The sequence below is a fragment of the Lithobates pipiens genome, unplaced genomic scaffold, assembly GCF_037356315.1.
Source record: "Lithobates pipiens isolate NorthernLeopardFrog02 unplaced genomic scaffold, aLitPip1_a1.2 Scaffold_13, whole genome shotgun sequence".
Lineage (NCBI taxonomy): Eukaryota > Metazoa > Chordata > Amphibia > Anura > Ranidae > Lithobates > Lithobates pipiens.
This window is the reverse complement of record NW_027507718.1, coordinates 27492612-27630196: the sequence shown is the minus strand read 5'-3', so window position 1 is coordinate 27630196 and position 137585 is coordinate 27492612. Positions and strand designations below refer to the sequence as shown.

The window sequence follows — 137585 nt, the reverse complement described above, 5'->3', positions numbered from 1 at the left end:
TGACGCCGTCTGGATAATGCCCACGCTGGTCTATCTGTAACTTCGGCCGTTCGTAGCTGGCGAAGATTACCATGCCTTCACTCTAGCATTGTCCCGAAGGTCCTCGGCCGGGCTCGCCATGCTTCTAGGTATCTTCGGCCGTATTCGGACAAACTCGGCTTATGCCGGCACTTCCGACCTCGGGCTACGCTGCTCCCTGGACTATACGACAAGCCATCCAGCGTGTGTCTCTCAGAGATAGAGCGGGGAGGAGACAGAGCAGCGGCGTCTCACTCACCTCGGCCCTGCCGCATCTTCCCACCCGCACCACGCCCCCTCACACATCCGGTCACCGCCCCGAAAGTGCTAACTTTAACGGCTAATATGCAAGATACTGTCCTAAAAAGGGTTTGGGGACCTGGCTCCTGCCCCAGGGGACATGGGTCAATGCCTAAAATGTTTTTAAAAATGGCCGTTTTGGCGGGAGCACTGATTTTACTGACGATTAAAGTGAAAAAAAAAGTGAAATATTCCTTTAAATATGGTGCTTGGGGGGTGTCTGTAGTATGCCTGTGAAGTGCCACGTGTTTCCCGTGTTTAGAACAGTCCCTGCACAAAATGACATTAAACGGAAATAACACCATTTAAAACTGCTTGCGGTTTTAATGTTATATCTGGTTCCTGCAATATGGTTGAAAATCATTCAGAAAAATGGCATGGGTAGCCCTCCCTGCCCATTACCAGCCTATTTGGGTCTTGTACGCATATTAAGGGGAACCCTGTACCCATATTAAAAAAAGGAAATGCGTGTGGCCCCCAGGCCCTATATACTCAGAACAGCAGTATACAAACAAGACAGGGACTGTGTAGGTTTGTTGTGTTAAGTTGAATCTGTTTGTAATTTTCAACTGGTACATTTTTAAAGTGTAGCTCCAGTCAAAAAAAAAAAAAAAAAAAAAAAAACAATTTTTAAGCTTTTTGGAAAACATAGGGAAGGGTTATCACCCCTGTATAATTTGTTTTGTCGTTGTAAGTTGGATGTTTGAAAGTAGGGGTCTGCCATATATGCTCTGCAGAAATGGCGGAACAAGGTGTTGGTTTTGCCACAACATTGTAAGCCCTCAAAGTGACTCTTGATGGGCGCTGGAGCGCCCTGCTGTGAACGATTATATCAAGAATTGTAATTACATGCCATTGTTGAACAGTGGTAGAAAAATTGACCTTTGGTGGTTGTGGTGTTGGTGCCACAACACTATAAGTCCTCACCGTTACTCTGGGTGGGCACAGGAAGAGGCCCTCCTGTTAAATATTATATCAAGAATTGTAATTACATGTCCCTGTTAAACAGGGGCAGAAAAATTTGGCCTTAGGCACTGCTGCTGGTGCCACCACACTGCAACCTCTTCCATATACTCTAGTTTTTTTGCTGGAATTAGCCCTGCTGCAAAGCATTGCATCAAAAATTGTACTTAAACGCCCCTGTTAAACAGGGGCAGAAAAATTGGTCCTTAGGCACTGGTGATGGTGCCACCACACTGCAACCTCTGCCATATACTCTAGTTTTATTGCAGGAATTAGCCCTGCTGCAAAGCATTGCATCAAAAATTGTACTTAAACGCCCCTGTTAAACAGGGGCAGAAAAATTGGGCCTTAGGCACTGGTGCTGGTGCCACCACACTGCAACCTCTGCCATATACTCTAATTTTATTGCAGGAATTAGCCCTGCTGCAAAGCATTGCATCAAAAATTGTAATTAAACGCCCCTGTTAAACAGGGGCAGAAAAATTGGGCTGCTGGCATCACCCAGAACCAAAAATGTTCTTCCAACATATCAGCGGAGGAGGAAGAGGATAGACAATCAACATAACAGGACAGTCACTCAGCATCAGCATAGGCAGTCTTGAAGGGATGTGGTATTTCAAAAAAAATTATTCGGTTACATCAGCTTCAGGTGCTTGGTAGCTGTGGGTGATCCAAGACTGATTCATCTTGATGAAGGTCAGTCGATCAACTGATTCGGTAGACAGGCGCACCCTGTGATCGGTAACAAAGCCACCAACAGCACTGAAGGTGCGTTCCGAAAGAACGCTGGATGCAGGACAGGCCAGTAGCTCAATTGCATACTGTGCAAGCTCTGGCCAGTGATCCATCCTCAAGATCCAGTAAGCCAGAGGATTTTCGGTGGGAAAGGTGTCCAAGTCTGACCTTGCCCCTAGGTATTCCTGCACCATGTAAATCAGACGCTGGCGATGGGTGCTGGAACCAATCATACCTTGGGGCTGCGGACTAAAAAATTGTCTGAAAGCATCAGTCAGACGGCCACCTTCTCCACCGCTCCTTCTGACCGATGCCTCAGCAACACGTTGTCCAGGACCAGGAGTTTGTAACCTCCCAGTCTCTGGGAACGCGTTGCACAGACCTTTCTGCAAGGCCTCCCGGAGATGTCTCATCCTCTGCTCCCTCTGCGATGGCAAGATAAGGTCGGCAACCTTACCCTTGTACCGTGGATCAAGGAGAGTGGCCAGCCAGTAATGGTCCCTCTCCTTGATCCGAAGAATACGAGGATCCTTCCGCAGGCTTTGCAGGATCAGGGAGGCCATGCAGCGTAGGTTAGCTGAGGCATTCGGTCCGGAGTCCTCTGGGTCACTAAGGACAACATGATCCGCAGCTACCTCCTCCCAGCCACGTACAAGTCCATGTGTTTCTTGGGACTGTAAATTATCCCTATAAGACTGCTGCTGCTGCTGCTGCTGCTGATGCTGATGCTGAGTGCCAGCCTCCACCTCCATGCTGACACAATCATCCTCCTCCTCCTCTTCCTCCTCCTCTTCCTGTGTGATGGGTGGCACAGCAGGAACACTGTCTGGATAAAGGGGGCCTTGAGAGGCAAGGAAGTCCTCCTCTTCCTGCCTCTGTTCTGCCTCAAGTGCCCTGTCCATTATTCCACACAGCGTATGCTCCAAGAGGTGGACAAGAGGTACAGTGTCACTGATGCATGCACTGTCACTGCTCACCATCCTTGTGGCCTCCTCAAATGGTGACAGGACAGTGCATGCATCCCTGATCATGCCCCACTGGCGTGGTGAGAAAAAACCAAGCTCCCCTGACCCTGTCCTGGTGCCGTAGTCGCACAGGTACTCATTGATGGCCGTCTGCTGCGTGTGCAGCCGCTGCAGCATGGCCAATGTTGAGTTCCATCTGGTGGGCATGTCACATATAAGGCGGTTCTTGGGCAGGTTCAACTCCTTTTGGAGCTCAGCCAGCCGAGCACAGGCATTTAATGATCGGCGGAAATGCACACAGACTTTCCTGGCCTGCTTCAGGACATCCTGTAAGCCGGGGTACCTGCCCAAGAACCGCTGCACCACCAGGTTAAGGACGTGAGCTACACAGGGCACATGGGTCAGTTGTCCCTGTCGGAGGGCGGAGAGGAGGTTGGTGCCATTGTCGCAAACCACCATTCCTGGCTTAAGCTGGCGTGGCGTCAACCACCTCTTGGCCTGCCCCTGCAGAGCTGACAAAACATCCGCCCCAGTGTGGCTCCTGTCCCCCAAACAAACCAGTGCAAGCACGGCATGGCATCGTTTTGCCTGCATACTTGCGTAGCCCCTGGAACGCCTACGGAGCACCGCTGGTTCTGAGGACAGAGCACTGGAAGAGGCCATGGAGGAAGAAGAAGAGGAGGGGGTGGAGGAGAGAGGTGTGTCACAACCAATAGTAGCATTTTGGAGGCGTGGTGGCGGAACAACCTCCAACACTACTGCACCTTGTCCTGCATCCTTCCCAGCAGCCAGAAGAGTGACCCAATGGGCCGTGAAAGACAGGTAACGTCCCTGTCCATGCCTGCTGGACCATGAGTCAGCGGTAATATGCACCTTACCGCTGACCGCCCTGTCCAGCGAGGCAAGGACATTGCCTTCCACATGCTGGTAGAGAGCCGTAATCGCCTTCCGTGAGAAAAAGTGGTGTTTGGGGACCTGCCACTGAGGAACCGCACATTGTACAAACTCACGGAAGGGGGCCGAGTCTACCAACTGAAAAGGCAGCAGTTGAAGTGCTAGCAATTTAGCCAAGCTAGCATTCAACCGCTGGGCATGTGGATGGCTGGGAGTAAACTTCTTCCGCCGGTCCAGCAGCTGGGGCAGGGACATTTGCCTGCTATAATCGGACGTGGGTGTACCACTAGCAGAGTTCCCGGAAGCACTTGGCTGTGACACACCTAATTCTACACCTTCATTCCTCTCAGAGCAGGTTTCAGAGAGGACTGAAGGTCTAGTGGGGTTGGAGATCCCAGCTGATGAGGAGCAAGGAGAGGTCCGCTTTGTTCTTTGGTGTGGGTCTTTGAGGTACGCTTGCCAACGAGCTGCATGGCAGGTCAACATATGTCTGGTCAAGCATGTGGTGCCCAAGCGGCTGATGTTTTGGCCACGTGAGATACGCTTGAGACATATGTTGCAAATAGCAGCGGTGCGATCTGATGCACTCGTCTCAAAAAAGGCCCACACCAAAGAACTTTTAGAATAACGCGCAGAGGCAGCGCTCTGCACAGGCGGAGCTCTGCAGTGTGATTCAGTCGGTGTGCTGCCCCTAAGCTGGCCCCCGGAGGGCATCCTGCCTCGTTGGACATGTGCCTCCTCCTCCTCCTCCTCCCTCCTTCCAGGCACCCACGTGGAGTCAGTGCCCTCATCATCCCCTCCCTCTTCATCGCTGTAGCAAACCTGGCAGTATGCTGCAGCTTGTGGAACATGACTGCCAGATTGCTGTCCTTCTTGAGCATCCCCTCTCTCTGCGCTCACGCTACTGCCTTCCTCTAGCTGAGTGTCATCATCAGAGCCCACCAAACACTGGGCATCCTCCTGGAGCATGTACCCAACACTGTGCTCAAAGAGTTCAGGAGACTCCTCAGGAGGACGTGGTGGGTCTAGGGAAGGAGTCACTGATGATGACATTGAGAGGAGGGAAGACGATGCGTTGGCAGCTGCTTTGCTAGTACCCTGAGACTGGGTGAGAGAGGATGAGGAGGATGAAGAGGGCTTGGTCATCCACTCTACCAAGTCGTTGGCATGTTGCGGTTCAACATGTCCAGCTGCCGAAAAGAAGGACAAGCATGTCCCATGGCCACGTGCTGATGACAATGCACCGCGTCCACGACCAACACTGTTGTCTCTAGACACAGAGCCTGCTTGCCCTCTTTTATCGGCTCGCGCCTGTCTGCCTCTCCTTGCTGGCCTTCCAGACATGGTAATGGCCTGAAGGGAGTTGGGTAAAACAGCAGTTGGGTAGTTTATATTGTGCTGGAGGCACACAACACCCACTAACTCCTGCAGATGCCTTTTTTATAGAACACCAGAGATAAAGGGGTATATACAGATGTATACTGTGCTGTGCTGGAGGCACACACAACTTCCAATAACTCCTGCAGATGGCAATTGGGCTCAAATAGAGAACAGCTATGTAGGTGGATTATAGCGGTATGTACTGGGTACAGAGCACGCAGACAGCACGCACTATCTCCTAACACTACTGACTGCAAGCTCTATTATTAAAGATAGATCACTAGCTATATAGGTGAGGTGAATATCGCGGTGTATACTGCGGTCAGGGCACGCAGACAATAACCAGAAAACAGCAGAGATAAAGGGGTATATACAGATGTATACTGTGCTGTGCTGGAGGCACACACAACTTCCAATAACTCCTGCAGATGGCAATTGGGCTCAAATAGAGAACAGCTATGTAGGTGGATTATAGCGGTATGTACTGGGTACAGAGCACGCAGACAGCACGCACTATCTCCTAACACTACTGACTGCAAGCTCTATTATTAAAGATAGATCACTAGCTATATAGGTGAGGTGAATATAGTGGTGTATACTGCGGTCAGGGCACAGACAATAACCACTACACAACAGCAAGATAGGAAATCAGCCAAAAACGATCGGTGTGTACTGTGTTGAAGGTACACAGAACACCCACTGCTTCAGATGCCAACACACTACACGAGGCCGCCTCAATGGCGGCCTTATATAGTGTGGGGCGTGCACTACACAGCCTGAGCTATGATTGGCCACAGGCATCCTGCCTGTGGCCAATCATGGCTCTCCTCGCTGCTGGCGCTGCGATTGGCCAAGCATGCGGGGTCACAGTGCATGCTTGGCCAATCATGAGCCAGCAATGCACTGCGCCATCGCAGTGCATTGTGGGCCGTGAGCGCCACGCGAATTTTGACGCGAACGGACCAAGTGTTCGGATTTCGCCGAACGGACGAACACGAAGCTCATCCCTACCAGTGATGTCCACGAGTGTCTTAGCCGTCTGTGACTCTCCAAATCATTTGGTGGAGGGGGGATTATGGTGTGGGGTTGTTTTTCAGGAGCTGGGCTTGGCTTCTTAGTTCCAGCGAAGGGGACTCTTAAGGCGTCAGCATACCAAGGCATTTTGGACAATTTCATGCTCCCAACTGCGTCAAAACAGTTTAAGGATGGCTCATTTCTGTTCCAACATGACTGCTCACCAGTGCACAAAGCAAGGACCATAAAGACACGGATGAGTGAGTTTGGGGTGCAGGAACTTGACTGGCCTGCACAAAGCCCTGACCTCAACCCCATGGAACACTCTGGGATGAAATAGAGCGGAGACTGTGAGCCAGGCCTTCTTGTCCAACATCATTTCCTGACCTCACAAATGCACTTCTGGAAAAATGGTCAAACATTCCAATAGATCAGTGTTTCTCAACTCCAGTCCTCAAGGCGTCCCAACAGGTTTTCAGAATTTACCACAGCCGTTTCATCTGAGGGAATTGCTAAGTCAGTGAAACTGATCAAATCACCTGTGCAAAATAATGGAAAGCCTGAAAACATGACCTGTTGGGGCGCCTTGAGGACTAGAGTTGAGAAACATTGCCATAAACACACTCCTAAACCTTATGGACAGCCTTCCCAGCAGTGTTGAAGCTGTTATAGCTGCAAAGGGTGGGTCAAACGCAATATTGAACCCTATTGTTTAAGACTGGGATTCCATTAAAGTTCATGTGCGTGTAAAGGCAGGCTTCCCAATGCTTTTGACAATATAGTGTATGTTGTAGCAGAGCATCCCAGATGTCGGGGAAAGTCCTGTTTGGGGTTTATACATCTCCCAGTCTCCTCTCAAATACTTTTAGGGATCTCTGATCCACGATCCAGTTTGGGTCTTGGTCCTTTCCCCTAGGTCAATTTATTCTCTGACATCTCGGGACCAAACAATTCCTGTTTGGAAGAGCTGCTAAGGAAGGTCAGTGGAAGGAAAAGGAAAAAAAAAAAAAGGAGCAAATGAGTTGTGTATGGTCAGCCTTATAATTAGGATTGCAGTTTGTAGAGTTAGCGAGGGGGACATGTCTCCGTGTGCTCGCCCCTGGGAGCTTTTGTACCTGCTACCCTTTCCCCAGCTCACAATGTGTACACGTGTTTTGTGCCATAAGAATGACACACAGCGCTCTCCCAGCACAGGGGCCAGCTCTTACTGAGAGCTCTTGTACTGTCGGCAGGCCAAGTTCCAGATCACCCGATTGCTGTGATAAATTGTATCACTCACTCTGCCCTAGTAGTGTTGTCTGCGCAAAAGAATACGTGTAAAATAATATAAAGATGCAAGAATTGTGCTTGGCAAATAAATAATATGAACCAGCAGCTGTATTAAAAATCCAGAGAAATCAATAGCATTACTTGGGACCCCTTTCACACTGCCACGACTTGAAAGTTGCACGATGTTACCACAATTTTACGGATGCAATTTCAGGGAATGCCTGTTTAAACTTGATCTATGGACCTCCACTCGCATCAAAGTCGGACCAATGTAGTACAAGGAATACTTTTAAGTTGGTGCGACTTGAAGTCGCATAGATATGAATGGTTAACATTGGGAATCTTGGGGTATGACTTGTAATGCGACTCTGATGTTCACAAATCACACAAGAGACCGTAGGCTCCATTCACACTTGTGCAACTTATCATGAAACTTTGGACATCAAGATTAAATGACAATTTGTTCCCCATGTTTTCCAATGATAATCATTCGTAAATGCGTGACTTAAAGAGGAAGTAAACCCTGATGAGTTTACTTCCTCTTTCATTCCCTGCAAAGGCAAAGCATAATGGACTACTGTGCATCGCATAGTAGTCCATTATATGCCACTTACCTGACACAGGAGCCAGCAAAGTCGCCGCTGTCCCCTGTAGTTCACCGCATCCATCTTCTTGGTGGGGTCTCGCAGCTCCGCCGCTGTCATTCGGCGAAGCCGCGATGACGTCACTCCCGCGCATGCGCACGGGAGCCGACACGCGCGGCAGCTCCGTCGTTGAGAATGCCGCGCTCAGTGCGCCTGCGTGCCGCTGTCTACGGCGCATGCGCCGTAGACAGCGGTGCCTGTTTTCGGGCAAATATCTCCTAAACCGTATAGGTTTAGGAGATATTTCTTGGACCTACAGGTAAGCCTTAATCTAGGCTTACCTGTAGGTAAAAGTGGTTTGTAAGGGTTTACAACCACTTTAAAGTTACAGAAACTTCAAAGTAGTTCATGTACTACTTTGGTCAGACTTTCATGCAACTTAAGGGCCATAGCCTGCAATGTTAACCCTCAGAGGTTGCATGAAAGTTATACAATGCAACAGTAGTCCATTATCACTGGTAAGGATGAGCTTCGGCGTGTTCGCACAGCCCACGTGCAGAGCCCGCCAGGAAGTTGGCACTGTGTTGCGCTAATCACAGGCAGTGAGACATTGTCCCGTTGCATGGCTGCAGAGATCAGGGGAAATGTCTCACTGCCTTTTAGCGCCATTAGCGCAGCGCCAACTTCCTGGCGGGCTCTGCACGTGGGCTTTGCGAACACGCCGGAGCTCATCCTTAATCACTGGTCAATGCCAAATTCGTATCCAAGTTGCACTCCAAAGTCTGCGAAACTTGAGTTGTACAAGTGTGAATGGAGCCTAATCCTAATATACAGCGGGGGTAAAAAGTGTACCAAGTAACTCATTCTAACATTTATCCACATTGTATCAATTCAAAACACAGTCCAAAAAGAAACCTGACAAATCTTTGTTCACTTGTTCTGAGTTCCTCCAAAACAAAGTGCTCTTGAACAGACTTGTAAATCATTCAGTGCTGCCCATGAGCTGCAGTCTGTGAGATAACATACAGGTATGCCTGATTGCCTCTCTCTTTGTCAGTTCCTTTTTGGACTGTGTTTTGATTCAATTAATACAGTTTAGAGTTGAGTATTGATATACACTATATTGCCAAAAATATTGGGACACCTTTACGTGCACATGAACTTTAATGGCACCTTCGTCTGTAGGGTTCAATATTGAGTTGGCCCACCTTTTGCAGCTATAACCGCTTCAGCTCTTCTGGGAAGGCTGTCCACAAGGTTTATGAATGTGTCTATGGGAATGTTTGACCATTCTTTCAGCATTACATTTGTGAGGTCAGGCACCAGGGGCGTAACTAGAAATCACAGGGCCCCATAGCAAAATGATGTTGTATGGGCCCCCCCCCCCCACAAAAAAAAATTAACTAATGCCATTGAACAACAGATTACCACACCTATGTGGCACAGTACCCAGGCAACAGCTTATATTCATTTCGAACAACAAAGTATACTGTATGCAGCCCCTGAAGGACACACATTGCTGACCTCTATTAGTACAGTGCAGACCCCCCAGCAGTACAGAGACCCCTCAGTACAGACACCCCCTACCTCAGTGCAGACCCCCCAGCAGTAAAGACACCCCTCTTAGTACAGACACCCCTACCTCAGTGCAGACCCCCCTCAGTGCAGGACCCCCCCTCAGTAGTACAGACCCCCCAGCAGTGCAGACACCCCCCTTAGTACATATACCCCCCTCAGTACAGACAACCCACTTAGTACAGACACCCCCCATTACAGACCCCCCCCCTCAGTGCAGGACCACCCCAGCAGTACAAATACCTCCCAGTGCAGACACCATCCCCCTCAGTGCAGACTCCCCCCTCAGTAGTGCAGACACCCCCCCATTACAGACCCCCACTCAGTGCAGGACCCCCCAGCAGTACAGACACCCCCTTAATACAGACACCCCCAGCATTGCAGACACCTCCGCCTTGAGTAGTGCAGACACCCCCCCATTACAGACCCCCCTCTGTGCAGGATCCCCCAGAAGTGCAGACACACACCCCCCCTCAGTGCAGACACACACCCCCCCTCAGTGCAGACACACACCCCCCCTGAGTAGCGCAGACCCCCCCTGAGCACAGGCCCCCCCTCAGTAGTGCAGGCCCCCCCCCCCTCAGTAGTGCAGGCTCCCCCTCAGTAGTGCAGGCTCCCCCCCTCAGTAGTGTAGACCCCCCCTCAGTGCAGCAGACCCCCACTCAGTGCAGACCCCCTCAGTAGTGAAGACCCCCCCTACATACCTCAGAACAGTGCTGATACACAGTGCCGTGTGTGTCCCTCCAGTGTAGGCTCCTCCTCCTCTGTGGATGTAAACAGAGAGGAGGGTGAGGTGGCTGCGGTCCGTGCTGCTGTGTCCCTGTCCTGGCACGAGGTACTACAGAGAGCAGTGTTAGCGGTGCGGGCGGCTGCCGCTACCCCAGCGTGTCACCCCTCTGGCGGCTGTCAGCCTCGGATGTTGGACAAGAAGGCCTAGCTTACAGTCTCCGCTCTTTCACCCCCAAGGTGCTCTATCGCGTTGAGGTCAGGACTGTGCAGGCCAGTCAAGTTCTTCCACCCCAAACTCGCTCATCTATGTCTTTATGGACCTTTCTTTTCGCACTGGTCCAAATCATTTGGTAGAGGGGGAATAATAGTGTTTGGTTGTTTTTCAGGGGTTGGGCTTGGCCCCTTGGTTCCAGTAAAGGGAACTCCTTAAGGCAGTGTTTCGCAACCTTTTTACCATCGAGGAACCCCTGGCAAAATGTTTGCGATCTCAGGGAACCCCTAAAATAGCATTCAGGTTTACAGCTCACGGAAGAACATTGCTGTGAAATGACAACAATCATTTTAAGAAATGGAATTAAATAATTAACATAAATATTAGAACTTACCCATTTTATGTGAAACTTGTGCTGTTTTTCTTCTGCACAGATGCTCCATTCTGGGGTTAACTTGACTTAAGCAGTGTACAGAGGGCAGCAGGACACAACACAGGGGGGACAGAAGCACACATTAGGGGGCACCACAAGGGCATATTCCGGGGGGGGACAGCAGAGCACAATATGGGGCACACAGCAGGAATTGGGGCACATCATAGGGCACTCAGCAGGGCATAGGGCACACAGCAGAACATGGGGCTTATGACAGGGCATGATGCACACCATGAGGTAAACAGCAGAACATGGGGCACACAGCAGGACATATCACAAGGTGCAGGGCACACAACATGGTGCAGGGAACCCAATATTATACAGAGCACATAACATGGTACAAGGCCCACTAGGGCACATAGCAGGGTGCAGGACACACATCATGGTACAAGGCACATCAGAGCATATAGCAGGGTACAGGGCACACAGCCAGGGGCGGACTGACAACTCATGGGGCCCCCGGGCAATAGGAGATTATGGGGCCACACAGTAGACACAAACACACACACAGTATACAATCGCACAGTATACACAGACATGTTTCTATTGGCTGAGAAGGTACTAGAGAGGTGGGGCAGCGATAATCTCAGGATTAGACCAAAAGGATGTCGGTAAGGGACATTTCAGAGACAGATGTAAACAAAAACACAAACTTTTACATACTGTCCCTGGTTTTACTGAGGCTGGCAACCCTGATGGGGCCCCCTAGTGGCATGGGGCCCTCGGGCAATGCCCGAGTGGCCCAATGGTCAGTCCACCCCTGCACACAGCCCCCCCCCCCTTCTGAAAAAAACTAAATTTGCTTGGTCTCCATGGCTGTGATCTCATCGCACCTTCAGTGTCGCTTACAACTCTACTTACTCCTCTCCAACTCCTCTTACCTTTTGGGGTCCCCCAAGTTTCTGTCCTTGAGAATAGTAGAGGTCCAATCTACAGGTCCTCCCTGGGTCAGCTGATGGCCTCCAATACCATTTATATGTTGATGACACCCAACTTATGCCCCTCAGCTCAACCCATCAGTCTCCTCACACATCACTGATTTACTAACATACTAACCGATATATCAGCCTGGATGTCACACCACTTCCTCAAACTGAATCTATCTAAAACCGAGCTCTTAATATTTCCTCCCCCACGTACCCCTTCGCCTGACTTCTCTGTCAAGATCAATGGCACATATATCAGTCCGTTCCCACATGCCAGGGTGCTAGGGGTAACCTTAGACTCTGAACTGTCCTTTCAGGCCCGCATCCAATCCCTGTCCAAATCATGCTGCCTCCGCAACATTTCCAGAATATTCCCCTTTTTAACTAATGACTCCACCAAGAATCTACTGCAACTCGCTCCTCAATGGATTACCTTTACATAGACTATCCCCTCTTCAGTCCATAATGAATGCTACTGCAAGACTGCTCCACCTTACCAGCCATTCAGTGTCCTCAACCCCTCTTTGCTAATCCCTCCACTGGCTTCCACTCACCCAACAAATAAAATTCAAAGTACTAACAAAAATTTACAAAGTCATCCATAAATCTGCCCCCCAGCTACATCGCTAACCTAGTCCAAAAATACCAACCAAGCCTTTATCTTTGGTCCTCCCAAGACCCCCTGCTCCTTTGTCACCTCCTCCCATGCTCGCCTCCAGGATTTCTCCAGAGCTTCTCCCATCCTTTGGGACTCCATACCCCAATATGTCTGACTGTCCCCTAATCTATCCATCTTTAGACGATCCCTGAAAATCCTTCTCTTTAAAGAAGCCTATCCTGCTTCTAACTAACACTGTTTTACTTCCTCCATCTGCTCATCCCCCACAGCTATTCCCTTTTGTATCAATTAACCCTTCCTTTTTAGATTGTAAGCTCTAATGAGCAGGGCCCTCTGATTCCTCGTGTACCAAATTGTAATGTAACCATAATGCCTGCCTTTATTTTGTTAAGCGCTACACAAACTTTTGGCGCTATATAAATCCAGTATAATAGCATGGAGCAGGGTATGGGTATACAGCAGGGTACAGGGCACGGATGGCAGAAGCAGTTTCAAATGCAGAGTAGTGTGGGAAGTGGGAAGTTTAATAAGACCTCTCATAACACTATCCTTCCCACTGTCTCTACCTTTACTCCCATCCACCCCAGGTGATGTCACACACAAGCACCTGGGGTGGATGGGAGGAAAGGAGGGGCCGGCAGGAAGGATCGCGTTATGAGAGTTTTTATTACAGACACCTCCTGCACTAGCCTGCATGTAGACTCGATCTACCCGTCAGCCGCCTGTGATTGATGTGTAGATCGGCGCCGAACCCTAGGGTTCTGCAGAACCCCGGGTTGAGAAACGATGCCTTAAGGTATCAGCTTGTTAAGACATTTTGGAAAATTTCATGCTCCCAACATTGTGGAAAAGTTTGGGGATGGCCCCTTCTTGTTTCAACATGACTGCGCACCAGTGCACAAAGCAGGGTCCATAAAGACATGGATGAGCGAGTTTGGACTGGGGGAACTGGACTGACATGGGGTCCTGACCTCAACCCAATAGAACACCTTTGGGATTAATTAGAGCAGAGACTGCAAGCTAGGCCTTCTTGTCTAAAATCAATGCCTGAGCTCACACATGCGCTACTGGAGGAATGATCAAACATTCCCATAGACACACTTCTAAACGTTGTGGACAGCTTTCCCAGAAGAATTAAAGATGCTGTAGCTTCAAAGGGTGGGCCAACTCGGTATTGAACCTGAGACGACATTAGTTAAGGCAGGTGTCCCAATACTTTTGACAATATAGTGTATATTTGAATTGGTTACTTTGAGCACTTTTTATGAACTCTGTATAATTAGCCTATGCAATACTATCACTGTGATCAGTCACTGTACAGCCTGACACTGTGTGTTTTTCTCCTTTTGAATGGAGAGTAAGATGCATTATATCGCGGGTGCCCAACCACTGGCCCTCAGATGTGGCCCACGACCTCCTGCTCTGTGATGGCGGGTCAGCAAGCCCAGATCACGGGTTACTGACCTGCCATCCCAAAGCATCAGTGTTGAGAACAGAGTGGGCAGTAGAGGAAGCATGCGACTGCAGTAGAGAGCAGAGTCGATGCTTCCAGTACAGCCCCGCCTTCTGTCACAGGGGGAGTATTGCCAAATGCACTCTGCCTGGGACAGCAACAGCAGCCAATACCTGCATGGCGATTCCTAAAGGCTGCATTCATACCTAGGCATTTTCAGCTCATAAAACACTTGTCTCAAAAGTTTCAAAATGCCCAACAAGCAAAATCCCATTCATTTAAATGGCCCCTGTTCGCATCTGCACGTTCTGTCATCTGAAGCTCAAAGTACATGAGCTTCTTTTTAGGCAGATTACAGGCGTTTTACTGCTTTTTACATTGGTGACCTTTTGGACCTTAAAACTGTGCAAAAACGCCCTAAAAAAACGCCTGAAACCGACGTGCTCAGGTGTGAATGCAGCCAAAGTGAAGATTGTGGTCAGTTTTTAATTAAAATCAAATAGCAAAGGGCATATCAATTGTTTGGACTGGTTACTCTGGGCTACTTTCAAACTGTTCCGCAGGTGCAGGCTGAATGCAGGAGTTTTGGTGCACTTACAGAAAGTGCACCACACCTGAGGATATACTGTAATAGAAGCCTATGGCAAAGTGCAGCTAACCTGTAGGAAAGCCACAGGTGCACTGCGCTGCACCCACAGTGTGGGTAAACCGCAGCGCATCAGTGTGAAAGTAGCCTCGGGCCCCTTTCTCATGATCAGTTGGGGCTGTTTTTTCAGGACCTAATTAGACCCACTATTCACCTCTATGGAGTGGCAGATGTAAACAGACTTGTGTCCATTTACATCCACCTACCTCCAATCCATAGTTGCCAACATTGTGTAAAAAAAAAAAAGTATAGGGACACTTTTTTGGCTGTAGGCGGGGTCTTCTTATAATTAGGGGGCTGGGCGTGCGTTTGACATAGCAAAAAAAGAAAAATGCAGTGCAGACAAATAGGCATGGCTTACGTGAAACAGTGGGCGTAGCTTATATGGGCGTGTTTCAAATGGGGGTGTGGTTAGAGTCTGAGATGAATAAGAGATGGAGAAAGAAAGGGGAAAAGAGGGAAGGCGAGAGAAGGAAGGAAAGAGAGATGGAGGGACAGTAGGCCCAGATCCTACACCACAATAGAAATGTGTATTCCAGAGTTTAACAAATGAGCAGCTAAAGATACTCCAAACACCTGGTGTTTTAACGCTTCAATCATCCCAGCACCAGGGTTGTTGTGGTTTCAGGGTGATTCAAGCACATTATTAAATTGTAATATAAAGTGAAATCATTCAACTCACCATAATCCAGAATCAGTGGAACCCCTGAATGTGTCACCTGCCACCAGATGCCATCGGGTGCCCCCAGCAGGGTCTGTCGTTGCATCGGGTGCCCCCAGCAGGGTCTGTCGTTGCATCGGGTGCCCCCAGCAGGGTCTGTCGTTGCATCGGGTGCCCCCAGCAGGGTCTGTCGTTGCATCGGGTGCCCTCAGTGGAGTGTTGGCTGCAGTCTAGTTAAATCTCCTCTCTTTCCTTGTGTTCAGTGGAGAGGGGAGGGGCTGATTCATGCAGCTAACCCCAGCTGGAGAATTGTGAAGAGACAAGCAGTTTCTTTGGCTGCACTATTGGGCCCCTCCCCTCTCCACCGAACACGGGCAACAAGAGGAGATGTAGCTGAACACAAGGGGAAAGCTCTCGCGGTGGAGCTGGTGGCCATTTTGTTGGAGCCAGAACTGCTGCAAAGCCAAAAATGTCCATTGTTCCATGGATAAAAGGCAAAATCCTGAATAGGGACGGCCCCAAAAGCGGGATTGTCCTGGGAAAATTGGGACTGTTGGCACTCTGATCTGCTAAAAAAAAAAAAAACAGAAGGGGGATCCGTCCCCTTTCATCTGGGTTGATTAGATTGGAGGGCCAATAGAGTAGAGTGGGCTGTGTCTGCTCTGTATATGCAAAGTGAACATGAACCTGTCTTCTGCCTGCTCCGCTCATTGTGGCCCGTGACCGAGTACAAAGTCGCTTACGTGGCCTTCTCTCTTCAAAAAGTTTGGGCACCCCTGCATTGTATATTTTCCTCTTTGCTTGAGGTTCACATTTGTGCAGCAGCAGTCCGGAGTCCGGTGTGTTTCTGTTCACTATTTCAGGTGAAAATTTTTACCTGAACCGGACCCAAAAAATAAAAATTGGATGCGGTTAAAAACACATTCAATTCAAATATATGTGAACCCAACCTCAGGAAAAAAAATGAAAACACAGCATAGGTAAAATAAATAAGTACAAAGAGAAAAAACAGCTAGATCAGAGTGTGATCTAGGTCATTGTCAGGGTTAGAGGTCAAAGGACGGGGTCAGTGTATTTCAGGTAAGATTTAAAAAAAAAAAAAAAATTGCTGTGATTTAGATAAATAAAAAAAAAAATCAATATATGCGCTATTGTTTCTGGGTCCTATTATGGGTACAAATGCCACATGGAGGAATATTATTTGTTAATGCTGTGATCGTCAGGAGCAGTAGAATTTTTATTTTTCGGTTGTTCTGTGGCAGTTGGTTATTGAAATACCAAGAAACATACAGCTAACGTAAAATTGTGTGTAAGCGTAAAAAAAATAAAAAATAATAATAATAAAAAAATATATATATATATATATATATATATATATATATATATATATATATATATATATATATATATTATGCACCAGTTTTCTTTGCATTATAAATCATGAGATATCGATTACCATTTAGCACCAAATGAAGGCCATTTGTCCTGGGGGAAAAAAAAGGTTATGATACACAGTAGTTGCAATGTACAGTTTTATTAATACATGCCAAAGTTGATAAATTGTATTCAGGTGCTCGGACTGGTTTTGCCTTCTGTCATAAAGGGTTTAAAAACCAAGCTTCTGCCAACCTACTGAATGTAAGCATTGTATACCTACTGCAGTACTGAAACTGCAATATGTTTGGTAAGGATAGGTGCCAACTTACTACAGTTCATTCTCGAAAGTTTAACCATATTTTCCACAGCTGATTACTTGGCACAGTAAAAAAAGAAGCCCCGTCCACATGCTGATCCTGATACGTAATTATATACTGTTGTGCTGGTGAAAGAGTGACTCTCCAGGGTTTAGGGATGTTACTAATTTGCATTTTTATTATTATTATTTTTATTTTTTTTGTTTCTTCAGGCTGTGGGAACATTAAAAGTTTAGTGATTTGCACTGAAATTACATTTGGGCTTTAACCGGCTCTTGTGTAGAAGTGCTCTCCTGGGCGAAACGCCATATAGGTACAGCTTTCCCTTTAAGGACTGAGAGAGACTCGTAGTTATAGCTGTATTCACTATGGATCTGAGCATTGGTGAGAAAAAGTGGTTCTGAAGGTAAAAAAAAAACCTTCTCAGTGCAGCTCTCCTCCTTATACTTGAAGTGTTTGTAAACAAAAGGTCCTATTCCTTTTAAGGCATGAATAACCACACAGTGCTTGTGCAATTCTTCTCTTCCTAACTGGTAATAAACCTGGTCATTCCTGAGTGCCTCTGCTGACCACGATAATCATGGCTGCTTAGCCCAGACTACCGTGGTCAGTTTACGTTGCCTAGTCATCTGCAGCTCTGCTCTCTCCTCTTAGGCTGGATTCACACCTATGCATTTTTAGTGCTTTTTGCATTTTGTAGATTTGCACTACAGAAAGTGTTCCATAGGAAACAATGTTAACTGGACTGTAGTGCAAATCTGAAAAATGCAAAAAGCAGCAAAAATGCCTAGGTGTGAATCCAGCCTTAGTCTCTCCCTTCTTCCTCCCTGTCATCATGAGATCGATTTTTCCTTTTTTTTGCGCTGAACTGCAACGATGTGAACTATGCCCATAGGATTAACTTGGTTTTGGGCTGTCTATGCAGATTGAGTGCAGTTCAAAATGCATCCAACTGCGTTTGCTGTGAAAGAGCCCTGAATGCATACCAACGCAGCACATTGGTGTTAACGAACACCATAGAAAACAAGCTGTTTGTCCATGCGTTAACAAATGCAGCTCAGCTCATGTGGTTTCAATGAGCCCTATAAAAATGTATCGCCGTACCTTTGTTCCAGTGCCTTAGTGTTGCAAAACTATTTTTTTTTTTTAAATGATTTAAAGTATTAACGTAAAAATGTATGTTAGTGCTTTGGGAAATTTTAAAAAAACCTGAGTGACATGGCATGAACTTCTTCTCTGGGAGTTGTAGATGTCGTCTTTACCACAGAACAGCCAGTCAGAGAACTGGAGAAAATATCCTTGCGTTGCTAGGTGTGGCTTTTCTTTTTCTTTTTTTTTTTTTTTTCCACCGTCCTTATAAAATCACAAGCCCAGGGCTGCATTCTTCTGCTTAGTCTTTCTTCACAGTCATCTGCAGCCAGCCTCTCGGTCGGTAAGTAACACCGTAAAGACATTTTATTTTTACTTTTTTCAGTTTTTTTAACCTTGCTGCATATTTATTTGTACTATTCCAGTACTACTTTGTAGGTTTGAGTTAACATCTAAGAAGAGTAGGGGGGGGGAAGAAAGAAAGAAAAAAAGTTAGTCGTGGCATTAATATCTAACAGTCAAGCTAAGTACGGTTTCCTAATCTTCTTAAAACCTATGATATGCATCACATTAAAGTATATAAAATGTATACGACTATTAAAAAGATGGTTTAAAAAAAACTGGCACAACTTCTTTCTCTCTGTGGTTTCCTGCCATGGAAACGTACTGGAAATACAAGTTTTTTAAGAGTGAGTCATGCAGAATTAAACACACCCATTTACTAAACTTGGGAAACTATTTAGAAAAAGTATTTTAGGAGTTTCGACAACATTCCGAAAATGTAACAATCCGTATCTTTTATAATATAAGTAATTATAGGGTTAACCAAAGAATTTTAAAGAATTTTAAATGGAACAAAAAAGGCAGAATTTTTTTGTTTTTTTTTCACAAAAGGTTTGTTATGAGGGGTCAGAAAACACTCAACTAGAACTGCTGTTTCTATAGCAATGTAGTGAGAAGGCAGACCTCTAATATATTACTAGAAACTGCCTATAAATGATGGGTATTAAACTAAGTAGAGGTCAAGAAAGTATTAACGGCAATACCAACATGGGCGTGCCGTTAAATGTAATTTGTGCATGCAGGGGTATTGTTTGGGGCGATGTATGGTGCTGCCAAGTTTCAGCCCTGGTTCACAATGTCGTGACTTGTCATGCGACTTCGAACTCTCAAGTCGCTTGACAAGTCACAGCATTGTGTAGCAGGGCTGAAACTTGGCAGCACCATACATCACCCCAAACAATACCCTTGCATGCATGATTTAAATTTTTTAAAGGCACGCCCATGTTGGTATTGTCGCACCCTATTAATAATAATGGAACCATTTTAATTGATGCAACTTGAGCCGCTCTGAGTTAGAAAAAATATTCCTGCACTACTTTTGGTGCGACTTGCATTGACTTCTGTTAAAGGAGTCCCATGCAAGCCGTGATGAAGTCGCGCAGGGATATCAGATTCAAAGTCATGGCAGTGTGAACAAGGGCTTATTCAGGAATCGATAAAAATCACAGGGAGTTTTTTTTATTCCCTCCCCCTTTTTTTTTTTTTACTTAATACCATACAAGCATGGGCGTCCGCAGAACTTTTTTCAGGGAGGGGCATCATTTTAAGGTCACCCATGCTCTGACCCTTTTCGATAATGTCATTATCACATTATCACTGTCAGACTGCAGACGTAGTACAGGTGATGGTAAGAGACTGTGGACATGGCCCAAGAGACTGTGGACATGGCCCAAGAGACTGTGGACATGGCCCAAGAGACTGTGGACATGGCCCAAGAGACTGTGGACATGGCATACATGGTCCAAGAGACTGTCAGAAACTGCATACATGTGGGGGGTGGCAGAGAGAGATGGGGGGTGATTTAGAGGTGGGGGTGACAGAGACGGGGGGTGACAGAGAGAGCAGGGGTGAAAAAGACAGGGGTGAGAGAGAGAGAGGGGGGGTGACAGAGGGGTGATAGGAGTCATCACTCCTGATCCGATACCTGATTCCGTGGGGGGGGCACTTGTCCCCCTTGCCCCTACCTGCGGACGCCCGTGCATACAAGGTAGTTAAAGGGAAGTTCCACCCAAAAATAGAACTTCCACTTGTTGTATGCCTCCACCCCCTCCGTTTCCACATTTGTCACCTTTTGGGGGGGCAGGATCCTGGTCTTTCACAGGTATCCTGTTCCCACTTCTGGAAGTCTCAGCGCGGGTATTTGCATCATCACTGGGGCTCCCTTCTCCTTCCCCAGTGGCCGGGCCAGTAGGAGAGAGGAGCGGAACCTCACACGTGCGCAGAAGGGTTCCAGACGTGAAGCCGTAAGGCTACACTGCTGGGTTCCATTAGATACAATGAAAACTTCGGCTGCAGTGCCCACATTGCTGGACTCCAGAACAGGCAAGTGTCCGATTTATTAGAAGCCAGCAGCTTCAGTATGTGTAGCTGCTGGCTTTTCATTTTTGCAGCGGTGGGTGGACCTCCGCTTTAAGTCTGCATTTACACTTCTCTACCTAAGGCCAACTGTCACCACCTCTGACCCCAGTCAATTAGCAAGTCTTAACAGAGATTGAGGTTGATTTACTAAAGGCAAAAAAGACTGCAATTTGCAGTTGATCTGGAGCTTAGTAAATGAGTACAAGCTCTGACTTCCGTCATCCAATCATATGCAAGCAAAAACAGTTGTGGTGTGTGTTTTTTTTTTTTTTCCTTGTACAAGATTGGGTATTCTTTGCAAAGTGAAGCCTTAGCTTTACTAAGCTTTGGAGCAACTGCACTTCACAAAATGCAGTCTATTTTGCCTTTAGCAAATAAACCCATATATGTCCCAATATATATGAGCAGACACTGTACCTAGGGATTTTGGCAGGAAAGGAAAAATTTGTGATAAGACCAAGGGTCTCATCGCCAGTTTTCTGCAGTTGCGTTAATCAATGTGAGATGCTTTTCCTAAATGGCCATTAGCTGTAAGGGTTCACTTCTAGCAGCATTGTGTCTTATGGAAAGGATGGGGTCCTGAGCCTCAGCATGTTAACAGCATCAGACATCCTAGTCACACAAATTGTGTGCCTGTAACTACTAGAAGAGTGGTAATGCTGGGGTCAGTAGACATATTGTACTGGTAAGTAGGGGGGCAGTCTATTTTTTATTTTTTATTTTTATTATTATAAATAGGAATGTGCGTGATTGATTATGTATAGGTGGCCACTTTGCAAGCCTTGTGATTCTAGGTCACATCATAAAGTGATATTAAACCCTCCGATGTTTTTTTTTTTTTTTTAAGCACTTTGGCAGCTGATGTAATCGCTTACTCAGTATGCAGTATTTAAGTTGGTGACCCAATCACTGCCCCAGGTTTCCCATTTCAGGGTGGCTCCTTTGTTCAGCAGCATTCTAAGAAGTCATCCTTGCATGCAGGGATTAGTTATGTCTTCCTGTGCATGAACAGAAGAACATAGCCTGGGATGACAATGTACTCTGTCTCCTCCCTCCTCCAAGCTAAGTGTGTGGATAGTGGCTGCACTGTCCACTGAACTCTTTCCTGTGAAGACCAGAAGTTCAGAGAAGCAGCACTGAGAGAGCAAAAACCAGTAGCACTGAATGTTCCTTAAAGTGCTTGGGAAGAATTTTAACAATTGGTTTACTGATGAATTGCTTTTTTATTATGCTTAATGTGTTAGGCTAAAAATTGTATTAAATGCTGATATAGATATAGATATATATATATCTATATCTATATCTCTCTCTAATGGGCTCACAGGAGGTTTATGCCAGGGCAGGGCCCTCGATGACCTAACCCCCGCACATGTGCACAGGATTTACTTCATCACGCTAAAGATCGGGTCCCTTAAATGTGGTCTGAACAGCATTAAGATAAAAAGCCTTCTGTGTGCATCAGCCCCCCTAAGAATTACCTGAGGTCCCTCTCTGTACAGCGATGTCCACGAGTGTCTCAGCTGTCCGATATTATCCTTCCTGATTTGGCTCCTCCTGTTGCTGCAATCAAAGTAAGTTAGCCAATCAGGGGAGATAGGGGGCAGGGCTGGGGTTCCTTGTCTGAATGGACACAGGGAGCTAGGACTCAGCTTGGGTGCCCCCATAGCAATCTGTGGGGGCACTGAACAGGAGGGAGGGGCCAGGATCACAGAAGAGGGGCCAGCGAAGAGGAGTATCTGGCCTGCTAATGCAAATCAACTGCAACAGAGCAGGCAAGTATAACATGTTTGTTATTTTTATAGGGGAGAAAAAAACAAGACTGGCTAATCCCTTTAAGCCACTTTGGGACCAGGGACGCACCCGTAGGTCATTAGACTTTCAAAGGTTATACCAGGATGATCCCTGCAGCTGTAGGCATCATCTTGGTAGGTTTTTTTTTTTGTTTGTTTTTTTGAGCCAGCAGTGGGCTCTTGTAAAAGCAATCCTAGCATCTAACTAGCTGCTAGAGGGAGTTTTTCTCCTGCCACCTTCCATGGTTTTCCCAGGCTCTCCCATCCCACTGGACATGCTGGCTGGTTGGAGAACTGAACAAAGCCCAGAAGAGATGACCTGACCTCACTTCCAGTTTACCTGGATGTCAACTGCATCATTTTTAAAAAGTCAAAAGCAATTGACAGCCTCAGCAATTTTTTGAGATTCTGCACTGCGACGCTTTAACTGATAATTGCGCGGTCGCGCAACGTTGTAACCAAACAAAATTGATGTCCTTTTTTTTTCCCCCCCCACAAATAGAGCTTTCTTTTGGTATTTGATCATCTCTGTGGTTTTTATTTGTGCTATAAACCAAAAAAAGCAACAATTTTGAAAAAACAATATTTTGTACTTTTTTGCTATGATAAATATCCCATTTTTCTTTTTTAAAAGCAATTTTTTTTCTCAGTTTAGGCTGATATGTATTCTTCTACATATTTTTGGTAATAAAAATCGCAAAAAGCGTATATTGATTGGTTTGTGCAAAAGGTATAGTGTCTACAAAATAGGGGATAGATTTATAGCTTTTTTTTTTTTAATCGTGACTGCGACACATCGGACAATTTTGACACATTTTTGGGACCATTGGCATTTATACAGCGATCAGTGCTATAAAAATGCATTGATTACTGTAAAAATTTCACTGGCAGTGAAGGGGTTATCACTAGGGGGCGATCAAGGGGTTAACTGTGTTCCCTACTACATGTTTTAACTGAAGGGGGGATAGGACATACTAGGGGAAGAGAGAGATCGGGCACTCACATCGGCTCCAGGGGCGAGCAGCGGGTGCATGCCCCTAGTGGCCACAAATAGAAGCAGTGTAACATGACGGCAATTTGCGCACCTGAGCCATCTCTGTGTTTTGAATGCTTTTTCAAAAGGTTGTAAACCTCCATTTCAAGTTGTACCTATAGGTACAGTGACTATCTCCTAAACGTGCGCCATTTAGGAGATATTTGCTTTGTACTGCACCAGTGTCATATGCGCATCCTCAGTGCCATTTCTTCAATAGCGAGTGCCGTGACTGGCGGCTCCCATGCGCGGGAGTGACATCACGTGACTCTGGCCAGTTGGAGTCTGCGGCCCCAGAAGGAAGACTGGCAAACATGGATGCGGCCTCCAGTGGGGACAGCGCAGGCTCCGTTTGCAGGCAAGTGTCACATAACGTGCTAGTATAAGACGCATACTAGCACATTATGCTTTTACTTTGCAGGGAACAAAAACCCATCAGAGTTTACTTGCTCTTTTAAGGGCAGAGGAGGGATTTGGGGTCTTGTAGATCCCAGATCTCTCCATAAAGAGTACTTGTCATATGTCTATTGCTGTCGCATAGTTAGTAAGGTTGAACAAAGACACCAGTCCATCCAGTTCAACCTGCCTAAAAGTGAAAGAAAAGTAAAACAGTTTAAAAAAATAAAGTTCCCCCAGTTGTTGCATGCAAAGACAACATCACGCATCGGTCTGGCATGCACGCAAACAGCAGTTGTCCCACATGTGAAGTATCACTGCGAATGTCTGAGTTTCCTCTAATTTAAAAAAAAGATGTTTGTGTTTTCTAAGTAATTTTCTAGCAAAAAATACTAATTTTTACATGAAAAAAGAAGCAGAAAAGGCCTGGTCTGGAAGTGATTATATGCATAGGACATTTTGATTTGACCTAGGGCTAGCTTTACTCAAACACAGTAGGTCTATGCCTATAAATGCTACAATAAAAGGAGCACCATCTCTAATACCCACTCCCATCCCTTTTCTAATCTGTCACTAAGTAAGAGTATCTGTGTCAAAATATATTTGTCATACTGTATATGCAATCTATAAACGCCTATGAATTTTGTATTCGCTATACCAATATCGGGCCATCGCATGCTGGAACATGTAGCTTTTTTTTCTCAATTTCACTGAACGCATACCTCCCAACTTTTTGAGATGGGAATGCGGGACACTTATTAACAAAAGAACATAGGCATAGAACACACACCCTGCCACGTCCACTTAGCCACTTCAGTTCCAGACCATTTTGCTGGCTTAAGACCAGACCACTTTTTGCGATTCGGCACTGCGTCGATTTAACTGACAATTGCGCGGTCGTGCGACGTGGCTCCCAAACAAAATTGACGTCCTTTTTTTCCCCCCACAAATAGAGCTTTCTTTTGGTGGTATTTGCTCACCCCTGTGGTTTTTATTTTTTGCTCTATAAACAAAAATAGAGCGACAATTTTGAAAAAAACACATTATTTTATACTTGTTTGTTATAATATCCCCCAAAAATATATAAAAAAAAATTTTTTCCCTCAGTTTAGGCCGATACATATCCTTCTACATATTTTTGGTAAAAAAAAATCGCAATAAGCGATTATCGATTGGTTAGCGCAAAAGTTATAGCGTTTACAAAATAGGGGATAGTTTTATGGCATTTGTATTAAGATTTTTTTTTTTTTACTAGTAATGGCGGCGATCAGCAATTTTTATCGTGAATGAGACATTATGGCGGACACATCGGACATTTTTGACACATTTTTGGGACCATTGTCATTTATACAGCAATCACTGCTATACAAATGCAGTGATTCCTGTGTAAATGACACTGGCAGTGAAGGGGTTAACCAGTGGGTGGCAGTGTAGGGGTTAAGTGTTCCTAGGGGCGTGTTACTAACTGTTGGGGGCTGGGCTTTCTTTTAGTGAACACTGATCTCTGCTCCAATCACATGGAGCAGAGATCAGGGTCACTTGTTGCTAGGCAGAACTGGGAGATGCTGTTTACAATGGCATCTCCTAGTTCAGCTGCCCCGTAAGACGATCGCGGGTATGCCTGCGGCGATCGAGTCCGCGGGACCCGCGGGGGTCCCGACCGGCACGCAAGCACAGCGGGGGCGGCACACGATCGATGGCAGGGCGGCAAATTTAAAGGGACGTACAGGTAAGCCGAGGCACCTAATTTTACAACAAAAAAAACTGTGAAAACTTATTGACTTGAGTAAAAGCCTAGGGTGGGAAATGCAGCAGCTACTGTGTAAACTGTGCCCATCTGCTGCTGTACCTTTTAATAGCCAAAACAGGAGGTGTCTCCGCTGTCATGCAGTCTGTTCTGTGGCCGCCCACTGTAACAAAGCCCTGCCTCCTCATCCTCGATAGATGGAACACTGATACAGTCTCCCAGCATGGTATCAGTGTTCCGTCTATCATAGACTAGGAGGAGGCGGTGCTTTGTTACAATGGACACTGCATGACACAGCGGGAGATACCCACTGTTTTAGTTATCAAAGGTACACCTGCAGATGGGCACAGGGAGGCAGCACCCTGACTCGTGTATAAGCTGGGGGGGGGGGGGGGGGTTCAGCCTAAAAGATGTGCTGGAAAACTCTGCTTGTACTTGAGTATATACGGTACATGAAACGTGAAATGGCTCACTAGCATTCTCCTAAATCCTATTGATTTGTGAATAGGTCCAGGCTTGTTGGTAGCTCTGGTTTTACAGGTGTTGCAGAACTTTCATTTTTAGCATGTTGTTGCTTGTTTATACAAATTAGGAACCATAGGATTATTGCATGTCAGAATTTAATTAATTTTATATTCAGAAAGCACATACAATGTTTAACACTTTTCTTTTTAAAAGTTAATTAAACATCTTATCCACTCTTACTACCTGAGCCTGCCTAATTGGTCATTTTATTGTGATGGGCCATCCCACTGACCAAAAGGGTATATCATAGGCTGGCTTCACACAAAGGTGTTTTTCAGGGGTTTTAGCGCTAGAAATTACCTCTAAATGCCTGAAAACGGCCCTCCCGTTCATTTCAGTGTGATTTTTCACACTGGAGCGCTGCACAAGCAGCATCTTTGGGGCGGTTTGGGAGCGCTAAATACAGCACTCCCAAAACGTCCTGCCCATTGAAATGAATAGGCAACACTTTGGAAGTGCCACAACATGAGTGCTTCTTCGGCCGCTAAAACAAGCGGCACTTTAGCGCTAACGTTCAGCGGCCCCAGTGCCCTTAATGTGGATGGGTATGGCCAAAGTCAACTCTTATGCTGTGTACACACTGGAAGTTTATTTCGGTCAACCCAGGGGGCAGAATGAAAAAAAACAAACGTACAGATCGCTGTGCTAATGCATCTGATGTTAGTCCGCCAATCTCTTGCTGAGCTATTGTGTTCTGACAGGGACTTCCAATGGCTGATCGAATGCTGGTTTTCCAGCACGTTTGTTTGACAGAAGCCAGTTGTGTATAGCTCCTCGCAAGCTGGTTTCACATGAGCAGAAAGTTGACCAGTTCCTGCCGTACCAATCGTTTTTGTCAGATTTTTCTGCCAATGTACCCAGCGTTATACAAAAATAGGAGAATTTATTATAATTACAGGTGTCTATCTCTAAATCTATGGATTGATTTGGCATTACTTTAAAGCATGAAAAACAACTGAATACTTTTTTTTTTTTTTAATTTGTACTAACCTCCAAATTTTCAGGACAAGCTTTTGAGTTGTACCCCGTCTTCAAGGCCCAAGCAGTACTAAGAAGTAACAACTTTTTGGTGCAAATAAATAAATAAATCATGCACAGTACTCCATCATTGTTGTGCAGTGTGCAAGCTTTACAGCATGAGACGCTGTACCTGCATGTGCTTGAGCATAGCTCCCAACTGATTTGGAGCAATGTTCCTCTGTCCCTCATTCCTCCTCATTTGTCCCTCTTTTTGGTCTGATCTATATATAGATGTATATATAGATGTATAATAAATGCACTTTTTATCTATGAAAGTGTTTCTTAGTGCTAAAACTTTCATCTGATGTCTAAATTGCTGCATTTGTAAGTTCCAAAAGCCAATATAAAGGAATAGTAATGGTAAAAAAACACTTTTGAGTTGAACCAATCTTTTATACAAGTCTCCTTTAAGGGGGCGTGGCAAAGGGTGTGTCCTATGCCTGCACATGTTTGCTGATAGGCGTCCCTCATTCCCATCTCTAAAAGTTGGGGGGTATGCTTGAGGTATAAATTTCTACTGCACAGACCTGCTGATCTTTAAACTAACACAGGTCTGCTGAACTGCTGCAAGAAAGTAGCATTTCCTCAAACTCCTCCTCCCCTGATGAGGAGACATTGTAACTTAGTAGTAATAAGTAACCATGTGAGCGGCTAGGGCAAGAACTACTGTAAGCTCTGTTAGACATTTACGTCCACCTTTGAGAAAGCCCAGAGGGGCAATACGTTCTAGGCAGGTGGGACCTGTGTAATGACATCACACTGGGAGGGGCCAGGCACTATCTTGCTGATCTACACTATGCATGTTGGGAACAGACACTTGTATGTGTGTCTGTGCATTGTGCGTGTTGCTCCTTTTTTAGTAAAAAGTCACTGGCAATACTACAATATTGGATGTTCTTTGCATATATCTTTGAGCCTTTTTATGCAAGAGCTGAGGAATATGGAGATGTGACCTCAGTGCTGCTGATCTATTGTCTATGTGATTAACGCACTTCTAACTACCTTGATTATTTTAAGGGGTCCATCGCATCAGGTGAGGAGACACCTAATTGGGCATGTGGGCGATACACTTTGGTGGCAGTCCATGGTGGAAGATTTCTGATACTGTGGAAGACTGACCTTTTACTTGTGGCCCATGAACTGTGGTGGCTTTTTTTTTCTGGGCACTTACAATTTATATGAATGATACATGGAACAGTTCTCAGTTTTTATTTTTTTCAACCTAGTTGGATGATGTATGGGATTGTTTTCATGTATACTTTTTTTTTCTGCCCCTTATTTATAATTGTGTAAATTTAGCTTTGTTTCTATGAACATTTGAGTCCACATTTTGATTATTTTAAGGAGCAGTCGCTGTTAGTAGTTTGTGATTGTGTCATCTCTAAGATAGCATCTTAATTCAGGAAGTAGATGCTGGCCCAGTATGTTTCCTAAACAAAAAACGGTTCTGTCCCTCTGAAGAGATGAGCACATAAAGGTTTTGCTTTACTAAAGGTACATATGCTGTTCACCTTACAACGAAATTATCCCCAGAGTTTAATAAATGCGGTGTAATTTCACTTAAAAAAACACAATCATGTACCAGAAAGTGTGTGTGTGTGTGTATATATAATATATATATAATGTATATGTATGTATGTATGTGTATATATTTACTAGAGTACAAAAATTCTTGCACCACAGAATAAAAAAATCGAAAGGTATGTGTTGTATTGTATTTTCCGACAAAAAAACTACAGTATACTGATTAAACTTAAATCGCATGCTCTTGTTTGTCCCTTCAGAAAATTTTGGACGACAGCTTTGTACAATCGATCAGATTATCATACGTTCACTTCAAAAGTGTGTGTTTTATTTTTTGGGGGTTTTTTTTGTACGATGTTCTGATCCTGTGTATGGGGCTTTACACTTTCATTTTGGCATACAAGCACTCCAAATTAAACAAATATATCTGATGGTACATCTGTTTTAAGCTAGTGATCGTTTTTAATGCTGTGCATACTTTTTTTTTTTTTTATCATCTGCAAATATATGCTCCTAAAATAACAGGAAATTAGTCACTTCACTTCTCTAGCAGAGCTATAAAAAGTGTTTGTCACAGCTAACTTTCAGGGCTAGTATTTAGCTGTAATGAACAGTCATCTCTCAAAGACAAAGGATGCAGTATATCCCTGTAAGAATTGTTAATGGCACCTAGGGAAGCATATTGTATGTTCACTTTTTATTAAATTTTTTTTAAATGTATTTTTTTGTCTCAAAGCACTATATTGTTTTGCATAGAAATTTGCCGTTTTATATTGTAGGCCTGTCCTTTTCAGTAATAACTCACTTAAAACTGTCCAAACAAGTCCAGAAGACATCCCAGGTATTAAGTTTGAAACACAAAATCATAAATGATTATAAAAAGAATAAAATTAATTTCCCCAGAATCACTTTTGCTAAATTCTGCAAGTGTTCTAATTTACTATCTGTTTTCTAGCTTTACTTTTGACTTAAAGGGACACTTTTTTTAAAAAAAAATTTTTATTAATTTTTTTTTTTTTTTTTTTGCCATGGACAATCAAGTTTTCAGGCAGAAAGAACAGTGTGTATATATAACACAAAACTTGCAGGGCACTGGACAAAGCACTAGGGACAAAAAGGAGATGAAATGATTTGATACAGTACACTGTAATCTGTAAGATTACATTGCTGTATGTGTTATGTTTTTTGTAGTTTTTGAATTTGCCGCATGGCTCTGCCCCCCATGCGTCGCAATGCTCGCAGGGAATGGAGCCCGACACATAGAGTATTGGGCGGAGGACACAGCGGGGGGACATTGCAGGATCCTGGGGACAAGGTAAGTTACCTTGGCCAGGATTATGCAATGCCGAGTGTGGCTTGGGGTTACCGCTAATGGTACTGAAAATTGAACCCTGAGCCACACTCGGGAATACCGCCATATAGTACAAGGAGCTGTAACATTCTCCTTAAAGTCTTACTAAACCCACAACCATCAAATCGGTCTGTATATACAGTAAAGAATGCTTGATATACTCACTGTGGAACCTAAGGAGTTAATCCTTTGCATTGTGTATGAGGGCTGGTTCCCACTGCTGCGATGTGGGAACGATGCGAATCTACTGCGGGTTCCCGCATCGCATGTCTCCCGACGGAAGTTGACACTGCCCTATGTAAACCGTTGGGAGTGTCAGTTAAAAGTTAAGGACACCCCCAAATCAGTTTGCATATCGCAGTGCGATCTGCAAACCCAGACAGGAATCTGATCGCACGGTGTGAACACTCACATGATGCGATTCTGCTACGGGCCAAAAAAAGGGTCCTGTACGAGTTTGGTCCGAATGCAATGTGAATTCAGCCATACTATCTGTATGGCTGAAATCACACCGCACAGAGATCGCATGTGATTTGCAGTGCGGCGTGAATTGCATCCGATCTCAGACATTGCAGCAGTGGGAACCAGCCCTAAAGGCTGTCTGATCCTCCTCTTCCACTGTCTCCAAAAAATAACCTGAAATTTGCAGAGCCAGGGGATGGGCTGAACATGCTCTCTTTGGTGTGTATTGCTAGAGGGTGGGTTATTTTATTTGGGAGGGTGCATGTGATCAGCACAGGGCCAATCAGCACTGTCCAGACAGAGGGACAGAGGAGAATGAAAACGTCTCCTACAAACTTTACTAGGAAGGAACTGATAGTCACTACTCTATACTGCTGAGAAAGGGTATTTAGCTGTTTATATTTACTAAAATTGCATTTCCATGTTCTGTGTACTAAGGGAGATCAGATAGAGTGAATGCAGGTTCTGGGTTTAGTATCTGTTGTCATCAAAGCTACATCCTTGGTTTAGGGGCCTATTAAATTGGGTGTACAATAGGTTTTACTCTTTACTGCTGGTAAAATGCAGTAGTAGTTTGCAATAATATAAAGAATAGTTTAAAAATCACTACAAAGCAACATCAAACTCATGCAAATATTGCATTCTGTCAAGCCACAATTTTGCATTGTTTTTATTAATAAAACATGACTGAGGAACAATGCTGTGATACGTGTTTATTTTGTTAGAGTACACTTAGTAATATTTATAAAACAGATGCATCCTGTCTACAATGAAAGCAAACAAATGAGAAACCCAACAGAATGGTGACAGTAGACCGTGCTGCTGCAGTATACAGTGTATGGGATCTTAAAACCAATCCAGGAAACAAGGATATCTGATACTCCATATTGTTTTATAAAGGTCCTAAAATTAGGAATTTAGAAATAAGCACTGCCTAAAGTTTCTTCTTTCATATCGTTACTAGAAAGAATTGGTCCAACTAGACTATCTCATACCTCCCAACTTTTTGAGATGGGAATGAGGGACACCTATCGGCAAAAGTATGCAGACATAGGACTCACCCATGGCCGTGCCCACTTAAAGGAGAATTGTGCAAAAAAAACAAGATTGGTTAACCCCCCTGACGATATTCCCGAGTCTGACCCGGGGTGGATTTTTTATACCAAGAGCGGTATCCCCGAGTCAGACTCGGGACTGCATCGCTGGATCCAGGAGGAGGTTTACTTACCTTCTCCCTCGGATCCAGCGTTGTCTCCCCGCTGTACGAGCGAGCCGTGTCTCGCTCAATGCATTACATCGCCGATCTCCGTGCCCTGCGAGCGACGAGATTGGCGCCAAATTCAAAAAGTGAAACAAACAGTAAACATACAGTATAATGTAATCTTACAGATTACATTGCTGTATGTAAATATTTCACATCCCCGTTGTCCCTAGTGGTCTGCCCAGTGTCCTGCATGCAGTTTTATGTAATAAAAACTGTTCTTTATGCCTGGAAACTGGAGATTGCCCATAGCAACCAAAACTGTCACTGTACATCAAAAATGATTTTAGACCAGCTAGAAAACAGTGATAATAAATTAGAATCACTCGCAGAATTGAGCGATAGCGATTTGTGGGGAGATCCGTCATCAAATACTGAAAAGTAATGACAGTGACAATTCTGCAACTGAGCAAATTTCAGTGTTTTTGATTTGATTACATTATTGAATAATTTTTATTATTGTTATATTATTATTTGGTACAATTATTTATAATTATTTATTATATTATAATTTATGATTTAATTTTTCAAACTTTATCATACCCGGGATGTCTGCTAGACTCTGGTTTGGACAGATTTAAGAGAGTTATTCCTAAGAATTGCAGGACTACAATATAAAACGCCAAATTTTCATGCAAAATAATGGTACCGCTTTTAGCACCTAAAATCCGAAATAATCGTACCGCCAGGGAGGTTAAACCTCAAGTGTTTTTTTTTTTTTTTTTTTTTTTTTTATACCACTACTATTCCTTTTATATTGGCTTTTGGAATTTACAAATGCAGCAATTTAGAAATAAGATGAAAGGTTTAGTGCTGGAAAACACTTTTTTATACATAAAAAGTGCATTTTATATACAGTAGATCAGACCAAAATGAAGGACAAATGAGGGACAGAGGGACATTGCTCAAAATCAGGGACAGTCCCTCGAAATCAGGGACAGTTGGGAGCTATGCTATCTTCATAGAGTGCAGTCATTTCAGCTACTCGCCTTTTTAATTCAAATCATTCTTCATGGTATGAGCAGTAACCTCAAACATGAAAAATGTAAGTCACATTCCTTTATAGCAAGGGTACCCAACCTTTTTGAAGAGGGAGGGCCACTTAAGCGACTTGGTAACTGGTCATGGGCCACAATGAGAGGAGCAGGCCGATGATCACTCTGCATATGCAGAGAGCATACGGACACAGCCCGCTCTACTCTGAGCCCTCCAATACACTCAGATGGAAGGGGACAGATCCCCTTCTATGTGTTTTTTGTTTTGGGTTTTTTTCCCCCCCCCCGATTTGATTGGAGGTAGGAGGGTGTAAACGGACTCGCGTCCATTTACAGCTGTCATTCCATAAAGATGAATAGAGGCTTCGATCAAGTCAGGCGGAACCAATTGGACCGATTGTGTGAAAAAGGTCTAAGTCTGCTTTGACACTGATGCGCTGCGGTTTACCCTTTCCGTGGGTGCAGCACCTTGCACCTATAGCTGCATTTTGCCATAGACTTTGTTTTATTACAGTATATACTGCAGCTGTGGTGCACTTTCTGAAAGTACACCAAACCTCCTGGATTACAGAAGTCTATGGCTCTGTACACGTAACCCGCAGGTGCACCTGCGGATCAGTTTGAAAGAAGCCCATATATACACATTGATTTTATAATCTAAACTGACTTTTTTAATCTTCCATTCAGGAACCGCTCGCTACAGGCATTGCCACCTGTTGCTGTCTCAGGTGGAGTGCAATTGGTATCGCTCTGCCTGTGACAGGAGCCGGCGCTATACAGGAAGCGCCAGCCTATGTGGCTCTGATCCCTAAACAGCCCTGTTTCCTCTAGCACCAGCTCCATTCAGAACACTGATCTGGGATGATGGGTCCGGAACCCGATCTGGGCTTGCTGACTGCCAACCGAGAGCAGGAGGTCGCGGGCCACATCATATGGCTTCACGGCCACATGTGGCCTGCAGGCCAATGGTTGGGGGCGCCCCTGCTCTATAGTGGTGGCTCCTCTTTGATCTTTCCTCTCTCCCAACACAACAGCCTCCTGGGAGAGGACCCACTCCTCTCCAGCACACAGTAGGTGACTCAGCCTTAGCTCTGTGTTATTTTCTATAAGCTTGTGTACAGGGGGGTGTGCATCTCCCTCCACTCAGCTTTCAGATATCAGGGAACTCTGTGCTATAACTATCTAGTGTGTGTGTGTGACGTCAGATCCCCACCCCTGCTTCTAGAGCTAAGAAAAAATTTTGAGCTGTGTTTTATAGAATGATTTACAGATAAACAGGTACAACTTATGTAGGATGCTATTTCATCTCAGGGAAGTGACTATATGTAAGAGTTTATAACCACTTTGACTACCTTGTAACACCATTTTAAGTAATTTTAGCTCACGTTTGCATCCATTATTTTCTAAGTTGCTCAATTCAACATGCTGTATAAGGCTGGATTCACACCTAGGCAGTTTTAGTGCTTTTTGCATTTTGCAAATTTGCAATACAAAGACTAAAGACTTCCTATTCTAAGGTGGACTACTGCTCCCAGTAAGTCTTTGTCAGGCCCTGCCAGCCCTCCTGGCTGCAGCTGCCCAACTTTACTGCCCATGACATTGCAATTGCCACTGGCTCCACAGCCAGCTCTATTACCTCTCAGTCCTCTCTGGCATGTCTCTCCAGTCCTCCTGATGGCACATGTCACTCACCAGCCCTCCTGGCTGCAAACCGGTGCTTCCCTCCTTAAGACTTGTCCGGCAGTACTAGCTCCTGTTCAGATCCTTCATGAGTTTTTGGAGGGATCCATCTGCACCCGAGTCCCAGGCCCAAGGTCACCCCCCCCCCCCCCCCCAAACTGGGGAGCTCCCTCAAAGGCCCCGACATCCTAGTACGTCATCCTCAGTTCTTCCAGCCAACAACTAATTTTTACAAACAGTCTGACTGGAATGATACCAGCTGATTGAGAAAAGCCAATGTAGCGCCAATATTTAAAAAGGGCCAAGATGCATCCCTGGGAAGTACAGACCAGTTAGCCTAACATCAATTGTATGCAAGCTCTTGGAGGGGGTGATAAGGGACTATATACAAGATTTTAGTAATGACAATGGTATCATTAGCATTAATCAGCATGGATTTATGAAGCGTTGTTCTTACCAAACCATCTATTAACCTATGAGGAGATGAGCTGCCATCTAGATAAAGGAAGGCCCGTAGATGTGGTGTATCTGGATTCTGCAAAAGCATTTGATACTGTTCCCCATAAACATTTACTGTACAAAGTAAGGTCCTTTGGCATTGACCATAGGGTGAGTACATGGATTGAAAACTGGCCACAGAGGTGAGTTCAAAGGGTAGTGATGGGGAGTACTCGGAATGGTCCGGGGTGGGAAGTGGGGTCCCCCAGGGTTCTGTCTGGGGATCAACCCTTTTTTAATTTATTCATAAACGACCTGGAGGATGGGGTAATACAGCTCAATCTCTGTATTTGTGGATGATACTAAGCTAAGCAGGGCAATAATTTCTCTGTAGAATGTGGAAACCTTGCAAGAAGATCTGAACAAATGAATGGGGTGGTCAACTACATGGCAAATGAGGTTAATGTAGAAAAATATAAAATAATGCATTTGGGTGGCAAAAATATGAATGCAATCTACTTGCTGGGGAGTGAACCTTCTGGGGGAATCTAGGATGGAAAAGGACCTGGGGGGTCTTGGTAGATGACAGGCTCAGCAATGTCATGCAATGCCAAGATGCTCCAAGCAAAGCAAACAGAATATTGGCATACTTTAAAAAGGGAATTAATGGCAGAGATAAAACAATTCTCCCACTCTACAAGACTCTCTGGTCTGTCCGCACCTGGACTATGCTGTCCAGTTCTGGGCACCAGTCCTCAGGAAGGATGTGCTGGAACTGGAGAGAGTCCAGAGAAGGGCAACACAACTAAAAAAGGGACTGGAGGACCTTGGTAATGAGGAAAGTTTACGAGCACTGAACTCATTTTCCTTTGGAGAGGAGACGCTTGAGGGGATATGATTTAAATGTACAAATACCGTACTGGTGACCCCACAATAGGGATAAAACTTCAGTGAAAGGGAATTTAATAAGACACTCAGCCATTCACTAAAGCTAGAAGTGGTTTAACTTTAAACTGCGTAGAGGGCTCTTTACTGTAAGAGCGGTTAGGATGTGGAATTCTCTTCCACAGGCGGTGGTTTCAGCATTGATAATTTCAAACTATTTGATAAGCACCTGAAAGACCACAACATACAGGGATATACAATGTAATACTGACATAAAAATAACACACGTAGGCTGGTCTTGTGTCTTTTTTTTTCAACCTTGCCAACTATGTAACTCCTCTACAGCTGGGCTGTCTTCATGTATTTCAAGGAGGCCTGCCCTCTGCCAATCCTAGTTTGGGGTGTTTCAGGGAGTCCTGACCAATCCCCGACAGCTCCACTTCTTTATAAAATCCTCTTGAAGGAAAGGGAAGGTGACAATGGAGTGATGCTGTCTGTGAGTCACAGCTGCTACTCTGAGCCACTCCCAGCCCACACAGATCAAAACCAACAGAAAAGCTAGGCCTGCCTAAATTTAATTGCACTCTCCAAAAATCTTACCTCCTAGCACCTACCTAAGTAAAGGGTGCTACACGAGCTAGAAAGTAATACATCTATTGCATTCAAAAAGTGACATTACAGTATAGGACACTCCCCAATACTTTGACTCTTTAACTTCTTCTCCTACAAGGATCTCCTCCCCAAATGTAGACACTTTTCTCCCAATGCAAAGAACTTGGAGCACCATTTAAGCACTATAAGCCTCCCCGTGCAGTCCAAAGTGCTTTGCGCTTCCCACCCCCCAGTAACCTATGTTTTTAAATTTGTGCCATCACTAAACCTTTTAATATCCAAACTAAGCAACCTTAAAGTGGAACTAAAGCCAGCAACCTATTTTCAATATCAATTACCCAACATATAAAATTCTAAAACATTACCAAAACCAAACTCTTTGCAATTTATGTATATTTTGCTATAAAAATGCTGCAGGTTAGACAAAGGCCTTTTTATTCCTGAAGCAAGCACCATCTTTGAAAATTCGGCCATCTCTTATAGGTAGCTTCATCTGCCCACAGTGTTAACGTTGCAATGCTCATAATTAGTACTGACGGTTGAGTGAATTGTTCTTTTTATTAAAATAGTTTTAACTGTTCTAGACTATTGTGGTATTTTAGTTTATTCTTTCATATACATCAATCTTTGGGAGAGCTGGTTACACGTGAAAAGTGGAGGAGGGAATGCTTTCACTGGTACCTAATGGGCCTTTGATTTGTTTGTTGTAATTTTTTGATTCATTGTATGATGCAAATTATATATTTTTTTTATATATGTTATATACACTGAGTGGAACACTTCTGGACACTAATTTTATTTTCACCATATATGCTTTATTTAATAGTAGTACTGCATATTTTGCTTTTAAACTGTGTATCCTGTGTTTTGCCAAATTCTTTGGCATGTAAGACCATTCTAAGATATGTATTTCAAATGTGCATCCTGCTATTTACTTCAAGTTTTATTTTAAACACAATTTTAAGGAGAATCTGTCATATTGTACTGTATAAACATGAGGTATATTTTGTTTCTACAGACCTTCAAGTTACAATGTCATTCATTTCCGAGTTTCTGAGTCAAGCCTGCTTCTTGGATAGCTGTTCGGACCAAGCCACTGTATGTATATTCAGAAATTAGCAAAATTTAATTCATATCCATTACCATTATAATAATATATCTGTGGTAGTAGTAGTCACCAATTATTGAATTAACACATTTAAAAAAAAAAAGTACATTATTCCTGGCACATAGATGTCACTTCAGTGAAAAGAGAAAATACAGTGTCACTGTTAAACAAAAAAATAAATAAAAAACTTCTCGACCTTTAAAGCGGGAGTAAACCTACTGACTTTTTTTTTTTTTTTTTTACACCTGCAAGGTAAAAGGCATATGAAATATTTACCTTAGAGTGAGGCGCGGGCATCTCACTTGGTCCACGTCGAGGGAGCTGACATGTTCCCTTGGCGTGTCTTCGGTGTGGGAGTTTTCTTCCCGGCAAGGTCCGGCGTCTGCCGGACTTTCAGCCGAGAATCCCCTTTGCACATGCGCCGCTGAAGTCAACGGCTCATTGCGAGGGGATTATCTCCTAAACCGTACAGGTTTAGTAGATACTCTTTTTACCTACAGGTAAGCTTTCTTCTAGGCTTACCTGTAGGTTCAAGTACAAAATTTAACTATACAACCGCTTTAATGAGCTAGGTTGGAAAAGGAAATGCACGTCCAGTTCAACCTTTCAAAAAGGGCATCATTGGAGCGCCTTACCCCTAATTCATCCAGGGGAAGTCAAAACGACCTATATAAAGAATGTTCAAACTCCTGACCCCGAAAGGTAATTGGCCACCCAAATTTGCTTAGAGGTGTAGTGCCTTTTACAGTGGAACCTGTGCAGTATTCTCGAGGAATCATAGAAAATTGGTGGAAAGGTCCTTGTAACATAACAAACAAAATAATATATAGGGGATCACAGTAAGAAAATTGTACAATAATTTCCAGGAATAGTGAAGCCCTAAACCCAAAAGGAGCTGCTGGTTTAATTGGGCTTACCATTACCTTCTTCTCGATTTGTGTCTAGGGGTTTCCCGTGGTAGACACCCAGTAACTTTAGAGACTGAAGACAGATCAGAATGAAGGGATTTTTATTGCAAAAACTTAGACAACGAACAGTCTCTTTAAAATAGGATCAGAGGGTTAGGAAGGAAGTTCAGGTACTCTTAGTGTCAAAGTCAATAATGAAGGACTTGTTTACTTTGACTAGAGAGAATAGCCATTCACAACTGGATGTTCACTCAGGTTGGATAGTCCCTCTCTCACAAGGCCTAGCAGCCAAAAAGGTGCTTTACTTAGGAACAAGTCTCTGCCACAGACGTTGTAGTAGAACTTCAGGAAACTAAAACTTGTGGAACACTCGTGTGATACCTGGATCTTTCAGCCAGCTTGGTGATACCCATGAGACAGGATTCACTTGGGTACTTCAGCTCCTCCAGGTTCTTGCTAAGAAGCCAACCCGTACGTGGCTTTCTTCTGAAGAGTCCTCCCCTGGATAGCTGCAAAGTTACTGGGCCTCTTCATCTACCGGAGACTGCACCGGACAGCCTTGGAATCCCTCTTTAGTTTCCTTGCCTCGGGCTAGTCAGCTCTGAGACAAGTCAGGTAGATCCGCACCCCAGGCAATAGCCTTCCTGGGGCTGGTCAGGAGGACCAGGACCATGGAGTCAGAATGTACTTCTGGACCGGAACCCCGAACAACGTGACATCCACATCTTAAGTACCTTCTCCCAGAAAGCACAGCAAGAGTGACACTCCCACTGGGCGGTCTCCGAGAGAGAGTAAACTTAAAGCACACAACTAGACGGTCACATGCCTGCCAGAAGAGACAGTGCCCCTTGTGGCCAGGCTGAACATCCTGTAGTCCAGTCAGACTGATGCTGAGGTCCAAATTTAGAACAATTGTACCCAAACCAAACTACAGTTCAGGTGTAACATTAACTTTCAAAAACACAGTGCGTGCTCTTCAGGAAACAGCGCTACAATAGTTTAATTGAATAGGCACAAGTAAATCCTACAGATGACCTATCATTTGTACAGACAGTGCAACTGCAAAAAAAAACTCATCTAAGGGACCCATTTCCAATCCTTGTGGGTCAGGTGGATGCTGGTACCTTCTCCTTCTGTCACATAGAACTGGACATTGCTCCCAACAAGGGCATAGGGGGTGGCAGGTAGTCTTCACGATCTACCTATTCATCTATCTTTCTATCTAACCTAAATAAATAATAGGTAACATATGAATAACATTGATTATCTTGAAAAAGTTAATGCTGGTTCTGCCGACGGATTGAATTGTTTAGTTATAGTGAATCAGTGGCTGCTCTAGGCTTGGGGAAAGGGTTAAATGTTTCTAGCTCAGTTCCTGGGCTTTTGGTCCTATCCAGCAAACCTGTGCTATAAAAAAAAATGGAGACGGCGGAGGGCCAGGGTTCCTGGTTGCCAGGGTCCAAGGGGTTTCAGATTACCAGTGAGTGGAAGCGTTTAACACGAAAGGCACCAAGGTTTTCAGATATCAGCAATGGACAGTGCCGTTATGGACTCGCCTCACAGAGGTATACTTGAGCTACTACACTACTCTAGTTAGAGGAAAGATGTTGTTCATATTGAACTGTTCTGCCATGCTTCAGTAAAAGTTACATTAACCGTTATGATACTGGTATGAAGTTATTAAAAGGGGTGCATGTTGTTTTTGGCGTAGCTAAAGAACTTGGGTCTGTAAACGCACTAAGGTGTATGCAGTACCAGCATTATAAAAAAGTTAACTCAGCAAGACTAGAGGAAAGTAGTTGTCATAGGTTACCAAGTGAAGGAACAAGCTACAAGCAATTAGTCAATAAGCGTGGTACCTGGGAAGGTGACAGGTCCTCCGGTAGTGAGGGGGTCATTGTCTGGCTCCTTCCCTTATGGTCATTATCCAATAGCATTTGGATTCCAATCCGTTACAGATATCTATGGCCTGGTCATGAGATACTGGGAGGGAGTCCACATTAGGTCCGTACTAGGTACTCAATGGGGCCCAATTATTTTACTGGGAGTGAGGTACACTGGAGTGGGCACAGGCTCAACACATTCCACCTAATGCAACATGCAGTACATCAGATATAGTGTGTAGTGTGTTTTCATCTTGCATTGATGGGCACTCCTGAGCCCTCCATTCTTTATATAGTGCACTGCTGAACTTTTCACTTTTCACTCTCTCTTCTCATCTTAACATTTGGTAGTCATATCTCAAAAAAATCTAAAGTATCTTAAATTTTTTTTTTTTTTTTATGTCATGGATGAAATGTGAGAAATAACATGTATAGCATACAATCATTCCATAACAAATACCACATACACTGCATATATAATTTGAGGAAAATATGCTTATAAAATAGTTTACCATTTGCCAATAAAAGTCCCCAGATTTCATTTTCAAGAATTTGGTCACCTTACAGTAATGTGACCAGTTAAAGTCACATGACCAGCTCCCCTCCAATGATGAAGCTCTCGTGAATTTAGACTCCACGAGGCACTGTTGACCTATCACAGCATTTTTATAAATGAGTTGTTAAATGCAAGCTGTGGTGTGCCTAGTGTACCAACATACTTTCAGCTGTTTATTTCTTATGTACTAATATATTTTTTGACCTTTTTTTTTTTTTTAGCAACAAGTTTCTGGCGGTCTTCAAGCAGCTCCATCCTATGATGCATCTGCAGATGTCACTGCCTTAGACAAGGCCATTAAAACCAAAGGTATTTATGGTGTTGATTATTGAAACTTGTAAATGTACTATGTCTAGCGCTAAGGTAATTATAGCATTCAACAGTCTTTTTATTTTATTTTATTTACGAAAAAAACTGTATATGCTTTAGTATTTTACCACTAACTATGACCTTTCTATTCTTTAACTCTTATAATTTAACCCTTATGCGGCGTACACACAATCGGAATTCTAGTCGAAAAAAGCTCTGATGGTTTTCCCGATGGAATTCCGTTCAAGCTGTCTTGCATATACACAGTCACACCAAATTCCGATCGTTTAGAACGCGGTGACGTACAACACGTACGACGGGACTAGAAAAAGGAAGTTCAACAGCCAATAGCTTCCGTCTCGTAGTTGAATCTGAGCATGTGTGATTTTTGGCATGTCGGAATTGCATACACGCGATCGGAATTTCTGATAGAAAGTTTTTCCATCTCGAAAATTGAGAACATGCTATCATTTTTTGTCTGGCAGAAATTCGGACAGCTATATTCCGATGGAGCATACACACGGTCGCAATTTCCGATGAAAAGCTCTCATCTGTCTTTTTCTGGCCGGAATTTCAATTGTGTACACGTGACATAAGCCTCCATTCACACTGTTGTGATGTGTGATATGATTTGAAAGTTCATATTGTGCACTAGTTGCCCATTTCCTTGAGTCTAGACTTTTGTTAAATAAAGTCACAAGCCGCAATGAAATTGACAGTGCAAATTGCACTGATGTGCGGCTTTGAAATTGCACCAAAGTAGTGTGCTTTCAAATCCATCCCGGTGGGAATGGGGAATTGCCAATAGTAAACCCTTATGAGTAAATTCTGACACTTAAACAATCCAAGCCCATAAATAAAAATGTAATATAAATTACAGTTTGCTAGTCCTTAGACATGGTGGCTCACAACCTTTTCAGCTAATTTCACTGATCTTGCCAGAAATGTGGGGTCTTTGATACTTCCTGGGAGCGGAACAGAAAGCACAACCTTCCTTTTTATATTGGCTTTTGGAATTTACAAATGTAGCAATTTAGAAATCAGATGAAAGGTTTAGTGCTGGAAAGCACTTACTTTGTGATAGATAAAAAGTGCATTTTATATATATATATCTATATAGATCAGATGAAAATGAGGGAGAGAGGGACATTGCTCCAAATCAGGGACAGTCCCTCGAAATCAGGGACTGCTGGGAGCTATGCATTGGGGCAGCAGCATTGTTATTTGGGGGAGGGGAGTGTTGGATTCACTAGCAGGTTTAACTTCGTTAGTACATTGAAACCAAACTCCAGCTCATACTTCAAGCAGTTTATAAACTTTTACCCCAAAAGGAAAAAAACAATTGTAAGCACCCCTGGCAATGGTAAATACTTTGTTTGAAAAATAACAGATGTACTGGCTGGATCACCAGGTGAAAATAAAAGGAAAGCCTAAAGAAAAATAATGCAGCCATGAAATATAAGAATTGGTAAGCTGCAATATGTTTGCTTATGGGTTTAATACTGCTTATCACTTATCATCTGAACTATCAGTCCAACTGCTGGAAGTCTCACACATGAGAAGTATCTTTGTCCAAAGAGCAACGCCAAATTGGTGATCAACCATTTACAGACCAGCTCATATAAAACGCTATGGGAAGTATTTATAAACAACCTGCTGAGCTATTCAGCCATTGAAACTGCATGTACGTTTGTTCTGTATGAATGAGGCAACCGTGTATGTAATTAGACTATTTCCTCTCCAGGTCAAATGGTTTTTATTCATACGGATCGGAAAAATACTGCATTAAGGCCAATAGATGGAGCTGAGGAGCATAGTAAATAAGTCTATATCTTGTGATCATTTTTAGTTCCAGATAGTGGCCATAATGCAGTATTTCTGCCAATTTTTCTCTAAGGATGAAAAATATTTAATCTTGAACTTGGGGGACAGCTCAAAAATGCTATAGCTCTGTATAAATGCTTCCAAATCCAACTAAATGCATGTATTTTTGTTTGTTTGTTTTTTTTTTTTTTTTTTTTGCTTTTTTTTTTTTAAGGTGTTGATGAGGCAACTATCACCAATATTTTGACAAAAAGAACTAATGCACAGCGCCAAGCCATAAAGGCTGCTTACCAAAGTACAACAGGAAAGGTATTGTACCAATATAGTAAATGAACAACAATGTACGTATGTAAAGGCTTTGCTTTCCATTTTCTCTTGAACACCGCAAACATCATAATCCTGAACATAACTTGTTCATACATTATACAATTTTCCTTTTAGATTTACCAAAATCGTATAATATGAAGTCAAACCTAAACACTTTCAATAAGTAATCAGGCAAGCCCTTGCACTACATAGTTGAAGGTAAATCCTAAAGGAAGTTGAACAAGAACATTGTATAAAGTATGGCCAGCCTTATGCCCCATACACACGGTCGGAAATTTCAACGGAAAAAGTCAGATCGGATTATGTTGTTGGAAAATCTGATCGTGTGTGTGAGCTCTATTGGACTTTTTTTCCGTCTGAATTTTGAAGTTTGAGAGCGGGATCTAAAATTTTCCCACAGCAAAATCCAATCGTTTAAATTCCGATCGTGTGTAGACAATTCAGACGGACAAAGTGCCACGCATGCTCAGAATAAACTAAGAGACGAAAGCTATTGGCTACTGGCCCGTTTATACTCCCGACGTATGTGTTAGACATCACCTTGTTCCGGACTATTGGATTTTCTGACAACTTTGTGCGACTGTGTTTATGCAAGACACATTTGGTCAAATATCCATCGGAAAAAATCTGACGGATTTTGTGGTCGTTATGTCCGACCGTGTGTATGGGGCATTACTCTGTACTCTGAGTTAGGACAGTGAACACAAACCCACAACCAGATAAAAGAAAATGACTCAACCTTTTGGGCTCCACTGATATGTAGTATAACCTAAAGGGCCTAAAGGGCCAGTAAAAAAAGGCAATATTGGGTATTCAGCCTCTTACAGTCACAAAGTTCTGTCAGTTGTGGTAACCTACAACCTCCAAACAATTCCCTAAAATTTAAAGTGAGCCAAGAAATGCTGGTCAAGTAACACTGTGGTTTATAGCAGAGAGTACCAATCGTAGGCAGATTGATCGGACTATATTGGTTCCAGAGCTGATTATTGGAATGCAAAAAACAAGGTGGTATATTTCTGCAATGAGTTTAAAAATTCTACTTGCGTCTTAAAGTGGAAGTAAACTCCTAATGGGTTCTATTTCCTTTTTCCCCCTACAAAGTAAAAGCATAATGGGCTAGTATGCATCGCATACTAGCCCATTATGTGGCACTTACCTGCAAACTAAGCAGTCGCTGTCCCCGCTGGAGGCTGCAGCCATCTTTGCCCCTCTTCCTTCTGGAACCATGGACTCCGGCTCTGTGGCTGACTGGAGCCGCATGATATCACTGCCGTCAGTCACGGCACTTGACTGAAACGGCACAGAGGTCCGTTTCTTCACAGCACATGCGCCAATGACCTCATCAGAGCACTACAAGGTAGCACGTTTAGGCCGCGTACACACGGGCGGATTTTCTGCCCAACTAAGTTCGTCAGACAATCCGACAGACAGTCCGTTCAACTTTTGAATGAACGGACTTGACCACACACGATGAGCAGACAGTCCGCCGAAAGCTTGCGCGATGACGTGTACGACGGGACTAGAAATTCGACGTCCAATACACTGCAATGCAACCTTCAGCGTGTAAATCCTTTCTGAGCATGCGCCATACTTAGTCCATCCAACTTGCCTACACACGAGCGGACTGTCCGCTGAAACCAAGTTTGGACGGACAAAATTACGGAAATTCCGAAAGACTTAGTCCGTCAGACTGTCCGCTGAAAAAGTCCGCTGAAGCCCACACACGAGCGGATTGTCCGCTGAAACACAGTTCAGCGGACTAAGTTGGGCAGACAATCCGCCCGTGTGTACGTGGCCTTAGGCTATATTTCCACTACCATTAGGTAAGCCTTATTCTAGGCTTGCCTATAGGTAAAAGTGACAATCTGGTTTAAACATTTTTAAAACTTCCTTCCTTCCTTCCAGCAAGGAAAAAGCACCAGCTGACCTCATTAACGCACACCCTGCTCTTGTCCTCCTACCACCTCAGGTGCACGGTTTTCCAATGCAATCACATATCACCTTTCTCAATAAATATATAGCCATCAATTTTTTTATTTTTTTTTATTTCTATCTTGCATAGATCACTAATTTGGCAGAGCGTGCAGGAGCTGAGTGATCTCAGTATATGCAGATAGAGCTGTAGTACTGAAAACAAGAGAAGCGTGTCCTGGAAGTTACGTAAGCTCACCACACACCCTACACAATCTAATTGTACAATCTCCTTTTAGATGTAGTGCAAGGGCTTGCCTGATTGGATACAGAGTGATTTGGATAGATAGGTGTGTCCCATTATATAGTTTTGGCAAATCTAGGAAATCGTACAGATTGTAGAGTATGGCTACCTTTTTATACACCTAAAATGAACTAGTTGAGCTTTTGGTGACATTAACCAGTTGCCGACCGCCGCACGCCGATGTACGTCGGCAGAATGGCACGGGCAGGCATAAGGGCTTACATGTACGTCCCTTGCCTCCCGCGGGTCGGGGGCCCGATCGGGCCCCCGCCCGGTGCCTGCGGCGGTCGGTATTCGTTCGGGAGCGATCCCGGACGAGGGGACGGCCATTAATTCATGGCCACCCCCTCGCGATCGCTCCCGACGAATGAAAATGCTCGGTGACATCACTTCCTCTCCTGTAATGTAAACACAGGAGAGGAAGTGAAGTAATCTCTCCTCGTGTCGGTCTTTTTCGTTCCGGCACGGAGGAGAGAGGATCGGTAAGTTGCACCCAACACTACACTTACAGTAGAACACGCCAGGCACACTTTTCACCCCCCTGATCACCCCCAATCACCCCCCAATCACCCCTGCCCCCCCCCCCCAGTCACAGTGACACCAAGTGCATTTTTTTTTTTTTTTGCATTGGTGTCATTTGTGACTGTAATAACTGTTAGGGCAGTTAGGGCTAGCCCCCTTTAGCTCTAGGGTGCCCCCCTAACCCCCCCAATAAAGGTTTAACCCCGTGATCACCCCCCGTCGCCAGTGTCACTAATAAGCGATTTTTTTCTGATCGCTGTATTAGTGTCACAGGTGACCCTAGATAGGCAGGTAAGTATTTGGGTTCGCCGCAGCTTTTTATAGCGTCAGGGACCCCCATATACTACCGCATAGCCCCCTGATTGCCCCCCAGTTAACCCTTTCACCAGTGATCACCATATAACTGTTACAGGTGACGCTGGTTGGTTAGTTATTTTTTTTTTTGTTTCAGGGCACCCGCCATTTATTACCTAATAAAGGTTTAACCCCCTGATCACCCGGCGGGTGATATAAGTTTTTTAGGGTCAGATAAGGCCTGCGTCGCCCCAGCGTCAGGTTAGTGCCAGTACCGCTAACACCCACGCGCAAAGCATACACCTCCCTTAGTAATATAGTATCTGATCAGATCTATATTAGCGTTGCCAGCATTTTAGGTTTCCCAAAACGCATTGTTAGCGGGATCAGCCCAGATACCCGCTAGCACCTGCGTTTAGCCCCTCCGCCAAGCCCAGCCCAGCCCACCCAAGTGCAGTATCGATCGATCACTGTCACTTACAAAACACAACACACATAACTGCAGCGTTCGCAGAGTCAGGCTTGATCCCTGCGATCACTAACAGTTTTTTTTGTAGCGTTTTGAAACAGTCGCTGACAGGCTAGGTGCTTTTTTACCTGTGAGTCTCACTAGTGTACCCCTAAATTTAGAGCCCAAAATGGCAAAGCGAAGGTACACTAGTGATGAGGCCTACACGTTTCTGAGCATGACAGATAGTGAAGAGGACGTCACTCATCTGTCAGATTCAGGCTCAGAATTCGATCCTGTAGAGGACAGCGGCTCCATGACAGATAGCTCTGACGACGGAGATGAGGCCGCTGCTAAGAACAGGTGTGCCCAATCCCGTATGTATTCTGTTGTTGAGGTGCAGGAACCGCAGGTCACTCGTATGGAGCAGAGACGTACTAGAGCCGCTCATCCTTCTGGTGAACTGGCAAGCACCAGCGGCCTAGTACACCCTGGACCTACATCCAGCACTGCAGTAACACGTGGTGACGTGGCGAGTCCCATAAGTGCAGTTCAAGCTGGCGAGGTGGCAAGCACAAGTAGTGTCCCGCTGCCACCAAGAAGACAAAGACAGGCCCGTCGTACCCATAGTGCCCTTCCTGCAGAATTCGCCAATCCTATTTGGGTGCCCACCACTTCTGCAGAACCCGTACTTCCCCCATTCACTGGCCAACCTGGCATTAACGTGGAAACAGTTGATTTTACGACACTTGACTTTTACTCACTGTTTTTCACCGAAGATCTCTTTAGATCTATTGTGGACCAAACCAATTTGTACGCTGCTCAACACATCGCCACTATTCCCCAGTCCGCCCTTGCCAGACAATGGAAACCAGTTACGGTTTCCGAATTTAAAATCTTTCTGGGCCTCTCCCTCAACATGGGCATAACCAAAAAGAGTGAGTTGCGGTCATATTGGTCCATTGACCCAATTCACCATATGCGCGTGTTCTCTGCTTCCATGTCCAGGGCACGATACGAGATGATTTTGCGGTTCATGCACTTCAGCGACAATGAACTCTGTCGTCCTCGTGGAGACCCTGAGTACGATCGGCTCTACAAAATTCGGCCCCTCATAAACCACTTCAACCAACGTTTTGCAGCCTTGTTTACTCCCGATCAAGTTGTCTGCGTTGATGAGTCCCTGATTAAATTTTCTGGTCGCTTGTCATTCAAACAATACGTCCCCAACAAGCGTTCCAGATACGGGGTCAAGATGTATAAGCTCTGTGACAGGGCCACAGGCTATACACGTAGTTACATGGTTTATGAGGGAAGAGATAGTCACGTAGAGCCGGAGAACTGCCCTGACTACATAGGAAGCGCTGGCAAGATAGTGTGGGACTTGGTGTCACCCTTATTCGGAAAAGGGGTACCACTTGTACGTGGACAATTATTACACAAGCGTGCCACTGTTTAGTCACTTGTTTGATCATCAGATTGGAGCATGTGGCACCGTGCGACCTAATCGCCGGGGCTTTCCCCAGCGGCTTGTAGAGTCCCGTCTTAGGCTGGGGGAGAGAGCCTGCTTGCGCAGTAATAATTTGCTCGCTATGAAGTGGAGGGATAATAAGAATGTTTTCGTTCTTACCTCCCTTCATGCAGACACGACGGTCCAAATTTCTACGGCGACTGGTATTGTGGAGACACCCCTCTGTGTCCACAAATATAACCTTAACATGGGAGGGGTGGACCTCAATGACCAGTTGTTGGCGCCGTATCTAGTTGCCCGTAAGTCCAGACGCTGGTACAAAAGTGTCTGTTTATTTATTCCAATTGGCTATACTGAATGCTTATGTACTACACAAAGCTTCAGGACGGACTGGATCCTTCCTCAAATTCCAGGAGGATATCGTCAGAGCCCTTCTGTATCCAGGCGGTGCTCCACCTCACCTTCCCCTACCAGATGCAGTAAGCCGGCTGCATGAGAGGCATTATTCTTATGTCCTCTCGAGTACCCCTACCCAACGAGCTCCCCAAAGAAAATGTCGTGTCTGCAGAAAGCGCGGATTTAGGCGTGACACCCGTTCTTATTGTCCCCGCTGTCCTGGCAATCCTGGTCTTTGTCAGGGTGAGTGTTTTGAACGCTACCATGAACTAGTTGAGTATTAGCGTAGGGTACAGCATTGCACAAGCTAGGCACACGTTCACAGGGTCTCCCAAGATGCCATCACATTTTGAGAGACCCAAACCGCTGGAACCGTTACAACAGAAGTGTTAAAGTTACATAAAAAAGTGTTGAAAAAAAAAAAAAAAAAGTAAAAAAACCAAAAAAAAAAAAAAATATATAAAATAAAAAAACCAAAAATAGTTGTCGTTTTATTGTTCTCTCTCTCTCTCTCTATTCTCTCTCTATTGTTCTGCTCCTTTGTACTGTATTCTATTCTGCAATGTTTTATTGTTAACCATTTTTTGTTTTCAGGTACGCCATTCAGCTGTAGCGTGGATTTATTTATCTTGACAGCAACAGCGTTTGCTCCCACGATACGTAAAGCCACGACTCCAGCGCTGTCGGAGGTGATTTCACCACCACAGTTAAAAAAGAGCATATATGCCGAAGCATGGGGGCATAAGGGGTGGAGGAGCGTTTTTGCTCCTAATGCCACGTACATACAGTCAAAATTCCGACGGAGGGCTTGCCCGTGGAAAAGTTTGAATGTATGTACGCGGCATAACTTTTTTGCGGGAGGATGCCCCCATGCTTCGGCATATATATATTTTAGGCACAGATTGTGTTAAATGTGTTATTTTTAGCGATTTTTTTTTTTTTTTTTTTTTTTTTTTTTTGTATTTGCTTTGCAGGTATGGTAAGTCCTACTGTTATACTGTAATGTTACTTTGTTTTATTGTTAACCATCATTTGCTTAGCAGGTACGCCATTCTGCTGCAGAGCGGATTTATTTATCTTGACAGCAACAGCGTTTGCTCCCATGATACATAAAGCCGCGACTCCAGCACTGTCGGGGGTGATTTCACCACCACAGTTAAAAAAGAGCATATATGCCGAAGCATGGGGGCATAAGGGGTGGAGGAGCGATCTGCTCCTACCTTTTGCGGGAGGATGCCCCCATGCTTCGGCATATATAAATGGTGCATGTATGCCCACCATTAGAAAGTGGGTGGATGAAGGGTGGTATCTAATGGTGGGCATACCCACCGATCAATATTTTTTTTTCGTTCAGCCCACAGGCTGCATGAAAAAAAAAATACAATATATGCCCAACCAGTTCCAGCAACATACTGGTATGTTGCGGGACTTTGAGTGCTTATACCAGAATGATGCCTGCAGGTTTAGGTATCATCTTAGTATCATTCTTTTCAGCCAGCGGTCGGCTTTTATGTAAAAGCAATCCTAGCGGCTAATTAGCCTCTAGACTACTTTTACAAGCAGTGGGAGGGAATGTCCCCCCCCCCCCCGCACCATCTTCCATGGTTTTCTCAGGCTCTCCTGTCCCAACAGGGAACCTGAGAATGCAGCCGGTGGTTCCGCCAGCTGACCATAGAGCTGATCAGAGACCAGAATGGCTCCAATCATCTCTATGGCCTAAGACACCGGAAGCTACGAGCATTTCATGACTTAGATTTTGCGGGATGTAAACAGCGCCATTGGGAAATTGGGAAAGCATTTTATCACACCGATCTTGGTGTGGTCAGATGCTTTGAGGACAGAGGAGAGATCTAGGGTCTGATAGACCCTAATTTTTTTTAAAAAGAGTACCTGTCACTACCTATTGCAATCATAGGGGATATTTACATTCCCTGAGATAACAATAAAAATCATAAAAAAATATATATAAATGAAAGGAACAGTTTAAAAAAAAAATAAAAAAGCAAAAAAAAAAAAACACCCCTGTCCCCCCCTGCTAAGGCGCAACGCGGAACACAAGCGTTGGTCTGGTGGCATATGTAAACGGCAATTGCACCATGCATGTGAGGTATCACCACGAAGGTCAGATCGAGGGTACTAATTTTAGCAGTAGACCTCCTCCGTAAATCTAAAGTGGTCACCTGTAAAGGCATTTAAAGGCTTTTAAAAATGTACGTAGTTTGTCGCCGCTGCACGTTTCTGCGCAATTTTAAAGCATGTCGTGTTTGGTATCCATGTACTCGGCCTAAGATCATATTTTTTATTTCATCAAACATTTGGGCAATATAGTGATTTTTAGTGCATTAAAATAAAAAAAAGTGTGTTTTTTCCCCAAAAAATGCGTTTGAAAAATCGCTGCGCAAATACCGTGTGAAAAAAAAAAATGAAACACCCACCATTTTAATCGGTAGGGCTTTTGCTTTAAAAAAACACTTCATGTTTGGGGGTTCAAAGTAATTTTCTTGCAAAAAAAAATATTTTTTCATGTAAACAAAAAGTGTCAGAAAGGGCTTTTTCTTCAAGTGGTTAGAAGAGTGGGTGATGTGTGACATAAGCTTCTAAATGTTGTGCATAAAATGCCAGGACAGTTCAACACCCCCCCAAATGACCCCATTTTAGAAAGTAGACACCCCAAGCTATTTGCTGAGAGGCAGGTCGAGTCCATGGAATATTTTATATTTTGACAAAAGTTGTGGAAAAAATACATTATTATTATTTTTTTTTTTTTTTGCACAAAGTTGTCATTAAATGATATATTGCTCAAACATGCCATGGTTATATGTAAAATTACACCCCAAAATACATTCTGTTGCTTCTCCTGAGTACGGGGATACCACAAGTGTGAGACCTTTTGGGAGCCTAACCGCGTACGGTACCCCAAAATCCAAGCACCACCTTCAGGATTTCTAAGGGTGTAAATTTTAGATTTCATTCCTCACTGCCTATCACAGTTTCGGAGGCCATGGAATGCCCAGATAGCACAAAATCCCCCCAAGTGACCCCATTTTGGAAAGGAGACACCCCAAGCTATTTGCCGAGAGGTATGGTTAGTATTTTGCAGACCTTCATTTTTGTCACAAAGTTTTGAAAATTGAAAAAAAGAAAAAAAATATACATTATTTTTTTTTTCTTCATTTTCAAAAACAAATGAGAGCTGCAAAATACTCACCATGCCTCTCGGCAAATAGCTTGGGGTGTCTACTTTCCAAAATGGGGTCATTTTGGGGGGTTTTGTGCTATTTTGGCATTTTATGGCCTTCAAAACTGTGATAGGTAGTGAGGTGTAAAATCAAAAATTTACACCCTTAGAAATCCTGAAGGCGGTTCTTGGTTTTCGGGGCCCCGTACGCGACTAGGCTCCCAAAAAGTCCCACATATGTGGTATCCCCGTACTCAGGAGAAGCAGCAGAATTTATTTTGGGGTGTCATTTCACATATGCCCATGGCATGCGTGAGCAATATATCATTTAGTGACAACTTTGTGAAAAAAAAAAAAAAAAAAAAAAAAAAGTTTGTAACTTTCCCGCAACTTGCGGCAAAATATAAAATATTCCATGGACTCAACATGCCTCTCAGCAAATAGCTTGGGGTGTCTACTTTCTAAAATGGGGTCATTTGTGGGGGTTTTGTGCCATCTTGGCATTTTATGGCCTTCAAAACTGTAATAGGTAGTGAGGCGTGAAATTAAAAATGTATGCCCTTAGAAAGCCTGAAGGCGGTGCTTGGTTTTCGGGGCCCCGTACGCGGCTAGGCTCCCAAAAAATCCCACACATGTGGTATCCCCGTACTCAGGAGAAGCAGCAGAATTTATTTTGGGGTGTAATTTCACATATGCCCATAGCATGTGTGAGCAATATATCATTTAGTGACAACTTTGTGAAAAATTTATAAAGTTTGTCATTTTCCCGCAACTTGTGGCAAAATATAAAATATTCCATGGACTCAACATGCCTCTCAGCAAATAGCTTGGGGTGTCTACTTTCTAAAATGGGGTCATTTGTGGGGGTTTTGTGCCATCTTGGCATTTTATGGCCTTCAAAACTGTGATAGGTAGTGAGGAGTAAAATGACATATGTATGCCCTTAGAAATCCTGAAGGCGGTGCTTGGCTTTCGGGGCCCCGTACGCGGCTAGGCTTCCAAAAAGTCGACCACATGTGGTATCCCCGTACTCAGGAGAAGCAGCAGAATGTATTTTGGGGTACAATTCCACATATAACCATGGCATGTGTGAGCAATATATCATTTAGTGACAACTTTGTGTAAAAAAAAAAATAATTTTTTTTTTTGTCATTATTCAATCGCTTGCGACAAAAAAAAAAAATATTCAATGGGCTCAACATGCCTCTTATCAATTTCCTTAGGGTGTCTACTTTCCAAAATGGGGTCATTTGGGGGGGTTTTGTACTGCCCTGCCATTTTAGCACCTCAAGACATGAGATAGGCAGTCATAAAATAAAAGCTGCGTAAATTCCAGAAAATGTACCTTAGTTTGTAGATGTGACAACTTTTGCGCAAACCAATAAATATACAGTTATTGACTTTTTTTTTACCAAAGACATGTGGCTGAATACATTTTGGCCTAAATGTATGACTAAAATTGAGTTTATTGGATTTTTCTAATAACAAAAAGTAGAAAATATCATTTTTTTTCAAAATTTGCGGTCTTTTTACGTTTATATCGCAAAAAATAAAAATCGCAGAATCAGTCAAATACCTTTTAAAAGAAAGCTCTATTTGTGGGAAGAAAAGGACGCAAATTTCGTTTGGGTACAACATTGCATGACCGCGCAATTACCAGTTAAAGCAGCGCAGTGCCAAAGTGTAAAAAGACCTCTGGTCATTTACCAGCAAAATGGTCCGGTCTGAAAGTGGTTAATAAACGCCACCCCAAAAACAGAAGTAAATATATTTTGCCGTATGAAGAAACGAGCGACAAACTCTGCAAACCGCAACACCCCAAAATTTCCCGCGAGCTACTTTGCCACGTGTAGCATAGCCCATTGAAACCAACAGGCTGTGCTATGTGTGTTGAGGGAGAAACGCGTCAAACATGTACTCCCACTACACTAGGCATGAATGGGACCTGAAAGTGAAATTGGTGTGTTTACACGAGAACAACAAATCTCTATTTCCCCTCTATGCATTTCAGAATTCATGGCAAACCACACAGAAAATGCCTGCGGCCATACGTTTCAAAACTTGTGGGAAATTTGCATCATGCTTTCGTTGTCGTTTAAAGGCACCCCAAGCTTGGATAGTGGGCGCATGCTCTACAGCAAACTCTCTGCAAATACACCAAAAAAGCACTGTAAAAATGCACCACGCTCCAAATGTTCTGGAGCTTCTTTGGGGGAATTTGTCACTCATAGGGAAGTCCATTCAAGTGAATGAGCTGCCATATGCATTATGAGCAGAAACTCTCAAACACCCCCCCCCGAAAAAACGCATGCAGGAATGTGAGTCCCTACAACGCAGAGGTGTGACTGGGCCTGACAGCTGAGTGTTTACATCCACTCCCTTCTATGAACTTGTATAAAGGGGGTCATACACTATACAATTTCCTTTAGATTTACCAAAGCTATGGAATGGGAGGACCCACCTGAACAATCTATTTAATTTATATCCAATCAGACAGGACCTTGCACTACATAGCTGATCTAAAAGGATATTGTACAATCTAATTATACTAAGTGGGTAGAAATAAGAGGAGATGGTATAGTAATGAGCGAGGTGTGGTTCAGATAGGGTGCCCTATTGCACCCTCTTTTGTGATGCAGAAAGGGTGTGAATGCAGGAAGTGATGGAATCTAAAAACATTTTAAAAAATCCAAATGGATACAGTAGATGAAGTAAGATGAGGTAAGTGAGAGATAAGTGCATTGTTACAAAATGCTTCTATTATGAAAAGTGAAATTCTACCCGAAAAGGTGAACTTAACCTTTAGGGGCAAAGAAGAGTAAGTGTTAGGATGGCAATAAGTATTGGGTAATAGGAGTTGGGGGGGGGGGGGGGGGGCTGGGTGCTTACAAAAAAAAAAAATTGCGTTTACTTTGCCCTACAATCCTGCTTTGGGCTCTTAGCATTGAAACAAATTTAGCACTTAAAATAGAATTATGGGATTTGTGTTTTTTTTTTTTTTAGGAATCATACTTGCCTAGGTTGATGCAGCATCAGTTTCCCACCAACTCCAATGCTGAGAACTGAGCGATCAAACACTGCTGATTGCTCAATTCTCAGAGCTCCGTGAGCAGAGAGCTGGTGACTGTCAGACAGCACTGTCTGCTCTGACCTTACTGGAGCACTGGGCTGTGGAGGGGGAAGGACTGGCCATCTCGGGCTCTCAGCAGCTTGCTGAGCCGGGTGGTGGTCCAGGCGTGTGGGCGGATATGGCTCTGTCACATCAGCTGACAGCAGGCTTCAGCCCGCTGTCTGCTGAAAACAAGTCACAGGAGTGCAGAACAAACTCCTGATTCACAGGAGAAGTACAGCCAAATGAGCTTTGCCTGTACTTGGTGGGCGGCACAGTGGTGTAGTGGTTAGCACTCTCACCTAGTAGTAAAAAGGGTTGCTGGTTTGAATCCCAACCACAACACTACCTGCCTGGAGTTTGCATGTTCTCCCTGTGCCTGCGTGGGTTTCTTCCGGGTTCTCCGGTTTCCTCCCACACTCCAAAGACATGCAGGTAGGTTAATTGGCTTCTGTCCAAAATTGGCCATAGTATATAAACCGGGGCCTTGGATTGTGGGCTCCTTGAGGGTAGGGACCACTCTGAGTGTGTGATGTAGAGGGATAGGGACAATTGTAGACACCTCACTCAGGTTGAACTGGATGGACTGGTGTCTTTATTCAACCTTACTATGTACTTCTCCTTTTAACCGATTTCCAGTACATTACAAGCCTGCCTCGAGGAATAAGGCATTTTATGCTGTACCTGCTTTGGTTGCCGCCCTGTAATGAAATATGCTCGATTTGTTGTCACAATCGACACATTGTCTGTTTGCTTTTGCTAAATAAACACACTGTTACTTGGCATTTTTGCAAACCTACTTTGATTCAGTATTGGCTTACAAATGCATTGTTGAATCCTTGTTGCCATAAATCCTGATCCTTTGGCTCGAAAATTCACTGACTTTTTAGACTAGTGTTTTTTTTTTTCTATGATCACTTGCATACAGTATAGTATTTAACTTGATGAACAGGTTTTGACTATGCCCAATGTATTTCTAGCCTTTGGAAGAAGCTCTAAAGAAAGCTCTTTCTGGCCCTTATGAGGAGGTTGTTTTGGCCTTGCTGAAAACTCCAGCAGACTATGATGCAGAGTCCCTGAAATATGCCACTAAGGTAATGTAAACACTGCAAAATGACTTATCATATCTGACTTGGCTAGAGTAAATAAATAATATATCATATCTAATTTAGCTGTACACATTCCAGAAGATCAGTAGATACAGGTTCTCAGTCACACTGTACAATGTTAGTTTACAGATAAAATATGTTTTAAATATATGTTTATATTAATTTTTTTTAATATAGCCCAATTGCTACTTAAAATAAAAACCTTGCATTTTTGTTATGAACATTACAAATGTAAGTGTTATTTGTGTGTGTGTGTGTGTGTGTGTGTATGTGTATATATATATATATATATATATATATATATATATATATATAACTATACATTTTTTTTTTTTTTTTTTTAGGGACTCGGAACTGATGAGGATACATTGATTGAAATTTTAGCATCAAGGTCAAACAGGGAGATCCAAGCCATAAAGATAGCCTACAAAGAAAGTAAGTATGCAAGGTAAAGTCTAGAAAAACTTCAGCTCTATTTTTGTTTGCTGAAAGCCATTGTTGATGTGCTATTCATATTACTGTCTGCTTTACATTATATTTTTAGCCAAGGTCAGATTGGTTGATGCTATCTCTAGTAGATCTCTGCAGGTTGTGCACCAATAATGTGTAAAGACAGACTATTGCAAAAATATGATTTATTTGGCGATCAGTTAAAATGTTGGACTCAGAATATATACAGTGGGGCAAAAAAGTATTTAGTCAGCCACGATTGTGCAAGTTCTCCCACTTAAAAAGATGAGAGAGGCCTGTAATTGTCATCAGGGCCAGGACAAGGGGTGGGCAGGAGGGATGGCTGCCCCTGGCGCAATGGTTTATTGCAGGGGTAGGGGGCACCCTGACCCTAACCCTAAGGGAAAGGGGTGCGTAATTTGGCGTCTTTGCCCTGGGCACTGGATGACCTTGTCCCGGCACTGATTGTCATCATAGGTATACCTCAACTATGAGACACCAAAATGTGGAAACAAATCCAGACAATCGCATTTGTTTGATTTTTGAAAGAATTTATTTGCAAAATATGGTGGAAAATAAGTATTTTGTCAATATCTAAAGTTTATCTCAAAACTTTAATATTACGTTAAATGCGTTATATATCCTTTTGTTGGCAATGACAGAGGTCAAACATTTTCTGTAAGCCTTCACAAGGTTGTCACACATTGTTGTTGGTATGTTGGCCCATTCCTCCATACAGATCTCCTCTAAAGCAGTGATGTTTTGGTGCTGTCGCTGGGCAACACCGACTTTCAACTCCCTCCAAAGGTTTTCTGTGGGTTGAGATCCACCACTGTGAACCTCTTCTCATCTGGCCCATCACTGTACCCCTCTGCTTTTCTGTCCCACTGCTGAAGCCCCTTCTCATCTCTTCCACCACAGTACATCCCTGCAAATCTGCCCCACTGCTGTACCTCCTGCTCTTCTGTCCCACCTCTGAACCCCTTCTACTCATTTTCCCCACCACTGTACCCTTCTGCTCATCTGCTCCACCACTGTACTCTCTTCTCATCTATGATATGTGTGATATGCACAGTGGTGAAAGGAAGCAGAGATGAGACACATATACCTGTTCTGGCACTCGTCCTGCTGATCCACCTCTTGCACCCAGCCCAGATGCTTGTCACATACAAGCATATGGAATGGATGCACAATGATGAGCTCGGGTCAGGGGTATTTTCTGAAAGCAGTGAGCCTGTGTGCAGGATCATAAGTTGGGCCCCCGCAGCTGAGAGAGTGAGGCACTCTGCACCACAGGAAAAATTGGGTGTAAGTTTCATTGCGCTGAATACTGGCTGTGGCTTAAAGGGACACAGAGTGCAAAAGTTCAGGAATAATTTCAACAAAGTTCCCAGAAGCTCAACAGTAATTCCACAAACTGTCACCTGATTGTGGTTTTCTCAATCACAGGGAAATCCCTTCTCTCTGAGCTTGGCAGTGGCAACCAAGCGAGTAGTTATCTTCCTCCAGATGGTGGGCGGGGCTAGCAGGCCTGTGATTGGCTTTAGCACTGACCAATGACAGTCCTCCTTGAAACAGGGACCACCCCCCTAGCAGAACTGCACCCAATCTCTTCCCCATCACAAAAGTTGACGATCGCAGCTAAAGCAAAGAGAACCAAACAATGTTTCCCATCTTTTACAATGTGTGGGGGCACTATGCCCCCCCTCCCCAGTGCAGGTGGGGTGTGGGGAACTCGGAAATTGGAGTGCATTATTGTCTCACTGACATTTTCCTGCTCTGCTCTGCTGATGGGGAGGGGGTCGAGTGCCGGCAAAAGAGGCTTTGAGTGCGGTTTGCAACACCAGTGTCGGGGGTTGCCTACCCCTGGCCTATATTAAACTGTTGCTAACATGAAAGGGCTATTTTGTTGTGCTTGTCCACAGGTCAAGTGTTCAGTCTTCCCCTGGTATATGCTCCTGAGAATAATAAGTAGAGGTTGTCTTTTCTGTACAGCAAAAGAAACAGCCCAGATTTCATTCAGCCTTTGGGGTATTGGGGCATATTTACTAAAGGCGAATTGGTGGTTCAGTTTGCAAGAGAATTTTCCCTTTAGCTTAGTGAATGAGGTGAAGCTCTGCTGCCCTCTATCATCCAATGGGGTGCAAGCAAAAATGCTGTTTTGTTTTCTATTTTGAGTGAACAAGATTAGGTATTTGCAAAGTGAATTTGCACCACGGCCACTAAGCTAAGATAAAATTCCTCTCTAACTTAAAGTGTTACTAAACCCACAACATTAAAATCAGTCTATATATGCAGTAAATTATGTTTTATACTCACTGGAACCTAAGAGGTTAATCCTCTGTATTGTGTAAAAAGACAGTTTGATCCTGGTTTCTCTGATCCTTCCCTTTTTTCCACGGACTCATAATTTCCTGATAACACAATCTATGGAGTCAGGCTGCACATGCTCAGTTTGGTGTGTATTGCTAGAGAGGGTTTCTCTTCCTCCTTTTTTCTGGAGGATGCATGTCACCAGCACTGTCCAGAGGGTCGGGTTTCTTCCATCTCATAGGTCAGTCAAAAAACTCCTCCTACAAGCGTTAACCAGTGATTGGCTGGACACTGATAGGAGTCACAAGACTGCTCTAACTACTGATGAGAAAAGGTATTTGTCAGTTTATAGTTGCTAAAATAATTGCATTTCCATGTTCTGGGTACTGTGGGAGACCAGATATAGTGAATGCAGGGTACTGGGTTTAGTAACACTTTAAACAGCCTTTTTTCTTTTAGTAAATCAATTCCAAAGTAGCCAGGGTTCTTGTGTCGGTCCAGTTAGACTCATCCATTATTGAATTGGGGTAAGCCATGTTTTTAAAAAAAAAATAAAAATAAATACCCCTGAACAAAAAAATGCATTAATTTGTAAATGAATCGGCTATAGGTTGTGTATGATATGAGTTATATACTTGAATTATGCATGTACATGATTTCTAAGTTACTCAACCATAAAGTACGAAATAGTATGTTGAAAAGTTCCCATTTTATTCTACAGAGTTTAAGACTGACTTGGCAAAGGATATCACTTCAGATACATCTGGTCATTTCCAAAAAGGTCTGCTTGCACTTTTAGAGGTATGTTCCTCCAGATCAGTATAAACTTTTGGTATGTTAAATGTATTCATGCAGGGCTGGGTTTACCATTGGGTACAGTTGACTTGTACCTGTAACAATGAATAATGCAGTACAGTGTACAGTTGGCACCATCTAATTTAATTGTCTCCCTATTTCCTCCTCATGGGTAACATCACACTCTGAAAAAGCCTATGCATCTTGTATTGCTTTACATAAAATTTCACAAATTTGGACTTCTGACCTAAATGCACTAAAATAAAGGGCTTTCCTTCTATTCTTTTTATACATAAAACAAGTTGTTGCTGTGAACATTCATCTCACTGTTACTCTTTGTACAATTCACTTTATAAGCAATAAAATTACATATACCAGTTGGCAGCCTCTCAGTCCTATTGCTTGTTGAAATGAAGCTGTCTTGGTAAGTTATAGTGGAATTTTAGGCTATACCCAATTAATCTTAAGTACTCCCCTCCCCAACACCTATGCTAACTAACTTGTGTAAGAAAGATGTATATACAGTTTTTGCCATTTTCAGCTTGCTTTGTTCCAGTCATGTGATTTGGCTCTCCTGTTTCAGCTAGCGGTGGTTGAAGGGGAGAGGAAGTAATGCCGACCAATGGATGGGTCTTAGTAAGCCCATAAGTGACGCCAGTGTTTTCAGACATTACTAGCTGGTGCCGAGCATTCTCTCCTCTTCCCTGCAGCTGCCACAGGGGATCACTAACTAAACCTGAGCAGGCTTAAAACAGATGAGTATAAATCATTCTTGCATAGGTCAGTCTACATATGTGCAGAAAAGTCACAACAACAATATCCTGCACTCGAGGGTGATGTAATGGTGGTGGTTGAATCACAAAATCTTGTTGTCATGGAAGTACAGACTCTGGGTCGGGGGGGGGGGGGCCCAATGGAGACACTGTAAAACAAAAAAGGTCTGCATCAGCCTTGCACATTACCCAAGTGGTATCTTTAATTGTAAATATTAATAAGAAATATACTCCTAAACAAATCAATGATAAAAGCATATGGGGGTCCATAATGACCACAAAGCAACCAGGTCACAGACATGGTTCCTAGCAAGCCAGAGGACCTTCCAGATGGCTGATGCGTTTCCGGGGGATCCCCTCTTCCTCAGAGCCAGCTTAGTCGGCATACAGTATCACCCCTCACATTTTTGTAAATATTTTATTATATCTTATGTGACCACACTGAAGAAATGACACTTTGCTACAATGTAAAGTAGTGAGTGTACAGCGTGTACATTTGCTGTCCCCTCAAAATAACTCAACACACAGCTATTAATGTCTAAGCTGCTGGCAACAAAAAAGTGAGTGAATATTTATTTACAAAAATGTGAGGGGTGTACTATATGTGTTAGACTGGGGGAAGGAACATTTTTAAGATTCGGCATAGCCTTGAATTTCACTTTAATTTACACACTATTCTACTATTCTGGGTCCGGTTATAATCTGTGCCTGCAGGCTCTAGATATGGAAATAAGGTCTTGTATATGGGCATGGGGAATACATCTGTAATGCTTATTTATTTTTGTATGTGATTTTGTAACAAATTTCTCTAAATATAGAATGTTTAATGTCTTGTAGACTGCACGAAATGAAGATACCCGTGTGAATGATGAACTTGTTGATAATGATGCCAGGGTAAGACAGTGCTAGATAGTACTGTTATTTTTTATGCATTTACATTATCCTATTTATTCATTTTTTTTTCAGAAATGGTAGGCATACCTGGAGTCCTTACTCTAATTAAATACTAAAATAAGAGTAATTAGATCCATGAAGTGGCCATATTACTGTCTTTTCTTGATTGAGGTATTTCAGCTGATGCCAAGTTGATGATCAAATTAACCTGTTAGACAAAATAATTATTATTACTGTAATGCAGTCAGGCTGCATATATAGTAACTACCAAGGATTGCATTTAAATTTAAAAATCAAATTGTCTTTTATGAGCACATCACTCTTTAGGTCAGTGATTCTCAACCAGGGTTCCGTGGAACCCTAGGGTTCCTCCAAAGGTTGCCAGGGGTTCCTTCAGGATTGGGCAATTTCTGCTTCTCAGAAAAGTTCCCACTGACACCATTGATCTTTTTAGCTATCTGTAAGGAGGCAATCCTTCCCAATGTCCACAAGTGTAAGGACCATTCTTACAACTGACCATCCCACTATTGTATCATGATTTGTAAATTTCGAATTTTTAGCAGGGGTTCCCAGAGACTGGAGAACTATTTCAAGGGTTCCTCTGTGTTGAAAAGGTTGAGAAATGCTGCTTTAGGAACCAGGCATCAAGGCTGCTGTTAGCTTGTTAGTGGATAGTAATCATTGTGGGCCAATTATGTCACTATACCCAGGTTTGATTGTAGGCTGAAGCTTATCAATGGTCAACCCATGAGGAGCTAGCTTTCTTAGATATGGCACAGAGTGTGACAAAATAATTGTAAGACAAGAACAACTAAATGTTAGTATTTAATCAGTGAAATTTAGTACTTTTAATTTCCAATTTTTATTTTATTCATTTTAAACGAAACAGGTTACAAAAGTAATAGCCAAACAGGTAGGGTTCAATATACAATATCAGCTCTTAAGGCAGATACTTTAGCACATAAGCCTAATAACCGATCATAAGCCTTAGAATTGCTTCTAAATCGTGTATGGTGGCAGGACAAAGATAACAGCCAGACCTCCCTAAGATTAGCAATAAGGTGGATACCCAACAAACATATGCATTCAAATCCAGTGAACTGTAAGTGCCAGGTCCTAGGAAGTAAGAATCTTGCAGGAATCTTGTATAGTAAACCATAAATGTGAGAAGGGCACTATAGTGTTTAGAGAATGTGGGCAAGACATCGCTGCCAAGCATGGAGGAATGGTAGAACTTTACTACTTTTAAAAGCCATAAAGTTGAATTACCCAAAGGTTTCTTACATTTTCTTAAGGATTCGAGAAGTAAGTTCTCTGCATGAATTTATGGTTTTGCTGTCTTGTGCTGCCCATCTTTGCCAGTTGGCAAGCTAGACTTTGCATGACATTAACCAGATCAGATCACATAGCTACACAAGGCACATCAAGGTGGATGGAGAGGCTAAAATTGAGAGTTTGCCTACTATTGGTATGTTAACAATGAGGACCCAGCTGGATTTCACAGGCAGAAAGGTCAGGTGGGGACCTTCAATGTTATATGGAAATGTATTATTGGCAGCCAGCAGCATGATGTACATTTGATTGTCTGCTGCCTAGGGGCTATAGTATAGATATGCAGAAATCCAGCCCTGAAGATTACTAGGGGGTCTTGTGCTTGGAAATTGGAGCCAAGAATTCTTGTGCTGATATATAACCTTGGCATTCCAGAATTTTTTATTTATTTTTTGAACCAACCAGTATCTGTCATGTGAAATACTCCTTTCATACTTGTGCAACATAGCATCTGACTTGACCCCAAGTTGCAGGACATGTGACATGCCATAGATCTGAGAGCCGGTCCAATTGACACTACTGAAGTCGCTGCAACTGCAGAAAAGGTTCCTTGATCTGACTTTGACACGACTTCAATGCCAGTATGTGTGTAAAAGTCTTATAAATGTCACTTCAAAGTTGTATCAAAGTTGTACTGAAAAGTGTGTAACTTTGGAGTCAGCTAGTGTATAAAATAGCAATGAATTTGAATGTTTGTTTTAGGTAGGTACTAAAAAATGTGTTTTTATAAATGTTTTGAGGAATGATATAATGCCATTTCTGGGATTGTCCTAATATTTCAACAACTGTGGTCATTATACAAGGGAGTCCTATTACCCCCTGCTTGATTCTAACTACCATATTTTTTTTGCCATGGAAAATGTAGCAAGAGGAGAGGGCACACTCCGGGGTGTGCAGGAACATCCAAAAGGATGGTGAGGGGAGAACAGGGGCATGAAGATCTCACTGCTGAAGTCCTCATAAGATTATAAGTAGCCAACAGGGAACTTGCACCACCACTATATTACTTTTGGGTGGACTAAACTACGTGTAATGTCCTACATTCCCAAATATATGTGACATAAAAAACTAAGGGTAAAGAAAACTCAGAATGCCTCTTCTATGGCAAGTAGTCATCCACTTGTATGTCCACAATAGACAGCGATATTAACTGTGGGGCCTCCTTCTATAGGAATAAATGGGAAATCTACTTTGCATGTGGGGCTGAGCCAGGTTACTTTCGAGAGCAGGCTGTGTGGCATCCAGTAGCCCTTCAGTGTATGTATGTAATTGCCCTAAAAGTAGTTATGCTTTAAAATGTTCTCTTTATTAGAAAGATATAATATTAATGTCAAAGTTTACATTCTAGATGGAGCTAAGTGTAGGATGTATCAGTAATTCAGCAGTCATTTGTTTTACGCAACACGGCCACCTAGTGTCTGCGGTTGTTCTTTATTGTGACACAATTACCATCCGAATGTAGAACAAATGTTATATAGGTTTTTGTTGCAATCAATAAACACTAAGATAAATAACAGTGCTTTTAAAGGTTCTGGCTTTTCTAAATCAAGTGTTCAGTTCCTAAACAAGTTTAGCAGGCAACAGTTGTATTGATTATAATGAAGTCAGAGACAGGCAATACACATATTTTCAAAAAGTCAGCAATGGAAATCGCTCTATTTCTCTCACTATAGGTTTTCGGTAACTTCTTTACTGCCCCATTCACACTTGAACATTTTGTGGCTCAAAGCGCCAAAACACTCGGCATCCAAAATGCCACGTATTTCAATGGTGACGGTTCACATATGAGCTCTCAGATTTCTAGAGCTTAAAGCCTGATGCGCCATGAGCTACTTTAAGGCAGAGATGGGTATTTTTGATCTTATAGACAATGGGTGAAGCTTGGATACGTGTAAAACTCTTAAATATGTTTCTGAAATGCATGCTAAAGTGCTCAAATAAAAATGCTTGAAAACTGCTCAGTCAAAACTTGATAGAGGGTTTAGCCTTTTCCTATTCTCCAACAATTTAAAAAAGTGTTAAATGAAAATTATAATATTTAAAAAAAAAAAGTGGGAAAGACCTCCCTCTCTAGAAAATGCAAACATATACTTTAATGTCATTCCAGCCTTAATCCGTAGAGTTCAATATTGGATTGGCCCACTCTTTGCAGATATAACAGCTTCCAATTCTGGGAAGGCTGTCCACAAGTTTTAGGAGTGTGTCTATTGGAATGTTTGACCATTCTTCCAAAAGTGCATTTGTGAGGTCAGGCACTGGTGTGGACAAGAAGGCCTGGCTTGCAGTCTCGGCTTTAATTCATCCCAAAGGTGTTCAGTTTGAGGCCAGTCAAGTTCCTCCACCCCAAACGCGCTCATCCATGTCTTTTATGAACCTTGCTTTGTGCACTGGTCCAAATAATTTGGAGGGCGATTATGGGGGATTATACCTTTTGTACCACCACCCCCTCCCTTTGGAATGCAAGCTCCACGAGCAGGGCCTTCCTGCCCCTTCTGTATTGAACTGTACTGTAATTGTGCTGTCCCCCCTCTACATTGTAAAGCACTGTGTAATCTATTGGCACTGTTTAAATTGTATATAATAAGTGTGAGCTTGTTTTTCAGGAGTTGGGCTTGGTCCCTTAATTCCAGTGAAGGGAATTCTTAAGGCATTAGCATACTAAGACATTTTGTAAAATTTCATGCTCCCAAAATTGTGGGAACAGTTTGGGGACAGCCCCTTCCTGTTGCAACATGACTGCATACCTGTGCACAAAGCAAAGTCCATAAAGACATGGATGAGTGAGTTTGGGGAACGGGACTGGCCTGAACAGAGTCCTGGCCTCAACCCGATAGAACATCTCTGGGATGAATTAGAACGGGACTGCGAGCCAGGCCTTTATGTCCACATCAGTGCCTGACCTCACAAATGCGCTTCTGAAAGGATGGTCAAACATTCCCATAGACACACTCCTAAACCTTGTGGACAGCCTTCCCAGAACAGTTGAAGTTGTTATAGCTGCAAAGGGTGGGCCAACTCAATTTTGAACCTAAGACTGGGATGCTATTAAAGTTCATGTTCACGTAAAGGCAGGTGTCCCAATGCTTTTGGTAATCTAGTGTAGATGTAATTTAGAAACGCATGTACCTAAATGCCTACAAGGACAACCTGTTGGGTTTAAGGCAGGGGTGTCAAACTCAAATCGGGGGCCGCATGGGCAGGATGGTTGCCCTCAAAGGGCCGCTTGTATCTGTAGGGCAGGGGTTAGGATTGCGCCACGTGCAGGGGTCAGGATTGCGCAAGGGACCCGAGAAGAGGAGGATCCAAGCTGCTCTGTGCAAAACAATTACAGAGCCAGTAAGTATATGTTTTAGGAAAAAAAAGACTTTAATATAACTTTATGGTTAGCTGTGTGTAGTAAAGGATGTGCAATAGAACAGCGCATGCCACTGCTATATTACCACATACCATTTTTTCATTTGGGGTTCCATTAAGACATTTGGGACATTCAGTTGTTACAGAGAGAAGTGAAGCGCATTACGCAGGTCCTTTTGTAATGCCGGCTCATTTTTAATTTACGTTTTCTTCATTTTTTTTTCCAGTTTTTCTGTCATACTTCCCCCTGTATAAAAGAGTGCTAATCACCCTATTACCTTTATTGCTTTTTACGTTTTTTTTTTTTTTTCCTTGTACCAATTGTTATTAGTCATCAATAAGTACTATTGTTATATGTTGAAAAACGTTTAGTGTGCGAATCAACAGGTGTTCTCATCCCTCCCCCTTAAGCATCCCAAAACCTTGTTTTACACATACTTCCTAGGGCTCTTAACATTGCCTCCCTGAATATCAAAGGCCTCAACTTCCCCTTTAAATATAACTCACTATAGAAGGAAGCACTGAGACTTAACGCAGATCTTATGTGCATACAAGAAACCCACCTCTCCTCTCTTAAACCACCATCTTGTTCTCACAAATGATTTCCATACTGCTTCTTTACCAACTCCCCTAAGAAAAAAGCTGGAGTCCTCATAGCTATATGCTCTATAGTCATGCTTCAGCTGATACACTCAGAAATGGACGTATTTGGCAGGTATATCATACTACATGGCCCTATTAATCATACTCTGACAATTGTCCATCTATATGCCCCCAATTGTTGCCAAAGCCAGTTCTATAAAACCATCATGGGGAAACTAACACCTTTCCGACAGCACCCCCTAATCATTTGTGGGGATTTTAATCAAATTATGAACCCAATCCTCGACTCCTCCAACCCAACAAGGAAATGATCCATTGCACTCTTATCTCTACTTTATTCTGAAAATCTATATGACCCATGGAGATGCCTACATGACACTGAGGATTACACCTTTTATTCGCAAAAATCCTATTGCAGGATAGACATGTTTCTGGTAGACAAATATACCCTCCAAACAGTACAAAATGCAACAATTGACACCATCACATGGTTTGACCACGCCCCTATTCTGATCAAGCTTTTTCCTCCTAACCAATTTAAGAAAACGTGGAGGCTTAACACCTCCCTTATCTCTCGCCCTCATCTTCAGAAACACGTCGCATCCGAAATTGAAAACTACTTCCTGCTAAATAGCAATTCTGTATCGAACCCCACTGTATGCTGGAATGCATATAAAGCATGTCTCAGGGCCTCCTTATTAAATTAAGGGCATGTGGGGAAAAAAAGGAATGTAATGCTACCACCACAAAAATACTATGTAGCGCACTACTCCCTTGGGAGCTGCTGAATTGTTAATTTTCCCACTTGCTAGCCCGGACATTCAGGGCTACCCTTACCTCTGATACTTCGGGTTCCATGCTTACAATAAGACAAACTCACTGTACTTTAAGTAGATGTTAGAACAAGTTTACTGAAAGGTATTGAGTATAAACACAAGAATAAGGCTAATTACAACCCTGAAGCAAACAAATATAAGTTATTATAACTCAATGGTTACCTGGATTGCCCTGTAGGCATGTCTCCAAGTGGGACTAATGCTCAGGCTATTCAATCTCAGCACTGGGCACCTTCCCACTTCCAGTACGCTGTGCAGACACTAAAAGATTTGCAATGTCACACACACAGTATTTAAACAGGATGATAGCCAGTATAATTACTCAATACTTCCCCCTACAGTGTATGGCAAGTAAAAGTAACACTGTAAGGCCTTACAGTAACAGATAAAGTCACTTGTCGTCTTTTCCTCAGCTAGCCATTTATACTGCAGCATTTATAATCCGCAGGATTCCCAACCAGTAAAGTAGTATGAAACAGTAACTTCAATTGTGCAAAGTATTAGTGAACGGCTTCCCTGGGAATGTACTTCCAGTGGCAGTTACATGGTAATGAAATCAAGCTTGAGGCCTATGTACGTGTAACTCTATTGAACTGAACTGTTCCGTGGGACTACTGGTCCCAGCAACACTATGCGATCAGTCTAAGTGTGTGAAGTGCGGTACAAAACTTCTGGGCAACAGCCCTCTCACCACACCAAGTCTGGATGGATGGATGCCTCCGCTCAGATGGTCTCCTTCCTTCTGACAGTCAGCTCTGCAATGCTGCACTGCTCCATAAGACGATCGGGACCTCCTTCTGGCTCCGTGAGCTATCTATAGATCCTCCCTCATCCGACCATTCCGCTGCTCCAGCAGACTGTAGTGTAGACTGTCTCAGGTGGCTGCAAATGTTTCTCTGCACCGAGCAGGCCGCAGCTCTCTAGAACACCTCCTCACAGATCCTTGTAAGCAGGCCATGTGTCCAGAAGAGAAAGAAGATGGCCACGCGGGGTCTTTTATTACCTACCCAGCATGCAGTTCTTCCACTCAGTGTTCATGGGTAGGTGAGTGGGCAATCTGGGTAGGTGAGTCCTTTCTCAAGAAAAAAATTAAGTCACTTCCTGTTTTCCCTATGCTCTTCAAATGAGAAACAAAGTCAATTTCATGTTTATACCACTAGAGGGAGCCAAATACCAATTTATAGCATTGTCCATAGTTTAACATTGCCTGACAAACTGCCAGCGCAACAACTAGAACAGCTACCCTCTTGAAAGTGCACACAAAGCCCAGCCCTCACCACTCCTACATGCCAAACTACAGAATATCAGACGAAAACTAAGTGAACACTTAAACTCAAACTGATCTATCTTTGAAAAGTTTAAAACTACATTTTTATGCTCACCATAGCAAACCAGGAGCCTGACTTGCAAAGTAGCTCAAATGCCTCTTAATGCACACCAAAATCTCATACCTCACATCCACTAACCACACTCGCCTCACTAATCTCAAAGACATAGCCAATCGATTCAGTCAATTCTATGCCAACGTGTACAACTTGGCCATTACCGGTGAAGCCCCCTCTCCCACATCAACTGGTATAGCACAATTCCTAGACCACTTACAACTGCCATCCCTATTTCCTGACCAAATACATTCCATTTCTCAACCCTTCAAGGTCCCTGAACTGGAAAACGCTATAGCCTCCCTTCCACTACATAAAGCCCCTAGACCTGATGGCTTTAGTGATGAGTATTACAAACAATTCTCTACATTGCTGGCCCCGTATCTATAACTCATTCAACCACACACTGTCCACAGGTTCAATAACTTCGGAAGCCCTTGAAGCAACCATCACCACAATTCCTAAACCAGGCAAACCAACTGATGATCCGGCTAGCTATAGACCAATTTAATTGTTAAATACTGATACAAGGTTTTACGCTAAGCTCCTAGCTTTGTGTATTTCTGACATCATCCCTCACTTGGTCCAACAGGTGGGTTTTGTTAATGGAAGGCAGGCATCTGAGGTCATATGTCTCCACAGTCTATGCAACTCTTAAAACATGGCGAGCAATCTTGCAACAACTAGGTGACATACCCCATCGGAAACTTCTTTTCAATTATTTTTATTAGTTTTCAACAGAAAAATAATACATACATTAATATAGGTTGTAATACAGAGTGCAATTTGCATTTCGATAGAAAAAGTACATATACATTGTAGGTTGGAATACTTGCCTGTTTCTTGTTACTGTGTGGACTGCGCATTCTATCCGCACCGGATACTTCATGACATACCTCTCAAGATTCTACAAACGATCCTACCTGATATCCCAATCTCGAACTGGATACATAAAGGAGTTGCTGCCATTGGAGATCTCTACCATGATTCCCTGCTCTAACCCTTTCAGCAACTACAAAAGACCTACCACATTTCATCCAGAGTCTTCTTTGTATACCTCAGAATCTTCTCTGTGCTCTGACGGGTAACCTGGTCAAAAAATCCTTTCTTAGGACTCCTTCCACTAACCAGCTTCTGGAAATTGTCAACCTCCACTATTGCTATGAATTGATGATGGCCTCCAGCAAAGGCCTGTTACCAAAAGAAAAAAGTAGGTGGGAACAGTGGTCGGGAGCCGCTAGATTCCTATGAGACCCACAACTAATGCCTTGATATATTCTATATAGTACAGTATTCACATTAGGATATAGTTAAAAGAAATATGTTGAACTCAAATATCACGACATGTATTTTTTGTTTGGGTTAGCATATTCGTGCATTTTCTTGAATGTTATACCGTTTTTATAGTATCTTTCATGTTTTCTAGTATTGTTCATGTTATCAACCAAGTCTGTATCGAACAAATACTATTATATTTGATGACATGTAAACCGTTATGCAATGTGCACACTGTATTCTTTTTGAATATTATTGAAACGTTAGACTATTGATGAAAAAATCCTTTCTTTTGGCTACTAAAATTCTACAATGCAGAGAATCCCCGTCTAAAGGGCATTTCATATATCTACAAGCTACTCACCAACCCAGTACCGGACACCAAAACCGCTATGCTGAAATGGGAGGACCTACTCAAATGTACTTACACCCACCAGCAATGGCTCAGCGCCCTCAGAAGGCCACTAAAATTCTCCAGATGTATCACAATCTGGGAAACGGTACAAAAAATCCTACATAACTGGTACCTAACACCGTCTAAATTGGCAAAGATAAACCCAAACACATCCGACTCCTGCTGGAGAACTTGTGGCCACTCTGGCACAACAATACATATTTGGTCTTGTCCCAAATTGAAAACCTTTTGGGCTGCCTTTTACGAAAACTCCTTTTCTCCATCCTATCAACTGCTATATCACTGTCCTCACATTTGATCCTTTTGGGTTTAGGCTTTGACTCCTGGCCCCCAGCCACTCACCTCATTCTAACTCGTGTCCTTATTGCTACCGGGCTACCAATTGACAGAAAATGGAAATCTCCCGAGCCCCACACTCACAGAAGCGATTAATTTGCTCAACAACCAATGTATCATGGAATTCATTTATGCCAGGGCCCACTTGCTAGTCTCCGCATTCCTAAACGTATGGAATCCCTGGTTAGTACACCCTAAATGTATACCCCTACCTCAAACTCCTACGCTTGCAACACAATCCTAACATATTGATACCCAAAGGGATCACCTGCTCTATTGCTACTGTCATTGATATGTGGTCCTAGATGTTATAGGCCACACATCATGGTTATATTGTTAATTTTTTCAGCTACGAAATAACTGTTGCATCACAGCTGACTATACCTAGCCGCATTGTTGTAATCTTGAAATGCTACCCGTATAAGTTTCCTATACTTTCTGTATTACCATTTTTTTGATTCTCATGCAGACAGTGTTTTCTGAATGTCAGATTCACATTTTTATTTTTTTTAAATATGCTCCTTATTGTTTCTCTTTCCTAGGCTCTTTTTGAAGCTGCTGAACAAAAAAAAAAGGCAGATGTGCCTGTTCTCATCAACATATTGGCTAGTCGCAGCTTTCCCCATCTCCAGAAAGGTAAATTGGGTAGATTAGAAGGTATTTGGAGATTAAAAAAGGGTGGCAGATTAGCTTTTTCTACAACCAGATATGTGTGTGTGTGTGTGTGTGTGTGTGTGTGTGTACTGTATATACTTTTTTTATTTCCTCTACTTCTGTACTAGGTTTTTCTGATCAGGCACAGTATACACTAGAACCTCCCACACATTCCTATTTACCACCAAGGTAACGCTTTATCATGATGTGTTACTGTGTTAACACGTTGCCTAGCATCAAGCTTTGATTGTCAGAAATTGCCTGGCATTTTGGCAAAGGATACTAAAATCTGTTGCAGGTTGGGACAGAAGCCTTTTATTTTTATGTCCTATTCTATTCATCTCCTAAAAAGAGACCTTAAAGCAGTAGTAAGCCTAAGGGGGAAAAAACAAATGTTTCTTCCTGCGAGGTAATGTCACAAAGTGCTAGTATGCCTCCAAATTAGCACATTGTGAAGGGCTTACCTTAAAACAAAGCCCTCCAGGGACGTGCACGCACTGCAGACAGGGCTTCTGTCTTCACCCGGGTTTGCACACTCCGGCTGCTTGAATGGTTGAGCCATGATGCCACTCCCATGCATGGGCATGGGAGTCACAGCCACAGCACAGAGCTCTGAAGGAACGGCATGTGTATGCTGTTCCTTCATAGTGCATGCGCCGGTGAAATCACTGGCTGCCAAACAAGCAAATATCACCTAAACGGTGCACGTTTAGAAGATATTCCTTTTACCTACAGGTAGGCTTTATTATAAGCCTAACTGCAGGTAAAAAAAAAATGTATAAAGTGGCGTTTACTACCGCTTTAAGGCCAGCTTCATATCTGTGTTGCAGTAACACACTCTATCGCAATGCCCACTATTGTTCCATGCATGCATTAGTGCATTGTGGGAAAATTGGAAACAAACTGCGCTACAGGGTTTTGTCTATGAAGGATCTTATGAAGATCTAATGGAAGCTGTATGCCAAAAGCACAGAAAAACAAACGAGAAAAAGAATTGAACTGTGCTAACCTATAATACTAATAAGTTAATTAAAAATAGAAAGTGGCCTTACTATAGGGTCAGACCACGCTGACCACAAAAATGACTCAGAGGCCACACCACTCTAAAGCACCCTTGATGATGATCAAAAATAATATACTAGTGCCTAATGCAAAAAACCTGTGAAAAATCAAATATCAGGTGGCTGAGATATACGTCAGATCCATAATGAACACAAATCAAGTATCTAATGACTAACATGTGCACCAAATAAATGGTGAACAAACAAATATGAAAGTGACAAATATATAAGAATGCTATACAAATTAATAAAAACCCATCTCAAATTAATAAGTAAAGTCCCAAAGAGTTAAGTCCAGCAATTAAAAGTGTGTACCCATGCGTGAATAAGTGTAAAAAAAGCAGCAAGTAAAGTCCATCCACAAATATCTTCAAAAATGTGAGCCGTGTTTGATCCACCACCACCTATGTGAAGATTTGCTCCTTACCAGAAATCTCTGACCCCCCAATCCAGAGGGTCACAGAGAGAGTAAAAATAGTATAGCAGCTTCTCCAGCCGTCACATTCTTCCGCTGATATATAGGACCTTCACAGCATGAAACATGGAATAGTAGCCTCCGAATTAACCCCAATCAATCGGAACTCACAGGTAAGTATCGAGAGATTATATATATATATATATATATATATATATATATATATATATATATATTATACTGTATATGTGTGTATAAAAGATAAGAAGGCTCCAAATAGTGTAAAAACCTTAATTTTAATTCTATTTAAATATATAAAATAAACACACTTACAAACAGAGTAAGTCAGGTCTTAATTTGTTGCGCCGGCCAGACGCACACAAAAACAAACCCGTCCTCCCTGGATCGTACACAGACACAAGGTGATGTCAGTGCATCGCTCCGCCCAATTAGTGCATTGTGGTTCTACTCGTTATGAATGGCACCCCAACACACCAAAGCAACAAACTTGCATTGCAGCATAATACAACCCATGGCAACACATTACTGTGATTTGTTGTGTTACCCAAAAAATGGTCAAGTCCAGTTTGAGGTGCATTGGAAACCCATTCAAAATTAATGGGCTGTGTTAGCCCCAAGCAGGGTAAAGTACAGCATGTACTAATGCACCACAGTGCATTGCAGAAGCCTGCAGGGGGCCCAACACTTAATTTTCCAACCATAACACTAAACATAACCCATAAAGTAGGTCTCAGAAATACAAAGCCCTGGGTTGCATTCTCTGTATATCAACCACGTCTCAGAGTGAAAGTAAAAGCCTGTTACACTGTCCAGTGTCCATGCCTTGACCATGTCTCTTTGACGCATTCACCTTAATTTGGGCTTAATTATAGCGGCTCTAAAATTTGGCCAAATTGGGGTAAAATGCATCAGTGGGACGTGGCCATGTACTCTAGCTAAAGCTTTTACTTTCACTTTGAGACGTGGATGATGCACAGAGTATAGCCCAGGGCTTTGTATTACTCTGGATGGACTGAACGGTATGTGCTCCTTGAGAGAGCAGCACATGGAGCAGAGAGATCTGGTGGGACTGTATGCAAGAGGCTTTGATCTATGCCATATCTGTCAAGTATGAAACCCATAAACTAAGCCTAACACTAAGGATGCTTTCACACTGAAAGTGCCGGCTGTTAGCGATAAAGCGTTGTTTGTTTTAGCAACGCTTTACCGCTGTTTGCATCGCTTTGAAAGCACTGCCCATTCGTTCCAATGGGCAGAGCATTTTGGGAGCACTAAATACAGCGCCCCCCCCCCCCCCCCCGAGCATGAAAAGTCACACTGGAATGATAGGGGGGCAGTTTTCAATGTGAAAGGAATATAACTTCAAACCTTTTTCATGCCGCCCTTACCTTCCCCAGCCTGACTGTCCTTGGCCCACCCCTTTCATCCATTGGGTTTTAGTTCTCTTAATTTATGGAGCCTCAGCATCACTTGAGGGTGTTGTCTAGGATGGTCTGTATACAGATGTTCCTATGTGTGCCTAGGAACTACTACTCCTCCAGACTGACACCCGCCCATCAAGACCTTTGGATATTTGCATAACTCCTCCCAAAAGCCAGGCCATCCCAGTACTCCTATTGAGAGGAGTACTGGGACAGGGTGCTAATGTTTTAAGCAAGCTATGTACAGCACCCTGCCAGCCCTGCCCACCAGTCGTGATCTGCATGCATTGAATATATACAGTAAGTACAGATCCAGTGATATCAAAGGGCTCAAAAAAGGTATTTCAAACCAAAAAGCTATCGTTCAAGTGTAATTGGCATGTTGATCGGGGGGAGTGGGCAGGAAAAGCAAAATGTAAGCACGAGCTTTCAATTTTACCTATGCAGTCATTTGTCACTGCTGTTTCTTTCATCCACTGCTCCAGAGAGGAGATTGCAAGGTCAAGTTCTAATCGGGTCCGCTTGAAAAACTGACAGGCGGACCTGATCGTACAGCCCGTGTGAAAGGGGCCTTAATAATTTCTGTGACTCCATGCATTAAAGTGATTGTAAAGCTACGCTACTCTCCCGGGGGGTACGCTACTTTCCCGTGCTCCCGAGTCCAGCATTTGGTGTCCATAGATGCCGAATGTAGGACTCAGCCCCGCCTCCCGGCACCTGTGTCATTGGATTTGATTGACAGCAGTGGGAGCCAATGGCTGTGCTGCTATCAATCGATCCAATCCAGAGCCGAGAACCCCAGGCAGAGGAACAGTGCGTCTCCGTCAGGCGCTGGGGTGCCAGTCACTAGAAGTTTTTTTTACCTTAATACATAGGATGCATTAGGGTGAAAAAACATGAGGGTTTACAACCCCTTTAAGGATAGTAATATCTATAATTGGCTCCATCTGGTAGCCAAAAAGTGGTATATTTTCTATGAGGCATTTCAGGATACTCCATTTTGGCCATTGGAAGAAACTGATAATTACAGGAATTAATCTGATATGATGGCCAAAATTCATGCAGAATGTCATTTGTGACATCATCCAATGAATGTTTAAAAAAAGAAAGCACATGGAATGAAGTCTTATAAACTTGTATAACTGCTTATATTGCCTTGCTTTTGGCGATGCTGCTAATTATTCATACACTGCAATATGTAAAATGGACAACATTAGAAACTCTTAATTAATGTTTTAAATATTCTCTCGCAGTTTTCCAGAGGTACAAAAGCTATAGTAAGCATGAGGTCGGCAAAGTTATGGATCTGGAGCTTAAAGGAGATATTGAAAAACTTCTTACAGCCATTGGTATGTAGGCTAACGAATATATTTTGGTTTATTATTTGCCATCTGTATCCCATTGGGGATATTTCCCTTCACTTCCTGTCCCATAGCCAAACAGGGAGTGAGAGAAAATCACTGAAAACGAAGGGAATCCCTTAGGAACCCCAAGTCACCAGAACTAGCGTCTCCATTGGAATACTTCCTCACTATTGCTTTTCTGGGAACAATCCAAATTTTCCTTTAGTTATACTTAAGCCCGGGTTCAAACTATAACCTGCTGCGGAACGCACAGGAGCGCTGTGCATACCTGTTCCCCGTTTCAGGGACCAATCGGGGCCGATTCTATGCCTGAATTCAGCCCTGAAACTGAGCCAAAGACGCACACGTTTTTCTGCAGTGCGCTCCGCAGCTGCCCCAGAGATGTGTGAAACGGCTCCAAAGGGGGCCAGTCACATGCTCCTACTATGCAAATTAGATGCGGGGAAATGCACATCTAATTCACATAGGTGTGAATGGGGACTTAAAGCGGAGTTCCACTGAAAAGTGGAATGTCTGCTGATCGGTCCCCACCCCCCCCTTCGGTGCCACATTTGGGGGGGGTGTGGTAGTGCGAGTGAGGGGGGGCAGGTCCTTTAGCTGCTACTATAGAACAGAAGGTTTGACCCCCCCCCCTCTTCATGACCAGGGCATTTCTTTGCATGGTCATGCAACTTTGTATGCAAATGTATACCCTTTTTTTCAAAGAAATTAAGCTCTCTTTTTTTTTTTTTTTAGTAACAATGGAGAAGTATAGGCATAGAATATCCATTGCAATGGCACTGTCCACTGGCCTTTTAAAATGCATGCTACATTGTATAGCGGAGAGCATTTAGGCCCAAAATTAGGTAAAGCTTTGCATACTCTCAAACCCCAGCAGCTGGTGAGGTTTGCAGGCTACCAGAGGTGACCAGGTCACTGTAGGTGAGCAGTGGAATGGAACAGAAGACTGTATGATCCTCAAGGTGTCTAAAAAGCAAAAAACAAAACACAAAAAAATGTGGGAGCAGCAATGGTAAGGCGCTTCCTCAAGGCTGAATGGCAAAAGAAAGAGCATGGATTGTGCATGCGCAGCATGTCAGTGCCCATTACTCTCAGAATTGGCCACTAAGAATACAATGGTGGGAGTTTTAAATAGTGCCCAATGGGTAGCTCCCAGTCCTTCAACTCAGCTGACCTTACTACTCAGAAACTGGGTCACACCAGAGGCTGTCCTAAAGCTATGAATCTTGTGACCGTAAACTGAGGTTTGGATAGTGTCACAATGCAGAACCCAGTGTCTGAAATACACATTCCAGCAAGTCCTACATCTTTGACTCAAGTGGGGGTCAGGATATAGCTTTAACAAAAATTTTTTTACTTAAGGCCATATGGTCTTGTTTACTCCAGAATTCTTGACCTGGAGAAGGCTCTGCAGCCAACACAGTACAAAGAGCTCTGGAAAGTCCTTCTGGATATCCTGTAGTCCAGTAATGTGGAATTTGTAGCTACAAGTGAATAGCGACGCTGCTTGTAGCAATCGGAATCAATGGGGAGAGACAACTCTTGTGTAGTAATTTTGTTTGTTGGAATAAAATTGCACTAAAACAGTTGTAAAAATGCATCCACTTTAAAAAAGACAGGTGCTGTAATGGGCAGTGGTTTTGAACCCTTTCCGGGAACACCGCTATTTTGTGTGCACTCCACAGACACAGACATAACATCACCAGGAAGCAGAAATTCTGTCAACGCAATTCACCCCTCCCACAAGGAGACTTCAAGGTCTCCTTTTTTTTTTTTTGTGGATAATTTTTACAACTGTGTAAATGCAATTTTATTTTTATTCCAATAAACAAATTACTACACTATGAGAGTTTTCTCTCCCCATTGCTTCCTATTGCTGCAAGTGGCATTGCTATTCATTTGTAGCTACATATCTCACATTACTGGACTATGGGATAGCCAAAAGGATGTTGAAGACAAGATACCCCCTCACCAGAGAGAGCACATTAGACTCTTATTCTTATTGGCAAAGGGTCCATCTTATCTGGTGAGTGTGGACACGAGGGGTATGGGTCATACATCACATTGATGTTTGAGCACTAAGGCACTTGTTTTGACTTGGGAGCATGGATAACTTTATAAATGTTTACCACTGAGTGGATATAGCGCATCCTTTTATATTATTTTTGGACACTAAAAGGACCCCCTTTTTTTTATAATAATTATTGTGATTGCACTGTGCCATAATATGTAGGTGATTTAAGTGTTTTGCCCTTGAGCAGTAGTTTATATCTTTTTACATGTTTTATTTGCTTTAGATCACGTCAAGCCTGAGTTTTATGATAGTAATTTATATAAGTCTGACACTTTACATGTACAGTGCATTACATACTGTACAGTCACATCAGTCCCTGTCCTCAGGGAGCTTACACTCTAAGGCCCTTATAATGCATACATACATTATACATATACACATACACTAGAGCCAATTATCCTATCGGCATGTCTTTGGAGTATGGAAGGAAACTGGAGTACTTTAACCCCCCTGGCGGTATTCCCGAGTCTGGCTCGGGGTGGGGGGGAGATTTTGTACCAAAAGCGGTAACCCCGAGTCAGACTCGGGACCGCATCGCTGAATGCAGGGAGAGGTTTACTTACCTTGTCCCCTGGATCCAGCGATGTCTCCGTGCTCTACGAGCAAAACGTGTCTCGTTCAATCTATCAGCCGAGCTCCGTTCCCTGCGAGCATTTGCGACGCACGGGGATGGAGAACGGCGCCAAATTCAAAAAGTTAAACACACACATTACATACAGTATAATGTAATCTTACAGATTACATTGCTGTATGTAATTATTTCACATCCCCTTTGTCCCTAATGGTCTGCCCAGTGCCCTACATGCAGTTTTATCTTATAAAAACTGTTCTTTATGCATGGAAACTGGAGATTGTCCACAGCGATAATAAATTAGAATCACTTATAGAATTGAGCGATAGCAATTTGTGGGGAGATCAGTCATCAAATACTGAAAAGTAATAACAGTGACAATTCTGCAACTGAGCAAATTTCAGTGTTTTTGATTTGATTACATTATTGAATATTTTTTATTGTTATTATTAGGTATAATTATTTATAGTTATTTATTATATTATAATTTATGATTTCATTTTTCAAACTTTATCATACCCGGGATGTCTGCTAGAGTTATTCCTAAGGCCGCGTACACACGGGCGGACTGTTCGCCCAACCTTGTCCGCTGAACAGTGTTTGGGTGGACAGTCCGCTCGTGTGTGGGCTTTCAGCGGACAGTTTCAGCGGACAGTTGGACGGACAAAGTCTTTCGGAAATTCCGAAAAACTGTCCGCTGAAACTGTGTTTGAGCGAACAGTCCGCCCGTGTGTGGGCTTGTCCGCTGTACTTTCGAAATGAGCGGACTGTTCCCGCTCGGAAAGTCCGCCCATTTAGAGCGCGTGTACAGGTAGGCGGGGCCCGCGAAGGAGACGTCGCGGGCTCCGCCGCCTGGAATGGGCTTAAAGGGGAACCCCAACGCCGAAAAAAATCGGCGTGGGGGTTCCCCCCAAGTCCACACCAGACCCTTGTCCGAGCACCCTACCCGGCCGGCCAGGAAAGGGGGGCGAGCGAGCGCGCCCCCCCTCCTGAGCCGTACCAGGCCGCGTGCCCTCAACATGGGGGGTGCCTTGGGGAAGGGGGGGCCGCGCGGCCCCCCCACCCCAAAGCACCTTGTCCCCATGTTGATGAGGACAAGGGCCTCTTCCCGACAACCCTGGCCGTTGGTTGTCGGGGTCTGCGGGCGGGGGGCTTATCGGAATCCGGGAGCCCCCTTTAAGAAGGGGGCCCCGGATACCGGCCTCCCACCCTATGTGAATGAGTATGGGGTACAATGTACCCCTACCCATTCACCTGTGAACTAAAGTACAATAAAAAACACAACACAGAGAAAAAATATTTTATTGCACAGCTCCGGGGGTCTTCTCGCCGGACTCCTCCGCTATGTGTGTGTAGCTCTTTTGCTAGCGGAGGAGTCCGGCTTTCTTCCTCCCCGCCGCCGGCCTCTTCTCCCGACTTCGGGGGTCTTGTCCCCCTCTTCGGTTCTTCTGCCGGGCCACCGCGCCTGGTCCGGTGGCCCGGTCTTCTGTCGCCGTCTTCCGTTCTTCTGTCGCCGCCTTCGGTTCTTCTGCCGGGCCACCGCGCCTTCTTGTAGCTCTTTTACAGGCGGTGGCCCGGTCTTCTGTCGCCGCTGTCGCCGCCGCCGCCGCCTTCCGTTCTTGTTCTTCTTCTTGTTCTTCTTCTTCTCCTGGAGATGTTGACTCGACGAGCTCTCCGGCCGGAATGCCAGGGACACGCTCCGCTGCCACTTATATAGTGACAATGGGGCGGTGTCACATGGTATATGTCACATGGGTTGGTCACATGGGTTGATGTCACATGGGGACTATGACATCGTAAGGGGGCGGGGTCACCATGTGACCAACCCATGTGACATATACCATGTGACACCGCCCCATTGTCACTATATAAGTGACCGCACAGCGCGGCTCTGGCATTCCGGCCGGAGAGCTCGTCGAGTCAACATCTCCAGGAGAAGAAGAAGAACAAGAAGAAGAACAAGAACGGAAGGCGGCGGCGGCGGCGACGACAGCGGCGACAGAAGACCGGGCCACCGCCTGTAAAAGAGCTACAAGAAGGCGCGGTGGCCCGGCAGAAGAACCGAAGGCGGCGACAGAAGAACGGAAGACGGCGACAGAAGACCGGGCCACCGGACCAGGCGCGGTGGCCCGGCAGAAGAACCGAAGAGGGGGACAAGACCCCCGAAGTCGGGAGAAGAGGCCGGCGGCGGGGAGGAAGAAAGCCGGACTCCTCCGCTAGCAAAAGAGCTACACACACATAGCGGAGGAGTCCGGCGAGAAGACCCCCGGAGCTGTGCAATAAAATATTTTTTCTCTGTGTTGTGTTTTTTATTGTACTTTAGTTCACAGGTGAATGGGTAGGGGTACATTGTACCCCATACTCATTCACATAGGGTGGGAGGCCGGTATCCGGGGCCCCCTTCTTAAAGGGGGCTCCCGGATTCCGATAAGCCCCCCGCCCGCAGACCCCGACAACCAACGGCCAGGGTTGTCGGGAAGAGGCCCTTGTCCTCATCAACATGGGGACAAGGTGCTTTGGGGTGGGGGGGCCGCGCGGCCCCCCCTTCCCCAAGGCACCCCCCATGTTGAGGGCACGCGGCCTGGTACGGCTCAGGAGGGGGGGCGCGCTCGCTCGCCCCCCTTTCCTGGCCGGCCGGGTAGCGTGCTCGGACAAGGGTCTGGTGTGGACTTGGGGGGAACCCCCACGCCGATTTTTTTCGGCGTTGGGGTTCCCCTTTAAGCCCATTCCAGGCGGCGGAGCCCGCGACGTCTCCTTCGCGGGCCCCGCCTACCTGTACACGCGCTCGAAATGGGCGGATTTGCCTCCGCCTTACGTGGGCGAGTCCGTTCATTTCAAAAGTTGAGCGAACTGTTTGCCCAACCTTGTTCGTCAAACAGTCCGCTCGTGTGTGGGCAAGTCCGCTCATGCAAATTTTGAGCGGACTGTTTGATGAAACTGTTTGCCGAACAAGGTTGGGCGAACAGTCCGCCCGTGTGTACGCGGCCTAAGAATTACAGGACTACAATATAAAACGCCAAATTTCCATGGAAAATAATTGTACCGCTTTTAGCACCTAAAATCTGAAATAATCATACCGCCAGGGAGGTTAATAAAACCCATGTAAACCGCATGGAGACAGTGTCCTGACCAGGGTTTTGAACCAAGGATCCCAATGCTGCAAGGCCAAATTACTGTCTGCTAAGTTACTTTGCTCATATGTTGAGGAAAAAAAATCAAATATTGCATGCCTAATTTGTGTTTTTCTTTCTTTGAACAGTGAAAGTTGCTTCATGCAGAGCTGCTTTCTTTGCAGAAAGGCTTTATTTTGCAATGAAGGTATGGTGTTTGGAAGCATAATCTGGTTAAATGGAACGAAAAATTATCTATGAAACCATAGTTTGCGATTTATGGTCCTAAAATGATTATGTTAGTAGATAGTCATTGTTTCTCCTACACTGGCAAATTGGGCTGTGTGACAACATGATATGGGTAGTACAATCTATAACACACCTGGCCATGGTCATGGCCAAAGCTGATTTTGGTTTTGACTTTTAGAATGTCCTGATCATACCAAAGACAATAAAAGCTATCACAAGAGAACTGCATACATCAGGGGTAGGCAACCTTGGCCCTCCAACTGTTTTTTGTATATTCTTTATTTTGTTTTAAAAAAAATAGTTTTACAAATATCTTTCTTTTGCACACACCTCTTATACAATTCTACGCCATTGTTTCCATATCTTTAGATGTTTTTCTTTTGTTTGTTCCATCGTGTGTATCGACTCTTCTATGACTCTAGTCCGCTCTACCCTCCTAACCCATTATTTTATTGTCGGGACTTGCTGGGTTTTCCAGTGATGAGGAATCAACGCTTTAGCTGCATTTAATAGATATGGAATCAATGACCGTTTTATATTGTGCCTCCCCCTTCTCTGAGTCATGGAACAAGCATACCCATGGCTGTTTTTCAATCCTTTCCCCTGTTATCAAGTATATTGTTTACATTATTTTATACCAGAAAGGGGTTATTTTGGGGCATTCCCACCACAGATGTTTGAAAGTCCCCATTGCAATACACCCCCTCCAACCGGTAGGCGATACGTCTCCTCTAATCCTCTGTGCCCTTAAGGGAGTCATATACCACCTAGCTAGTAGCTTGTAGGACATTTCTATCATTTGTAAATCTTTTGGTAGTGTGTGGGTCATTCTAATTATTTTTTTGCTGTGGTAATCATTTCTTAGTGGGCCTATCTCCCTTTCCCTTTTTCCTAGGTAAGTAGGGTATTCATGATATGTCTCCTCTCTTAATATTTTATATATTTTCCCTCCAACTGTTTTGAAACTACAAGTCCCATGAGACACTGCAAGACCCTGACAATTACAAGCATGACTCCAAGAGGCAGATGCATGATGGGATTTGTAGTTTCACTACAGTTGGAGTGCCGAGGTTGCCTACCCCTGGCATACGTGAATTGATACCTCTCTTCTGCAACATTCTTCTTCCTGGCGACACAATATCTGCCTGTGACTCGTGCATTTTTAAAACAATTGCTATAGTAAAAAAATCCTGTACAGTTTAGGTAAGCAAAAGATCAGAAACTATCAATCTTCTGAAGACCTATCTGATTGCTTGGGAGCCCTAGGCCAAAGGTTGTGTGTCCTACCCATAAATCCTGGCTGTACATCAAGGCAACCACACCTTCTAAACAGATGCTAGTACATGCAAAGAAATCCAACAAAAGCCAAAGTTTAAAAGCTGCCATAGCTTCCAGTATAGGTAGGAGTCCCTTTTTCACAATAGCTTAAATAAAGCCTACATTTAAAAGTCCTAATTATATTCCATTGCAGTTGCACAAGGTATGTTCACTCACTGCTCTAATTGTACATAAAACCATAAATAGATTTAAATCTGATCTAACCTAGTGTTCCTAAGATAACTGTGCTGAAGTGAATGTCATCTTGTGGTGTTTACAAGTACCTATGCTAGTCTTCAAATGAATCTATACATGGGGCCTTGAGTTCTTAGTCTTCCTCCCTGTGCTAGGTCATGCCCCCCTCAGTGGAGGATGATATATGATGTTGCTCTGTAGTTTTTGTGTGGCTGGCTTATTTTAAGAAAATATTAGGGTGGCCATATACACGACAATCTTATTGTACAAGCTCATCTAATTATACCAAAATTATGCAATATGAGAACAAACCTATACAATCCAGTCAATTTCTATCTATTCACACAGGTCCTTATATTTTATAGTTGTTGGTATAGCTCTAAAGGAGTTTGTACTGGGGTTGATTTACTAAACTAATCAGCTTCCAGTTTTTTGTTGATTTTTTTGTCAGTAACAGCAACATTTTGCTTTACTTAGCCTGTCGGTGATAAAGCACTGACAGTAGTGTCAGACATGATTTAAAAGTTCAAACTTATAAGCTGGACATGCACGGCATGGGCTGAACAATGCAAATTGATTGCTTACACCATCCATACTAAATACCATGACTGGAGGAACCTCCTCTGCCAGCTTTTTGTATTCTGACAGCTGTCACCCACAGGTGTAAGTACAGTATACCCAAAAAGTGGATGAATCTGAGTGAATGTAGCCACTGTTTAGCTGACCGTTTTCTGCCCGGCTACTTTGAATTTCAGATCAAAGGATGCCGGGCAGGGAGGGTGGTAATGGGGCCACCCATGGCTCAATAATTGTCAGCCACTGTGCTGCTAATGAAACAATGTTATACTTTTCTATGACTGAAATTCTTTTTCTTTTTTGTGTTGTACACAGGGTTCTGGAACCAAAGATAAAGTTTTGATTCGAAATATCGTGTCCCGTTCAGAAAGCGAAATGAATGACATCAGGACCCAATACAAGAGGATGTATAATATAGCCCTGCGCCAGGCCGTTTTGGTAATTAAGATTTTAATCTTCCAAAGGAATGCAAAATTTCTGTGCTTTTGTAGTGTATAATTTATCAGCCTCCTATAATAACAAGTAAAGTGTCAAGACAAATAGGAGGAGAAAATATTTAAACGGAACAAAAATCAGTGTGGACAACAGTTTAGCCTCAAAATGCACTGCTGTATGAAAGATGATCGTACCACACATTTCACCTATAAGGCTTAAGGTTAAAATTGCTAATCTGTAATTGTTTTTACAGCTGCTGTTTTGGGCTTCAGGCATTTTTTTTTTTCCTGCAGCACACATAGGCTGTTATCATTGGCAGGAGCATTTTCCTTTTTTCAGGAAAAGTTCTTTTTCAGTGCTTTTGAGCCATAAGCTTTTGCGGGAGTGTAGTTTTACCAAAAACTGCTGCTGCCAAAATCCATTCTAAAGGTAACGTTACTGCCATTTTTATAACATCCAGTATGCATGAGGCCTAACAGATATTTGCTATAAAGACTTATTTGACTTATTTGTAACAATAGCTAATATCTGAAAACATTGACATGGCTAAAAATTGTAAAACATGGTTATATCCAGGGGCGTAACTATAGGGGGTGCAGCAGTCGACCGCAACTGGGCCCTGTGATGCAGGAGGCCCATGCAGCCCCCTCTACATATGGCCGGCAGCAGCATAGGCAGCTAGGGGTACCAGTGCACCATGCACACGGGTGGCTGGAGGTGGAGGGTGACTAGCAGAGCTCCATGCTCGACTATCGCACTGGCTGCTCTTTAGTTGTGCATTCCCCGCATGACCTGTGTCCTCTGCCGGCTCCTCAGAGTACCCCTCTCCTGCTCCATGCATTGCCACTCATCCAATGTCTGTTCTCCCCAGCCAGAGTCCTGCCCCCGAGTCCGGCCCACACTGCACTGCATACTTCTCCCGGGTAAACAAACTTTAAGCACAGAGATGCAGTGCAGCCCTATGAGAGCCGGCTCCCCTGAGAACACTGCAGGCTTGTCTGCCAGCCCCTCTCCTCCCCCGTCATACAGATGATGAAAGGTCTTTCTGGGAGATATGCTGATTTTTTTTTTTTTGCTAGAAAATGACTCATTATATATAATTGCTCTAGCTCGAACGTTCGGTGATACCTCACGTGTGGTTTGAACGCAGTTTACATATGTGGGCTCAACCTGCATATGCATTTGCTGGGACGGAGATTTTTGACACTTTCCTTTTTTCATTTTATTTTATTTTTATCACTTTTATTCATATTACAAGGAATGCGATATCCCTTGTAATAGGAATATGGCATGACCGGTCCTCCTTTATAGCGAAATCTGGGGTCTATAAATCCCTAGATCTCGCCTCTAGGCTGGAAAGTCTAAAATTAAAAAATAAAACTACGGATGAGCCGGTAGAAGCAATGGAGGGTTGCCAGAGGGGGGGGGGGGGGGGCAAAAATTCCCTTTCCGCCGCCTAAGCAGCCACTAAGATTGTTTTTTACGGTGCAGGGAATAAAAAGACTTCTGATGCCTGTAAATGCAGGCATCATTCAGATCTCACCACTCAGTCTGTGACGTCAACTACTGTAACCAAACCAGGTTTGAAAAAGAACAGCCATATATAGCTATTAATGAACAAAGTGTACGGTCTCCTTAAATAAAAATAAATTCATATGGTGAACTCCAACACATGTGCATGTGTGAACACAAATTCATAATAAGCTCATCAAGGCTGTGCAAATTAGGCTAAATGAATCAATAAAAACACAATACATTTAATGGCATCTCTAAAAGGCGAAAGTAAATGCATATATAAATTAGGAACGGAATCCCTCATAATTAAAAGTCAATCTTAAAGTCCATCTATGTGTAAAACAAAGCGCTTTGTGCTCAAGGTGCTTATAGGACAGTGGGACCTCACAGCTTACTGACCCTCAACAACAGAAATTGGCAGCAAAGTTCCTGGCATGTAATGAAACACTCAGCCTGCACGCCATCCACAAGCTCTAACATACATGTGCATTCAATATTGCCAGCTGGATGTTGCTCCTGAGCGGTGTTGCTTCAATGCTGCTAATGCTGTGCGAGCATGAATGTGCCTACTGACTGGTACAATATGAGCAGAGTCTGACACACCACATCTATTCCAAGTTTGTGACATATGCATGAACTGGTGTTGCTAACCGGAAGTGGGAACTCAATTTTTTGCATATTTATTTCTAAAAGGATGGTGGTAGGGTGACTGAAAGAAAAACAGACCTGCATGCTATAGGATACAAATCTGTGTTGTGGGGAGAATAAGTGGTTGGAAAGGCTGTTGATAATCAAGCACATCTACTGAGGTTGGACAAATTTAACTTCACATTTATGAAGATGTTTTGACAAATATTGGTGACCCAACAAGGGTGTCGGTAAAATATCACGTGTTGGGTTGTCCTTAAATGAACAGTATTGTACAATTTTGCATGTCTGTCTGGCTGATCACTAATTGCCTGCTCTAAGCAGGAATGTTGTAGCCCAACAAGTGGTGTTTAGAGACTTAAAAGAGGGCGTGGGGCCCATATGCAGCCTGTCTACCTGTCTGATCACTTTGTCCCCTGAGGACACTTGTTGTTTACTGTTGGGCGGTGTATCTCTGACATTACTTTTTGTGTGGCTACAAACAGACCTTACTGGCACCATAAAGCAATGTTGCCACTTAAACTTTCTTTTAAAAAAGTGTTTTATTTTGTTTGTTTTTTTAACATTTTTTTATAAAAAAAAAAAAAAATGCCATTACAAACACTAATGTATTACAAATTAAAAGACAGAATCCAATATCTCCAGTAAACTACAATTATACTTCCAGTATCAATATGTCAATCACTGGATAATTATATAAACGTATCTAAAAATAAGGGGGGGGGGGGTGTTAATAGTATACATTATTAATGCATTATCCCAATCTTTTACTAGCTCATCTCTCTAAATCGCCAAACAAATTATATCTACAAAAATTCCTGTATACTTTTACCCTTATCTTTTCATTGTAACAACTCTTATATCATCTAAACATTTTCTCATAAGTAGATGAAAATCAAGAATCTCAGAGATTGAAGCATATTGCTTAACTAGCTCATACAATTTAGGAATATCATGGTTTGGGTTAGTCATAAATGTCATATCTGCAAAAAGACAGATTTAAGTTTTTTTTTTGTTTTTTTTTTAAGCCCCTATAGAAATTCCAGAAGTCTCTAAAGCAGATTGCAATATTCCACACTTACAAATATTTATCTCTCCTGCTGCCCCCTCTACAAACATCTCTTCAATACTAATTTGAGTCTTTGGCTAGGGTGTCCCTATCTTCACTCAGTTGTTTCTTCAACCAGTCCCTAAGTCTACTGTATTTATTTAACACCTGCTTATCTAGAGACAGTTATAAGGTTTCATTCTGATGTGTCTTTTCTGCCCCTCTGAAAAGCAATTCATGGTTGATCACTGCACTGAACCACCAAGCTGCGACCATGTACTGCACAGTGCCATACATTTAAATAGGTTGCATTAATTGGCGGTATGTGCAATATGGGGTTTAATTTTTGCTGTGGCCAGGGAGAAATGCATCATGGCCCCAAATGGCTGCATGCCCTTTAGGTGGGTGATCGCCAACTTTTACGGCCCCCTGACCATATGTGTGAATGAGCCTTAATAAATATATGTATATATGTGTGTCACAAACGTAAATGCTTGTTTTGCATTATTTGTATCATTATTTGCTATTAACTTGTATTTTTTATTAATAGGATGAAGTCAAAGGAGATTATCAAACCATATTGTTGGCACTTATTGGAGGAGCTTAAATGTTTGACCAATTCAAAGCAAGTTGTAGAACTATTAAAGCTGATGAATGTAGTGACCACCGGCATAATTATGTGTACCCTCAATATTTTGATGACAGTTGACATTCCATTGTAATAAAATTGATTACACACAATCTACAGTGCTTTATTTGATGTATGTTATATGTGATGTTATCCCTACATGATTTTTATTCATTTGTAAAAGTAAGCTGTTAGATAGAAATTACTTTACCATATGTAGGTTTCTGATATTTATCATGTCTCCTTAGTGCTCATACCCTATATTTTGCCGCTTTCTCATGTCAGGTCTATCCTTAAATAAGAAGAGTAATGTGTCAGACATTAGATAATGGATGCCTGACATTATTTTTTTTTCAATATATTATTTTCAGATATTTCCATCCTGATTTTTCAGTGGGGGTCATTGTGTTCTTTCAACATAAGCTAACACAATCACTGTCTTCCCACTCTCGCCCTGCCTCCTCATAAGCTGAAGGTACTGTGGTACCTAAAACAGGCTAATCAATTCTATAGTATGCAACTGAGGGACATGTGAACATGTAAACTTTTCATGTTTCTAGTCTCTGGTGGTTGCCCAGGATATCTAGTGCTCACTACGCCCTGCCCCTCTCCTCAGAGGAAATCCACAACAGCTATCACATGGTTCGGCTTGGAGTCCCAGGTTGGCCCCAATGATGACAAGAAGCCAATCAGGCGCTGACACGTTTCAAGGGCATCCCCTCTTCCTCAGAGCTCTGATGATTACTTTTCTGTTTTCTGGGGATAAGGTTGGTACTGGTGGGGAATGCACAGGGCATGCTCCCCATGTGAGAATGCATGATCATTCTATAGAAGGTATCTCATGTGGTTTTATTCTCCATGTCTGTGGATACCTTTTTTTTTTAAGTATACATATATAAGATCAATGCAAAGGCTGCTGACCGCCTTCTGAAAATGCTAGTTGTCTGTGTGCCCATATGCTCAATGAAAAAGAGGGGGGCCTTCGCGCTACTATGTGAAAATCTATCTACTAAAATGCAAATAGGGTATACAAATACCTCTTCAACTAATCAATATAAATTAATACATAAAAATATAATAAATAATCACAAAGTGCACGTGCAAATATAAGGTGCAAAAAAATGCAGACGAGATAGTGAACACAAACTATCCTATGAAGTAATAAACGTGAAAAAGTCCTGCGCAAAATATGCCAAAAAAATATATAGTCCTGGAACTGCTAAGTGCAAAAAAAGGTGTAAATAAATCAATGTATGTATAAATAAAAAGTCCATATAATCATAAGCACCAACGATGAAAATAAGATGAACAAACGAAGGTATAAAATCTCAGAAGTAAGGGCTCTCAGAACTCTCACCTTAGAAAGGAGAAAACCAAGCACATCACAAAAACAGGGGGTGTCCCACTTCACTCCTCGTATTCAGCCACCAGAGGGATCCTTAGATCCTTCCTCTCGGACCGAGAGGAAGTAGAGAGAAGACGTTGCTGGAAGTGGCAGCAGATGAGTAAAGGATCCCTCTGGTGGCTGAATACGAGGAGTGAAGTGGGACACCCCCTGTTTTTGTGATGTGCTTGGTTTTCTCTTTTCTAAGGATCCCACTGGTGGCTGAATACGAGGAGTGAAGTGGGACACCCACTGTTTTTGTCATATGCTCAATAATTTCTGAGTTTCTAAGGCCCCTTTCACACTGGGGCGTTTTGCAGGTGCTACAGCACTAAAAATAGCGCCTTTATAGCGCCAAAAAAATCTGCCCCTTTCACTCCAGTGTGAAAGCTGGAGAGCTTTCACACTGGAGTGGTACGCTAGCAGGACGGTGAAAAAAGTCCTGCTAGCCGCATCTTTGGATCGGTGAAGGAGCGTTGTATTCACCGCTCCTACCCATTGCAATCAATGGGGCAGCAGGGCTGCAGTGGCGCTTTGCGGGCGGTTTTAAACCTTTTTCGACTGCTAGCGGGGGTTAAAACCGCCCTGCTAGCAGCCGTGTGTGCAATTTCAAAGTATGACATGTGACATGACGTTCTACAAAAAAAATTGGGCTAACTTTACTGTTTAGTTTTTTTTTTTTTTTTTTATTCATGAAGTGTATTTTTCCCAAAAAATCGCGTTTTGAAAGACGGCTATATATAGCTAAAGCGAAATTATATATATATATATATATATATATATATATATATATATTCTAAGTAATTTTCAAGCAAAAAAAAATACAGATTTGAACTTGTAAGCAACAAATGTCAGAAATAGGCTTAGGCCTGAAATGCAAAAAGCCTTATGTACAGCCCATAGGGTATTCGGGTCAGACACTGGGTCTTTTTTTTTAGCTTAAAAAAAGTATTGAAGTTAGTCATGGAGTATAGCTGCATAAGAGTCAGATTGCAGATACCTTGTGTTCATACGCCACAGGTAGGCAGGAGGAGATCTGGAACAGTCTTCTATACTAACACATATAGGAGAATGGTCCCACCAAGTGGTGGGGGGTATGGAGGAGTCCGATTTTACTTTCTGGAGGGTCCATTGATCCACGAGGAAGAGGTCAATTCTAACTCTAATTGCATTCATCCCCATGTTGGCAGCGCCAAACATTGTAAAGTCAAAGGGTTGGTAGGAGAGGGCCCAGAGCTGGTTTACATCTTTTAGGTTGTGACAAGGAATCTAGGAGAGGATCCGGAGATATGTTAAAATTGACCCACCAGATGATAGAGCCCTGTTTTATACTGCTAACTTTCTTGTGAAGTTTGCGTAGGAAATGCAGTTGATGCACGTTTGGGGCATATACAGTTACAATGGTGTAGTGGGCATTATTTATAGCGCAGAAAAGAATGAGGAGGCGCCCTTCTTTTGTGCAGTCTTGTAGTTGGAAGGGGAGAGGATTATTGATAGCAACAAGGATGCCCTTTTTTTTGCTGGGGCATTAGCAGTAAATATATTGTTAATTCTTATTGGAGCATTTTGTTGGGTTGTGAGCATGAAAGCGATTCTCCTGTGTGCAAAGAATAGCACAATTTGAGTGTGTTGCTAGTTTCCATAACAAAGCTCTCCTGGCTGGGTGGTGAGTCATTTTTCGTTGAGGGACATGGACGTGAATGGAAAGGTTGTGGGTAAGGAAGGTTGAGATTGCAGGCATTGAAAGAATTGCTGTTAGAGAACACCTCATAGGAGTAAGAGCAGAACAGAAGTAATAGTGAAACTTTAGCTTATCAGAAACTTCAGGACAGTAACTATAATACAGGGAACTAGCTTCTGTGTAGGATGCTGGCGAGAAGCAGGGTGAGTCTTTTCCACAAAAGAACAGACAACAAACAAGAAAAAAAAGCACAATGCCCAACTCTCTTCCTAAACAGTGGCACTATAATGCCAAGGAAGAGACCCTTATCAGGTGGGATATTGGAGTTGCAGGATAAACCAGGGCAAGTGCCAGCTGTACCTTGCTCCATTAATATGGAGGCATTAGGAATAATGGCCTAGCTTTGCAAGAGACGTAAACCCTCCTGGAGAGATGGCACTATGTGCTTGGAACCATTGTGTGTGATTGCAATTTTAATTGGAACAACCTATTGTGATGGTTGCGGAGTGCTTTTGTTAAGTTGCCTGCGGCGTTGTAGAGTGTGTTTGAGATAGATCTGTGAATAGCTGCAGCTGTGAATAGGGATCAGATATGGTGCCCAGTGATCTCGCTTTCTGCAAGAGTTGCTCTTTGACATGGAAATAATGGATGCAGAGTATTGCATCCCTGCCAGTTTGATATCTGCCAGTTTGTCTTTGATCCAGTGGTGTTTCTCAACGTGATCGGCGTTTGCGTTGACAGGATTATTGACAGAGGCAATGGCTCCCATATTTGTTTCAACGTGAGAAATCCTATTCTCAAGGGTAGTAACAGAGTGATCAAATTTGTGAAGCATGGGGAGCATGTCTGCTTGAAGGGAGCTCTGCAGGGACATCAGCATGTCTTTTAATGCAGCGGTCATCGATCCTGTCCTCAGGGCCCACTAACAGACCAGGTTTTATGTATTACCTTGGGGAGAGGCAGACTAAAATACTGCAATCACTGAGCAGCTAATGATATCACATGTGATGTATTTCAGTTATCTTGCAAACCTGGCCTGTTAGTGGGCCCTGAGGACAGGGTTGATGACCAATGTTTTAATGTGTTATCCATGACAGGTTGCCCTGAAGTAGGCTAGGATGCTATGGGATCTGATTAAGAGCCCTGGGATCCCTGAATGGCAAGTTGCTGGCTCACCTCATGCAGCTCTGACAGAGTCTAGCCTGATCCTGGCTTTGGCTGGGCTGTCAGATGCGGGAGTACCTGGTGGAGATGGCAGCAGGCTGGAGAAGTAATTTATACATGCTGGGGGGAGTTCCCTGCTGTGACTGAGAGGACAGTAGGGCCGCAAGACAAGGTGTTGGCCACTGCGCCGTTCGGCCAGCTGATACATAAATTCTGTGTTTTTTCAGGCGCCTGTCCCCCTTCTTCAGGCACATGCCACTGGGCAAGAGGAAGAATGCAGGCAGGTTTGGCAGGGTTCACTGATCCTCTGAGATGTGTCAGATGCTATAATCCCAGCCTGATGAGAGGGGCTTGTAAACTAGGCGTCCATACTGTCCGTGTGCCGCCTGCCATTCATTTTTTAATGGCATCTCAAATGTTGTGCTGCAATTGTCACCTGACAGAGTTGCGCAGTAAACAACATTGCACGTCGCCCAAAAAAAGGAGCAGGCGCTTCTTTTGGGTGACTAGTGTTGCACGATGCGGTTTCCTGCAACTGCCGTGTGATTATCACGTGACCCTTGCAGCAAAACTGCACCGTGTTTTGAGGTGCTATTAAAAATGAATACCACTCGAACATGCATGTGGCATTTTGCCACAATTGCAGCGTGATTTGGAATCGCAAGCAGAATCACGCAAATTCCCAAATGACGATCCCAAATCATCAGATGTGAACGGGGCCCTATTCTGAAAAAGTGCTGAAGCTTTTTCATGTAACAGCCAAGGGCCAAGTATTACCTTAAGGAGAGTTTAGCCAAAGCCTGTTTATTTTTTCATTTACAGGTTTCTTTAGCCATGCCTAATCAGGAAAACTACACATTCATGTTTTATAGAATGCTCACTCTCAAAAGATAACAGTAAGTTGATTGAAGCTTACAATTTATATACAGTATAAAATAGTAGCTTTAGCATACCTTCAGCTCTCCACATGGAGCTCTAGCAGCCTCTGCTGTTAGCATACAGCAAGGCATCACTATAGTAAATGGAAGCTGGATTTGTCTTATACTTCTAAAGCAGGCTGCTCATGTGAAGGCTGAAAAACAAAGTAACTTTCCTTTCACTGTATGTCCATGTGCTGCAAGAAGGGGAAATCTTCAAAGTAAAAGATTTTCCCCTCTTTGGTATCTGTTAGTTGAAAAGGTGTCTACATTTGAAAATTTACCCACGCTTCCTGTTCTAGTGGTAACTGAAAAATGTGTGTGTGTGTATGTATGTGTGTGTGTGTATATATGTATATATATATATATATATAAATATAAAATGTTGTCCTTATAACAACGATCCCTTGAAAAAAAAAGTTAAATCTTAGCCAGTGGAGACACAGACAGAAAAAAAAACTTGGATGAGGTGCTAATCCTTTGCAAGTTTAATAGAAAATAAAAATAAATAATTTTTACATACAATTTAAAGGAGAAAAAGACTATGGCCTTTTTATATCATGCTTCTACACATCTCGTAAAGATCCATTTGTTTATAGTCAAGTATGGTTTAACAAGGTAAAGAGGCATTTTATGCTGTAGCACCCTCTTAGCATAGGATACTAGGTACATTTTATTTTTGACTTTTAATTTTCAGGGTTTCCCAGGCTGGGAGTTTGGTTGTTTCCCTCTGCCTCTGGAGGAAGCTTCCAGAGCTTAGGGTGGGATATTCAAATAACCAGCCTAAATATTTATCATGCTTCAACCAATACCTGGAGAGGAGGGCCTAGAGAGGGGCTGGAAGGGTGATAAATAGTCTTTGGCACTGGAGAGCTGGGTTCACTCTCCAGTGCGGGGGCAGGGCCGTCTTTAATATTAATTGGACCCTGGGCAAAAATGTTCTTGGCCCTCCCCCCATGCAATATCACTCTTCACCTGCTCTGAGACATACAATAGCTAGCAGCTAGACTTAAAATCAGTTTACTGTACCAGATCAGGCAGCAATTGCGATTGGTTGCCAGTGGTTGCAGCATATCATTACTGCTTACTGACTGGTTGCTAGAGGTTACAGAACACATTATGGCTCACTGATTAGTTGCTAGAGGTTACAGCAAATTATTTCTGCGTGTTGGTTGGTAGATATTACTGTACAGTAATACTGCTCTCTGATTGGTTGCTAGAGGTCACAGCACATCATCTCCTCACTGCAGGGGAGCATGATATACATATGAATACCGATTTATTTACATATCAATGCCGCCAGCTATTTACTTAGTCATGCCGCCGCTATTTACATATGAATTCTTGTTATTTACATGTAAACACATGGTCTTTAGGTGAGTCATCTGTACTCAACAATATGGCAGAGCTGGGTAGGATTAGTAAAAGCATTTCATACTGAGAAATCGGGACATAGCACAGGACTAAAACTTCAAGGAACAAGGGAATTTAACCACCTTCAGACCGGACCATTTTGCTGGTAAATGACCAGAGGTCTTTTTACAATTTGGCACTGCGCTGCTTTAACTGGTAATTGCGCGGTCATGCAATGTTGTACCCAAACAAAATTTGCGTCCTTTTCTTCCCACAAATAGAGCTTTCTTTTGATGGTATTTGATTGCCTCTGCGATTTTTATTTTTTGCGATATAAACGTAAAAAGACCGCAAATTTTGAAAAAAAATGATATTTTCTACTTTTTGTTATTAGAAAAATCCAATAAACTCAATTTTAGTCATACATTTAGGCCAAAATGTATTCAGCCACATGTCTTTGGTAAAAAAAAAGTCAATAATTGTATATTTATTGGTTTGCGCAAAAGTTGTCACATCTACAAACTAAGGTACGTTTTCTGGAATTTACGCAGCTTTTAGTTTACGACTGCCTATCTCATTTCTTGAGGTGCTAAAATGGCAGGGCAGTACAAAACCCCCCCAAATGACCCCATTTTGGAAAGTAGACACCCTAAGGAAATTGATAAGTGGCATGTTGAGCCCATTGAATATTTTATTTTTTTGCCTCAAGCAATTGAATAATGACAAAAAATATATATTTTTTTTTTTTTACACAAAGTTGTCACTAAATGATATATTGCTCACACATGCTATGGGCATATGTGAAATGACACCCCAAAATAAATTCTGCTGCTTCTCCTGAGTACGGGGATTTTTGGGAGCCTAGCCACGTACGGGGCCCCGAAAACCAAGAACCGCCTTCAGGTTTTCTAAGGGCGTAAATATTTGACTTCACTCCTCACTACCTATTACAGTTTTGAAGGCCATAAAATGCCAAGATGGCACAAAACCCCCACAAATGACCCCATTTTAGAAAGTAGACACCCCAAGCTATTTGCTGAGAGGCATGTTGAGTCCATGGAATATTTTATATTTTGCCACAAGTTGCGGGAAAATTACAAACTTTTTTTTTTTTTTTCACAAAGTTGTCACTAAATGATATATTGCTCACGCATGCCATGGGCATATGTGAAATGACACCCCAAAATAAATTCTGCTGCTTCTCCTGAGTACGGGGATACCACATATGTGGGACTTTTTGGGAGCCTAGCCGCGTACGGGGCCCCGAAAACCAAGCACCGCCTTCAGGCTTTCTAAGGGCGTTACAGTTTTGAAGGCCATAAAATGCCAAGATGGCACAAACCCCCCCCCAAATGACCCCATTTTGGAAAGTAGACACCCCTAAATTTAGGGGTACACTAGTGAGACTAGGTAATAAATGGCGGGTGCCCTGAAACTATAAAAAAATAACTAACCAACCAGCGTCACCTGTAACAGTTATATGGTGATCACTGGTGAAAGGGTTAACTAGGGGGCAATCAGGGGGCTTCATGCGGTAGTATATGGGGGTCCCTGGCGCTATAAAAAGCTGCGGCGAACCTAAATACCTACCTGCCTAACTAGCGTCACCTGTGACACTAATACAGTGATCAGAAAAACGATCGCTTATTAGGCTGGGTTCACACTGGAGCGATGTGGGAACGCTACAAATGCGCGGCGGGTTCCCGCATCACATGCCTCCCGGCGGCAGTTCACACTGCCCTATGCGAACTGCTGGGAGTGTCAGTGAAATGTTAATTACACTCCCAGATCAGTTCGCATATCGCAGTGCGATCTGCAAACTCGGATCGCATGGTGTGAACACCCATGCGATCCGATTCTGCTGCGGACCAAAAAAAGGGTCCCGTGCGAGTTTGCGGCGGGTGCGGCGGGTGCGACACGAATTCAGCCATACTATCTGTATGGCTGAACTCGAATCGCACAGAGATCGGATGTGATTTGCACTGCAGTGCGGTGCGAATCACATCCGTTCTCATAAACCGCTGCAATGTGAACCCAGCCTTAGTGACACTGGCGACGGGGGGTGATCACGGGGTTAAACCTTTATTGGGGGGGTTAGGGGGGTACCTTAGACCTAAAGGGGGCTAACCCTAACTGCCCTAACAGTTATTACAGTCACAAATGACACCCGCCGGGTGATCAGGGGGTTAAACCTTTATTAGTTAATAAATGGCGGGTGCCCTGAAACTATAAAAAAATAACTAACCAACCAGCGTCACCTGTAACAGTTATATGGTGATCACTGGTGAAAGGGTTAACTAGGGGGAAATCAGGGGGCTTTATGCGGTAGTATATGGGGGTCCCTGGCGCTATAAAAAGCTGCGGCGAACCTAAATACCTACCTGCCTAACTAGCGTCACCTGTGACACTAATACAGCGATCAGAAAAATTATCGCTTATTAGGCTGGGTTCACACTGGAGCGATGCGGGAACGCCATGAATCCGCGGCGGGTTCCCGCATCGCATGCCTCCCGGCGGCAGTTCACACTGCCCTATGCGAACTGCTGGGAGTGTCAGTGAAATGTTAATGACACCCCCAGATCAGTTCGCATATCGCAGTGCGATCTGCAAACTCGGATCGCATGGTGTGAACACCCATGCGATCCGATTCTGCTGCGGGCCAAAAAAAGGGTCCCGTGCGAATTTGCGGCGGGTGCGTCGGGTGCGACACGAATTCAGCCATACTATCTGTATGGCTGAACTCGAATCGCACAGAGATCGGATGTGATTTGCACTGCAGTGCGGTGCGAATCACATTCGTTCTCATAAACCGCTGCAATGTGAACCCAGCCTTAGTGACACTGGCGAGGGGGGGTGATCACGGGGTTAAACCTTTATTGGGGGGGTTAGGGGGGCACATTAGAACTAAAGGGGGCTAACCCTAACTGCCCTAACAGTTATTACAGTCACAAATGACACCAATGCAAAAAAAAAAAAGAAAAAAAAAAAGCAATTGGTGTCACTGTGACTGGGGGGGCAGGGGTAATTGGGGGGTGATCGGGGGGTAAAGGGGGGGTGTGAGTGTGCCTGGCATGTTCTACTGTGTAGTGTAGTGCTTGTGCAACTCACCGATGCTCTCTCCTCGGTGCCGGAACGAAAAATACCGACACGGAGGAGAGAATACATCACTTCCTCTCCTGTGTTTACATTACAGGAGAGGAAGTGATGTCACGGGACATTTTCATTCGTCGGGAGCGATCGCGAGGGGGTGGCCATGAATGAATGGCCGTCCCCTCGTCCGGGATCGCTCCCGAACGAATACCGACCGCCGCAGGCACCGGGCGGGGGCCCGATCGGGCCCCCGACTGGCGGGCAGGCAAGGACGTACATGTAAGCCCTTATGCCTGCCCGTGCCATTCTGTCGACGTACATCGTCGTGCGGCGGTCGGCAAGTGGTTAAACTGGGATAGTTGGCAAGTATGAGGCAGCTGTTTTGGGCCCCACCACACTAACATGGCCCAAGGCAACAGCCCCTTTTGCCCTGCCCAGGAGGGTGCCAGAGCCTGAGAGGCTGCTGCCCTTAAAGAGGTTGTAAGCCTCCCTGTCTAATTTGTACATTTACTGTATACTGCGGCAATTATGTAATCAGCGCATGTGCTCTGAAGGAACGGTTGCCCATACTGTTTCTTCAGAAGTGTGTGCCGTGACCGGTGGCTCCTGTGCATGGGAGTGACATCACGCGGCTCTGACCAGTCACACAGCCTAAGTCCGCGGCCCTTGAAGGAAAACTGGCGAAGATGGATGCAGCCTGCAGTGGGGACTGCGTGGGCTTCATTTGCAAGAAAGCGTCATATAATGTGCTGGTATGTGATGCATACTAGCACATTATGCCTTTACTTTGCAGGGAAGAAGAAAGGAAGAAAAACTCATCAGGGTTCACTTTCTATTTAAGCAGCCCATAGACTGTGTTGTGGTTCTTGAGCCCTCAGTGGTACCAGGGCTGAGATCCTGGATGGATCTCCTGAGAAGTTAGTTGCACTACCAGATATTTGGCCTGGAGAAGGATTGTCTCACTCACTAGACTGTGTCCAGAGGAAGGTGGCAGCTTTCCTGGAGACTTGTAAAGACCCTACATTCCTACATTATTCCTGTGACTGTGCAGTATTCTGGAAATCACGCTGGCTACCAGTAGTTGTGCATCGATACAAGGCAACCATATGCCAAATAAGTTTACCTCATGGTTTTTAGCTCTGAGGAATTAGATCATGGCTCTTCAAACTATGGCCCTCCAGTTGTTCAGAAACTACAATTCCCTCATGCCTAATCATGTCTTTGAATGTCAGAGTTTTACAATGCCTCATGGGATGTGTAGATACGCAACAGCTGGAGAACCATAGTTTGAGGATCCCTGCCTTGGACTGTTCGGAATCTTGCCTCATGGTCCCCCAGGTCTTTGCTTGTTTAGAAAGTTACCTTATGGTCTTCAGCTTTGGGGGTTTAGACTGTCCAACATTCTCATCTAGCTAAGGAGAAGATTGTCTTCTAGCTAGTTGCTATGTGCTAATATTGGCGTATGCTATGCCCTAACTACTCTCCTGTTAACATTTAGTTGAGCAATAAATATCACCATCGGACGTCCCCTAGACCAGGGATATGCAATTAGAGGACCTCCAGCTGTTGCAAAACTACAAGTCCCATCAGGCCATGCTTCATGGGTCTTGTATTTCTCCAACAGCTGGAGGTCCGCTAATTGCATATCCCTGCCCTAGACTGTATCACTAGAGCCTATGTGAATGGATGTGTGTTTATGGGTACGGACAGCCTCTGTACTATTAGGGAAGAACCATATAATATCTGAAGCCCCTGAGTGTGTGTGTGGGGGGGGGGGGGGGGGGTGGCACTATAATAGGAACAAAGGCTCTTTGAAATTTTGCATAAGTAACAAGATTCCAAAAGAGTAAAATTTAACATACACTATATTGTCAAAAGTATTGTGACACCTGCCTTTACACGCACATAAAGTTTAATGGCATCCCAGTCTTAGTCCGTAGGGGTCAATATTGAGTTGACCCCTAAAAAAAAAGCTTTGAATCTTCTGGAATGGCTGTCCACAAGGTTTAGGAGTGTGTCTATGGGAATGTTCGGCCATTCTTTCAGAAGCACATTTGTGAGGTCGGATACTGATGCTGGATGAGAAGGCCTGGCTTACAGGCTCCACTCTAATTCATTACAAATGTCTTATCGGGTTGAGGTCAGGACTCTGTGCAGGCCAGTCAAGTTCCTCCACCCAAAACTCACTCATCCATGTTATTATGGACCTTGCTTTGTGCACTGGTGCGCAGTCATGTTGGAACAGAAAGGGGCCATCCCTAAACTGTTCCCACAAAGTTGTATAGCACCGCCTAGCGTTTCTAGAGCAGGATGTTTTGTGTTAGTGTAGGTAAATTTTGAGGCTTGGCTGGCAGCTAAGCCTGTGTGTTTTTCTGGGTCGGGCAAGTGTCTCTGGTAGGCTGGATAACTTGGCAACAGCTTTTCTGAACTCCTTCCTGCTTGCTGGAAACTTGGAAGAGGTTCCAGAAGTAGATAGGAGGAGTCCAGGAGGAGCTAGCTGGAGTATTCTGAGGGCCCTGACCAATCCCCAGCAAGAGAGTTGGTAGGGGCAGGCCCCCTCAAATACTTAGAGTCAGCTCAGCAGGGGAGGGTGTGGAGTTTGAAGTTGGAAGATGGAGAAGGAGTGTTAGGCTCTCAGCCTTTGAGAGTAGCTCCACGAGTCTGTGTGTGGGGGCTGGACTCAGGCCTGGGCTCGGTTGCGGAAGAGACACCCTCTTCATGACACACAGACGGATCCTGACCAGGAGGCACGGGAGCAAGGAGAGGACAGTAGGAGGGCACTGCTGGACAAATCTCCATGGAGGAAGATAGCCAAGTGGGCTAGTGCGTTATACAGTTAGAGGACTGAGAGGCATGCCTGAAGGGACTGGGTGCAAGCAGTCTAGGTTGGATGCAGAGTCAGTCTGGGAGGACTGTGGAAAAGAGCCAGGAGGGCTAGTGAAACAGGCAGCTGCAGCCCAGCGGGCTGGCAGACCTGAAGAGGTGGTACTGGGAGCAGTAGCCACAGGATAGGACAGCTGGCACCAAAGACCTCTCTTTTTGCTACACCAAAAAGGGTATTCACATGGATCTAACGGAGTGTGTGTTATATCAAGCCAACTGTGCTAGTTGGTCCTGGGAGTTGCAGTTCTACAAGCAAGGTTGTGCTGGAGGTAGAGGAAGAGGAGTGTGCATATACCGGATGTGTCCCTGTAGAATTCTACTGATGAAATGGGCATCCCATAATAACCCTTCCCCTTCCAAGTTCAATTTGCCTAAATAAAAAAAAAAACAAAGCTGCAAGGGCTGCTTCTTGTCTCGGGAATGATTTAGAAATTCATGTGCCTGGCTGTGCAGGGTGCCAGATGACCAAAATTCACCATTGGCTCCACGTGGGGGTTGCGCTACAGTTGGGAGCATGAAATTGTCCAAAATGTCTTATGCTGACACCTTATGAATTCCCTTCATTGGAACTAAGTGGCAAAGCCCAACCCCTGAATAACAAACCCCACACCATAAACCCCCCTTCACCAAATGATTTTTACCAGTGCACAAAGCAAGGTCTATAAAGACACAGATGAGCGAGTTTGAGCTAGAGAAACTTCACTAGCCTGCACTCTTCCCAGAAGAGTTGATACTTTTATAGCTGCAAAGGGTGGGCCAACTCAATATTGAACCCTACGAACTAAGACTGGGATGCCATTAAAGGTCATGCATGTAAAGGCACGTGTCACAATACTTTTGACAATATAGTGTATTACTTTTATTTAGAATTTTAGGCAATAGTTGTGTTGTTCTGCTCTAATGCAATCCCATACTTTAAAAAAAAAATACTTTTCTGAACGGTCCAGTCATTTATAGTGTATAAGCCAACTTTGTTTTAGCTTTAGATAGAATAGGAAATGGGTAAAACCCTTGTCAGTTTTTTATTATGTGTCCCACTGGGGAGATATCTTTTTACTTCTTGTCCCAGGGAGACAGAAGAAAACTAGAGGAAATCTCTCCCTCTAAGGCCGCATACACACGATCGGAATTTCAGCCAGCAAAAGACCGATGAGAGCTTTTCATCGGAAAATGCGACCGTGTGTAGGCTCCATCGGACTTTTGCTGGCGGAATTTTGGCCAGCAAAAGATTGAGAGCAGGTTCTCAATTTTTCAGTCGGAAATTTCAATCGTCCGTACAAATTCAGATGCGCAAAATTCCTACGCATGCTCAGAAACAATTTGACGCATACTCGGAAGCATTGAACTCGGCTCGTCGTGTTGTACGTCGCCACGTTCTTGACGGTTGAAAGTTCAGAGAACTTTCGTGTGACCTTGTGTATGCAAGACAGCTTGAACGCAATCCTGTCGGAATTCCATCGGAAAAACCATCAGAGCTTTTTTCCGACCAAAATTCAGATCCTGCATACACGGCATTACCAATACAACTCTCAATAGTTGTAATGCTCTGCATGAGCCTAATGTGGGTGCTAGCGAGAGGTCTCAGGATACTCGCAGACCACAGAGTATTCCCGAGACTTTCTTAAAGGAGCCAGTGCCATTGGGTTTTTACTTGTCAGGTAGTCTGAAAGAAAAATTCTGGAATAAGGATTTTATTGATTTACTGTCATTGCTTCCATCAGCTAAATAGGTAACACAAAAAGATGACTAAGTGGATGAGAATAGGTGTAGGCCTGTAACCAGGAACTTTAATAACTGGTTGCAGACCTTCTGCATTTATTGTAGTGTAATGCCCCGTACACACGACCAGACTTTTCAACATCAAAAGTCTGACGGAATGATTCTGGCAGACTATTCGAACGTGTGTGGGCTGCAGCGGACTTTTGATTTGCAAAAGTCTGACAGACTTTAGAAATGGAACATGTTTCAAATTTTTCCGACAGAACTCTGCCGGACCCAGTTCCTACTGAGAAATCCGCTCGTGTGTGTGTTAGTCTGACGGACTAAAACCGACGCTAGGGCAGCTATTGGCTACTGGCTATGAACTTCCTTATTCTAGTCCAGTCATACGTCATCACGTTCGAATCCGTCGGACTTTGGTGTGATTGTGTGTGGCCAAGTCCGTTCATTCGGAAAGTCCGTCAGAACTCTGTCAGAACTCAGTCGAAAGTCTGTCAGACTTAGTCCCTCAAAAAGTCTGGTCATGTGTACGCGGCATTACGTGTGAAAAATCTCCTGAAAAAAAGTTTGGGCCTTTTTCAACTCATGACATCCATATTGAAAGCATATAAAAATTTTGGCGGCATTACTTGTTTTTTGTACGTTGAGTCTTTCATTCAGAAATTGGCCATGCACCCTACTTCAAAGTGAGGTGCTAAAGCCGTGGGTTTATGACTCATCTTATTTTTGCCTCAAAGACCATCTAGTTGTAGTGGTCTGTTGCCACTAGTTACTAACATCCACGCATATTCATCCTGCTGCCAGACCTCCATATATCGCTTCTGAGACAATGAACAGTCATTTGCTTTGTTTTGTTTTTGTTTTTTGGGAGGATATAACTTGGTTGGGGGAAAGGATATATGGAATTCCCATAGATTGAATTATTTTGCCATCATATTTATAAATTTGAACTTTGTTTGAGCCTTGAACAAATGATGTACATGTATAACATCTACAGTCTCTTCCCTGCATCACCACACAGATTATTGCTCCTCCTCTGCATAACTCCTGCAGACTATGGCTACCAGGAATACTTCCCTCCTGCGCAAACTTATACTGTAGCACAATATGTTTCTTGTCACATCCTCTTCTACATGCAAAAGAACCCACTCTGAATAGACACTAATGCTGACTCTGATTAGTTGCTGCTACTAGGCCAGAAGTCTGCAATACCTCTCCCCGGAGGCCTAGTAGTTTAGTAGCATGTGCTGAATGGTGGACTACTGTTCCCAACTAGTTCACCCTGCAAATCCTGCGCCCTCGGGCTGCATCTATTTGACACTATTCTTCACAGTCTCTCCTCTGTTCCAGGACTCCTCATCAATGACTGTGTAAAGATGAGGCCTTAATCCATGACCATGTATGGATGAAGTTCCCTCCCAGACTTCCAGACATGTCTCCACATCCAGCTCTCCACTGTGGTACACTCACCGACCTTTCTCTGCCCTGAGTCCATGATGGAGAGCTTAACTGGACTGTATGTTCCGACAGCTTCTCCAGTCCCTCTGCTCCAGGAACTCCTCATCAATGACTGTGTAAAGATGAGGACTTCACACATGACCATGACTGTGATTGGCACTTCCCCCCCAAAATGGGGGTGCACTCCTGCTACTGTCTAATACTCCACTCTCCACTTCTGCCAGCCGACAACTCCCCCCCAGTGGCCTGTTACCGCAGCTTATATGGGAGGCCTGCCCCCTGACAATTTCAGTTGGGGATTGGTCAAAGCTCCTCATGTGAGCTGCCTGCCACTCCAGTTCTAGGCCCTGCCCCTCTTCTAGAACATTCTTTCCTGTAAGCAGGGGAGGCGCCCAAGTACTGGAGCACAGGTGGTCACACCCACTGCTACACTAACCACTCCCTGCCCCCAGATCAAAGCAAAAAGGCCTAGCCTGAAGCATAGGCCTGCCTAAACTTACCTGTACTGAAAGTTCCTTACCAAAAAATCCTCACTCTAGCACCTACCTATGGCAGAGGGTGCTACATAGTCTTAACCAGTTTAGCTCTTTGGGCGTACTATGTATGTCCAAAGAGTGAACCTTAGATCACAAGCAGTAGTAACCATCAACTTTGGGTTTTGTAGAGCCGGTACTCCTATACAGCTGGGCAGGCGGTGCCCCCCCTCCCGCTGGCGGCCCGTCCTTCTCTCGTGGTTCCCAGGCTGTCTCGTGCTTACTGATGCCCGGGAACACATCCACCGGTAAGGGGGAGGAAGAGAGACTGCAGTGAGACAGAAATCCATGCCTTGATCTCACATGCAAACAATGAAACCAGAAGTGATGTCACTTCCCGTTTCATATGCATACTTTCCTGGCCAGTACAGCCAGGAGGCACGTCTATCCAAGCTGATCTGTACTTGGTTAGATGGTGTGAAGGGCAGGGGAGACCCCCTAATGTCTCCACAAAGAGTACCTGTCACCTCCCCAATGCTATCACATAGGGGTTTATTAACCTCTTGTGATAGTAATCACGTAAAAAAATTAAAATAAAATAATAAAATATATTTAAATAAAAAAAAAAATTGCCAAAACCCACGTTGCCCTGCACACCATACATGTGACATATCACTGCGTACGCCATAGTGAGAACAATCATTTTAGTACAATAACCCCTAGTTAACTCTAAATTAATGAGCTGTAATAGTTTTTAAATGTCACCTATGGTGATTTTTGGGCACCATAGTTTTTGGCAATATCGTGGGCACACACAATTTTAAAACATGGAATGTTGGGTATCTATTTACTCAATGCAACCTCATCTTTCATATTTTAACCAAAAATTATTACAGTATTTATCGGCGTATAACATGCGCCGGCGTATAACACGCACCCCAAATTTAGGAGGGAATTTTAAGAAAAAAAACTTTTAGGAGGGAAGTTTAAGGGAAAAAAAAAACTTACATTTATATGCCCATCAGTGTCATCTGCAGCCTTGTCCACCATTGCAGCCTTGTCCACCATTGCAGTCTTATGCAGCCTTGTCCACCATTGCAGCCTTATGCAGCCTTGTCCACCATTGCAGCCTTATGCAGCCTTGTCCACCATTGCAGCCTTGTCCCCCATTGCAGCCTTATGCAGTCTTGTCCCCCATTGCAGCTGTGTCTATTTTATTTGCAATTTGTATTTGCTTTTTAAAAAATGCCGCCGCCAAGATACAGAGCTGGATGTGTATCTCGGCGGCGTGCGGTAGTTATCGGCGGGCCTCAGGCCGCCTTCGGCTCTTCTCGCCAGATTTTCGGCCGCCTTCGGCTCTTCTCGCCAGCTTTCGGCCGCCTTCGGCTCTTCTCGCCAGCTTTCGGCCATCGAGAAGAGCTGAAGGTGGCCGAAAGCTGCCGAGAACGGCCGAAGGCGGGCAAAAGCTGCCCAGAATGGCTGAAGGCGGGCAAAAGCTGCCGAGAACGGCCGAAAGCCGCCGAGAACGGCCGAAGATGGCTGAAACCCGCCGAGAACGCCCAAAGATGGCCGAAACCCACCGATAATGGCCGGAGGTGGCCGAAAGTCGCCTTGAAGAGCCGAAGGCGGCTGAAAGCCGCCCAGAGGCTCAGAATTTCGGGGAATCAGCGTATAACACACACCCATGATTTTCCCCTGCTTTTAAGGGGAAAAAAGTGCGTGTTATACGCCGATAAATACGATAAATGGCATAGTTATGCACTAAAATTTATTTTATTATATTTGTGTTTAATAAAAAGTTTTGCAAATATCCCATGAAACAAAAATTTGCAACTATCACCTTTTTATTTTACAGGGCCTCTGCTTCAGAAAATATATAATGTTCTGGGGGTTTATGTAATTTTATTGCCAAAATTTTGGATTTTTACATGTATGCAAAAAATAAAAAAAATTACTCTGGAGCCCAACTGGTAAAGCAACCTGTTACCTCTACTTTAACCCCAGCTTCTGGTTGCAAAAAAGGCATGTGTAGGTCTAGACACAAATGTGTGTTTTGTTCAAGAGCTCACCCAGTTTTTAAGTGTTTTTTTAAAAATGGCTTTAGCTAATCAGCAGCAAGGGATAGAGCTTTTTTCCTAAAAGCCCAATCCCTGGTGAGGCTTGTTTTGACAGTTGTGGCTGTACTATTGTTAACGATGTAAAGTCTATAAATAGTTTCGATTCAGTAGTTAGGGAAAACATTTTTAAAGAAATATATGAAGGTAGAATTGCTGGTCCCTTTACCCCCGCCTTTCCACGTTGTTAATTTAAAAATATTGCCATTAGGCGTAGTTCCCAAAAATTGTTATGCTGTTGATTGTGACTGATTGAATTACATGCAATTCAAGATTATGCAGGGAACATCCTTTTTTTAGAGTATCTGCTGGACTTGCTGGTTCTCTATAATGCCGTTAGAACTTTTGTCTCTCTGCATTGGAATTTTACTTTCTTTGTTTTTCTGCAAATTACATTATAGTGTCACTGCCTCAATAATCTTTACATTGAAAACAATAAAAATTTATTGAATGTAAAATTTAGAATCCTAGGGTGGAATTTTCTGTTCGGTAAAGTGGATTTCATTTCTGTGTTTAGGTTACAGTACTCCCAAAATAAATTTTCCCTATGGGTTACTCTTTGTCCTGTCCTGCTCCTTTGAAGCATTGTCTACCTTTATTGAATGGGCAATGTCCATGAAGTCAGCAAGTCTTTAACAAGAACACAGGAGAGCGTCTCTAGAGATATGACCAAGGTGAAGGCAGAGATCAACTGGACTGGATGGCTTATGTAGGCAGGACTGACAAGCAGGATATCATCAACAAGCGAGTCACTGTGGAGAGATAGGAGCTGGAAATTAGCCGACAGCTGAGCGGCCAGCTTTGAGAAGGAAGGGCTGACCGGTGTCCATGAAAGGAAAAGTGTTAATGATCTAAATAAAATAGCCTGCCAACCTATGGGAGGGCAACCATCAGGTTAAAGTATCAAGGCCAGGTAAACTATATCAACAACAAAATAAGGAGAGCTATTAGCTAGAAAGAGGGTTCATCACTATATCGGAATAGCTAGAGATGTACTACATAACCCCTATTTATCAAAGCTTGTATATATAAAAGAAGGGGAATGCTTACTCAAGATCTGAGTTGATATATATATGATATCGTAGTGAATCAAAGATAAAGTCCAAGTAGATTGTAATGCATGTACTGCGATTTAGGGGCTCAGCACACTATACTGACATGAGAAAAATCCAAGCTTAGACCACTCATATAAATAAAGTGATAGATTGATAGTACATTGTCCACCTCAGAAAAAATGGTAACTATGCTTACCCTCAGATGTGAAAGATGGACGAATGATGCATAAAGCAGCGATAATTAAAAATCCCAAATAGGGCCCAACTGGCACAGACAAATAGGTGCAAGCCACAGCCAAATGAAAGAAATAATCTTCACAGAAAGATAACCTACGCACAATCTAAGGGGATTCAGCAGGCAGTTAGAAAAGGGAAAACAAACACTCCAACCAGAGTAAAACAGGTCTAGAAAGTAGCCTTATATCAACCAAAAAAGAGTTACATTGTATAGAGATCAGAGATAATATGTTTTACCCCTCCTTCCAGGATAGCAGCACAATCCTGAATGGGAGTGAGGTGCCTTAAATACCTGATGGTATCTCCACCAAGGGCCGCCAGGTGTGACGTGTGTGGGGCCAATCAAAATTGGTGACATGATCGCCCACACCACACCCAGAGGGCCTTACCTTCCTCCTCTATATTTTTTTATATGATGTATGATTCCTTTGTTTTTGTTAAAGATCTGTTTTTAAATTGTCTAATTTATCAATCTCAATGTGCCTAGTTCTACTGGTCCTGATAAAGAAGATGATCCAGGAAAGGAGTTGACCCTTCTAGCAGACCTTATGCACAGATTTGTTTGTAATTTATTATATTGATAGCAACATATGGTTTTTATATTGTGTAAAATAAAGACAAAAATCTTTTAGGCATAGTGTATGTTGTTAGTATCTGTTTCTATGTTATGGTGCACACAGGGGTATATCTAAACTCCCAACATCCATAATCCCTTGTTGCTACTACAGTGGTGTGAAAAAGTGTTTGCCCCCTTCCTCATTTCCTGTTCCTTTGCATGTTTGTCACACTTAAGTGTTTCGGAACATCAAACCAATTTAAACAATAGTCAAGGACAACACAAGTAAACACAAAATGCAATTTGTAAATGAAGGTGTTTATTATTAAAGGTGAAAAAAAATCCAAACCATCATGGCCCTGTGTGAAAAAGTGATTGTCCCCCTTGTTAAAACATACTATAACTGTGGTTGTCCACACCTGAGTTCAATTTCTCTAGCCACACCCAGGCCTGATTATTGCCACACCTGTTCACAATCAAGGCATCACTTAAATAGAAGCTGCTTGACACAGTAAGGTCCACCAGAAGATCCTTAAAAGCTACAAATCATGCCGAGACCCAAAGAAATTCAGGAACAATTGAGAAAGAAAGTAATTGAGATCTATCAGTCTGGAAAGGGTTATAAAGCCATTTCCAAAGCTTTGGGAATCCAGCGAACCACAGTGAGAGCCATTATCCACAAATGGCGAAGACATGGAACAGTGGTGAACCTTCCCAGGAGTGGCCGGCCGCCCACAATTACCCCAAGAGCGCAGCGACGACTCATCCAAGAGGTCACAAAAGACCCCACAACAACGTCCAAGGAACTGCAGGCCTCACTTGCCTCAGTTAAGGTCAGCGTTCATGCCTCCACCATCAGGAAAAGACTGGGCAAAAATGGCCTGCATGGCAGAGTTCCAAGGAGAAAACCACTGCTGAGCAAAAAGAACATCAAAGCTCGTCTCAATTTCTCCACAACACATCTTGATGATCCCCAAGATTTTGGGACAACATTCTGTGGACCGATGAGACAAAGGTAGAACTCTTTGGAAGGTATGTGTCCAAGTATATCTGGCGTAGAAGGAACACTGCATTTCAGAAAAAGAACATTATACCAACAGTAAAATATGGTGGTGGTAGTGTGATGGTCTGGGGCTGTTTTTCTGCTTCAGGACCTGGAAGACTTGCCGTGATAAAAGGAACTATGAATTCTGCTGTCTACCAAGAGATCCTGAAGGAGAATGTCCGACCATCTGTTCGTGTACTCAAGATGAAACGAACTTGGGTTCTGCAGCAGGACAATGATCCTAAACACACCAGCAAGTCCACCACCGAATGACTGAAGAAAAACAAAATGAAGACTTTGGAGTGGCCTAGCCAAATTCCTGACCTGAATCCTATTGAGATGTTGTGGTATGACCTTAAAAAGGCCGTTCATGCTCGAAAACCCTCTAATGTAACTGAATTAGGACAATTCTGCAAAGATGAGTGGGCCAAAATTCCTCCAGGACGCTGTAAAAGCCTCATTGCACGTTATCGCAAACGCTTGGTTGCAGTTGTTGCTGCTAAGGGTGGCCCAACCAGTTATTAGGTTTAGGGGGCAATCACTTTTTCACACAGGGCCATGATGGTTTGGATTTTTTTTTCACCTTTAATAATAAACACCTTCATTTACAAATTGCATTTTGTAAGAAAAAATTGTTTTTTTGTGCGTTGCGCTGCTGGATTATATATGTCCTGGATGGGGGGAGTGAGGAAGGAAAAAAGAGGGGGTTTTTTATGGGGGAGGGGAAAAAGGTTTGGGGGAAAAAAACCGCTGAAGTTGATAAATTGGTGTGGCGGATTTAGGGATGTCAAGTCTGCTTATCACAGAGTTTTGCAATCCTTGCTGTGTATGTCAGTAAATGCAGCAGAAGTAATGGATAGCTGGCAGGATCACAAATTATAGTCCACAGTTACTGGTTGTGGAAAATAGTCATAGAAAGGGGATGATTTCTTTAGCACAGGCAGGTAGGCAGCATGTTCAAGGATAGAAGGTACCTTGTAAAAGACATATAAACAGAAGAAAAAACAGCGCCAATCTAAGTGCAGTATTGTTGAATCAAAGACATTTAATTTGTGAAGTTATGCACTCACACTCTACCAGAAGGTTTCAGGCACATCATGTATCTAGAGGGCATCGCAGGGCTCTTGAGGAGAAGCGGTAACTCGTTCGGCTGTATCTCTCGTCCGGTGGCGCCGGTGGTTCCCAGCGTCGCACGGCTTGGTGTAACAGCGTCAGGGAGGTCCGTTTGTCCGTTCGTTGTTATGTTGAGGGGCGCACTGCGATGACGTTTCGTTGTGGTTTACGTTGCACGCGTTCGGAGCATGCGTGCTCCTTCATCAGGCATCTGGGTTACTATGTTTGGAGTGGTTTATATAGGGAAAGGGGGCAGTTCTAATTAGTCGTTTAGGTTCCACCTTATGGGGCGGAGCTGTTCCGACCAAAGCATGGTGTTGATTGCTCATGTGTTGCAGGCTGGTTGTATGTGATTATTGTGTGTGTGTCCATCAATGTATGTGGATACAAGTTGGATAGTGTGGACAAGATGTGGGAAAAAGTGATAAGAGTTGGAACTTTTTTATTTATTTAATTGTTTTAAAAATTGTTTTAAAAAATTATGAAAATACTTGTTAAAGGTATAAAATAGAAGTGGATTTTGCAAGAATTAAAAGAAGGTTGTTAAAAATTGAAAAAATACATAGAAAATACATATAAAGAATATATATATATATATATATATATATATATAAAAAAAGAAATTTTTTATATATAAAAAATATATATAAAAAATATATAAAGAATCAATGAAAATAGAGGTAAAAATAAGGATAAAATTACAATAGGAATAAAAATAACAATAAAAAAACAATAAAAATAAAAATAAAGATAAAAATAAAAATAAAAATAGAACTAGGAATAAAAATAAAATTAAAATGAAAAAGGGGCAAAAAATTGTTAATTAAATTGCTGAAGGTATATTTCTATGGTGGGTATTATGACATAACATGGTGAGAGACATGTATATTGATAGGATTTGATATTGTGAGAATTTGGTACTGTAAAATACAATAAAATGGTGTTAAAATGAGACGTGGATGTTAGAGCAGAACATACACACACATACACATATATATATATATATATATATATATATATATATATATACATACACATACACACACATACACACATACATATATATATATATATATATATATATATATATATATATATATACATACACATACATACATACATACGCATGCACACGCACTCGTACGTGTGTGAACCCACTTATAGTGGGATCAGAAAAAGGCGCGTGGATACTGATTTGTGGAGGTGAGGGGGGGGGGGGGAAGGGGAGGGGGGAGGGGGGGCGGGGGGCGGCTAAGCAATTTTAAGTCTCATTAAAAAATCTCATGGAAAAAGTGTGATGGGTAAAAATTAGACAACTGAGTTGATTTCTATGTCCTCGTTGAGGCCTCCAGGCGTGAGGGTGTCTAACGTATATATCCAAAAAGTTTCCCTCTCGCAGAGACGTTTGAAACGTTCTGCGAGGGGGAAGGATCCAGGTATCTGTTCAAGGGCCCATACTTGCATGCCCTCTGTGGACCCTTGATGGTGTTCTTTAAAGTGTCGTGGGATAGTGAGATTGGAGTCCCCTTCTACTGATCGGCGATGTTCGCCAAACCTTTTTCTTAGGGTACGAATGGTACGCCCTATATAAAGTAGATTGCAATGGCAGCGGATTGCATATATTACAAACTCAGAGGAGCAGTTGTAGAACTCTTTTAGTTGGTATGTGTTGCCCTTTGTCGTAAAAGATTTTTGGCGGTGTTGGACAAATTTACAGGTGAGACATTTTTGTTTCTTGCATTGGTACATGCCCTTCAGGGTGAGGAATGTCCTGAGTGGCTTTGGTTTGTTATCGGTTTTTAATTTGCTCGGGGCGATAAAACTTTTTATGTTGCGTGCTCTACGATATGTTATCTTGGGGGTATCTGTTATGGAGGTTTTTAACAGAGGGTCTTCTAGAAGGATACTCCAATGGTTTTTGAAGATTTTTTCAATTTTTTTGTGTTGGGAGTGATATTGAGTAATGAATCTGGTGCTGTGAGTTTGGGAATGGACAGTCGGTTTGTTCGGTGTGGTTTCATGTGGTTGGGGTGTGACCGGGTGTGTTACTGGCTGGGTGTCCAGGAATTTGGTGAAGGCTTCATCTACTAGGGTGGGGGGATAGCCTTTGTCTTCAAATTTTCTTTTAAACAGAGTGCCCTGCTCGATATAATCTGAGTTGTGAGTACAATTTCGTTTTAAACGATTAAATTGACTCTTTGGGATATTGGTGATCCACCTTGGGTGGTCTAAAAAGTGTAAGGTATCTGGACTGGATTCAAAAGTGAAAGATAGGCCTAGACCATTAGCGTTACAGTGTGAGACGAAGTGGTCTATGGGTGGTCCAGTGTTGTCCCATATGATGATAATATCATCTATATAGCGACCTATGTATATAATATGCTCTGTATATGGATTGTTGTTCCAAATGTAAAGAGTTTCCCAGAAGCCCATTGTCAGGTTTGCATAGCTAGGTGCAAAATTGGCACCCATAGCTGTCCCTTGGGTTTGTAAGTAGAATTTTTTATTGAAGGAGAAGTAGTTGTGGGTGAGGCAGAACTTTGTGGAATCTAAGTGCGTGTGCATGCGTATGTATGTATGTATGTGTATGTGTATATATATATATATATATATATATATGTATGTGTGTGTTCTGCTCTAACATCCACGTCTCATTTTAACACCATTTTATTGTATTTTACAGTACCAAATTCTCACAATATCAAATCCTATCAATATACATGTCTCTCACCATGTTATGTCATAATACCCACCATAGAAATATACCTTTAGCAATTTAATTAACAATTTTTTGCCCCTTTTTCATTTTAATTTTATTTTTATTCCTAGTTCTATTTTTATTTTTATCTTTATTTTTATTTTTATTTTTATTGTTTTTTTATTGTTATTTTTATTCCTATTGTAATTTTATCCTTATTTTTACCTCTATTTTTATTGATTCTTTATATATTTTTTATATATATTTTTTATATATAAAAAATTTCTTTTTTATATATATATATATATATATATATATATTCTTTATATGTATTTTCTATGTATTTTTTCAATTTTTAACAACCTTCTTTTAATTCTTGCAAAATCCACTTCTATTTTATACCTTTAACAAGTATTTTCATAATTTTTTAAAACAATTTTTAAAACAATTAAATAAATAAAAAAGTTCCAACTCTTATCACTTTTTCCCACATCTTGTCCACACTATCCAACTTGTATCCACATACATTGATGGACACACACACAATAATCACATACAACCAGCCTGCAACACATGAGCAATCAACACCATGCTTTGGTCGGAACAGCTCCGCCCCATAAGGTGGAACCTAAACGACTAATTAGAACTGCCCCCTTTCCCTATATAAACCACTCCAAACATAGTAACCCAGATGCCTGATGAAGGAGCACGCATGCTCCGAACGCGTGCAACGTAAACCACAACGAAACGTCATCGCAGTGCGCCCCTCAACATAACAACGAACGGACAAACGGACCTCCCTGACGCTGTTACACCAAGCCGTGCGACGCTGGGAACCACCGGCGCCACCGGACGAGAGATACAGCCGAACGAGTTACCGCTTCTCCTCGAGAGCCCTGCGATGCCCTCTAGATACATGATGTGCCTGAAACCTTCTGGTAGAGTGTGAGTGCATAACTTCACAAATTAAATGTCTTTGATTCAACAATACTGCACTTAGATTGGCGCTGTTTTTTCTTCTGTTTAAATTGCATTTTGTGTTTACTTGTGTTGTCCTTGACTATTGTTTAAATTGGTTTGATGTTCCGAAACACTTAAGTGTGACAAACATGCAAAGGAACAGGAAATGAGGAAGGGGGCAAACACTTTTTCACACCACTGTATATACCAGATGATACCCCTGTGTTCACATGTTTTCAATATAGTTACACTCCTTCCCACAAACACAAATTCCTCGCATATCTACGTAAAGATGGCCTAGGCTATAAGAAGATTGCCAAGACCGAAACTGAGCTGCAGCACGGTGGCCAAGACCACACAGCAGTTCAACAGGACAGGTTCCACTCAGAACAGACCTCGCAATGGTTGCCAAAGCAGTTGAGTGCATGTGCTCAGCATCATATCCAGAGCTTGCTTTGGAAAATAGATGTATGAGTGCTGCCAGCATTGCTGCAGAGGTTGAGCTGGGGGGTCAGCCTGTCATTGCTCAGACCATATGCCGCACACTGCTTCAAATAGGTCTGCATGGCTGTCACCCCAGAAGGAAGCCTCTTCTAAAGATGATGCACAAGAAAGCCTGCAACCAGTTTGCTGAAGACAAGCAGACTAAGGGCATGGATTACTGGAATCATGTCCTGTGGTCTGATGAGACCAAGATAAACTTATTTGGTTCAGATGGTATCAAATGTGTGTGGTGGCAACCAGGTGAGGAGAACAAAGACAAGTGTGTAGCCTACAGTCGAGCATGGTGGTGGGAGTGTCATGATCTGGGGCTGCAGTTCATTGAGGGAACCATGAAAGCAAAACATGTACTTTGACATACTGAAACAGTGTATGACCCCCTCCCTTCGGAAGACTGGGCATTATCCTGGGAAGTATTCCAGCATGATAATGACCCCAAACACACCTCTGTGATGACCACTGCCTTGCTAAAGAAGCTTATGTAAAGGTGAAGGAATGGCCAAGCATGTCTCCAGACTTACACCCTATTGAGCATCTGTGGGGCAGCCTCAAACAGAAGGTGGAGGAGTGCAAGGTCTCTATCATCCACCAGCTCCATGATGTCGTCCTGGAGGAGTGGAAGAGGACTCCAGTGGCAACCTGTGAAGCTCTGGTGAAATATTGACACTTTGTGGCCCAATTTTGACATTTTCACTTAGGGGTGTACTCACTTTTGTTGCCAGTGGCTTAGACATTAATGGTTATATGTTGAGTTATTTTGAGGGGACAGCAAATTTACATTGTTATATAAGCTGTACACTCGCTACTTTACATTGTAACAAAGTGTAATTTCTTCAATGTTGTCACATAAAAAGATATAATAAAATTTCTTACAAAAATGTGTAGGGTCTACTCACCTTTGTGAGATACTGTATATGTATACCAGCATATTAGTATACTTTGTATCTACTAGTGCTGGTAAAAGGCGGTACTCATGTGCTAACACGTTTCGCTGGGTATAGCTTCATCAGGGCTCATGAAACCACAATAGCACTTATCTCAACAACCATCAACACCAGCACAGCAGCCCCCTGGGTGGGCACTGGAGCATCAAAGGGAACCCAGCCTTATATAGGTTATAATAGGTTATAAGGGAATAAACTTGTGCACTACTATGTGTAATTTTGTTTTAAAAAAATATAAACCATCAACCTACGGTGAATATAGTCAAAATAATCTCAGAAAAGGAAAAAATATATAATAAATGTATAGTGAGCATGAATTAGCTGCAACCACTTAGTAGTGCACTCCAAAAATGACGTAATGAAATGTAAAAGGAATAAATAAGAGTGCGCTTATTCAATAATGTGCCATGAATTAATATACTTAAAAAATGAACATGATAAGTATCCAAACACATACAAATAAATAAATGTGAATCAAAATCCAACTAAAGCCCATTGGTAGGAGTCAGTTCATATAGAGATAAGAATCTCATAGGAGTAACTTGATAGAAGAAAAAACAAACGATACATTGATCCAAACATTGGCTGTTATATATATATGAATTGGCCGCTCACCTCCAGGAATGACCCAAAGGTCAAACAAGGCTCATCAGATAGTCAGATAAGAAATCCTGCTGATGGATCTGTAGAGACATCCAGGTCCCAAGCGAAGACAAAGAACTACATCCAGATCTTGGTATCACAACATCTTAGGAAACTCCATATGTAAAGAAAACAGTTGGCTCCAAGAAATGACGCTTCTTGTATAAATGGCACTCAACGGAAACAAAAAACAGCCATATGTAATATTGCCAAATAAAAAGTACATTTATTAAGTAAAAGAAACTACTTACATCAAGTAAGAATAAAAAAATCGCAGTAATAAACACTGGGAGTAGTGACACACTCGCCTCCTCACCGCACTTCCGTAAAACGCCACCGGAAATTACGTCACAAGGCTCCACCCAACGTGTTGTGTCATTGGTCAGGTGACTTCCTCAGGGATTCCTTATATGGACCAACTATTAGTTCACAAGATATAGATCAATGGATCTCAACCTCAGTCCTCAAGTATCCCTAACAATGCATGTTTTGGGAATTTCTCTTAGATAAAATAGCTGTCCAAAATACCAAGCCATTGACTGATTTAAAGCACCTGTGCAGGTTAAACTTGCAAACATGGCCTGTTTGGGGTACTTGAGGACTGAGGTTGAGAACCACTGATTTAGATCATCCACATCATGTTAAAGACCCAACTTCAGGCAAAGTGCAGATGGAAAAGCAGGAGGGTATTGATCTAAACAGTGAAAAGCTCTAGTTTCAAATTAAGCGCGGCCATGCACAAGTATATCCAAGTGGAGCAGAGGGGTTCATATATTGTGCCCGTGTTGAGAGAAACATGCAGGTTTCCAGGGGGCCCAGTGGTGCTTTAACATGCAGGTGTCCAGGTGGCCCAGTGGTAGTGTTTTTATTTATTTATTGCTTTTCCCTTCTTCCTTATTATGATCCCCTTTCAGAAATTACAATAAACTAAGTTTCAATCCAGTCCTTGGTTCACACACACACACACACACACACACACACACACACATATATATATATATGTAAATCATTTTGGTTCCTACCCATAGAGTGCTGCTTTTTTGTTTTTTGTCTTTTGAGTACAGTGACAGTGCATTTTTTTTAGCACTGATCACTGTATTAGTGTCACGTACCTTTAAGCAGAGCCCGGAGTGCAGGGAGTGGCCTCTCGTAGACCTCTGACTCGAGAGACCCTGGTAGTGGTGACAGGGGCTCAGGAGCACAGAGGGGCACAAGTGCCTGACTGGATAGCAGGTGGTAGAGGCAGAAGACCGTTGAAGGAGGAGGTGTATTGTAGTCCGGTGTCTGAATGCAGGCAAAGGTGAGATAAGTTCCAGCAGACAGCAGAAGGGTTCCGGTAGTCCAGCAACGGCATACAAGTGATTGCAGGAAGTGACAAACAACGGAGGGGTATTGTAGTCCAACAACGGATGCAGGTGTAATGGATAAGCGGAAGCGGAAGAGTCCAGTAGTCTGCGGCCAGAGGTAGAAGGCTACAAACGCAGAAGGAGTACAGCCAGATATTGCGGAGGACTGGGAGGTGTCCTGTAGTACAACAGCAAGCAACTTACAGTTGACGGATGGTGTAACAGTCCAGGTCAGGCACAGGCGGGCAGATCAGGTACAGAAACGGAATCCAGAAGAGTAGTCGGGTACAAGCCAAAGGCAGGCAGCAAACAGCAGAGTCGGGAACAAGCCGGGTTCGATACGGATCAGGGTACAGGTACAGATACAGGTACAGGTTCAGGTTCAGATTCAAATACGGATCACCAGGACGCACAGGAACGCTGTTGATCAGGCAGCAAGGCAGTGAGGCATGGATCCAGTTTAAATAGCGCTATTGGCGCCAATTTGCGTCAAACGGCCGCGCGCGCACCCGCGTGCGCGCTCCCGCGCGCACGCGCGCACCGCCGATCGCGGTAACGCTCCTGGAACTGGGCAAGAGATCTTCTGCGATTTTCGCCGCTCGGACGTCCGTGAGGAGGATCTTCCTGACATTGCCCCCCCCCAATGGGCAGCCTCCGGATGCCCAACTGGGACATCTTACCTGGGTGAGATCTTTTAAATGCCAGAACCAACCTCTTGGCGTGGATGCCAGTCTCTGGTTCCCAGGAGTTCTCTTCTGGACCATACCCCTTCCACTTCACCAGATACTGTACCTGGTTGCGTCTCTTTCTGCAATCCAAAATTGCTTCTACTTCAAACTCCTCTTCACCATTAATAAACACAGGTTCAGGAGGGCCCACGTTCCGATCGGTGAAGGGATCCTGGATTGAAGGTCTTAAGAGGGACACATGAAACACTGGGTGAATACGCAGCGATTCTGGTAATTTCAGCTCATAAGCCACATTGTTAATTTTCCTGGAAATTGGGAAAGGACCCACAAATTTTGGGCCCAGTTTTCTAGATGGGCATGTTAATTTTAGATTCAGAGTAGATAACCAAACCAAATCTCCGGGTTTTAGGTCGAGCTCCCCTCTCCTCTTTCTGTCAAAAACTGCTTTGTTGCGTTCTTGAGTTCTTGCCATCGTTTCTTGAAGCAATTTGTTATTGGTGCAGAAAAAGTCCAAAGTTTCTTGAACTGCTGGAACCGTGCATTCTGGGATATTGGCTGATAGGAACTGAGGGTGAAAACCATAGTTCGCAAAGAAGGGAGATTGATTAGTTGCAGAATGAACAGAGTTATTGTAGGAAAACTCGGCAAGTGGTAAAAGGGATACCCAATCGTCTTGCGAAAAAGAAGAATAACACCGCAAATATTGCTCAAGGGTCTGGTTCGTTCGTTCGGTCTGGCCGTTGGTCTGGGGATGATAGGCAGACGAGAATGAAAGATCAATTTTCAAGGACTTACATAAAGCTCTCCAAAATTTTGATGTAAATTGTACCCCTCGGTCGGAAACAATGTTCGCAGGTATACCGTGGAGTCTTACAATCTCCTTAATGAAGATCCTTGCGGTCTCAGGGGCAGAGGGTGTACCCTTCATGGGCAGAAAGTGAGCCATTTTGGACAATCTGTCGACCACCACAAGGATAGTGGTGAAGCCTTCTGACGGAGGTAATTCTACAATAAAGTCTATGGAAATCATTTTCCAAGGCCTTTCCGGGATGGGGAGTGGTTTCAGCAACCCCCAGGCTTTGGTCTTGCTACTCTTGTTCTGGGTACAGGTAATGCAAGATTCAACATAAAGTTTACAGTCTCTTAGCAGCTGAGGCCACCAGAAGGTGCGTTGGAGAAGTTCGGCGGTCTTGTGTACCCCAAAATGACCGGCCAATTTGTGGTCGTGGCAAGACTTGAGAACAGCAACCCGTAGTTGTTGGGGCACGTAGATCTTGTTTTCATGCCATAACAAGTTATTGCTAGAGAGTAAAGTGGTGTTTGAGGGATGTGGAGCTGAAGATGAAGCCTGCTTAAGTTGGGATAGAAGATCTTCCTGGAGCATAAGGAAATTTCCGGGCGCAAGGATGGTGTCTGTGGGTTGAAGAACTTCGGGTTCGCTGAACATCCGGGATAGCGCGTCGGGTTTGGTGTTCTTTGATCCGGGCCTATAGGTTATGTGGAAGGAAAATCTTGTAAAGAACAGTGCCCATCTGGCCTGACGCGGCTTCAGCCTCTTAGCAGTCTTTAAATACTCTAAGTTCTTGTGGTCAGTGTATACCAGAATGGGATGGGCTGCTCCCTCCAGGAGATAGCGCCATTCCTCAAGTGCGGCTTTGATAGTGAGTAACTCCCTGTCCCCGACATCATAATTCTTTTCTGCTTCAGACAATTTACGTGAGAAAAACGCCACTGGGTGCAATAAAGCCTTTGGGCCCTGTCTCTGAGAAAGGACTGCTCCCACTGCAACTTCGGATGCATCCACCTCAAGGATGTAGGGTAGCGCAGAATTAGGATGCTTCAGGACAGATGCTGACACAAACTGTTCTTTAAGGGAAGAAAATGCGGCCTGTGCCTCCGGAGTCCACCGGAACTTGATACCTTGTCTCGTTAATCTGGTGATTGGAGCGATGATTGTAGAAAATCCCTTGATGAATTTTCGATAAAAATTCGCAAACCCCACAAAGCGTTGAATTCCTCTTTTATCAGTAGGGGCTGGCCAGTCCAGGATGGCCGAAACTTTTTGTGGATCCATCTTGATTCCATCCACCGAAATAATCAGCCCCAAAAACTGAATGCTGCGACGTTCAAACTCGCACTTCTCAGGTTTTGCGTACAAGCCGTGTTGGCGAAGCCGAGTGAGAACCTTCTTAACGTGTTCCCTGTGAGCTGGCAGAGAGGGGGAGAAAATTAAGATGTCGTCCAGATTAGTGATGGCCGAACGGTTCGCCCGGCGGTCGTTTCGCGGCGAATTTCCGACTTTCGCCGTCCGCGGGTTCGAACGCCTTTTTCCGTCGTTCGCCCCGGCGGACTTACGTGTTTAATGTATACAAGAACTTTAACCTTTCGTGACACGTTTATCATGTGTTACAGGACAACCAATTGAGACATGACAGCTCATGGACACTTGGACATTCCCCCTAACCTATAAATACACCCGATCCGGTGGCCATTTTACATTCTTTCTTCTGTCACTGTAGGGAAAGGATCCTGTGTGGAGTAGGGACAGAGAAAACGCTAGCTATTTGGTACACAAAAGTTCTTTTCAGGACTGGTATAGGTGTTAGGTCAGCAGCCTGAGTTTCTTTTGTCAGTTTAGATAAAGGGACAGAGCGCTGTATGCTGCTATTTTAGGGACAGCTCAGCCAGATTAGTCTTTCTTCATCATCATCATCATCATCATCATTAGCTGTTACTATCAGGTCCACAAAAGAGCTGTTCCAGCTAATCGTTCCAGCCTACTCTTTTTTGCCAATTTGTATAGGGACAGGCAGGAAGCAGTGTGTCAGGCAGTGAGGATAATTTTAAAGACTTGCTGTTACTATTAGTTCCACAAAGGTTCTTTTCAGGACTGGTATCAGTGGTACGGTAATAGGCTTGTACACGTATAATATTCTTTCTTCCAAATATAGAAAGAATATTATACTTGACTGCTGCCCTTCTGCTGCAGTCTGCTAATCATTCACAACTCACTTGTTCCACAAAAGTTCTTATAAGGACTGGTAACTTGGTCTGTCTAGGGTGCTACGGTACATAGGCTTGGGTGCGGTACAGTCTGCTGTTCTGTAAGGACCGCTATCGGTCCACAATAGATAGGGTTGCCGTGCACTACTGCTGACCGCTGCCCTATACTGCAGCAGTCCTTCAGCGGTATAGGGACTGACGCACAGTCTGCTAAACACTAATACACAACCTGCTTGGTCCACAAAAGTTCTTATAAGGACTGGTAACTTGGTATAGGGTGCTACGGTACATAGGCCTGAGTGCGTTACAGTCTGCTGTTCTGTAAGGACCGCTATCGGTCCACAATACATAGGGTTGACGTGCACTACTGCTGACCGCTGCCCTATACTGCAGCAGTCCTTCAGCGGTATAGGGACTGACGCACAGTCTGCTAAACACTAACACACAACCTGCTTGGTCCACAAAAGTTCTTATAAGGACTGGTAACTTGGTATAGGGTGCTACGGTACATAGGCCTGAGTGCGTTACAGTCTGCTGTTCTGTAAGGACCGCTATCGGTCCACAATACATAGGGTTGCCGTGCACTACTGCTGACCGCTGCCCTATACTGCAGCAGTCCTTCATTGGTATAGGGACTGACGTACAGTCTGCTAATCACTAACACACAACCTGCTTGGTCCACAAAAGTTCTTATAAGGACTGGTAACTTGGTATAGGGTGCTACGGTACATAGGCCTGAGTGCGTTACAGTCTGCTGTTCTGTAAGGACCGCTATCGGTCCACAATACATAGGGTTGCCGTGCACTACTGCTGACCGCTGCCCTATACTGCAGCAGTCCTTCATTGGTATAGGGACTGACGTACAGTCTGCTAATCACTAACACACAACCTGCTTGGTCCACAAAAGTTCTTATAAGGACTGGTAACTTGGTATAGGGTGCTACGGTACATAGGCCTGAGTGCGTTACAGTCTGCTGTTCTGTAAGGACCGCTATCGGTCCACAATACATAGGGTTGCCGTGCACTACTGCTGACCGCTGCCCTATACTGCAGCAGTCCTTCAGCGGTATAGGGACTGACGCACAGTCTGCTAAACACTAACACACAACCTGCTTGGTCCACAAAAGTTCTTATAAGGACTGGTAACTTGGTATAGGGTGCTACGGTACATAGGCCTGAGTGCAGTACAGTCTGCTGTTCTGTAAGGACCGCTATCGGTCCACAATACATAGGGTTGCCGTGCACTACTGCTGACCGCTGCCCTATACTGCAGCAGTCCTTCATTGGTATAGGGACTGACGTACAGTCTGCTAATCACTAACACACAACCTGCTTGGTCCACAAAAGTTCTTATAAGGACTGGTAACTTGGTATAGGGTGCTACGGTACATAGGCCTGAGTGCGTTACAGTCTGCTGTTCTGTAAGGACCGCTATCGGTCCACAATACATAGGGTTGCCGTGCACTACTGCTGACCGCTGCCCTATACTGCAGCAGTCCTTCATTGGTATAGGGACTGACGTACAGTCTGCTAATCACTAACACACAACCTGCTTGGTCCACAAAAGTTTTTATAAGGACTGGTAACTTGGTATAGGGTGCTACGGTACATAGGCCTGAGTGCAGTACAGTCTGCTGTTCTGTAAGGACCGCTATCGGTCCACAATACATAGGGTTGACGTGCACTACTGCTGACCGCTGCCCTATACTGCAGCAGTCCTTCATTGGTATAGGGACTGACGTACAGTCTGCTAATCACTAACACACAACCTGCTTGGTCCACAAAAGTTCTTATAAGGACTGGTAACTTGGTATAGGGTGCTACGGTACATAGGCCTGAGTGCAGTACAGTCTGCTGTTCTGTAAGGACCGCTATCGGTCCACAATACATAGGGTTGCCGTGCACTACTGCTGACCGCTGCCCTATACTGCAGCAGTCCTTCATTGGTATAGGGACTGACGTACAGTCTGCTAATCACTAACACACAACCTGCTTGGTCCACAAAAGTTTTTATAAGGACTGGTAACTTGGTATAGGGTGCTACGGTACATAGGCCTGAGTGCAGTACAGTCTGCTGTTCTGTAAGGACCGCTATCGGTCCACAATACATAGGGTTGACGTGCACTACTGCTGACCGCTGCCCTATACTGCAGCAGTCCTTCAGCGGTATAGGGACTGACGCACAGTCTGCTAATCACTAACACACAACCTGCTTGGTCCACAAAAGTTCTTATAAGGACTGGTAACTTGGTATAGGGTGCTACGGTACATAGGCCTGAGTGCGTTACAGTCTGCTGTTCTGTAAGGACCGCTATCGGTCCACAATACATAGGGTTGCCGTGCACTACTGCTGACCGCTGCCCTATACTGCAGCAGTCCTTCAGCGGTATAGGGACTGACGCACAGTCTGCTAAACACTAACACACAACCTGCTTGGTCCACAAAAGTTTTTATAAGGACTGGTAACTTGGTATAGGGTGCTACGGTACATAGGCCTGAGTGCAGTACAGTCTGCTGTTCTGTAAGGACCGCTATCGGTCCACAATACATAGGGTTGCCGTGCACTACTGCTGACCGCTGCCCTATACTGCAGCAGTCCTTCATTGGTATAGGGACTGACGTACAGTCTGCTAATCACTAACACACAACCTGCTTGGTCCACAAAAGTTCTTATAAGGACTGGTAACTTGGTATAGGGTGCTACGGTACATAGGCCTGAGTGCGTTACAGTCTGCTGTTCTGTAAGGACCGCTATCGGTCCACAATACATAGGGTTGCCGTGCACTACTGCTGACCGCTGCCCTATACTGCAGCAGTCCTTCATTGGTATAGGGACTGACGTACAGTCTGCTAATCACTAACACACAACCTGCTTGGTCCACAAAAGTTCTTATAAGGACTGGTAACTTGGTATAGGGTGCTACGGTACATAGGCCTGAGTGCGTTACAGTCTGCTGTTCTGTAAGGACCGCTATCGGTCCACAATACATAGGGTTGCCGTGCACTACTGCTGACCGCTGCCCTATACTGCAGCAGTCCTTCATTGGTATAGGGACTGACGTACAGTCTGCTAATCACTAACACACAACCTGCTTGGTCCACAAAAGTTCTTATAAGGACTGGTAACTTGGTATAGGGTGCTACGGTACATAGGCCTGAGTGCGTTACAGTCTGCTGTTCTGTAAGGACCGCTATCGGTCCACAATACATAGGGTTGCCGTGCACTACTGCTGACCGCTGCCCTATACTGCAGCAGTCCTTCATTGGTATAGGGACTGACGTACAGTCTGCTAATCACTAACACACAACCTGCTTGGTCCACAAAAGTTCTTATAAGGACTGGTAACTTGGTATAGGGTGCTACGGTACATAGGCCTGAGTGCGTTACAGTCTGCTGTTCTGTAAGGACCGCTATCGGTCCACAATACATAGGGTTGCCGTGCACTACTGCTGACCGCTGCCCTATACTGCAGCAGTCCTTCATTGGTATAGGGACTGACGTACAGTCTGCTAATCACTAACACACAACCTGCTTGGTCCACAAAAGTTCTTATAAGGACTGGTAACTTGGTATAGGGTGCTACGGTACATAGGCCTGAGTGCAGTACAGTCTGCTGTTCTGTAAGGACTGCTATCGGTCCACAATACATAGGGTTGCCGTGCACTACTGCTGACCGCTGCCCTATACTGCAGCAGTCCTTCAGCGGTATAGGGACTGACGCACAGTCTGCTAAACACTAATACACAACCTGCTTGGTCCACAAAAGTTCTTATAAGGACTGGTAACTTGGTATAGGGTGCTACGGTACATAGGCTTGAGTGCGGTACAGTCTGCTGTTCTGTAAGGACCGCTATAGGTCCACAATAGATAGGGTTGACGTGCACCACTGCTGACCGCTCACCTATACTGCAGCAGTCCTTCAGCGGTATAGGGACTAAGAGTTTTGTCACAGGGTCATTTAAAAAATGACAGGCAGAGGAAGAGGCAGGCCCTTCCGCAGGGGTGGTAGGGGTAGGGCAGGAGCAACAGGCTTGAGCCAAAGTGGGAAGTTGCAGAAGGTGCGTTCAATTACTTTAAAGGATGCACCAGACTTGGTTGAGTGGCTCGCTCAGCCTTACTCTTCTGCACCCTCCTCATCCTCTCGATCTGCACCCTCTTCTTCACTCTCTGCTATGTGCACCCCCAAAGACACTACCACCAACAACACGACCACCACCACCACCACCACATACCTTCCGCTTGAGTCACTGGAATTATTTTCCGATCCATATCAAGAGGACATTTCTGATGCGCAGCCACTCTTGGTATTGGATCAGGAAGAGGAGGTAGCAACAAGCGCTACTCAGCAGTCTGACGCCAGTACCCAGATCAGCCCAAGGAGGAGGTTGGTCCCCGGTGTTGCTGCCTACTCTACTTATAGCGGTGGGGAAGGTGACGTTGATGATGACGTGTCTAGTGATGTCACGTGGGTGCCCACAAGAGAGGAAGAGGAGGGGAGTTCAGAGGGAGATATGGACCAGCAGATAGGGAGGAGAAGCAGCAATGACTTACATTGCACAGCAGGGACAAAGCAGACTGCAAATGTATCAGGAGCGAGTCATCGACCATGTACGGTCACATCTGGCGCTCCCAGGACACCGGCACATGGCTCCGCAGTGTGGGCTTTTTTTAACGTGTCCGCTGCTGACAATAGCGTTGCCATCTGCAATCTTTGCAGTCAACGCGTTAGTCGCGGTAAGCCCAATACTCACCTAGGGACGACCGCCTTAAGAAGGCACATGAGCAGCCATCACCGAGCCCAGTGGGAGCAACGGAACACACAAAGCCACACTGCAGGCTCTCACCGTCCAGCCTCGTCTTCTACTTCTCCTTCTCCTCTCTCCTCACAATTGTCCTCCACTCCACCTTCCATCACGCCAAGCTCACATTTTTCTGCAAAAAGGCAGGCTTCCGTGGGCCTAATGTTTGAGCGTAAAAAAATGATGACGCCGGATAACCCTCTTGCCCAACGGTTGGCGGCTGGCTTGTCAGAACTCATAGCCCGCCAACTACTGCCATATAAACTGGTGGACTCGGAGGCCTTTCGCAAATTTGTGGCCATTGGAACACCACAATGGAAGGTCCCAGGAAGGAAGTATTTCTCAGAGAAGGGCATCCCAGAGCTATATGGCCATGTTCAGCGGCAAGTGAATGTATCTCTGGCACACAGTGTCGGTGCCAAGATACATCTGACCACAGACACGTGGTCTAGCAAACACGGGCAGGGAAGGTATATCAGTTTTACTGCCCACTGGGTGAACCTTCTGACGGCCGTCAAGCATGTAACCCGTGGCACCCGTGTAGATTTGGTTTTACCGCCACGGATTGCATGCAGGCCTGACTCTTCTTCTCCTCCTCCTACTCCATCCTCCTCCCTCTCCTCCTCAGCTGCCTCCTCCTTTTCCGCTGCTAGCGTCTCTTCCACTGCACCGCCCAAGCTCCCCAGAACCTATTCCACATGCCAGGTGAGACGTTGCCATGCCGTGCTGCGTCTGTTGTGCCTGGAAGCAAAGAGCCACACTGGCCCGGCACTCCTTTCAGCTTTGCGTTCACAGGCAGATGAGTGGCTAACACCGCTCAATTTGACAGTTGGTAAAGTGGTGTGTGACAACGGTGCCAATCTGCTTAGCGCATTGAAACAGGGCAAAATCACGCACGTGCCGTGCATGGCACACGTCTTAAACTTGGTCGTGCAGCGATTCCTTGTCAAATACCCTGGGGTCCAGGACATCTTGCGGCAGGCAAGGAAAATCTCGGCCCATTTCAGAAGATCTTACACGGCCATGGCTCGCCTTGCTGACATTCAGCGGCGACACCATCTGCCGGTCAGACGTCTTATTTGCGATTGCCCGACGCGATGGAACTCAACCTTCTATATGCTTGATAGGCTGCTCCAGCAGAAACGTGCAGTTAACGTCTACCTGTATGAACTCTGCGAAAGAAACGGTTCTGGGGAGCTGGGTTTTTTTTCACCGCGCCAGTGGCTGCTCATGCGCGACACATGCAGACTTCTGCGGCCATTTGAGGAGATCACCAAACTGGTCAGTCGCAGCCATGGCGCCATCAGTGACATGGTACCTTATGCCTTCTTTCTGGAGCGTGCATTGCGTCGTGTCATTGATCAGGCTGTGGAGGAGCAGGAGCGGGAAGATGAGGAAGTCGCAATGCTGGATGAATTCCCAGGGGGGGCTACTCTATCTGAGACAAGTCAACAACAGGAGTCTGATGAGGAGTCAGAGGAGGATGGTGCCGGGGCGGATGAGCAGGAGCAAGAAGAGCATGCTTTAAACCTTTCTGGGATCCCTGTTGTGCGAGGATGGGGAGAGGAGAATGAAGAGGACGACATTATCCTGGATGATGAGCAGGAGCCAGGCCACCACACCGCTTCCACTTTAGTGCAAATGGGGGCCTTCATGCTCCAGTGTTTTAATAGGGACCCCCGTATAAAAAGCATGAGGGTCAAGGACCAGTACTGGGTGGCAACGTACTTAGACCCCCGGTACAAACACAAAATGGCGGAAATGTTACCGCCGTCGCAGAGGGCTGTCAGAATGCAGCACTTCCAGGCCTTGCTTCGAGAAATGCTGCATTCTGCTTTTGCGTGCGCTGGCAGAGGAGCAATTCCCACTCCCAGAGAAGGATTTGCGGGTACCAATCCAACAGCGCCTGCAAGAAGAGGCCGGTTTGAAGATGTGTTGGTGACTTCGGATATGAGGTCATTCTTTCAGCCGACCCATCGACAGGTGTCATCCGGATCCAGCATCAGGGAACGCCTAGACCGTCAGGTGTCCGACTACATTGGGTTAACGGCCGATGTGGACGCTCTGAGGAGTGATGAACCCCTAGACTACTGGGTGGGCAGGCTTGACCTCTGGCCAGAGCTTGCCCAATTTGCAATCGAACTGTTGGCTTGCCCCTCATCCAGTGTCCTGTCCGAAAGGACGTTCAGCGCAGCAGGGGGGATTGTGACCGATAAGCGTACTCGCCTAGCTCACCACAGTGTTAACTACCTCACATTTCTAAAAATGAATGAGGCATGGATCTCGGAGGAATTCAACACATGTGATCAGTAGACCATGTATATGTCTATAAACAATTTTTGGAATCAAGCACACAGACCTTCTTAATTCATTTGGCTCACTTCCCTGACCCAAAAAAGCACACCGTACTATATGCCCCTACCCTCCTCTTTGAAGAGGTTGAGCGGTGTCATATTTCTACTGGGGCTGCTTATTATGAGGGGTTCCCACCATCCCTGTGCTGTGCTGACTTCCTCCTGGGTGTTCTTATTATGAGGGGCTCCCACCATCCCTGTGCTGTGCTGACTTCCTCCTGGGGGTTCTTATTATGAGGGGATCACACCATCCCTGTGCTGTGCTGACTTCCTCCTGGGGCTGCTTACGGTGCTGCTGTCAGCGCTGTATGTCACGGAGCTGCTGTCAGCGCTGTATGTCACGGAGCTGCTGTCAGCGCTGTATGTCACGGAGCTGCTGTCAGCGCTGTATGTCACGGAGCTGCTGTCAGCGCTGTATGTCACGGAGCTGCTGTCAGCGCTGTATGTCACGGAGCTGCTGTCAGCGCTGTATGTCACGGTGCTGCTGTCAGCGCTGTATGTCACGGAGCTGCTGTCAGCGCTGTATGTCACGGAGCTGCTGTCAGTGCTGTATGTCACGGAGCTGCTGTCAGCGCTGTATGTCACGGAGCTGCTGTCAGCGCTGTATGTCACGGAGCTGCTGTCAGCGCTGTATGTCACGGTGCTGCTGTCAGCGCTGTATGTCACGGAGCTGCTGTCAGCGCTGTATGTCACGGAGCTGCTGTCAGTGCTGTATGTCACGGAGCTGCTGTCAGCGCTGTATGTCACGGAGCTGCTGTCAGCGCTGTATGTCACGGAGCTGCTGTCAGCGCTGTATGTCACGGTGCTGCTGTCAGCGCTGTATGTCACGGAGCTGCTGTCAGCGCTGTATGTCACGGAGCTGCTGTCAGCGCTGTATGTCACGGAGCTGCTGTCAGCGCTGTATGTCACGGAGCTGCTGTCAGCGCTGTATGTCACGGAGCTGCTGTCAGCGCTGTATGTCACGGTGCTGATGTCAGTGCTCTGTATTACGGTGCTGCTGTCAGTGCTCTGTATCTCCTGCACCCTCTTGTTTGCCTACCCTGGTCCCTGACCTTCCCTCTCCTCCATTGCCTTCATTAGCTCCATAGTCCTGAATTGTCAGAACAATTTCCCAAATAAAAAAAAAATGCTTGTAGTTATCGATCCCAAATTCACCTCATACATGTATTATGCTATTGTCCAGGTGGTGGGACTACGTGCTACCCCCTAATAATTACCCCGTGGCCGCAAATTCGACCTAAAGGTTTGCGAAATTCGCCTCCCATTGAAGTCAATGGAGCCCGCGGCGAACGGTCGTTTTCGCGAACGTTTGTGCCCGTTCGCGTTTCGCGTTCGCGAAACGTCCCGTCGGAAGTTCGTCCATCACTAGTCCAGATATACTAAAACAAACAGGTCGAGAAAATCTCTAAAGATATCATTCACAAAATGCTGGAAAGTCGCAGGAGCGTTGCATAGCCCAAAGGGCATTACGAGATATTCAAAATGTCCGAAGCGGGTGCGGAAGGCAGTCTTCCATTCGTCCCCGCTTCGGATACGGACCAAATTATAGGCTCCGCGAAGATCCAATTTTGTGAAGATACTAGCTGATCCAAGGCGCTGGAATAATTCGGGTACCAAAGGCAGTGGGTACCGGTTCTTGACTGTAACTTTATTTAAGTCCCGGTAGTCAACACAAGGGCGGAGAGAATGGTCCTTCTTTTCTACAAAAAAGATTCCTGCCCCAGCTGGGGACGTAGAAGGACGTATGAACCCCTTTTTCAGATTGTCATCAATGTAAGTCCTGAGAGTCTCCAATTCCACTTCTGTTAAGGGAAATATTCTCCCGAAAGGGATTTCGGCTCCGGGAAGGATCTCAATTGGGCAATCGTAGGGTCTATGAGGGGGAAGTGTTTCTGCCCCTTTCTTGCTGAACACGTCCAGGAAGTCATGGTAGGTCTCAGGAACGTGCTGGCGAGTCTCAACATCGGTCTCCATACACATTAAATGGGGTGAAACCTTAGTTGATTCTTGAAAGCAGTGTTGACGACAATAGGGGGAGAAAAAGAAAATGTTTCCGGTGGACCAGTCTATTTGCGGGTTGTGTGCCCGAAGCCAGGGCATACCCAGTATGATAGGGAAAAGGGGAGATTCAATAATGTCCAGGCAGAGTTGTTCCTGATGGTTACCGGAAATAGTAGCAGTCAAAGGACATGTCTCTTGTGTCACTGGTCCTGATTTGATAACTGACCCATCAGCAAGGTGTACAGACAACCCTTTCGCCCTGGGCCGTAAGGGCACTTGGAACTTTTGGGCAAACGATAAGTCCATAAATCCACTGCACGCTCCAGAATCAACTATTGCGGGGACTTGAATGTTCCCTCCGGGTAGCTGAAGAGAGACGGGAACAGCCAGGTGAGTAGCATTACTAGGCACAGCAGGTAAAACAGGAGAAGATACAGAAGAATGCTTACGGAATTTGGCAGGACAGGATCTCACGTAATGTCCGGGTTCTCCACAGTAAAGACACAGATTGTTGAGCTGCCGGCGTTGTCGTTCCTCGGTGGTGAGCGTTGGTCTAAGTAAGCCCAGTTGCATGGGTTCAGGCGTGTCAGCAGCAGGATGTGCAGGGGGATTAGGTACACGGGGTAACATCCAGACTGGTCGGGACGGCCCGGCAGTGCGTTCTGTTCTCCGTTCTCTCAAGCGTCTGTCTATCTGGATGGAGAGGTTGATAAGGGCTTCAAGAGTTGCTGGAACACCCACCCGGGCCAATTCATCCTTTAGAGGTTCAGAGAGTCCCATGCGAAACTGGTATCGCAGAGCAGCATCGTTCCAGGTAGTATCGGAACTCCAGCGCCGAAATTCAGACGCATAGTCCTCTGCCGCTCTGCGGCCTTGCTGAAGAGAATATAAAGCTGCTTCCGCTGTGGCCGCCTGTTGAGGATCCTCATAGAGCAAACCCATGGCTTGAAAAAATGTATTCAGATTATTAAGGCAGGCTTCCTTTTGCTCCAAAAGGCGGTGGGCCCAAGCCTGGGGCTCACCCAGTAGAAGGGAGATAACAAAACCCACCTTAGTGGATTCTAGAGAGAAAGTTCTGGGTTGAAGTGCAAAAAACAATTCACAGGCATTGCGAAAAGCTCTATACTTGCTGCGATTTCCCGAAAACCTCTCTGGAGTTGGGACCTTGGGTTCAGGGGGTAACATAACCACTGATGGCGCAGAAGAAGTTCCCGACACGGTAGGGCCTGTGGTAGATAAGACCTGGACACGCTCTTCCAATCGAGAATAGCCTTCTTGTAGAGATTTAACAGCCTGGGTAAGTCCAGCAAGATGACGGCATAAATCATCCATGGCCGAATCTCCCTGCGTGGGCTCAGACATGGCTGCCTGATACTGTCACGTACCTTTAAGCAGAGCCCGGAGTGCAGGGAGTGGCCTCTCGTAGACCTCTGACTCGAGAGACCCTGGTAGTGGTGACAGGGGCTCAGGAGCACAGAGGGGCACAAGTGCCTGACTGGATAGCAGGTGGTAGAGGCAGAAGACCATTGAAGGAGGAGGTGTATTGTAGTCCGGTGTCTGAATGCAGGCAAAGGTGAGATAAGTTCCAGCAGACAGCAGAAGGGTTCCGGTAGTCCAGCAACGGCATACAAGTGATTGCAGGAAGTGACAAACAACGGAGGGGTATTGTAGTCCAACAACGGATGCAGGTGTAATGGATAAGCGGAAGAGTCCAGTAGTCTGCGGCCAGAGGTAGAAGGCTACAAACGCAGAAGGAGTACAGCCAGATATTGCGGAGGACTGGGAGGTGTCCTGTAGTACAACAGCAAGCAACTTACAGTTGACGGATGGTGTAACAGTCCAGGTCAGGCACAGGCGGGCAGATCAGGTACAGAAACGGAATCCAGAAGAGTAGTCGGGTACAAGCCAAAGTCGGGGGGCAGGCAGCAAACAGCAGAGTCGGGAACAGGCCGGGTTCGATACGGATCAGGGTACAGGTACAGATACAGGTACAGGTTCAGGTTCAGATTCAAATACGGATCACCAGGACGCACAGGAACGCTGTTGATCAGGCAGCAAGGCAGTGAGGCATGGATCCAGTTTAAATAGCGCTATTGGCGCCAATTTGCGTCAAACGGCCGCGCGCGCACCCGCGTGCGCGCGGGACGTGCACGCGCGCACCGCCGATCGCGGTAACGCTCCTGGAACTGGGCAAGAGATCTTCTGCGACTTTCGCCGCTCGGATGTCCGTGAGGAGGATCTTCCTGACAATTAGTGTGACTGGTCCCCAAAAAGTGTTAAACGTGTCAGTTAGTAGTGATGGCCGAACAGTTCGCCCGGTGGTCGTTTCGCTGCGCATTTTAGCTGTTCGCGGTCCGCCTATTCAGCGGACTATTGGCGCCGTTTGCCCGGCGGACTTCCGCGTTTACTGTGTAAAAGAACTTTGACCTATGATGACACATCCATCATGGGGTACAGGACAGCCAATTGAGACATTACAGCACATGGACACTTGGACATTCCCCCTAACCTATAAATACACCCGATCCGGCGGCCATTTTACATTCTTTCTTCTGTCACTATAGGGAGAGGTTGCTGTGTGGAGCAGGGAGAGATTACAGTGACCCAAATCGCTAGCTATTTGGTACACAAAAGTTCTTTTCAGGACTGGTATAGGTGTTAGGTGTAGTTCAGCATAGGCAGTGCTGTGCTAGTGATTGTTGCAGCAGTCTGAGTGTCTTTTGTCAGTTTAGAGAAAGGGACAGGACGGTGTGTGCTGCAGGGAGAGTGAGTTTAATCAGTAGCTGTTACTATCAGGTCCACAAAAGTGCTATTCCAGTTATTGTTCCAATAGCCTCTGTTTTGCCAGTTTATATAGGGACAGGCAGGAAGCAGTGTGTCAGGCAGTGAGGGTCAGTTTAATCAGTAGCTGTTACTATTAGTTCCACAAAGGTTCTTTTCAGGACTGGTATCAGTGGTATGGTAATAGGCTTGGACACGTATAATATTCTTTCTTCCAAATATAGAAATAATATTATACTTGACTGCTGCCCTTCTGCTGCAGTCTGCTAATCATTCACAACTCACTTGTTCCACAAATCTCTTTATCAGGACTGGTAACTTGGTCTGTCTAGGGTGCTACAGTACATAGGGTTGAGTGAGGTACAGTCTGCTATTCTATAAGGACTGGTATCGGTCCACAATACATAGGGTTGAGGTGCACTACTGCTGACCGCTGCCCTATACTGCAGCAGTCCTTCATCGGTATAGGGACTGACATACAGTCTGCTAATCACTCACACACAACCTACTTGGTTCACAAAAGTCCTTATAAGGACTGGTAAGGTATAGGGTGCTACAGTACATAGGGTTGAGTGAGGTACAGTCTGCTATTCTATAAGGACTGGTATCGGTCCACAATACATAGGGTTGAGGTGCACTACTGCTGACCGCTGCCCTATACTACAGCAGTCCTTCATCGGTATAGGGACTGAGAGTTTTGTCACAGGGTCATTTAAAAAATGACAGGCAGAGGAAGAGGCAGGCCCTTCCGCAGGGGTGGTAGGGGTAGGGCAGGAGCAACGGGCTTGAACCAAAGTGGGAAGTTGCAGAAGGTGCGTTCAATTACTTTAAAGGACGCACCAGACTTGGTTGAGTGGCTCGCTCAGCCTTACTCTTCTGCACCCTCCTCATCCTCTCGATCTGCACCCTCTTCTTCACTCTCTGCTATGTGCACCCCCAAAGACACTACCACCAACAACACCACCACCACCACCACCACATACCTTCCGCTTGAGTCACAGGAATTATTTTCCGATCCATATCAATAGGACATTTCTGATGCGCAGCCACTCTTGGTATTGGATCAGGAAGAGGAGGTAGCAACAACCGCTACTCAGCAGTCTGACGACAGTACCCAGATCAGCCCAAGGAGGAGGTTGGTCCCCGGTGTTGCTGCCTACTCCGAGATCTCTACTTATAGCGGTGGGGAAGGTGACGTTGATGATGACATGTCTAGTGATGTCACGTGGGTGCCCACAAGAGAGGAAGAGGAGGGGAGCTCAGAGGGAGATATGGACCAGCAGATAGGGAGGAGAAGCAGGAATAACTTACATTGCACAGGAGGGACAAAGCAGACTGCAACTGTATCAGGAGCGAGTCATCGACCATGTACGGTCACATCTGGTGCTCCCAGGACACCAGCACATGGCTCCACAGTGTGGGCTTTTTTTAACGTGTCCGCTGCTGACAATAGCGTTGCCATCTGCAATCTTTGCAGTTAACGCATTAGTCGCGGTAAGCCCAACACTCACCTAGGGACGACCGCCTTAAGAAGGCACATGGGCAGCCATCACCGAGCTGAGTGGGAGCAACAGAACACACAAAGCCACACTGCAGGCTCTCACCATCCAGCCTCGTCTTCTACTTCTCCTTCTCCTCTCTCCTCACAATTGTCCTCCACTCCACCTTCCATTACGCCAAGCTCACGTTTTTCTGCAAAAAGGCAGGCTTCTGTGGGCCTAATGTTCGAGCGTAAAAAAATGATGACGCCGGATAACCCTCTTGCCCAACGGTTGACGGCTGGCTTGTCAGAACTCATAGCCCGCCAACTACTGCCATATAAACTGGTGGACTCGGAGGCCTTTCGCAAATTTTTGGCCATTGGAACACCACAATGGAAGGTCCCAGGAAGGAAGTATTTCTCAGAGAAGGGCATCCCAGAGCTATATGGCCATGTTCAGCGGCAAGTGAATGTACAGTGTCGGTGCCAAGATACATCTGACCACAGACACGTGGTCTAGCAAACACGGGCAGGGAAGGTATATCACTTTTACTGCCCACTGGGTGAACCTTCTGACAGCCGTCAAGCATGTAACCCGTGGCACCCGTGTAGATTTGGTTTTACCGCCACGGATTGCATACAGGCCTGACTCTTCTTCTCCTCCTCTTTCTACTCCATCCTCCTCCCTCTCCTCCTCAGCTGACTCCTCCTTTTCCGCTGCTAGCGTGTCTTCCGCTGCGCCGCCCAAGCTCCCCAGAACCTATTCAACATGCCAGGTGAGACGTTGCCATGCCGTGCTGCGTCTGTTGTGCCTGGAAGCCAAGAGCCAGACTGGCCCGGCATTCCTTTCAGCTTTGCGTTCACAGGCAGATCAGTGGCTAACACTGCTCAATTTGACAGTTGGTAAAGTGGTGTGTGACAGCGGTGCCAATCTGCTTAGCGCATTGAAACAGGGCAAAATCACGCACGTGCCATTCATGGCACACGTCTTAAACTTGGTCGTGCAGCGATTCATTGTCAAATACCCTGGGGTCCAGGACATCTTGCGGCAGGCAAGGAAAATCTCGGCCCATTTCAGAAGATCTTACACGGCCATGGCTCGCCTTGCTGACATTCAGCGGCTACACAATCTGCCGGTCAGACGTCTTATTTGCGATTGCCCGACGCGATGGAACTCAACCTTCTATATGCTTGATAGGCTGCTCCAGCAGAAACGTGCAGTTAACGTCTACCTGTATGAACTCTGCGGCAGAACCGGTTCTGGGGAGCTGTTTTTTTTTTCACCGCGCCAGTGGCTGCTCATGCGCGACGCATGCAGACTTCTGCGCCCATTTGGGGAGATCACCAAACTGGTCAGTCGCAGCCATGGCGCCATCAGTGACATGGTACCTTATGCCTTCTTTATGGAGCGTGCATTGCATCGTGTCATTGATCAAGCTGTGGAGGAGCAGGAGCGGGAAGATGAGTAAGTCGCAATGCTGGATGAATTCCCAGGGGGGGCTACTCTATCTGAGACAAGTCAACAACAGGAGTCTGAAGAGGAGTCAGAGGAGGATGGTGCCGGGGCGGATGAGGAGGAGCAAGAAGAGCATGCTTTAAATCTTTCTGGGATCCCTGTTGTGCGTGGATGGGGAGAGGAGAATGAAGAGGACGACATTATCCTGGATGATGAGCAGGAGCCAGGCCACCACACCGCTTCCACTTTAGTGCAAATGGGGGTCTTCATGCTCCAGTGTTTTAATAGGGACCCCCGTATAAAAAGCATAAGGGTCAAGGACCAGTACTGGGTGGCAACGTACTTAGACCCCCGGTACAAACACAAAATGGCGGAAATGTTACCGCCGTCGCAGAGGGCTGTCAGAATGCAGCACTTCCAGGCCTTGCTTCGAGAAATGCTGCATTCTGCTTTTGCGTGCGCTGGCAGAGGAGCAATTCCCGCTCCCAGAGAAGGAGTTGCGGGTACCAATCCAACAGCGCCTGCAAGAAGAGGCCGGTTTGAAGATGTGTTGGTGACTTCGGATATGAGGTCATTCTTTCAGCCGACCCATCGACAGGTGTCATCCGGATCCAGCATCAGGGAACGCCTAGACCGTCAGGTGTCCGACTACATCGGGTTAATGGCCGATGTGGACGCTCTGAGGAGTGATGAACCCCTGGACTACTGGGTGGGCAGGCTTGACCTCTGGCCAGAGCTTGCCCAATTTGCAATGGAACTGTTGGCTTGCCCCTCATCCAGTGTCCTGTCCGAAAGGACGTTCAGCGTAGCAGGGGGGATCGTGACCGATAACCGTACTCGCCTAGCTCACGATAGTGTTAACTACCTCACATTTCTAAAAATGAATGAGGCATGGATCTCGGAGGAATTCAACACATGTGACCAGTAGACCATGTATATGTCTATAAACAATTTTTTTAATCGAGCACAGAGACCTTCTTTCTTCATTTGGCTCACTTCCAAAAAAAGCACACCGTACTATATGCCCGTACCCTCCTCTTTGAAGAGGTTGAACGGTGTCATATTTCTACTGGGGCTGCTTATTATGAGGGGCTCCCACCATCCCTGTGCTGAGCTGACATCCTCCTGGGGCTGTACCTCTGCTGTGCATATTATGAGGGGCTCCCACCATCCCTGTGCTGTGCTGACTTCCTCCTGGGGCTGTACCTCTGCTGTGCATATTTTGAGGTGCTCCCACCATCCCTGTGCTATGCTCATTATGAGGGGCTCCCACCATCCCTGTGCTGTACTGACTTCCTCCTGGGGCTGTACCTCTGCTGTGCATATTTTGAGGTGCTCCCACCATCCCCGTGCTATGCTCATTATGAGGGGCTCCCACCATCCCTGTGCTATGCTGACATCCTCCTGGGGCTGCTTATTATGAGGGGCTCCCACCATCCCTGTGCTATGCTCATTATGAGGGGCTCCCACCATCCCTGTGCTATGCTGACTTCCTCCTGGGGCTGCTTACGGTGCAGGTGTCAGTGCTGTATATCACGGTGCTGATGTCAGTGCTCTCTGTCACGGTGCTGCTGTCAGTGCTGTATATCACGGTGCTGGTGTGAGTGCTTTATGTCACGCTGCTGATGTCAGTGCTCTCTCTCATGGTGCTGCCGTCAGTGCTGTATATCACG

At 44.5% G+C, this 137585-nt stretch overlaps 1 protein-coding gene across 1 annotated transcript; it reads left to right on the top strand.

Annotated features, from left to right (window-relative positions):
• The first annotated feature begins 18364 nt into the window (after positions 1 to 18364).
• LOC143973983 (annexin A1-like) lies at positions 18365 to 88128 on the top strand. The gene is made up of 13 exons (XM_077474933.1): positions 18365 to 18501; positions 37317 to 37396; positions 40975 to 41062; positions 43101 to 43195; positions 55827 to 55940; positions 56300 to 56390; positions 59440 to 59519; positions 61124 to 61180; positions 71256 to 71349; positions 75539 to 75634; positions 81554 to 81612; positions 84057 to 84179; positions 87938 to 88128. The coding sequence occupies exons 2-13, from the start codon at positions 37331 to 37333 to the stop codon at positions 87992 to 87994; spliced, it is 1020 nt and encodes a 339-aa protein (XP_077331059.1). The 5' UTR covers positions 18365 to 18501; positions 37317 to 37330; the 3' UTR covers positions 87995 to 88128.
• Positions 88129 to 137585: the final 49457 nt, after the last annotated feature.

Coding starts and splice junctions, on each gene's coding strand:
- LOC143973983 (XM_077474933.1), top strand. CDS start 37,331: ATGTCATTCATTTCCGAGTTTCTGAGTCAAGCCTGCTTCTTGGATAGC. Junction 56,391..59,439: donor AAAGATAGCCTACAAAGAAA/GTAAGTATGCAA, acceptor TTTATTCTACAG/AGTTTAAGACTGACTTGGCA. Junction 84,180..87,937: donor CCCTGCGCCAGGCCGTTTTG/GTAATTAAGATT, acceptor TTTTATTAATAG/GATGAAGTCAAAGGAGATTA.